Source organism: Rhamphochromis longiceps, linkage group LG17 (assembly GCF_057381845.1).
Source record: "Rhamphochromis longiceps isolate RC_006_pf linkage group LG17, R_longiceps_female_GT1.1, whole genome shotgun sequence".
Taxonomy (NCBI): domain Eukaryota; kingdom Metazoa; phylum Chordata; class Actinopteri; order Cichliformes; family Cichlidae; genus Rhamphochromis; species Rhamphochromis longiceps.
The window spans coordinates 3,232,455-3,340,537 of NC_140573.1; the positions used below are offsets into that span (position 1 = coordinate 3,232,455).

Genomic DNA, 108,083 nt, shown 5'->3' on the forward strand with positions numbered 1-108,083 from the left:
CGAAGCAGAGTCTCCAATTCAGTAATCCTGGCCTCCAGAGCTGCAAATATACTACATATTCTTTTCATTGTTTTGTGTAAGGGAAACTCTGATCATGTGAAAAGCATTGGTCCCAGCATAAAACTAAGTTAAATTCCATAACCAACTTTTTGTGTCATCGAGTTCCTGTCTGTCTACATCTCAGGATTTCTTTCTGGTATCTAACAGCAGAGGGGGTACTTTTTGGCAAACTGTCCCCATTACCAAACCGATTATACTGGATGATGTTGCTGGCTGCACAATGTTGACTCCTCAGACTCATTTAAGTAAAATGCTAATTTATGCTTCTTAACTGGACAGATTGGTACCCTCCAAGTTTAGCCGACTTGTTTGGGAAGTGTACTTCACGTGGAGCTCTATATCACCACCTGTTTGAGAGAATAAGCGTCACTGTGGTTACAACCACTCACCAGTGGCTTTATGTTTAATGACGCACTTAATACTCATGTGCGGAATGGTTCTTATAGAGCATTTTTGTATGTACTTGAGTAGGGCTTTTTGAAGTTTTGTGAAGACATTTCACCTCATCCAGGAGGCTTCTTCAGCTGTGAACTGGCTCTTAAACAAACCTGCTTAAGTAATGTAACCCAAGAGTGTTTTTGGTTTTTTTTTTTTTTTTTTTTTTTTTTTAAACTTAAATAATAAAAACACAAAAACCACTACACTTCACTGCTCATCTTTTATTTCAGCAAGAGACCTCTTTTATACCTTCACAGTAGACAGTGCTACAATTTTGCCTTTAGTGTTTGACACCACACCCACCACCAAGAACAATCCTTTCCTCAGTAAGAATGAATGGATAGGAGCACAGCATCAAGCAAAGTGCTGCAAATACAGTTTGTCAATTCACCTGATATGTTGAACTAAATGAATGACTTGAGGTTAACATCTGGTCAATGCAAACATTCATTGAACAAAAAGGCACAAAATGATTCCATTCTTGCAGGTGCCGCTTTACAGCAGACGGTGTAACTGTATCAGTCAAAGTGGGAGTTCATCACAATGGTTTTTATTTGGTCTGCCTGGTTTGTCAATTGGTAACAGACCCCATTTGAAAACAGGTAAGTTGTGTAAGTGGTCAAAGTGTATAATCTATACTCTCACCCATGTTGTGAACAAGTTTTATGCATTAGCATGCAGCCTGACCACTATACTCAAACGTCAGTGCAGTCACCATTCAATGCAAAGCAAACAGTCCACACACTGGAAGAAGAGTCCCATCAGGCTGACTGCTACTCAATCCTGGTACAGCAGAAACCCAGAGAAGGTGCTGTACTTCCAAGTGCTGCCATAGATGGCTCCACGATGCAACCTGAGCCACACCTGGTCTCCTTGGAAAAGCGGCAAAATGGCGTGGTTGCTGGCCGTTTCATGGTCTGGGGCTCCATCGTTGGCGTATGCCGACACCATCACCTCCTCGTTGCGCATGAGGTTAATGTAGAGTGGCACATTGATGGCAAGCTTCAGGATGTGGAAGATAAAGACATAGGTTCCATTCACAGGGCAGGTAAAGCGGCCAATGTGGGTATCGTACATCTCCCCTAGGTTGCTATGGAGCTGGTCAAATACAATCGGCTGGTCGAGATTTCCTGGAGCGAAGTTGGCAGTGCGAGAGGCAGTGAAGGCCACTCGCAGAGGCTGGGAGAGTGGGTAGAGCTGCATAGGCAGCAAGGCGGTGTGGTGGTGTCCATGTGGAGTGAGTGGGACCTCCACAGTGGAAACAGACAGGGAATCCCCATGACCCGAGTCCACAATTGTGAACGCTCCCTCCCTGTCTGGGCTGCTCACCTGAGAAGAATCACTCCAGGCTGCTGTGGAGTTGAGATGACACAGAATGCCATGTTGATTATTTTTAACTGCAGGAAGAAAACATCAAATCCCAAATTTGAGAATTTGGCTGTGGAAATATGTTGGTGGCAACAAACTTAAAATCAAAAATGGAAGTGGAAGCTGTAGCAGAAAAGACAATGGTTCCTACCACTGTTGTTATGTCTCCCTGCTCGCCTGTAGTTGTGCTGGTACCCCGAGTCCTGAGAAAAAGGCCACAGAAGCACAACAGTGACTTTTACACAGAAGGAAACAAGGACAGAAGATGCGCTTGGTATAAAATCTAAGTTGAAAAATAAAAATTCTGTAAAATGGAAAATTTTGCATCTTCATTCAAGTTGCAGAGTCATCTCTGTGGTAGTCTCTTTTCAGTTGATTTTCATGGAATGGGCCCTCTATACTTCCTGCTTTGAATCTAAATTGTGAGCAGCTGTCTGACACAAACTGGAATTTTATATTTTGTTATTACCTTTAAAAAATGATTTTATATAAAAGTCAGGCATTGTTCAAAGCTTTTGGTGAGTGCTGATGATTACTTGTTATGGCAACCAACACAGTCAACATACCCCACAACTGTTTGCGATTGTGCAGCCTACTTTGTATAAGCAAATACACTTCTACACACCGCTTCTGATGATCTACTTGATTATGAATTTTAAAGCTGCAAACTTCCTCAAAACAGATTGTGCTTACAGAAAAACTGCCCCCATATAGAAACAAAACGTGTTCCCTTTCCACATGAACAGACTAGTATGAAAACTGCAGGACTTGAATAAGTTGTGCTTTTACTTAGTGAGCAGCTTCACTTCTGTAAATAAATTGATTTGCTTGTCAAGTAGGTTTCCCATCCTTTGCTTGGGTCATTTAATGAAATGCCTTTTTGGTTTATGGCCATATTTAATCCATCATTTGTGCTGGGATTATAAAATGTTAAAAGATAGGTTGACTTACTCTAGCTGCATAGAGGAGGGGACCAGAGTCCCTGAGATGAGTTGGAGAGATGTAGGATCCTCCTGTAATCAGAAACTAGTTTAAGAAAACCTCAGTTTAAATTGTGCCAGTTCACAAAGATGCTTGATGAGAAGGTCATAACCCCACAATATTAAGGAAAACTTCACACATAAAAACACTGGTTGTAGGGAAGAAGAACTCCCTTTGAACAGGACGAGCCCTTCTGCACAGAGGCACAGCCACAGCTTGGGGTGGGGTGAGGAAACGCACAACAACAAAAAACCACCACAAACAAACCAAAAATGAAACAAAAAAAACCAAACAAAAAAAAACAAAAAAAAAACAAGACCAATACCTCGTTGCCACCCAGAGGAGCGAAAGGTTTGAGCCAGTGCCTTGCCACCACGTGCCATACCTCTCACAGAGCCTCTGGTGTAGTATGATTGGCTGGGTCGAGTCACACCACCCGACTGGCTTGGAGACTGAAAGATCTGTCCACCATGACCCACCGAGTAATCCGACTGGTACACTAGAGAAAATGCATCTCGATGATGACGACCGGTCTAGCAGTGAGGACACAAAGCCAAGAATGCAAAACTCAACATACCTGGCTGTGCCTCCTCCTCTGAGGGGGCAAACTCGGGTGGTGTCTGGGTGCTGGCAGTGGTGTATCTGGGCTCAGTGAAAACAGAATCTGGTTTATAGGTCACCTCCCCCGTCTGAGTTAAGGAGGTGCTCACTTTAAAGACCTACAGAAAGCAGAAAAAACACAACCAACAAAAACCTCGAGGAGCTGGTTTTTTTTGGAAGTCACAAAACAGACATTGAGAAAATGTAGGCTAATGAGCTTGTTTAGCATTCATACATCCATAAGCTGTATGGGTGTTTAATAGTTTGTGGTACTAACTATTAAAATATTAGAATCTTACTTTCCAGAACTGAACCACAAAAATATTTTAGATGAGATGTCAATTTTAAATATGATGGTTCATGCACATGGTTCTCAAAAATTACCCATCTTAAGACTTCCACCAACTTTAAGTTTGTGAACACCCAGAGACTACAGCTGGAACAGCAACACATGTTCAGACACCCAGTAAAATGGAGATATAATACCCACTAACAGCCTTTGACCCATTTGCTGACACCACAAGATCTTTAATCAGAATCTCTTATCCTGAGCTGCACCATGTGTGAGAAGTCTCAGCTCTATTTCTTGCGTACAGTGAGATCTTATCTCACCTCATCTTTTTATATCAACACCGTCTGAATCGCATCTCAGAGAGGAGCTACAGCCCTGCACTTTGACTTTAGCCACCAATGATCAAAGTCTGAATGATACTTTGATGAAACTTACTGACTGGATGTTCTGAAACTGTGCAGAGGTCAGAGATCGCCTGGTGGGCGGTGTAGAGAAAGTCTGTCCCTGAGGGGGGGTGGAAGTGCAGGATGTTACCCCATTACAGGGCGACTGCTTCCCTGAATCTGTTACTGGTGTCTGGGAAGGTTAAAAGAAACAAAATAAAGTATTCTGGCAACACTTCACAGAAGAAGTTCTCCGATGGTGGCTAAACTAATCTACCATAGGACAGCTCTTCTCCTCCAGATTGCTGGAGGCAGTCGACTCCCGGCGAAACAGTGGCGGTGAAGGAAAAATCTCTTTTTCAGCCAACTGGAGAGACTCCTAGATTGACAACAAAGCTTAAGAGAGGCACACAGAATGCAGAGTATAACTTTATATTGAAACGAATGGCTCCTTACATGAGGTAGGGCCTTTGGGGAAAGTTCTATGTCACAGGTCTCCAGGCTCCGATTTCCATTGGTCAGACTGACTCTGCGCTCTGTAAGCCTGGTGGGCAGTGGAGTGGACTGAATATAGGAAAGGTGGATATGTCACAACTAAAAACTGTTCTCATTTTTAGTCACACCTGCTTTGTTAAAAAGGAAAGGAGCTCCTTACATGCATCGCTTTGGGTAGGACATCAATTGGGCTTCTCAAACCTGCTTTAGCTGTTTAGGTGAGATGGAAAACAAAACAAAAAATATTAGGAAATTTATTCAAAAAAAATCTAAGCAATATTTCTTTTGTATGACTAAAAGACCGACAAACTGCTAAAACACAAATCACATTTGCATATACTGCTAGTACATTTATAGGCCACACCCAAGCCTGCAAGCGCTTTCCTGAATATTACGTTTAGAATAGATTTAAATGTCTTTTTTTTTTTTAGTGTATTTCACAGTTCTGTCTTAATCCTACATCTCCCTATAGCAGCTCAACCCCTTCATAGGAGCATTGCCACGCTAAATGATGAACACATTTTTATTGAGTACTCAAATGGCTTTTTAGTCACACTGAATCGGGGGAATTTGAGGTTCAGCATCGAGCCCTAGGATGGACGTGGAGACTAGATGAGCTGGGAAGTCAAACCACTGATCCAAGTAGAATGCAACCTGCTATACCCCCTGAGCCACGCTGACAATCACCTGTACACCTGGTAAGGTCCAGCACACTCGAAAAGCCTCCCATCAGTGATGTTTCCAACACCAGTCAAGTTCATCCATCTCAACCCTGACAAAACAGAATTCATGTAGTCATCCTTTAAACTCTCCCAGTGAGTTTATTACTACACCGGCCCCTCTCACCAGTGACACCAGATCATCAGCCACCAAGACTCTTCCCATCCAGGTTTGCTTCTTTCAATTTAGATTGTTTTATTTTTTAAATTTAAACAAAACTATATTGGATCTTTTGTACACAATCTAGATAAGGTTGGTGTAATTATACCAGACTAAGATGACTCCATCCTAACCACCATCTATTCAACATTCTGCCCTCTAAAAAAACAAAACAAAAACAAAGTTCAGATCCATCAGGTGCAAAACCAACAGACCAAAGAACAGCTTCTACCCGTGGGCTGTGAGAACCATAAATGCAAAGTGAGCAGACCTCTCTCATACCATCACTTTGCCGCTGCTATTCATTCCAGTCCCTGTGCAATATTTCAGCAGATGTGCAACTTCCATCCCTATCCTTCGTGACCAAAGCCCCCACAATGCTTCCTGGAAGACAAACATTGTGTAGTGTTCTTATATTTTTTTAACTTTTGTGGTCTTGCTACCTTATTTCGCTGTGCGAGCAACCCTACGATGACAATAAAAGTTCTAATTTTTCTCTTTAAGTACCCAGTCCTTCCAAATTGATCTTTATATTGCATCATGAGAACTATTAATCACTGCTGCATTAGCAAGCTTTACAATGATCCCAAACACACGGCCAATGCAGCAAAAACATACCTTTACCATTAAAGAGTACTTTGGTTGGATCTCTTAGTTTTCAGAGTTCAAAGCTGTGCTGGTCAATGCTTGTTGGTGGCACCTTCGCCTAGATAAGGACAAAAGGACCTCCTTCCATTGAACGTAAGCTCTGTTGACCTTTGATAAGCTTCTTTTAAAAAGGTAAGGCCCACCTGTGCAGTTTCTTTCATCTATGCCATTTTAATTGTTGCATTTTATATGATAAAGCACTTTGTGACACCTGAGAATAACAGACCTTGTTAATTTTTTTCTCAATTTACCCAGAATGGAGGGAGATCCAGAAGGCTGTCTCTTCAGTCGGAGCTGGTCATTTGTAGGCGAGCTCTCACCATCTAGGAGAGAGTCCTGAACAGGACAGCATTTAAAAAAAAAAAAAAAAAAACAGAGCAATAAACCTTCAGTCACTGGCAAAGCTGAAAACAACAATAGTACCACCAGTTACACACAGAAAGTTGCAAACCAAAGTCCACCTGCATAAAACTGAAGGAGCCATGGATCTTTGTCATGAGCTCCTCGAGGTGTTGTCTTCTCAGGATGGGATCTTTAGGTAAGGCAGATGCAGAACTGAAAACTTCCACAGGTATATCCATGCCAACTACCTGTCAGGAATTACAAGGGGCTCATTTGTACACCTAAAAATATTTACAGAGCATCAATGTGCGTGTCTGGTGAAGATCAGCTGTTCAACTCACCAACTTTGAATTTTGCTCCTGTTTGGCCTTCTTCTCTTTCCTCTGGGAAGAATAGGATTTGAATCACCTGAGCTTTTGAGCCAATACTGGCAGATCAGTTCTTGTAATTTAAGATCAACTGACTACTTTCAATAAGTGCGCTCACCCCAGAGAATTACAGTACATCTGCAGCCCTTCCTTATAATAGCGAGTCTTTGCTGTCCCCTCCCCCGAAGTAATGCAGTCACTGGAATGTTACCTTTGCTAAACTACAGCATTAATGTTTCGTTTTATTCGTATCTCTACCTACTGAGCTGTTGTTCACAGACAGCCTGTTCTTCACCATGAGAAGAGGAATGCATAAATCATGTTATACTTCCGTTCGATTCATTCTGATACTAATATAATGAATAGTCGTCATCAAGTCACCCAGTTTTACTCGTCATTGCAGATGACAACTGAAGAGCAAAAATGTTTGACTATATTTTACCAGTTTGCAGTCTGCAGACTGCTTCCTTGTGGTGGATGGAATGACTTTAGGTATTAAAGTGGCAGCTCCTCTCCATGGTTTGAGGACTGCAGTTTGCGGTGATGAAGGTTCCCCTGGGAGCTCCATATCCCAGCAGTCAGGAGGGTCCTGCTCCTTCTCACTCACGTATAGTCTATTGAAAAACTGGCATACAACAGAGCAGTGGGTTGGGAACTGTTTGTATATAGAGCATTGAAATGCAGTCGAAGGAAAGGGTGGGGGAGGGGACCCTAAATGAATATTGGGCTTACCTCCTTTGAAACTTCATTTGATTTTGACTTTAGTAAGGCTGACAGGGCAAAGCAGAAAAAGAAATATGGAAGTCAACTTTTTCAGGGAAAATATGGCAGTTACAGAAATACATTTCATGTAGTGATGCCTTTTAAAGCTCAGCTTAAGCAGAAACAGGGCAGGAGTGGGATCACAACACTGTCAAAACTAACCTTGGAGCTGTGCAAGGGCCAGAGAACTGTTAAACAGGAGCCCGAGGTGGGACACCTGATGCCAATACAACTACACAAAAGGAATGTAGATGGCTGCAAGTCGCAGTCTAAACAAGCAAGAAATCAAAGCCAGGAGGGGCCGTAGTCTGAAATCTCTCACCTCCCTCTATACAGTCTTATATTGCAGATCGACTAACTCATTTTTCAGCACATGAAGTTGTTCTTTGCCTGCTACAGGTTCTGGTACTTCTAGCTTACAGAACACAACAAGGACTGCCACGGGCATTTCCAAGACAGTACAGTTTGGGTCAATTCCTGGACAGGAAACTCAGGAAGCACCAAAACAATGTCAAGGACCACCAAAACTAACCTGGTCAACCCGCTGGTAGGAAAGTACAAAATAAAAACCTAAAACACCGATCCTGTAACACATGCAAGGTTTTTCATGGCTGAAAAGTTGCTATTGAAATGTAATTATGGAATCTTACGAGTGTGGCTGGCTGAGCTCAGGACCACCTCTGGAGTCTTGCTTGGAGGAGGTGGAAGACAACTGAAGTACTCGCAATTCAACAGCCTGGTGAGCTCCTCTTTCAACTGTTTAACTGAAAAGGAAAAAGAAGGCAAGTAGTAGGGAAGATATTCTTAGTAAGGTAAATCTATATGCAAGAATATCCATGTATACCCTGAAAGGCTGAAATAAAAGCTGTGGATTAGAGAAAAACAGAAACAAAAACCTCCAAACACCTTCAAGAGGCTGAGGTGAAGGTTTATGAATATTTTGCTGTGTTTTTCTTGCTGTTCTTTGAATTGTAGACATTGCTTTTTGCAGCTGGTTGTAGGGCTTTGTGTCTAATATGTTAGAATTACAGGAGCTCTAGAGATCTTTCCGGTTTTTGCACTCACACGAGGATCCAGCCACCGGCTTGTCTTTTCCCTCCAACAGGTCCATGTAGGCCAGAGCCGCCTGCTCCATTTGCTCTTGTAAACTACAGCGAACAGAAAAGAGATGTCAGTAGCTATATCCTGAAATTCAAGCCACCCTGTGCCTGACATCTACAAAAATTCTATGTCAACACTCAACTTCCACTCAAGAAGGGCAGAAAACTTGGCTCAGAATTTGTGGCCTCCTGAAAATATTGTGACATGACCAATGAGAAGTGAAAGACTCGGGTCAGAAGTTTCAGTCATTTCAGTTGCTACGTCACCTTCAAAGGAGGAAGTTCACCATCTTATGGTCACTCTCACCTCAGTCTGTTATCTCTCTTGACTCCAAGCAAGGTGGTGAGCTGGCTCAGACTATGTAGCTGCTGGCCTGGAACGCATGGTGCCTGATTCTGGCCGGCCAAAAGGTCTCTCCTGACATGCTCCTTTTGCAGGCTAGCAAGGAGGTGCTGGACCTGGAGTACAGTGGCCAGACGTCGCCTCTCTTCCTCCACTATAGCTACTTGCTCCTTCTTCATGGCTTTCCTCTGGGCCTTAATCAGCTGCAGGGGAGGATTAAAGGAGTTTTCAAATTCTATAGCTAGTTGTGAGACTTCTGACTATACAACAGTTTAATTTATATAATGCATGTGAAGACATGAACGTGCATTTATTTACAAAGTACAGTTCAAATGCAGTTTTAGACCAGATCGACATCAAAACAAAAGGAAAGACAAAAACAAAACAAAGAGCACAGGTTACATTTCTAACTGGGTGGGCAGCCTACAGCCCACCAATATCATCAGATTACCAGGTGTAATTTTGGATATGCTTATCTAATGCACCGGAGCCAAACACAGCACAAGCAACCTAATACCCAGGGCATAATAACGCCTCGCCAGGATATAAAGACAAAGTGACCAGACACATTTACATTCTGAGTCAAGCCATCCAGGGTTTTGTGGAGCTCTCGTGCAAAGTCCAAGTTGTGCAGCACCTCCTCATACTTTTCCACAGCCGCCTAAAATGGAAATGGAAAGCTCAAATCACCAGTGCAGGTTCTAGAGACAGAGCTCATTTAAGAAATCACTACTAGCTGGACTCACCATTTGATCTTTGTTTAGAACCTCACCCTGCTTCAGTCTCTTCCTGTAGCCGAGCAGTTTCAGCTGTGGGGACAACACGCGTCACAAACAGCAGGCGCCCACTTTTACAGCACTGTCAGAAACTTACCTTCTTTTTCTCTAGGTTGCGAATTTTGTGTTTGAGGCAGATGAGGCCATCTTCTATGTAGGTTTCATAGCCGTAGTAAGCAGTGGAGATTTCCATGTTGAGCTGCAGCGTGTTCAACCCAGCAGGTGAGCCCATCTTCAGGATACCATCAGTGACCGAGTCCTCTTCTCTTCCTTTTGACTTCTCAGGTGGAAAGGTGATATCCAGGGTAGGTGAAGGAGATAGCTGCACCATAGTGAGCTCCACACTGCTATGAAAAAAACAAAACATCATCAAAGCTGGAGAGGAAAGATCCTGTTGTTGCTTGCAGTGTTTCAGTAGAAACAGTGGCTGGGTGGACAGAAGAGTTTGGGCAGCCGCCAACCCCGTGACAAAGCATTTATCCCGGCCACTGAGCAGCCGGCTGTCCCTGGATGAATCATGAAAGGAGCAGAAGCAGAAAGCGCAACAACGCGAACAACGTGCGCAAAAAGATGGTTTTTGTACATTTTCATTTGAACTAAACAGCCTTGTTTAAAACATCCACGTGATTCATTTTAGCCTCACTTGTTCTGCTGACTTGTCAGGGATTCATATCAGCAGAATGGGCTTCATTAAACAACATATGAGGAATTACAGCGTTTGGCTCAAGGTTCCTCAGGCTGCAGTCAAATCCCGATTAAAAATCCACGCAAACTTTCCTGCAGATATCGCGTCAAAAGAGCAGACACTTAGCGGATCAGAACTTTGCCTTCATATTGTCATCATTTCAAATTGTATCACTACAGACGCAGCAGCGTATCATTTCAAACAAACACCCACCTGGTAGCTTGTAAAAATTCCCACAGGAAGTGCCGCCGGACAGCTGCAAGCTCCAAACCAATCCCCCTCTTTTCTAACCGCGATGTTCAGCTGGCAGAGGCCACGCGGGTGTCGGCTCACACCTTTATATACTCTGCCGCTTTACACATGCCCTGCTGGGGCCGAAAGAAATCAGCCACCCCACATCCGGTTCTAGTACCTGTCGGTGACCAGACCGGATTCTCTCTGAAACATCATTACATCACTTTATAACAATATTTCACAAGTGATTTGATGGATGGAAGCATTTTGTGTGTTTTGTTGTTGGTATAAATAAATAATTCAACTGAATCATGAAACGAGTTTACACGCTGTTCGTTCATGACATAGTTCTGTTTAAACCACAGACTGTATTTAAAAGATAGAAGTAGTCATCTCTGCATTTAGAAACATCACCTTTACCTTTTCACTCAGGTTATTTGATGTATCTGTTTATTCATTTATGAGCAAAACGTGACCGTATTCGTACAAGAGTGTGGGAGTGCAAGGTTATTAGTTATTAGTTAGCTGTCTCCAAAAACTATTTTTGTCACACAAAAATAGTTAGTGACAAAAAACTAGTTTGTGACAAAAAGCTATTTTTGTCCCACATAGAAACATGCATCATGGCAACTTTTGGAACCAGCCTCAAGTGACCACTGGAAGAACTGCAGTTTTTGGAACTTTCAACACAGATCTTTCTGCTCTGGAGGTTTGTGCTGCGTCTCTCTCTAACATACATTTACAAAGCTGCACAAAAGTCTGTCATGACTCTTGTTTATTCAGATCCTCATATTTTTGTGTTGCTTTGCTTCCATATTCAGAACTTCTTCAACATGCTGAAATTTATTTATTATTTATTAAACAAATTAATTATTGAATTGCGTGATAAATATATTATATTATTATTATATTATTAATACTAATATTTATTTTCTTTCACATCTAATGTACAATGTCATTCATTTACGTGTTTAGTTACTTATGTATTAATTTTACTTACTTATTTGTGCTGTTTCTCCACATGTGTGGATTTTCTTTGAGAGACTGAAATTATAGATACAAACGGTGTGTAACTGTGTGTAACTGTGTGCTCATTTAAATGAGCATAACGGCAGGAAAAGGGAATAATCGCGGGTTATAGGAACTTCCCATTCCTTGCAGAAATATTGCATTTTGGAGTCACGTATTCACACTCCAGCCCAGCAGGTGGCGGTAATACAATAAAATGTTGAATGTCAACCGCCTAAAAAAAGAACTCGAGCCAATATTGACAGGTCGTTGCCTGCAGCACTGATGTGAGCGCTGTAAAGGTGTCGGGACATTAGCAGAAAGAACACCGACGTGTCTTTAACAGAAACTCGCCTCCGCTCCTTTAAACAAAATGCTGAGCATGTGTCCGATAACAAGCCTTTTATTTTGAATGCTCTGACCGGACGTTGTGTTTTTTACTACCGGAAGCCTTTTCGTGTTTAGGCCACACTGGATGCAAAAGGCACGAATTTTGGGTGCAGAAACGTTAGCTTCTGTTAGTTTCATGAATGTGAGAATAAAAATAGAAACGGAACCGTGGAACTAAACACACATGGATCCCAACCGTATAATCCAGGCTCTGAAGGGAACCATCGACCCCAACCTGAGGATAGCGGCAGAAAATGAACTCAATCAGGTGGGTGAGCTAAATAGTTTTTGGTTTGCTTGTTTTCTTTTTTCGTTCGAGCCGAGGAGGGCTGCTGGTGTTTGTGGAGGATGGCGGACCGTGTTTTGGGGCTTGCGCTCGGCTTTACCTGGTTAACGTTCAGATGCATATATTAGGCCTAAGATCAGCATTTAGTCTAACCGGTACCCCGACAGTCACTGCGGCAGCTGCCCTGGAGAACAATAGCAGGCAGTTCTGACAGCCATCACGAGCTGACGGTCAGCAGCGGGGCTTCCCAAACTTTCTCATGTCAGCACTGGAGTTCAGGACTTCCTCCAGTCCTCTGTTGTTGCTCCTGCCTTCAATGGCCGAATAATAAAAAGGATCGCAATATTTGGCGATTGAGAGCTTTGCTGAGTTACCCAGAATGATGCAGAAACCCACTAATGTTTATGCTGTGTTATTTTAACGCTGGCTGCATCATGACTGAAACTTGAATTGGTAAATCTTAAATGGGTTTGAGCTGTGGGCATTCACACTGTGTAATAACTCCTTATTTAATTACGCATGCATTGTGTGATTATATAAGCTTTACATCGAAGCTCTAAACCCCCCGTTTATCAACTATCACCTGCTGGGCAATCCTCGTTTTTTTAAAGGAAAAGAAATCATCGTATCTTCTTCTGTCCTCTTTTTCTTTCTCCATCTCTGAGATCGCACATTACTTTGTGTTGTTTTTCTTTCTCGGAAACGGATCTATTGCACTGTTAGTTTGCAAAGCTATACAGAAAAGGTTGGTGTGTTTGTTGAAGTTTCATTTTAATTTGTCTGCAATTTCAAAAGAAATAACTGTGATAAGTCTTCGATGTCACAACTTTGACATCTTCCTGGATGAATTCATGGCAGGCATAAGATGTACTTCAGGATGCAGAAGACCGAGTAAGACAAAAAGTATTTAACTCCAAATCTTGGAAAGGGGGAGCTGGCCGGAGAGGAGGTGGAGAACAACAGAAGGTTTGATGTGGGATTGGAAAGTTTACAAAGGCCAGAATACATTCACTGACCAACAGCTGAGAATTGCAATCCTCTAGAAAACATCTGTCTAGGATCCAATATTCTCTTGCGAGTGGACCATGAATGGACTTTGACAGAAGTACAAATGGTAATAAAATAATAATAATAATCAATCTCGCACTGTTCAAGACAGAAATGTTAGATGGCGCCAAATTATAAAAACAGTTAGACTGTATATACTGTGATGAAGTGACGCGACAATAAGTACTGATGGCCTGCAGTGTCTGTGGGGTGCTGCAGCTGCATGAGTGGGCCAATAAAAGAGAATCACACCACTAATGCACATAGACCTGCACAGCACAGTCTTTGCATGCGCAGGCTGCAGTCAGCAAAACAGGTAGAATTTTCATATCAGTGTTATTTTCACTCATTCACTCACACTTTCCTCTTTATCCTTTGTCTTTGCAGTTTAAGTGCCTTTACCGGTCACACAGTTACACACTGGTGAATGCTTCAGAGGCCATTTTTAAGAGCTGCAGCTTTGGCATCTTACATTTCATTTCCAAAAACTTTGGGTTTAAAAATGTTTTAATATTGTTTTGAATACATACGAAATTTTGAAGCTGTCCATCTGTCTGTGTTTCAGTCCTACAAGATCATTAATTTCGCCCCTACCCTGCTTCAGATCATTGTGTCGGAGCAGGTAGAGTTTCCTGTTCGCCAAGCAGGTAAGATGCTAACTGGTTTTGGTCACTCTGTTTCCATCATTATTTAGTAGTTAGAAAAATAGCACTGACCTGCTGAGAGAGACTGTTGTATGAGTATGTCTAAAACTAGCTGCCATGGCCTCCCATTTGGGAAGCACTTCACTAGTAAGTATTTGGAGTAGCAGAAGTGTGTCAGAGTGTGTCGGGGTTTTACACCAAACTTGAAAGGTTAAAGATTTGGATCTGCACGTGTGGTTTCTCAGCCTTAAGAAAATATTAGATATCAACAGGCCCTGTGTGTTGGCCCTGCGACAGACTGGCGACCTGTCCAGGGTGTACCTCCGCCTCTTGCCCTATGACAGCTGGGATAGGCTCCAGCGCCCCCCGCGACCCTGAAAAGGATAAGCGGAAGTGAATGGATGGATGGATGGATCAACAGACCAGTGTTTTAAATGGAGTCTTTGTGATTTGTAGAAGCACATAAATAAATGAACAGTGTGAAACTACATTAGCTATATGACCTGTGTGATGATGGTCTGATTGTCTCGGTGTGTGTAGCTGCAATCTACCTGAAGAACATGGTGAGTCAGTACTGGCAGGACAGGGAACCATCTGTCGGGGAGGTTGTCTTTCCCTTCAACATCCATGAGAACGACCGGCAGCAGATCAGAGATCAGATCTTGGAGGGTATCATCCGCTGTCCAGAGTCCATACGGTACATGCACATGTGCATACACCTGCTCACTCAGGACAGCTTTTCCCCTTCTCTTAGATCTTAACCTATTTCAACCATTAAAAGCCCTTTGAATAGTGCCCACGACATGATAGTGACGCCACATATTGTTTTCTTTTTTCTGTAGTGCCCAGTTGACCATGTGTTTGCGAGCCATCATCAAGCATGACTTCCCCGGCCGCTGGACTGCCATTGTGGACAAGATCAATATGTACCTGCAGTCTCCAAACAGCGGCAGCTGGTATGGAACCCTGCTGGCTCTCTACCAGCTGGTCAAAACATACGAGTAAGTAACCTGTTCATGTTCAGCCCACCCACCAATCACGTCTGGAGAGCAGAACGGGTTATTATTATTTTTTATTACATCTGAAATCCTTTATTTGAAAAGATAGTGAAATTGAGGTCAGGGCCCCTTTTTAAGAGTGATATGTGTGCAAAAGAAAAATTGAGTCTTAGGCCAGCGGCCCCCATCCTTTTTTGAGCCACGGACCAGTTTAATGTCAGGCAATGTTTTCACGCTGCGGCCTTTAAGGTGTCGCGGATAAATACGACAAAATAAAATCCTACGACCGAGACAAAAACTGGTATTTTGTAAATATAATAATAAAGATGAATTCACTGTGTAACTTTATTAGCAGCGTCCTCCTGAAATGCTGAAATCCTGAAACAACATGGAGAGTAACATCCTCCTCTCTGCCCCTTAATGCTCCCTGGTCACTATGGTAACATGTAACTATTTCTTTCAAAATAAGACACATGACTACAACACAGGAAAAGACCCAGGGAAGCTGAGTTAACGATAAAAACCCCGAAAACCATAAATTTCACACCAGAGCCTCAAGTCTCGCGGCCCGGTACCGAACGACTCACAGACCAGTACCGGACCGTGGCCCGGGGGTTGGGGACCACATGACTTTTTTAAAGTTCATCTGGCATGAAGCTGAAGTTTTATAAGAATCAGCAGTTTTAATCTGACGGCCATGAAGGATCTGAATATGGACTGTAGGCTGGATACTTTTTGGTGACCTCATAAATATTGATGTAGAAAAAGATTTCTGAAATTTGTCGAAAGCAGACTGTGGATTTTCAGGCTTGTCATCTGCGTATTTGCCTGTAACACGTGTTACATTAAAAATCCAAGTTACAGGAGCAGTGATCATATCAGCACTGAGGCGAAGGAGGGACAGTTTACTGTAGACCATCGTGTGGTTTATCGAGGTAAACGCAAATTAGTTTTTACAGTTCTGAATATTTGGTGGAGAACATATAAAATTGGAGATACTGTGTTGTTAGACAACGAGTATATAAAGCAAATTCCCAGCGTGAAAGCATTCCAAACTGATTCCCGAAGGAAGTGATGTAGGTACGTTTTGAAGGCTTTCCAGAACTCGGATGCTTTTCCTGGATGTTTGCAAGAGATAACCAATAGAAATATGATTTCTGTTGTCTAATTTTGATGATGAAATTTGGGATTAATCTGTGTTTTTCCTCTCCCCAACATACAGGCTGTGTCTTTAGCATTGAGATCTCTGGAAATGACTAATGCAAACCAAGGCTTGTTCTGTTTTAAAAACACTTTCAGAACATTGAAACTTTAAATGTCACAGTGGGGCTAGTCATTTTTGTCCTTATCTGTAGCAAAGCTAGCAACCAACTAAATCGCTTCATTTGAGGTGCATTATAAATCTAGTGGAAGCCCGGCTTATGAAGACCCCATTTAATGAAGAATTCACGTTACGAAGGCCTGTGGTACGGCAAAATGCCCGCGTAACGAAGTAGATAAAACAGAAAATATTAAAAAATTAAATAAAATTCCATAATGTTATGTACATGTATACGTACATATGTATGCATGCATACGCATGCTTTCTTCAACCTCCTCCTTCGTCTTCAGCCAGCATCGCCTCACTCAAAAGGCGATGGAAAAAGGTGCTTTGCCTTAAGAAAAATTGATTCACGAAAGACCCTCTGGAACGAATTAATTTCGTAAGTCGGGGTTCCACTGTATTAATTATTTTACAATTAGTAAAAATGTGCAGCTAGTTACAGTTTACATCTTTGTGCCAGAAAATATAACATTACAGTATGGAAGCCCGTTTCTGCCACTAAAAAAAAGGATCCATAACTCGAAATTTCGAGTTATTAACTGTGACGTCTTTTCCTTGTCACCCGGAAGCTGAAGCCCTCAGGCACAAATGCTACAGCTAAGCTGTATTACATCCAGTCGTGAATGCACAGATTGCTGAGTGTTTTCAGCCTGGCTTCAAAAATGATGAAATCCTTGTGTTATTGGCTGAATCACATGGTGTTACTATCAGCAGACGTACTTGCAAAAGCGCCAGTTTTGAGTGCGCGTTGCTCTGCGCCATATGCTTCCGGGTAACAAGAAAGTGACCTCATTCACGTAGATTACTGATTGGCAGAGCTAACTCGAAATTTTTAGTTATTAACTCGAAATTTGGAGAAATATAAGTCGAAATTTCGAGTTATGGATATTTGTCTTTTTTTTGTTTGGGTGTTTTTTTAGTGGCGCGCTTCCATATTACAGTGTAATGTCATTTAAAGAAATTCTCTCAGACCAGCAAGGCATTATAGAGACAGAAGCAGATAAGGCACTCTCTGCTTCAGTCTAACAGTTGAAGGAGAATGACGTCTACAACCTGAAGCACGTTCTGATTTGAACTGAGATCATTTAGTAAGTATCACGCATGTGTGTGCTTCAGGTACAGGAAAGCAGATGAGAGGGAGCCGTTGCTTGCAGCCATGCAGATCTTCCTGCCCAGGATTCAACAACTCATCAGCCAGCTTCTGGTTGATGCCACAATCTTTTCAGTCCTCATTCAGAAACAGATCCTGAAGATCTTCCATGCTCTTGTACAGGTGTGTGCACGTGTGTGTGCACGTGTGTGTGCACGTGTGTGTGCACGTGTGTGAGCTTTTTTTCAGATGTTTTCATGTGCTAAAAAGCCAGACACTGAAACTTTGAAATGTCTCATGTCAAAACATGTAGTTGTAGTTGTTGACACATGTAGCTCTAAATTGATATGTTTCCTTCAGTTGTCTTATGCTGAGCTTACAGAATGTGACTGTGGCCAGACTGAATGCTAAGAGGGTGAGAGGGACTACAGTCCTGCACCTTTTTATTCCTAATTACACACTTTTCAATGTGCCCTAAACTCCACTACACTGGTACAAACAGCAGCAGTTGCTGTTTATTCAGATTAACTGTCGTCGTCCGCTGATGTGACTTATGTATTAAGGAAAGGCTCAGAGATGCTTTCAGAAAGTAGACAGGTGGTCGTAATGGAAAGGAGTAAGAACGTACTTCTTCTTTCTTGCAGTATTCGCTGCCTCTCCAGCTGATCAACAACACAGTGATGACTCAGTGGATGGAAATACTCCGAGCCATAATGGACCGAGACATCCCAGCTGTAAGATCCCGAATCATATAGACACAATGTGATTTAACAAATCCAACAGTATGTGACGTCTTGATGCATTCTCAATCATCTAGATAAGGAAATCCCAAAAAGTTGACTCTGTTCATCTGCACGTAGCGTTTTCAGTGGTCACTCGTCCAAGTGACGTCTTCAGTCTCTGACTGCAGGTTTCCCCAATCTTATAAACAGTACATTTGCATAATGACTGAAACCAGGACCACTAGTGAACAATAGGCTGTGAGGTCAGTTTATGAGCTGACCTCACAGTTTCTTGATCATTTTCACATTACGGATCATTAATATGCAAATTTCCAGATGAACAGAATCAACTTTTACATGGTAAATCCTTTTAAGGTTTGGGATTTTATTTTCAAAACTTGTGTATTGCACTTTAATTCTAGTCACAGAATGATCATTAAAGTACTAGCATGCTTATTCTATGCGCTTTCAGCCCTTTATCTGCCTCGCATTACCAATCAGCCCAGCATGGATGCTTGTGGACTGTGGGAGAGTCACACAGACACAGAGAAACCAGCAAACGTTTTGTGCTGAACATTTGTTTTAATAAAAAAAAGTCTATAATGAACTTTTTTTTTAATTAAGTCCAAACAAACCACATTCATTTGGTTTCATATTACACAATCTTACAATTACACACGTGAGCCTGAACTGTTAGAAGCTTACTTCTGCTGAGACATTCAGTTATTGTGAGAGCTGAGTGGCACAAAACGGCATCATCAGTGCAGAAACGTTTTTCCACTGACACAGTGTAGTTAAAAACCCCGTAAATAAAGGTTTCTATAGTATTTCTAGACGCACGGATTAAAATTCTAATGAATGTGTTCTTCACGAGGACCTAGTGCTGACCATACAGTGTGTTTGTTAGGAGACACTGGAGGTGGATGAGGATGACCGTCCTGAGCTGGCGTGGTGGAAGTGTAAAAAGTGGGCGTTGCGCATCATCACGCGACTGTTTGAACGGTGAGTCCAGAAATGCTGCTAAATCATTACCGAGCAGATTTGGGTTTGGCAGAAAGACCTTTTCAGCATTCCTGTATTTCTGATGTGAATCACAGATATGGAAGCCCAGGAAACGTGACAAAAGAGTACTACGAGTTTGCAGATTTTTTCCTGAAGACATATGCAGTGGGGATCCAGCAGGTAAATATGTGTCACTGAGTCTGTTTGAGTTATAGGGAATGTCCGGTAAATAACACTCTGACTTTGATCTTTAATGTAGATTCTGTAGTTGATACGTATCTTTGTGGTATTTGTGCGTTACAGTCAGTAAACATGCACTCTTGTTGTTTTACGTGCTAATTGGCTTTGTTCCTCAGCATGACAGCAACAGGTTAACTCAAGAGCTCTTCAATATCTACTTGAAAATGCTATTTTATATTAGGTGCATTCCAAATTCAAGGTTATGTGATATTCATAAGGCGTTTATGCTGTGCCTAAAGGCAGACAAAAGAACATCTCCTAGATTAAAGGATGGTCGTAACAACCGGAGAGTCCAACGCTAACAACATGACTGGGAGCTGAGAAACTTTTATTAGTGAAGAATTCTGTGCAAGTAAAGACTCTACAGACTCTACCTGAAATGTCTGAAGGATATTTTCGGAGGGAAAAGTGAAGAACCGCTCTGGACTTGCTTGAACTTCAGAGGGAGCTGGAGACTTGGATGACTGCCCAAGAGAGACGGGAAAATATGAGAATCCCTGGTATTACAAAACAGAACCTTGAACCTTGAACAGGCGGAAGATAACTTCCTTGCCATGGTGTTTTTGGAAAACATTAAGAGAGAGGTTGGAAATTCCTGAGATAACGAGTTTGAAAATAGAGCACATGAAAGTTTGGCTTCACAGCCCGACTGAGCCACGAGCGCCCAGCCCCGGACGCCGAGAACCACCAATGCGCCGGCGGCTGAGAGCATCAGCCACCAGCAGGGAGTGTGGTGGGGGGTCCCCACAGATGGGGGGTCCTGAGATGTTCCCAGAGGGGCAGTCTGCCCCCAGAGCCAGGAGATGTTGCCCTCTGCTCTGGGGTGGAGACAAGCAGACCACCCCCGGTCCTGCAGCAGCAGGGAGCATCCCAGACGCCAACTCCTCCCCTCAGCCCCCCACCCCCCAACAGAGAACGGGGGTGTGAAGATCGCAGCAGCGTATTTTACACTGACCAAGCCAGATGAGTCTGCCTGTTGCTGTCTTTACCAAGTCATGCTGGTGATGCTGCCGGCTCTGCATTGCTGGGACAGGCTGAAACGTTTGTCCGCAGTTGCTCTGCTTCGACATCTGCAGTGTTGTTGTTTTCAGATGAACAGAATCAACTTTTGGGGATTTGCTTACCTGGAGTATTGAGCAAACATCAAGACTAACAGTTTGTTGCAACTAATCCTATGAGCGACGGTGGTTATTCATCCTGTGCGGTGTGTTATCCATCCAGGTCTTGCTGAAGGTGGTGGACCAGTACCGACAGAAGCAGTATGTTACTCCTCAGGTCCTACAGCAGTGCCTCAACTACCTCAACCAGGGTCTGTCACACTCACTGACCTGGAAACAGATGAAGCCGCACATGCAGGTAGGACATGCATGAAGGAATATGATCTTTGCCTGTTCCTGATCGGACCAGACCCTCTTATTCAGTTTAGAGCGATCTGAATTTAGTTTCACCAAATACCTAAAGGTACTATTCCACCAAAAATGTCAGGAACTTTAGAGAGGAGTCCTTCGGACTCAGTTCAAAGTTGACTTTATTAAAGAGTAACGAATGGATGCTGACTGAAAGTTGTTCTGTCTGTGATTTCATCATTTAATCATTCACATAGTTACAAATTTCTGCCCTACTTTTTCCACTCTGGTCATTTTTATTGTCTATTTATTTTAATAAAGCCAGTCTTATTTCTCCCTCTTGAATCATCTTTAATCTCATTAATATTATGAAGATTTTGTTTCATGTAGACCATATGCCAGGAGGTCATCTTTCCTCTTATGTGCTACAAAGACGAGGACGAGAAACTATGGCAAGAGGATCCATATGAGTATATCCGTATGAAGTTCAGTAAGTGTTCAAGTATCCTGGTATTAGAGTTGTAATGATACTAGAGTTTTAGTCTTGAATTACTTGTGCACACTCTGGAGTCTCTGCTTAGTGTTGCTGTGGTTCCCCTACTGCTCTGCACAGGAACAGGGGGTCCCCATGTGTCTGTAATCTGCAGATTGCAAAGGCAACAACAGCATATCTGAGTTTGGAGTTTGCCTACCAAAGAAACCCAAAACCCTAAAAGTGAAACTGAGAGAAAGTCATTTTTGGCCATTGCTATAACATTGAGTGGTGAAGGTGAGTGCATGTCATGTCTGGGAATATGTTATTTTTGAGAGTATCCATCTTTGTATCTAGACCTCTATGATGACCATGCTCTCCCAGTCACTGCTGCCCAGAGCCTGCTGTGTAAAGCTGCACGCAAGAGGAAAGAGGTGAGCGGGGGGGGGGCATGATAGCGCACATCCACAGGAACCAGAGTGCTTGTACACAGTATGTGGCAACTAGCCCTTTGCCCAGGGATATTGATATTATCCATCCATCCATCCATTCGCTTCCGCTTATCCTTTTCAGGGTCGCGGGGGGCGCTGGAGCCTATCCCAGCTGTCATAGGGCGAGAGGCGGGGTACACCCTGGACAGGTCGCCAGTCTGTCGCAGGGCCAACATACAGGGACAGACAACCATTCACACTCACATTCACTCGCACATTCACACCTAGTGGTAATTTGGATTATCCAATTAACCTATCCCCACAAGCTGCATGTCTTTGGACGGTGGGAGGAAGCCGGAGTACCCGGAGAGAACCCACGCAAACACGGGGAGAACATGCAAACTCCACACAGAAAGACCCCGGCCTGATGGTGGAATTGAACTCAGGACCTTCTTGCTGTGAGGCAACAGTGCTAACCACCGTGCCACCGTGCTGCCCTTTTCCACCCATTCACACACACATTCACACACTGGTGATGGCAGCTACATTGTAGCCACAGCCACCCTGGGGCGCACTGACAGAGGCGAGGCTGCCGGACACTGGCGCCACCGGGCCCTCTGACCACCACCAGTAGGCAACGGGTGAGGTGTCTTGCCCAAGGACACAACGACCGAGACTGTCCAAGCCGGGGCTCGAACCGGCAACCTTCCGATTACAAGGCGAACTCCCAACTCTTGAGCCACGATCGCCCCGTATATTGATATTATATTATAGTTTATTCCACCACATGAAAAAAGGGCTCTTTCTCTTTTCCTGCCAGTGTATTTTATTTTTATTACCACAAGCCACAAGCTTTAGTTTCTGCACACAGATCTTGTAAATGTAATCTGCAGGATGTCCTGTATTCATTTTACAGGTCCTGCCTCAAATGATGGAGTTCTGCCATCGTATCCTGATGGAGCCCTCTGCTGATCCTTGCAGGACGGATGGAGCGCTGCACTGCATCGGAGCTCTGGCTGAGCTCTTACTAAAGGTACACAGAGACACGCACAGGAACTCTAACGAGCACTTTTATCAAGTAATCAGCTTCAAGATTCGCTGCATTTCTGCATGTCTGGTCCTACAGAAGCGGCTGTACAGGGAGCAAATGGAGCTGATGCTTCAGAACTACGTCTTCCCCTTGCTTAACTCTCCTTTGGGTTACCTGCGTGCCAGGGTGAGTGAACCTTCCTCCCTCCTTGGTAGAGCAGTGTAAGAGTGTCATGATGGCTAATAATGTGTCACCACTGAATGAATAATGTGGGTGCAGTTTAATCCTGTATGTATAATTTTCACCCTGTGTTTATTTCATAAAACTAAAAACCCCATATTATGTCCAGTTAAGGTATTTGAGTTCTATATTAAATTGAACTGCGTGTACAAACTCATCATTTAGGTTTAGGACCTAAACTGGAATAATTCCAGTTTATTTGAATCATGTATTCCAGTGGCTATTGAAACTAATGAAAAGTATGCAATAACCACTGGTAGGGCATATATTCATTAAATGAAACTTAAAGATGACCTTTTTTTGAGGAATTATTTACATTATTTACAAGCTGCACTAGAAGCTGATGTGGACTAGTGCTGTACTGCTTTCACAAATTTGACCAAGGTGGAAATTGTATGGATGCTGTACAAACTTGGGATACTCTCCTTTGTTAGTCCTGCTGGGTGTTGCACTCCTTCAGTCCGCTGCGTTTCCATGACGAGCTGGTGCTGAGGAATGCTGTGGAGTTGGTCAAACAGGATCTGATAGATGACAAAGAGATGCCTGTCAAGGTGGAGGCTGCCATCGCTCTGCAGACGCTGGTCAGCAACCAGGAACAAGGTCTGTGGAGGACAGCTGATTCACTCCTGTGTGTTAAAGCTGACATTTGTACAATGCACCTTACCAGCTTGACTGAAATCAGAATCAGTCCCATCACAGGGTTGTGAAAATGAATGTTTTGAGGGAGGTATTAGCAGGAAGTTATAATAACTTTGAAAAGTAACGTGATATTGGCTTCGATTTTTCAGATTTTTTTTTCTTGTAAATTTCTCTCGTTTTTCAAGTTTGGTTTTATTTTCTTTCCCATCACAGGCCCAAGCTTCTATTTAAAAATAATGTGTGTGTAAGAAAGGAGACATGGGTATTCCTTTAAGTAGGGATTAGAGACTGGTTGTCATTGTAGTAGTAGAAGCACTTATGAATATTGGTAGAACATAAACACTGATAAGTGCAAATATGATCATCTCCCATACACAGATTTAGTCTCATTTTCTCACTCAATCTTTTCTCATTATAAAGCGAAGCTGTACATCAGGCCTTACATTCGGCAAGTCATGCAGGAGCTTCTGCATGTGGTCAGAGAAACGGAGAACGATGACCTGACCAACGTCATTCAGAAAATGATCTGCGAGTACAACCAGGAAGTGGCCGTCATCGCTGTAGACATGACACAGAACCTGGTAGGACGACAACACAGACTTATTTTGTAGCTTAATCAGGTATTAAGGAAGCATGCAGCATCCAGGTGTGTGTGTGTGTGTGTGTGTGTGTGTGTGTGTGTGTGTGTGTGTGTGTGTGTGTGTGTGTGTGTGTGTGTGTGTGTGTGTGTGTGTGTGTGTGTGTGTGTGTGTGTGTGTGTGTGTGTGTGTGTGTGTGTGAGATTGTGGGTTTGTTTTTCTTCTCCTGAGTAAGACACAGATGAAGCTACTTTTAGGTTAAGTTAGTTTTATTTTAAGTTTAGCTGTGATCTGGGGTAAAACTCGTGAAAAACATCAGGGCAAGGTAAGAGTTAAGATTAATGTGGATGTCCACAAAATGAATCAAGGTCAGTGAAGTGATGGGAAACACCACTGTGTGTGTTCGGCAGGCAGAGATCTTCACAAGAGTTCTACAGAGTGAGGAGTACGAGGAGAACGAAGATAAGACTGTCATGGCTCTTGGTATCCTCAGTACAATTGACACCATCCTCACCGTAATGGAAGACCACAAAGAGGTCTGAGGCGCACACAGCAAGAAGTATTTGAATTTGGGACAGTGGTGAATGTAATATTTGACGCATTATTTCTTTTCATCTCTCAGATCACACAGCAGCTAGAGGGGATCTGTTTGCAGGTGATTGGCCTGGTCTTGCAGAAACCCATCATAGGTATGGCAGGTGTGTGTGCACGGGCAGTCCAAAGAGTGTGTTTTGTTTTGTTTTTTGGCGGGGGGCGGGGCCTCCCTTTTCAAATTCTGTCGTCCTCCACATTTTCACACTTTTCCCTCGTCCTAGATATTGCAAGTGTTCCAAATTTTGTTAATGAATTAATTTTGTTATTTCAAGTAAATACATTCCTTGCTATCTTTATCAAGAGCCACAGTGATCTCTAGATTATTTTTCCATGTCTACTCAAAGGGAAGCAGTCTCATACACTGGTGTCACGTTTTATCTCCTGCATTTAATGGAAATATGTGTAGAGATTGCATGTTCATGCTGAGTGGTCTGTAAACAGCACCGAGATGACTCTGTTTCCTGTTAGTGGTGTTGGATTGTCTTTCTCTTGTATCTCAACGATGTGGCAGAATATCATTGTCATTCTTTAACCACTGCAGAATTCTATGAGGAGATCCTGTCACTGGCGTTTGGCCTTACCTGTCAGACCATCTCCCCCCAGATGTGGCAGCTGTTAGGCGTCCTGTATGAGGTCTTCCAGCATGACTGCTTTGATTACTTCACAGGTATGTCCTACACCCAGTTTCATCTCCACTAACTCTTGACTGTATGTGGTATTTTCCTCCTAGATACGTGCAGAAGTTGTATTTGTGTTGTTTTGTCCATAAATTTTCAAATTATATAAAATACGTCTGCTTAAGTTCCTTCTAAACGTGTTATTTAACCTAATTAACCGTCTGCAGCTGCCCAGAAATTCAGTTTACTGTGTCCAACAGGAAATAGAGGAAATTATCCCCCCTGAGAGGCAGAAACAAGCACATATTTCACACGTTTAAAATATTAATCATAAAACAGTTTTTTGTTATCACAATAGCTGTGAAACCACAAATTGGTAACAACAAAAAAAGTGACATGTAGCCACATTAAGACAGTGACACATCAGCCTATTACCATATTTATTAAAGAAATACACATTTGTGTTTTGTAAGTTTGACTGCTGTGTTGGAGTTTTTACACGTCTGTGAAAACCCCAGACAGCTGCAGATGATTCAAATGATTTTTGTGTGAATACACAGAGGTTGTGTCACATAGTTCCAAGAATATGAAACATAAATGACTATTAACTTAATAATAATAAAACTCTTGATTCATGTTGGGTAAAGCTTATATGAAAACACTGTTGGAGTTCAAAGTATGAATTGTGTTTATGTCACAGATATGATGCCGCTTTTGCACAACTACGTTACTGTGGACACGGACATGCTTCTGTCCAGTCCGAAGCACTTAGAGGTCATCTACAGCATGTGCAAAAAGGTCTGGCTCCAGATGTGTTGAACTGTGGTTCACAGAAATATCATCAGGAACAAACATGCAGCTTTTTTCCAATGTTGTTGCTGCATTGTGACCAGTAAGCCTTTTTGTTTAAGGTATTGTCCATGGATTCGGGCGAGGATGCAGAGTGTCATGCAGCCAAACTGTTGGAGGTTATCATCCTGCAGTGCAAAGGCAGAGGCATTGACCAGGTCAGGTGCAGCTCTGTACCTTTATTTTCCACTTATCACACAGCCAGCACCGTTTCCTTTATTTCTAACGTCCTGCAGCCAGAACACTGAAGTGTCGCTAAGTGTTTCTCTCTGTCGGTGTAATTATGCCCAAAGCTGGGAAGCCAGAGTCATGCCAGTTTGTTCACCTGCATGTTTCAAGCACACTGTGCTTCAAACCACATGTTGCTGACATTCTGAGGAAACAGTGCAATGTTTTCTGCTCTTTTGTTTCTACAGTGCATCCCTCTTTTCGTGGAGGCAGTGCTTGAGCGTTTGATGCGGGGGGTGAAATCCAGTGAGCTGAGGACAATGTGTCTCCAGGTTGCCATTGCTGCTCTCTACTACAATCCAGCCCTGCTCATCCATACGATGGACAACATGCACTTTCCACACAACCCGCAGCCCATAACCACACACTTCATCAACCAGTGGATGAATGACACTGAATTCTTCTTGGGGTAAGGCAGCAAAGAGAGTCCTTTGATGCTAACTACTGAGTTAGGGTAGAGAAATTCTGGATCAATGTTCTCTTGTGATTTTAAAAATTTCATGTTGTGAAGTTTTTGAGTGAAGCTGTGATTGCTATGAAGGGAGGGACAGTTTAATTCAGTTTTATTGCTTTATATATTTATTTATATTGTGATGTAAAGATCCTGCAGCAATAACAAGAAAGTCCAGACGGTTTGACGAGTTGGAGAAAGAAGTCGTTTTCCTGTGGCTCTATATCAGGAAGATTTATGTTTTCATTTTAAACACAAATTAAATAAATTCGACAGCTAATCAGTGAGAAATGTTGATCACTGAACCATAGAGACACCGTGTCATAGATTTAGAACTGTTTGGATCTGTTTTTCTGAGCTTTGAGCAAAGCCAGACTGTTTTCCACCTACTTCCAGTCTAGCATCACTGTAACTCCAGCTCTGTAATGGGCACCCACATACCAACAGGTGTTCTTTCATTAATTCTTTTAATTAACAGATGACAGTTTAATTTGTGTGAACACTCAGAAACTGCCTTGTTCTGATTCACTCTACAGACTCCATGACCGTAAGATGTGCATCATCGGACTGAGTGTGCTAATCGAGCTTCCTAGCCGGCCAGCAGTGCTGGATGCAGTGGCTGCCCAGATTGTCCCCTCCATTCTCCTCCTTTTCCTGGGCCTCAAGCACATTAATGCCTCCCGCCTAATCAACAAACCAGAGCTGCTTGCCCGTGCAGGGGCTCAAGACGAAGACCAGAATGGTGAGAATAGAGCAGAAAGCAGGAGGTTGGCACCAACAACAGAAGAAAGAGTCAGTCAAATTAGCCACTGAACTCACCAGCGCTGAGTGTAAATTAGCTGCACTATGTTTCTCACTCTCTGCTCTACTTTGCTTCGGTTAAAAATAAAGGAATTGGGTCCTTAAACCTTCTCTACCTCTGGTGGGTCACACTCATAAATGTATTTGCTGTTATTGTTGTGATTGAGGCGTCATTCTTTTACTCGGACATGTAAATATTTTGATTCGAGTGTATTAGTTTTCTCTTAACTGGGTTGTCAAAAAAATTGATGCTAAAAATTAATATTGAATTCAGATACTCATTTGCAACAATATCGATATCAACTGTGCCGTCTTTGCCCCTCCAGCTGCACACAGCTGCACACAGCTGCACACAGCAGTCAGACAAACAGCTCCTCCCCTCACTAACAGCTGAAGTAGTTTTTCAAGAGGTCAGTAAAGCTCACGGTTCAACAACAACGAAGGAAACGGTTATCATGAATGTTAACTTGACCGGTGCACATTTTAACATTTAATGTATTTAAAATGTGTTTCTTATTTAGTTGTAGCCAGCTGTGTGGTCAGTTTTAAAATGCAGGCAGTGACTGCATGTGTTCAGTGAGCGTTCTGAATAACCTGGGGTATTAGTTATGCTCTTCTGCAATATTTAAATGTTAGGTATTTTGCTGTTTGGCCTTTGTTTTTATTAGTAAGTTCTAAAATATTGAAATCATTTGTCAAATGAAAACCAGCACAGCTGTTAACGGAAGCTGAGCGGGAGGTCGAGGCACGGTGTGCCGGGAGTGCGGTGTTCCCCCTGGCTCTAGTGGGCCGCGACCTCCCGGTCAGCTTCGAGCTGGTGGGTAACAGACGTCTCCGAAAACGTCGGAGCACTTTTGCAAATATGTGATGTCTTGATAAACTGAGCAGATATCTGAAGTTTACACAGCTACATTCACAGCTGAAAATATGTTAAAAGTTTATTTTGTGACCCAGAAAGAGAAACATTAAAACTAAGAAGCTGCTGCCACTTTTGGAAACTGGAATTGGCTGGGCCACGCTATGAATTCTGGGATAGGTTGGGCCACAAAGGATAGCAACTTGGCCTTCAAATGTGACCTGCAAAGGATGTGACCTATTTTACGAGATCTTGCAAGAGTAACTCGACATGATCTTCATGTGTTTTTTTTCTCCACTGTCCCTTGCAGGGCTCCATATTTAACCACTTCAAAGCTAAAGATCCAATGTTACCAAAAAATAAAAAATAATCCTGATTGTGTGGAAATACATAAAAGACTGAGCTGACTATAACTGTCAGCTTCTTTAGAGATTTCAGCAGCAACTAGTACAATGTCTCATTAGACTGCACTGTGCTACCAGGTTTCCTACCGGCCTAGCTTGTAATTTTGTAATAGCTACAGACTAAAGGTTACATTACACCCTTACAAAAAGATGCTGTGGTATTCTTTCACATAGGAAAACTCTTGGGAAGATCCTGTTCACAAAGTTGCTTTGGTGTCAGAACCATAAGCAGTTGGTCTGTTGACCACGACCCACCTATAGTGACTCCCCTCTTCTGGGCCAGCACTAGTTTGTGAGCCAGTCCCCAAATCAAACTGTACGCTGAAAATAATCTCTCTTTAAATCCTGGTACCTCACTCTAAATGGCTGTGTTTGTTTACGGCAGAGGAGATTCCTAGTGATGAAGATGAGGTGAATGAGAATTGTAACACCATGCAGCAGCAGTCCAGCATGCCAGCAGGCCAAGGAGGCGATGATGATGACGACGATGAAGATGACTATTGGGATGACGATGGTTTTGAGGGAACGCCTCTGGAGGAGTACAGCACGCCTCTGGACTACGACAATGGAGAGGACGAGTATCAGTTCTTCACGTCTGCCCTGCTCAGTAGGTCATCATTCACGTGTTAGAGAGAACCTTACTGTTTGTTTCCGGGACACTGGGAGCAGATCTTCGGGTCCTTTAGGAAGCAGCATGGTGCTTCATGGACCGGGCTCATTCAGGTGCAACCAAGATCTAGGAAGTTTCGAGAAAGGGTCAACAGCGTGGCCCCTTCTTCAAACCATCTGTGTGTAGTTTTTGTGCTGCTGTTAGAGAATATTGTTGACTTGGAGGTGGGTGATGCTTCTTAGTTGTCTCACTTTCACTCCCCTACTCGTCCACGCCCTGCTTGCAGTGACTGTGGTGCACTACAGTTTGAGGCCCACTGCCTCTCCTTTTATACCATTTTATTCTTTACTTAAATATTTATTTGTTCACTCACTGTGACAAATACAAGACATTATCGTAACCTTCAGAAACCAGCCTATTGCAACTGCATGTTTACATTCTTGCTCTGATTGGATTCGTTGAAGTTGAAACTTTTTAATATCACATACAAAAACATTGCAGTGGGATCAGTTCATTGCTCTGCTGTATTTATGCTGTTATTTTTCCACATAGTTTGGTAATGAAACAGGATAAACACAGATGGGACCGTCCTTGACAAAAATGTGATTCTCAGTAACTTTTTTGTAAAGCAGTATGACCCATTTATAGCAGCATATAACGCCTGCAAAAAGATAGATTGCATGTCTCCCTGGAAGCCCTAAAGATTAGTTGGAAAACTTATCAGAGGGCAGTTAAGGCCGATAAACACTCCTACTTTTCTCAACTTATTTCGGCCAACTCTCATAACCCTCGTGTTTTATACAATACTATAAATTCTGTACTTAACTTGGAGGGTTATGACCTGTTGCCGTCCTCTGAGGCTATGTGCAATAAGTTTATTACCTTGTGGACAAGATTGCTAGCCTGAGGCCTCTGATCCCACCTATTGTTGAGCCGGCCATGTATGCTCCTTGCTCAAGCCTATTCTCTGCTTTTGCACCGATTTCTCTGCGTGATTTAGAGGAGTTGGTGCTACATGCTAAGCCCTGTGGCTCCCCGAACGATGTTGTTACTCCCCGCTTTCTCCAAAAAGTATTTCCCATCATTGGATCTTATATCCTGAAAATTATCAATACTAGTCTGTTAACCGGTCAAGTTCCTAGTGGGTTTAAACATGCAGTTTAAACCCCTTACTTAAGAAACCTGGCCTTGATAGTTCTATTATGTCAAATTTTAAACCTCCAAGCTTCCCCTTTTAAGCAAGATCTTGGAGAGGATTGTACATACCCAGCTGTTGGATTATTTGAATGACTCGCAACTGTCTTCCAATCTGGTTTTAAGCCCTTTCACAGCACAGAGACAGCTCTTGTTAAAGTTATGAATGACATTCTTGTTGCTACTGATCCTGGTAAATATGCTGTGCTTGTGTTATTGGACATGACAGCTGCATTTGACACAGTGGACCACGACCTGCTGATCTCCTGCTTACACCACTGTGTGGGAATTTCTGATTTGGCATTGACATGGATAAAATCATATCTTTCCGAAAGTAGTTTTTGTGTCAAGCTGGGGCTGGCCGCTTCCTCTGTGGCCCCTCTGCTTTGGGGTGTGCCCCAGGGACCTATCCTTGGGCCATTACTTTTCTCGCTGTATTTACTCCCCCTTGGTGCGATTTTTCGTAAACACGGAGTGTCATTTCATTTGTATGCCGATGACTGTCAGCTTTACTTACCTTTTAGTCATTTGGATACCTCCCCATGTCAATCACTGCTTGACTGTCTTAGCGATATTAAATTATGGATGGCAAATAATTTTTTGAATTTTAATGGTCGCCCACATCGCTCTACTGATACCCCAGATGTTGATTTTGGTGATTTGACCTCTCATCTGAAAAGTTCAGTCACTAATCTTGGTGTTAAACTTGATTCTGCGCTTACTTTTGAAGGTCATGTAAATGGGGTGGTAAAATCAGCTTTTTATCACCTCAGACGCCTGTCGAAGATTAAGCCTTTCCTTTCCAAACCCAATTTGGAAACTCTTATTCATGCTTTTATCAGCTCACGTCTGGACTATTGTAATTCCCTTTTAAAAGGGGTCGGGTCGGGCACCTTGTCACGCCTGCAGTTGGTGCAAAATGCGGCGGCGCGATTTTTAACCGGTAGTAGGAAATTCGATCACATCACTCCGGTTCTGGCTTCCTTGCATTGGCTTCCCATTCAATTTAGGGTTCGTTTTAAGGTCCTTTTATTGGTTTTTAAATCTTTAAATGGTCTGGCTCCTGTCTACTTCTCTGACTTGCTGAAGCCGCATGTTCCTCCTCGCTCGCTCCGTTCAGCTGAGCAGCTGCTGCTGTCGGTCGCTAAGTCGCGGCTGAAATGCAGAGGAGACCGAGCGTTTTCAATTGCGGCTCCGATGCTCTGGAATAACCTTCCCCTCCAAATTAGACAAGCGTCATCAGTGCAGGTCTTTAAGTCCAGATTGAAAACCTATTTTTATTCCCTGGCTTTTAACTCTGTAGGAAACTGACACCTTCTTATTAATTTTATTGTATGTAATGATTTGATGGTATTTTTAATTTGGTTGTTGTTTTGATCTGTGTTGTTCAGCACTTTGGTCTGCCTGGTGTGTTCGTAAAGTGCTATACAAATAAAACGATGATGATGCATGAAACCACCGTGACACTAGAGCTGTGCTGTGTGTTTGTCTGTGTCTGTAGGGGTCCAGAGTACTGATCCAGCATGGTACCATTGTTTGACGGCTGCGCTCAGCGATGACCAGAAAAAACAGCTTCAGGAGATCTACAGCATCTCACAGCAGAGGAGGAGCACTGCAACTAAGGGCCAATGGTGAGAGACGACATGAGGAGAGAAGTTAGAAAGACGGGAAGAAACATGCTGAAAAAATTGTAATTGACTCGGTGCATGCGTTACCGCATCCAGGGGTCCGGTTCAGCTGTTCAGCTGTTCTGGCCGTTTGCTTAAGCCCACGGTCCTGGACTACAGGGAGTGCAGAATTATTAGGCAAATGAGTATTTTGTCCACATCATCCTCTTCATGCATGTTGTCTTACTCCAAGCTGTATAGGCTCGAAAGCCTACTACCAATTAAGCATATTAGGTGATGTGCATCTCTGTAATGAGAAGGGGTGTGGTCTAATGACATCAACACCCTATATCAGGTGTGCATAATTATTAGGCAACATCCTTTCCTTTGGCAAAATGGGTCAAAAGAAGGACTTGACAGGCTCAGAAAAGTCAAAAATAGTGAGATATCTTGCAGAGGGATGCAGCAGTCTCAAAATTGCAAAGCTTCTGAAGCGTGATCATCGAACAATCAAGCGTTTCATTCAAAATAGTCAACAGGGTCGCAAGAAGCGTGTGGAAAAACCAAGGCGCAAAATAACTGCCCATGAACTGAGAAAAGTCAAGCGTGCAGCTGCCAAGATGCCACTTGCCACCAGTTTGGCCATATTTCAGAGCTGCAACATCACTGGAGTGCCCAAAAGCACAAGGTGTGCAATACTCAGAGACATGGCCAAGGTAAGAAAGGCTGAAAGACGACCACCACTGAACAAGACACACAAGCTGAAACGTCAAGACTGGGCCAAGAAATATCTCAAGACTGGTTTTTCTAAGGTTTTATGGACTGATGAAATGAGAGTGAGTCTTGATGGGCCAGATGGATGGGCCCGTGGCTGGATTGGTAAAGGGCAGAGAGCTCCAGTCCCACTCAGACGCCAGCAAGGTGGAGGTGGAGTACTGGTTTGGGCTGGTATCATCAAAGATGAGCTTGTGGGGCCTTTTCGGGTTGAGGATGGAGTCAAGCTCAACTCCCAGTCCTACTGCCAGTTTCTGGAAGACACCTTCTTCAAGCAGTGGTACAGGAAGAAGTCTGCATCCTTCAAGAAAAACATGATTTTCATGCAGGACAATGCTCCATCACACGTGTCCAAGTACTCCACAGCGTGGCTGCAAGAAAGGGTATAAAAGAAGAAAAACTAATGACATGGCCTCCTTGTTCACCTGATCTGAACCCCATTGAGAACCTGTGGTCCATCATCAAATGTGAGATTTACAAGGAGGGAAAACAGTACACCTCTCTGAACAGTGTCTGGGAGGCTGTGGTTGCTGCTGCACGCAATGTTGATGGTGAACAGATCAAAACACTGACAGAATCCATGGATGGCAGGCTTTTGAGTGTCCTTGCAAAGAAAGGTGGCTATATTGGTCGCTGATTTGTTTTTGTTTTGTTTTTGAATGTCAGAAATGTATATTTGTGAATGTGGAGATGTTATATTGGTGTCACTGGTAAAAATAAATAATTGAAATGGGTATATATTTGTTTTTTGTTAAGTTGCCTAATAATTCTGCACAGTAATAGTCACCTGCACACACAGATATCCCCCTAAAATAGCTAAAACTAAAAACAGACTAAAAACTACTTCCAAAAACATTCAGCTTTGATATTAATGAGTTTTTTGGGTTCATTGAGAACATGGTTGTTGTTCAATAATAAAATTATTCCTCAAAAATACAACTTGCCTAATAATTCTGCACTCCCTGTAGTAAGAGACCCTACTGGGTGTTTGCAGAGGGGCGGACCACTAGGGGGCTCCATTCACACCCAGTGAGAAGGGAAGGAGAGGGCTAATGTGTTTGCCGCCTTGTGAGTTCAGTTGTGTGAAGCCGAGATTCAGCGTGTTAGTTCAAAATGTGTTAGCACCAGTCACAATTGCAGTGTTGGCGGCCATGGTCTTTCCACACTCGCCACAGCTGGGGATTGAAACTAGGTCGCTCTAGAGCCCTGAGCTTTTCCACACACAGCATCAGGACACGGCACTGACAGTGGGCTATTTTAGCAATCTCTTATCAAAAGCCTCCAACGAATTTAACAAGCAAAAACAGTAGAAAATAAGTCATTCAGTTTACAAATCTTGTGGGTTTTGTCGTAGCAGAGGGAGAAGGATGCAGTTTTAAACGCGTCGCTCAATCCTGAGCCGAGTTTCATCTTGTGTTTTCAGAGCACTGAAGAAACAGATGGGCTGCAGAATCAGGAGAGGGGTCAAAGAAGAGAAACGCTGCTCTGAGCTGAAGTGTACTTCAGTTCAATCTGAACGATGTCAGTCTACATCCAACCATATCTGAACAGATCCCACCAGAACCAGAGTTTCAGTAGACCTGGATGGAGTAGCAGGGGCTGGTTTCAAATCACAATAACTGCTGATTTGCTGCACTGCTTCAGACCCCCACTGGAATAATGCTTTCACTGGGACAGGTCCACTGGCCTGTGAGTGTGTGACGGTGTCTCTGTGTATACTTGAGGAAAAGATCTGCATTATAAATATAAATGTTCTTGACCAGCACAATTCACAAAATATTTTGTACAGTGCAGTGCTTTAATTTGTAACTAAGTCAGTTGTGTTTTGTGTTTGTCTCTCAGCGAAAGTGTAAAAAACAAAACAATAAAACTGCGTCGGAGTGTTTTTGTATGTACTCTAAGAGCCTCTTTCTTCTCTGGGCAAGAAGAGTCCCTTTCTGTCTGCCTGCGTTGTACATAGACTGTGAATGGAAACGAGATCAGAGGTCTTGTAGATCGACTGTAATGTTACATATGTAATGTAAAGTGGGAGAGGAGGAGCTTTTAGTCATGTTGGATTTGTTTTTGTGAGGTTTTTTGAAACTGATTTAAGAAAACCATGGATGTTCACACAGTAGCATCGGAGTTTTTTCTTTACTATCGTTACTCTTTACCGTTACTAAACCAACATTTCTGGTGTGTTGTTAAATAACCTGCTGAAATAGTGCAGTTAGTCCAGCTATAAAGAATTTAGTCTTTGGAATTGCTCAGTTTTTATTTATTTATTTATCTTTTTTTGTGGATTACTCAAAAAAAATAATAAAATTTCAGTTAAGTTAAAGAACTAAACTAATAACACTAAAACACTTCAGTAAGAACCACAACCGAATTCATGCTTTCCGTAGCTGCATAAGAGTCGTCAGTGACAAGCAGGGTTTAGGGAACATCAACAAAACGATACTTTTGGGATGTTTCGATTCATTTTTCATTCTGCTTTTGCTTCAGTGCTTTTGTTCTACAAATTCTCATAAGTTGTAGAAGTCCTGCTGTCCTTTGGGGGGGACTACACATTGTGCTTCTGTTATGATCTTTACAGAATACTTGCCACAATGAGTCGTCCTGAATTTACTCAATTTGTGCTTTTGCAAATGGATCAACACAATAGTCTTTTGCATTGATTGTAAAAATCACCACAGCAGTTTGCTCTGGGTGCTTTATATTGGAAAATACAGACTATACAATATTACCCCTCTACCAATGCCAAGCAAGCATTTGACAATGCTGGGAAGAAACTCCTCTCTTTAAAGAGACTTCATCCAAGTGACGAACACTACAAACGCTACGTCCACATGAACAGAGTCAACTTTTGGGGAATAGTAGGACTTCTTTGTGCATTTTTGAGGGAGTAAGCTTTTAAGAGATACACAGAGGAAGTAAATACTGAAGTTAACAATTGAAAGCACCACTCAGGTGCATCCCAGCTGGTACTGTAAGGGTTTGCTCACTGTTTTCAATAAAGATCTGAAAAGTTTCAATGTTTGCATTAGTTTAGTCAGATTGAGTTTGTTTCTACTTTGTGAAGATGGACCACATTTTTAGTTATAAATTCAGAAATTCCAAATTGTTCACATCTTTCTTCCAACGTGGGTATGCGCTGAAGAAATACCTCTGAGACAATGCTGTATGTGCAACACTTTTAGGAGATGGTGCCATTGTATCGCTGTACTGAAGAGGTTTCAATGACAGTGAAGCCTAAGTGAAGATGATGCTTTATCTTCAGCTTAGCAGTTGTACAGAAGTCCAAAGAACTGAAATTTTTAAGATTAAAAATCTTAATTGTGATAATGTCCTAAACAAGTAAATGTAACAAAAGCACAGGCTCTGAATTTTACTCAAAGTAAGTAAGTTTGCTCTTTGCTCCTTGAAGGACGGTTTTACACCAGCTGTTTTTATGCAAGGGTAACTCAGCCTTGTGCTATATTAATATTATAATAAAATAATATTAGTACATAAGAATGCAAATTGAAATTCTAATTCTAATGAATGTACTCAGCTTGAATCTATTATGTAGGACACAAGCAGTAAAGCAGAATTTGAAAAAAATAACCATTTTCTGTTGATTACATCGTAGACGGTGACTTTAAATTAAATTAAGATCCCTAAAAACCCAAGTAGCTCAACATAGGGAAAAGAATCATGACTCATAATCATTTCTATTGTGTGCTCCAGTAAGTTTTCTGTATACAGCTGGTATAAAGGTGCAATTCAGTTAATTTACCATCATCATTAAATGCAAATTAATCTTGATGTAATCTGACACTTACCATGAGCACCAAACCAACACAGGGCTTCACTCTGAAATCACCACAGTACTACAAGCTAACCTTTTTATCCAGAACAAAAGTACCAGTATTGTCATGCAACATTTCAACATCACAAAGTTACGTTTCAAGAGGTGAGATTAAGAGAAAATGTCTCCCCAACTTAAGATGTAAAAGGTCTTAAAAGCCACCCTTTTATGATTAAAGTGAGTGCTATGGAGGGTTTCTGTGTGTGATTTTGCTAATACTTCAGCTGCTTAAATTTAATCAAAATATAATCAAACATTAGTCTAATAAAATATAATTAGAAAAGTCGAATGAGAATTTAATCATTGGAATGAAATGTTTTTAATACCCGAGTTCTGACATTTTACTGATATTGTGTGTGTACTTCTTTGCTGGGACTGTTTGTGTCGATGGAGAATGTAAGTAAGTAAAACTGTATTTATATGGCACCTTTCTAGATAAAAAGATCACAAAGTGCTTCACACAGGGATGACAAAGTATAAAACAAAAACAGACAGAAGTTAACAAAATGCAATTCTAAAAAGACGTGTTTTTAGTTGTTTTTTTTAGTTGTCCACAGATCTTAAGCTCAGTGGGAGAGAGTTCCACAGTCTGGGAGCCACAGTGGCAAAAGCTGTGTCTCCCTTAATCTATCACCCCAGAACAGGGGTGACAGATTCTATCACCCCTGTTCTGGCCAACTTACATTGGCTTCCTATTAAATACCGAATTGATTTTAAAATTTTATTGTTTACTTATAAAATCCTAAACAATATGGCACCTGACTACCTAGCTGATCTCCTCTGTCTGTAGCCCTCAGAGAGCACTAAGATCATCGGGCCAACTGCTCTTAGTGCAACCTAGGTCTCGGCTGAAGACCAGAGGAGGCCGTGCCTTTGCCGTTGCCGCACCCAGGTTATGGAATATTCTTCCTCTTCATATTCGCGCATCAGATTCCATTCAGTCTTTTAAATCACGTCTAAAAGCGTATTTGTTTAACCTGGCATCCAAGGCTAATTAGGGTAATTTACATCTGGCTTTGCATTTAGATTATGTAATTATTTTATATTTTATTTATTTTATTTATATCTGTAATTTATATTTTATATTGTGACTTTTTATCTGTATCATGATTTTACTGGAAAGCACTTTGGTGTACTTCAGTCTTTAAAATGTGCTATATAAATACATTTTGATTGATTTTTGATTGATTAGTTCTCTGCCTTGTAGGCTGAATAACCAGTAGTCCCTGATCACATGACCTCAGAGACCTGCTGGGGACATAGGGCTGTGAAAGTTCAGTGATGTAGGCTGGCGCTTGTCCATGAAGAGCTCTAAAGGTCAGAACCAGAATCTTAAAATGGACTCTGAATTCGATGGGGAGCCAAAGCAGCTGTGTTAGCAACGGTGTCACATGAGAGTACTTAGATGTTTTGGTCAGAAGCCTTGCTGCAGCCTTTTGGACAATCTGTCGCTCCAGGGAGTCCTTGTTAGACATGTAAAGAGGGAATTACAGTAGCCCAATCGTGATGAAATGAATGCATGGACAACAATCTCCAGTTCAGTACGAGATACAATAGGACTTCATTTAGAAACGTTTCTTAAATTATAAAAGCAGGACTGAACCAGAGATTTAACGTGAACATCCAGAGTGAGATCTGGGTCAAAAGTTACCTCTAGGTTCCTGATAGATGATTTCACAAATGTTGAAAGAGGACCAAGAGCATTCATTATGTCAGGTACATGTCTGTCAGGAGCACATACAAGGACTTCAGTCTTTCCTTCATGAAGTTGGAGGAAGTTGTTGGCCATCCGACCTTTGATGGATTCTAAGCACACATTTAGAATCTGCAGCTTAGAAACATCTTGGGGTTTAAAAGAAATGTATAACTGGATATCATCTGCGTCGCAGTGGCAACAAATGTCCTCAAAACGCCTCAAAATATGCTGGAGAGGAAGTGGATATATTAAAAACAATAAAGGCCCCGGCACAGAACCTTGTGGCACACCATAGGTGAGAGAAGTGGAAGATGACCTGTACCGAGAAACTGCCACAGAAAAATATCGTTCAGACAGATACGAGGAGAACCACTCTAAGGCAGATCCAGATACACCGACCCAATATTTCAGCCTCTCAAGCTGAATGTGATGGTTAACGGTCACAAAGGCCGACGTGAGGTCCAACATCAGGAGAACAGAACATTTTCCTGCATGTTAGACTGAAGACTCTAAGAAAGGCTGTTTCAGTAGAATGAGCTCTGCAAAAGCCAGACTGAAATTTGTCAAGGATATTGGGTTTGACGGTATTTTTGAGATTGGCCTGTAAGCATTTGGCAGCATTTTTTAAAATAAGCAGGGACTTTACCAGACACCGGTGAAGTGTCAATTATGGTGAGCACACAGGGGCCGATAGACTGGAAGACATTTTTGAATAACGATGCAGGTAAAATGTCAAGTGAACAGGACGATGCTTTCATTGAAAACTACTTTTACCAGCTCTGGTAGTGAGATGGGTAAGAAACGTTCTAAGATAACAGGCCGAGCTGGAGAAGGAACCGACTATGCAGATGCTGATGGGGAATTTTTTTTTTCTTACATCACTATTTTTTCTAGAAAGAAAGAAAAAAAATGTAAACATGGCACACAGGCCAGATCTTGTCTGAACATGTCAGGATAACTAGGCAAATATTCAGAGAAAGTAACAAATTCAGACTTCAAAAAGGCGAGAAGAAGCATAAATGAGCCACAACTCTGTTTTATCTCAGTTTAGCAGATTCTTTATGTATGTATACATGAACCATTCTGAACATGTTTTGGTTTCTTAGGTGTTGTAAGAACATCCTGTTCCTCTTCAAAGTGTAATTTCCTGCAGCAACTTGACAGATGTCAAAGCGACAACAAACCACAACATCACCGCTTTAGCTTGTTTCACTTTACTGATCTGGAGCATGGCGAGTGCAGTGGAGAGGTTGCTGTGGGCCTGCATTATCCTGGATTCTGGTGTGCGCTCGATTTCACTGCCAGAAATCAGTGATTTGAAGTTCATTGAGGAATGTGTGAAGGAGCACAACTTGGCGCGGTCATCTGTCAGTCCCCCTGCTACCGACATGCTGTACATGGTACGTGAAGAAATGGCGTTTGTTTCCTCTCTCTAGTTCTGGAAAGCAGTAATAAAATCACAGTGAGTAAGCAGTGATAGAAAAAAATGACTTGTTCATGTCTTCTGTGATCTGTCTGCAGACTTTGTTGGGAATGAGGAGGTGAGGGAAAGAAAGTTATTAAAGCATGTACAGTTGTACAAAGCTTCATGCAACACATTCACAAAGCAGACTTGACGTTATTAAGCAGAAGTCAGAGGAAGTAATATAAAAGACAGACAAAGCCACCAATAGTCACAGATAGAAAAGATCTTCGGTAAGTAAAGAAATAAAGAACAGTTCGGTGACAACAAAACTGTGCAATAGATTGCACTCAAACTGCCTTTCTGGCATGGCTAAAGTGCACTGCAAATGTTGTGGCAAAAACCTCGCCACAAGTTTGGAAGTCGACTCAGCCATTTGACTTTTTACTTCTGCTTGTGTATCACAAATAATGTACTGACTTAGAAAAACAGTGAGGAAGTCAGAAATGTGTATGCACGAAAATGAAACTAGCGTGTTAGAAAAAACTGAATTAACAAAAGATGAGGTCTAATGCTTCAAATCTTCTGTATCTGCTTATCCAGACGTGGGATGAGGCCTTAGCCATTACTGCAAAAGCGTGGGCAAAGCGCTGTATATTTGATCACAACATTTACCTCAAAGATGCTTCCCGCGTGCACCCTATCTTTCTCTCTGTGGGAGAAAACATATGGACAGCCTATCCACCATCACAATTTAATACAGCAAAAGCCATAAAGAGATGGGTGGATGAAGTAAAAGACTACAGCTACCAAAAGAACAGCTGCAATAAGGTTTGTGGCCACTACACACAGGTATGTGACCTTTCTACTGCATGCATAATGTGGAGAAAAAAAAGAGAAAAAAGTGAACCATGATTTTTATATTTTTCTGCATGTGACACTTTAACCTCTTTGGTCTTTGCAGGTTGTGTGGGCCAGCACCTACAAAGTTGGATGTGCAGTACAGCTGTGCCCAGATGGCATCAAGCACTTCACTAATGAAAAAGGTGTCCTCTTTGTATGCAACTATGCCACAGCGTAAGTTGAAAACATGTTTAAATAACACAGTGAAATTAGCAAATGAAAACTTTTGTCTCAGCAGGTTATTCTGGGCTGCCCTGAGTGTCATGTGAAAAAAGGAATTTGTTTATACGTATGTGTTATGCCGCAGTCAACTCATCCAAAATGCTGCTGTGAGAGTACCCACAGGAACTAGAGCCAGGGTGGAAACTCCAGGCCTCGAGGGCCGGTGTCCTGCAGGTTTTAGATCTCACCCTGGGTCAACACACCTGAATCAAATGGTTCGTTCGTTACCAGGCCTCTGGAGAACTGCAAGACATGTTGAGGAGGCCATTTAGCCATTTAAATCAGCTGTGATGGATCAAGGACACATCTAAGACCTGCAGGACACCGGCCCTCGAGGCCTGGAGTAGAAAGACTGAGCATATCTCTCCCATACTGGCTTCTTGTCATTGGCTCCCTGGCCCCGTCTTATCTCAAAAACCTTATGAAAAGTTACCTCCTTTGCACAGTGTCAGCTTAAAGCACTTGTTGCTGCTGAGTTTGCATCTTTTGCTGTGGAGTACAGCCAGACTTTTGACTGCTTCGCCTTGGGCATTTTTAATCTGTAGCTCTGCTCTAAAAGAATGTACGTACTTGGGCCCGCCTACTATCCTTGAAAAGGTAAAATGATTGGCTAGAATTCAAAGTGTGTGACATCTCAGGGAAAAAAAAGCACCGAAATAAAGCACCAAAATGTGCGCTGTTTGTCGGTCTGGTTACTACCGTTTATGTCAGAAGCGGTGCCACAATGGCACTGGATACGGTACCCATCCCTAGTCATAACTTCTTACCTGAAGTTCAGTTCACCTGACGCTCGGACTGGCGGCCACCTCGGGTCTCTGCTCCTCCTGCCTAACCTTTCCCTCATCCACCTGCTGGCCTCTGTGGAAGCTCCGCCATAGCCACCACCAAACAACGGAGTTATTTTTACACACCGGTCAGCATCTGGACAATCCAACACCTTTCATTGTTTATACCGTCACAAAAAAACCCTCCCAAAAAAATCATCGGCCCATAAAAACTAAAAATCACCATCGGCCCACCGGGCAGATGCCTGGTGGGCCGATGGCCAGTCCAGCTATGGTCTCTCCCTAACAATGTGATGCTGGATGTCTGCCGTTCTGAAACTCCTGTTTGCAGACTACAAAATCTTACCTGGGACAATGTGTTCTAACCCCGTTGTTTTATGGAAGTCATACAAACGAAAATAGTCTGTAAAAAATATCATTCAGTATGATTCAAAGGCGAAATTTTAAAGACTAAGGAAAGTTTAGGGCCAGTCTGCCTGGGCCAGGCAGATCCTCATGTACTAATGAGAAGTGAATGAACTAAAAAAGGGAGCAAGGGTGCAGTTACAATGATCTGAGACACTTTTTTAAAAATAATGTCTGTTGTTTTTATGAATGGCCACAATTAATTATGGGACAGTGTTTTCTCCTCCCCTTTCATAAAGGTCCAGTGTATCCTATGCTAAAGGAAGCATGTTTTTAGCAAGGATGTTTGCAGCTCCAGAATTGGAACAGCTCTTAGTATGGATGCCACACAGATACTCACAGGTCACTTCTCTCACTTTTAGGACCCTCCCTAAGCAGCATGGACTGTTGGAACGAACCCACTGTGTGTTAAGTTATTAATAATCTTTGGCTCTTTTCCATACCTTCACTTTTATCCTGTCCTTCTCCCCTAACCTTTTTTGTGGTATAAAGAGGTTACTATAAGCAGAAAGTACTGAGAAACAAATTAATATCACTGATTTATATGTTTTTCTGGGATCTTTTGACAATAACAATGAAAGAAAGAAACGTCATCTTTAAAATGACCCTATGTTGAAGCAAGCAGATGTGTGTGTGTGTGATAACGTGGGAGGCGGAGGTAAGATGATAAGGGGAAGTGAAGATAATTCCAGAAATTTTCCACCTAGAGTGTGGTGAGGTGACTGAGCCTCTGTTTCTTTTCTTTTACAGGGGTAATATAATCGGACAGCACCCATATGCATCTGAGGGGGGAGCCTGCTTGAGGTGCAGTGGCACTTGTGAGAATAAACTCTGTCGTAAGTATCAAGTGTCTCTGGTTCAGTGTGAAAAGTTGCTGCTTATCTTCAATCAAACCACAAGTTCAAATTTCAGCCCAGCTCATTTTAAAGATGTGAAAATTCTGATTAGAAATCAGCATGGATATTAACTCTTTAACACAGTGGGCCTCATTAACTGACATTTGCACAGTAATGTTCTTGCTGTCATTTTCACAAACCTACAGGATTCATGAATCGTGTCCTGTGTCAGCGAATGTGAATCATTGTAAATAAACAAGTTCATGCTTGCTGTCTGCGGGTTGTAATCTGCAACCTGGAATGTTCACCGTGCATGCTGCCCAGGCCCTCTGTTATAGGAAAACACATTTAGGGTGGTGTGAAGGAGCTCCAAGAGAAAAACTCTCATCCCTTCATCAAAAAAGCAGAATTCTGACTAAAGGAGGCCAAAAAAGTCAGTGTTTTCTTGGAAGTGACACTGGTTTTAAACATTTTTAAAGTATTTAATAATAATATAAAACCCCACTTGGACTGCATGTATCCCCTGAAACTAAAAAGAGAAAAGGTATGACATAAAAGCTGGTGTAGGACAAACTTATAAAAGACCAAACAAAAAGAAGGAAGCAGGTGGAGGACGGGGAGCACCTAATCTTCCACCATGACTAACCCCCTTATCTTTTTACCATGAACCATGAGGTCCGTTTTACATCCTCTCTTTAAATGACCGTAACTTGGTTACCGTTGCAAAATTCAAATGGTTTCAGAAAAAAGAGACAACAAGCTTCATGGTGATGTTCACTTTAGCACAAGGCAATCACAGGGTAGCGTCTGAACAGAGACAGGGAACTCCGCTCCGCCCAGGTTTTGCTTCACATTTCTGCAACTCCTCAACTATTTTGGGCTTGAGAGAAAATTACATTTTTTTCCTATTATTTTATAACCAAAGTCACTAAATAGGTCCAAGTAGCCTGTATGCTACTTGGATGATTAAGGATTAATGAATGAATGACGGGGAGCACCTAATCTTCCACCATGATTATCTTTTTATCTATCTATTTTGGGCTCGAGAGAAAATTACTTTTTTTTTCCTATTATAAGTCCAAGTAGCCTGTATGCTACTTGGATGATTAAGGATTAATGAATGCGGTAAAATACAGTTATTACTCACAGTCATTGAGCTGTGCGTTTACATCTTAAAAAATGTCACCTTGTTCTCTTGTGTCTTAATGTTGTTGCAGGTAGTCCTGAACGTGATTCACAGAAAAGTAAGTCTGATGGTGATTAAGCCAAAAAATAATAGCAGTGAAGGGTAAGGTGTAGCTCACATGGCTTTAAAAGTCCACAGCTGAAGTTTGTCAGTGTGTAGTAATGAAGTAAGCAGCACATTCCACTGCACTCAGAATTTGTCATAAAAACCATTTTTGCATTTCCAGGCTACAACTGGAGCCCAGACTGGGACACCTCGGATACCAGCAGCTCTAGCTCTGTCAGCGTTCTGATCGCTCGGCCGGTTGCCCTCAGCTTCACTTTCATTACAGCGTATGTAGTCCACTACTTCTACCCTGATGCATTCTGCTATGAATAAAGCAGCTTGGCCTGAGCAACACTGATTTCCTTTAGACATTAAGCAAATTATTCTGTCCATGTGAGGCTTAGGCCCACAAATGTAACATGTATGAAAATTAATAAAATTACTTTTATCTCTGCTTAATTATTATCAACTATCAACTCCACTATCAGTCTCACATTATAGCACCAACAACAAAGTCAGTGCTCAAAAGTAATCTTTCATTTGACAGCACGTTTAAGGTGGTCAGGCCAGAGATGAATGGCCAGACCGCTACGAGCTGATGACAACAGTGACTCGGCCACGCGTTCAAACTGGGGCGTGCATAAGAGCATTTTTTAATGCACAACACAAACCTTGTATCAGTTGGGCTCCAGTAAGAGCAGAATGGGGGATTTGCACCATTCATGTACAGACAAGCAACTGTGTGATGCTGTCATGTCCAAGGACCAAGATCTGTGGTCACTAGGTGGTCCAGCACGTGGTTAACGTCCACGATACTCCCAAAAGTATTCGCTCATCTGCTTTCACACACATATGAACTTGAGACTTGAGTGACATCCAGCTGCAGAGTGGGGGGCACAGTTAGGCTCAGTGGGGGAACAGGCGACCATATGGCTTATAGCCAGAGAGCAGTAAGCCTGGGTTCAACTCTTCTAGGAAGGCTTTCCACAAGGTTAAGGAGTTTTATTTTAAATGGGAATTTGTGGCCATTCTTCCAGAAGCCCATTTGTGAGGTCAGACACTGATGTTGGATGGGAAGGCGTGGCTCGCTGTTGCTAATTCATCCCAAAGGTTTTCTGTTGGACTGAGGTCAAGACTCAAGTCAAGTTTACTCACACCTCATTTGCTTGTCCAGGTCTTTCTGGACCTTGCTTTGTGCACTGATGCACAGTCATGTTGGAACAGTCCCTAAACTGCTCCCACAAAGTTGGGGCCATGAAAATGTCTGTAGTGATCGACTCTAAAGAAAGATGGTGATCTCTGCGTACTCTGCGCCTCGCCACTTTGATGTAATACCAATCAACAGTTTACTGTGAAATATTTAGGAGCATAGCATTCCTGAGAGCAATCCATTCTTTCACAAATACAGGTAGAAGCAATCTGCATGCCCAGATACTTGACTTAATACACCTGTAGCCATGGAAGTGATTGGAATGCCTTATTCCCATTATAGTGCAAATCAAAGAAAGCACTTCAGAAGGCAAAAAGGGTCCAACCCAGGCCTTGAAAGGTGTGCCTAATAATGGGTGTATTTCTTTAAGGTTTTGGAGACTGGGCATCTATGGTAACACAGCAAAAATGGAAATTAAGGGAAATGTAAGAAAACAAGACCTAGTTTATTTAACCCTTGTATGGTGTTCGGGTCTGTGAGACCCGTTTTCACTTTTTTTCAAAAGAAAAATGAAACAATTAATTATTTTTTCAACCTGAAATTCATTGGCTTTGGCTTATTTTCTGTGAAGAACATAAATCTGAAAAATTTTTCAATGACCTCATACTGTACCTCCCCCCACTCATTTACATTACATACAAGGTGTTCGGGTCCACTGGACCCAGGTCTAATAAAAGTGTTGAAAGTGTAGGTCCTGTGTTCCCACACTCTGTCTTCCTCCTTTCTGGTGCTGCTGATAGTGTTTTCTTCCCCTCCTGCTCCGCACAAAGTTGCAACATTGTTGAAAATTCAACTATCAACACCGTCTGCTCTTACATTCCCGCACATTTTACCCTCTTTCTCGAGGGATCCAAATTTTATTTTCTCATTCCCTGTCCCTCCTGCAAATTAGGGGCATAATACTATAAATAAGACTTTGCCAGTGTGGTTCTTTATCACAACTGATCAAGATGGCAAAAGATTATCTGCTGCGAGGGCCATCCAGTTGATTTTGGAAGAGAGAGGAGCTTCGGATGATGATGTTGACAAAGAGGTTTCAGAATATTTCACATTTCTGAAAATTCAGAGTCTGACAGTGACTTTGAAGAAGAGGATGAGGTTGAGCACCATTTAGTAACAAAACGAAGACGAGTACCCCATCAGCAGCCAGCTCCAGGACCAGAACAAGCCCACCAGACAGCAAGTGAAGAAATATGGATGTCAATAACTGGTGAAATTGGATGGTCTTCTTGCCCAAGAAATGCAGAGCTGTTACTGTGATAAGCCAGGGCCAACACGGCTGACAGGTACTCATGTGCAGGACATCAAGTCTTCATTTGAGCTTTTCATCCCAGATTCCATCCAGAAAATTATTCTGGATTGCAGTAATCTAGAAGGAAGGTGTGTTTTTGGAAAGAAGGAAGGAGATGGACCAAATTCATCTAAGAACCCCAAAGGCCTACTTTGGGGTTCTTATCCTTGCAGGAGTTTTCAGGTCCAAAGGGGAATCCACAGAATCCCTGTGGGATGCAGAAACCAGCAAGAACCTTTCCGTGCATCAATGTCTCTGGAAAACTTCCACAAAATTTCCAGGATTATCTGTTTTGATAACCGAGACGACAGACTAGCTCGACGGCAGAGAGACAAGCTATCTGCTTGGACAGTGTGGGATAAGTGTGTGCACCACCTCCCCCTGTTTTACAACCCTGGGCCTAATATCACCATTGATGAGCAGCTGATCCCATTTAGTTGTGAAACATATTGCTTCACGTGTAAATGTGTTGTGTCTTTCCACTCACTCCACTTGATTATAACTGATTTTTTTTTTATAACATTTTATAAAAAAAAAACACATTAATTCATAAATATGATCTAACAAAGGTAAAGGGAAAAAATTAACCATGTTTGCTGTTCATATGGTTTGTAATTGGGATGAAGTAAACATCTGTTGAGTAATTTAACATAAAATTGTTTGATAGTGTTAATTTCAAAAGCCAAAACTCTAGCGGGTCCACCAGACCCATGAACACTGGCTGAGTAACAAAAATATGAACACCACACAAGGGTTAAAAAAGAAAAAATAACTCCTTTAATTTTACATTTTTTTCCCTCTGGAAATAATTAATAGCAAGCGAGTCAAACAGAAGGAAAAAACCAACACATTCCCGTCACTGTGTAACACTGTAAAAAGGAAAGTCAAGACAGACGAAGCATCATCTTGATCCACGCTCTACACATTCACTGAAATTCTTCTTGCTGTGAGCTCAGAGTCTTTTCTCTGTCCAACAAGTGCCATAGCACAGGGAACAGTGCACAGTTAGCCTTTGCTTTTCGCTTTGTTGCTCTTCTTCTTCTTCTTTTCAGTGGTGCTGCTGGTGGGAGGTGCAGGGTTTAATGGTGGAGCACCCAGTTTCTTTGTTTTGGCTTTTTTTACTTTGTCCTTTATAGCTTCGATGTCCAGCTTGCCTTCTGTAGGAGCTGTGGATACATAGATGAGACAAGAATGGACAAATTAAGGGCAAAGCTATACCAAGTGCTCAAGCATCCAGGTTTTTCCTTTAATTTGTCACTGCTAGGTTCTGAGATCAGTGCTTGTTTTAATATTTCTACCTTTAGCAGTCTTCTTCATCAGAGGCTTCTCTTTAGGAGGAATGAAGGCTTTGTTCCGCTCTTCTTGCTTCTTGGTCAGTGCGGTGGCCTGTTTCACCTACAAAGAGGAAGGAAGTTTACAAAGGCGACGTTACACAATGCTTGGTTGCTGCCACTGAAACTCAAAAGCAGCCTGAAGAAAACCGAAAGAGACAAAGCCACCATAAATTCTCACCTTGATTTCTTCCATCTTCTTCCTTTTCTTCACACTCTCCCGCAGGAAGAATTCTCCTGTGGCCAGCTCCTGGTCAACCTGCATAGGAAGTCCACATATTTGAAACGTACTTTAAATTGCCTCAACATGCAATTTAGTCTCAGCGGTTGTGTGTGTTTGTTATACATTAGAAACACTGAAATTCTTCAAACATGCTTCCCCTGACCTTGCTCTCTGGCTGTGGAGGAGGGAACGGGGTGTACTCCTTCTTCACGCTCTTCTTCTTGGGTTCCTTGCGCTTGGCAAGATTCTTGTGTCGGAACTTGGGCAGAAAGCGCTCCCAGTTTTGCATCCGCAGTTCGGGGTCTTTGGACAGCTCCCGTTTGATCATCAGAGTCTGATGGTTGCAGCCGTGGGTGGTGGTGATGGAGGGGCAGAACAGCAGTTATAAAGATGCAATACTTTGGTCATGTTGTGTATTTACACCTTATGTAGTGACTGCAGTAAAATGCTGTTTTATTAAAGACTGCACTGTGCAAAAGTCGCTTATTTCGTTTTTTGCTAGAAAACTGGGAAATAAGTGCAGCGGTAAGTGGAGGGATTTACTGAAATGTGCAAACATAAATGGAAACCAACGAAACCAAAGAACATTTCCAACAAGTCAACGTCTCAGAGGAAATTCCAAGGCTCTTCTTTTGTTCTGTTCACAAGATGATCCCACACAGTTTGAATAACACTGATCTGCTTTTCCATCAGATATGCTTTTCCTGCATTGGCAGTGAGTTTGAGATCGCTGTCATGTCTTCCAGATGGTATTGCATGACAGCTCAGAATCTGAAGGTATTTTTCTGCAACCAGCAGACCACCACCAATTTTGACGAGACCTCCACCACTGAAACCACGACAGAACTAGGGCTGCTCAATTAATCGAATTTTAATCACGATTACGATCTGGGCTTTCAACGATCATTAAAAATGACTGAGCCGATTATTAGCCCCTCCCTCGTGCTTTACTCTCGCGCTGCTCTGTGTGGCAAATCCAGCGCACCTCTCTGCATTTCGAACACGTGTCACAACAATTAAGAGCAGCCAGTGTTGCCAACTTAGCGACTTTGTCGCTATATTTAGGGAGTTTTCAGACCCCCTTAGTGACTTTTTTTCTAAAAAGCGACTAGCCATGGGCACCTCACCCGTGCCAAAGCTCTCCCAGGCGGAGGATAGTCCTCCCCTGCTGTTATCAGGGCAGGAGATGTTCACACCCATGCGTCCAAAGGGCAAATGAATCGCGCATGAGTGAAGCCGCTGCTCCCGCACTGACTCTAACGCAGTCAATTCTTCTTCTACTGTTATGCTGTTTTGTGGATCACAAGGTTTAAAACTACTTATAAACAAACACTCTCACACACAAAGTAACTCCACCAGAGTGCCAATTTCGGGTCACTTTTGCCAGTCCAGGCCCGGATAAAGGAGCAGGGTTGGAATTGTGACATTAAAAAACAATAATTGCTAAAAGAAATTTAATTTGTAGTTCTAAATAAATTCTAACTGCATTTAGGACGTTTTTACTCACTTTATGTCTCTTCCACGATGTTATTTCTCTCTCCAACAACGTAGGTTACAATTACATTAGCATGACCAATTATACAAATTAGGCGATGACGTCATTTGGCGACTTCTAGCGACTTTTAGGACAACCAATAGCGATTTTCCTTACTGAGGAGTTGGCAACACTGAGAGCAGTGGTCCCCAACCTTTTTTGCGCCACGGACCGGTTTATGCCCGACAATATTTTCATGGACCGGCCTTTAAGGTGTCGCGGATAAATAAGACAAAATAAAACTATAGTACTGGTACCGAAAAAAAGAAAATTTATTCATAACACACGTGAAAAGACCAAGGAAAACTGAGTAAACGATAAAAACGATAACAAAATAACGCTGAAAACCGATAAAAACCCTGAAAAATATACATTTCACACCTGAGCCTCAACTCTCGCGGCCTGGTACCAAACGACTCACGGACCGGTACCGGTACGAGGCCCGGGGGTTGGGGACCGCTGATTAAGAGGACCCGAGGGAAGCTCGGAAAGCTGAGCAGAAGTTATTTGGAGAGGAGAGTGACTGCCGCTGGTTGAAAAGAGAGGTAAAAAACCTTCAGTGGTGTGGAAACATTATGGGTTGGCGGAGTCAGACGTGGATCAAGTAGACACAGTGTGTAAACTTTGCTACAGTGTCGTAGCTGCACCACAGAGCAACACTGCAAAGTTCACTAAACAGATGTTTACATTTTTCATTTATTTTTTATATTGCAAACATTTGCACTGTTATCAGTATTTGCACACTATTTTATGACAATCTTTAAAGTCATTATTCAATACATTGTTATTGTTAAATAAATATCGTCAAATAATCGAGATCTCAATTTCAGTGAAAATAATCGTGATTATCATTTTTGCCATAATCGAGCAGCCCTAGACAGAACCTCCAGTGTGTTTTACAGACGCTGGAAACTCACTGTTGTATCTCTGTCCTAACCTCTAATACGAACAGGAACATTTAGAGTTTCAATCCATCAGACCTGTTGACATTTTTAGTTCAGGGCTTATGTAATTTAACCCTTTTTCCCAGTTAATTTCCCTTAAGAATAGCTTCTTCAAAGCCTGGAATACTTCAGTTAGAAGGTTTTCAAGGAGGCATTATGTTGATGCCTGAACCAGCTCAACAGGCTCCCTTTGATGTTCTGTTCAGGAGGAATATTTTTCTGTTGTAAAATATTGGAAAAACATTCCTGTGAAAATGATCAGGTACCTCGACTGTAAAGGAATGAGGGAAGAAAAGACCCCATGAAAAGAAATGTAGAGCTACTATTCACACTTTTACAAGAAAGTCTGGCTCCATGGAAGTAAAATATATTAAAATGATGGCTGGCTAAAGACTTCTGCACAGTGCTGTAAGCTGTAACTACTGGTTAGGCAATTTAAATAACATTCTGTGACTCATACAAAACAGGAAGTCCTATTTTAAATAGTCAGCTCTGTGAAGCATGCTCTTTCATGCCCTCAGCTCTGGGCTGAGCCAACCTTGGCGTGCAAACCCAGAGAGATGGACTTCAGTCAGGAAATCAAGAACAAGGATGGAAAACATCATCACTGGGCATAAATGCAGCGCAGTTTCACTCTGACTATTGTTTCTGCAGCAGTTTGAACACACCTTGATGTTGTAAATGGGATGAATGTTCTTCATGGTGTCCAACACCACTTTACGAACCTGAAAAGCAGAGGCAGAAGAAAATCATAAATGCTTCAACATTCTTTGTCTCATTACAGTAACAGTTCACCTCTCCATCAGGTTTAGCTAAACCCAAACTGAAGAGCGTTTGTATTACACCAACAACTTCTCTCTTTTACTCCCACGCATGAACCCACACAGTGGGCTCAGATGTTTAGCTGTCAGGAGGTTCTGTATACCCTGATGTCACAGGATAAACAAACACACTAAAGTAGTCAGCGTAGGCACCTTTTCATTAATACAACTGATCTTATTATGTTTAGTCGCCCATTACTGACAGTCTTACCTCCTTTAATCCGCTGTAGGGTCCCAGTGCAGACACCGTGTTCCCCTGCACCATCACATAGCAGTTGGTCAGTAATTCCAGTGCCTGCAGAGAAGCAACAGGCAACATGAAGCACACAGACAGAACTTCAAAAGAAATCATCTGTTAACGAGAGTTGCAAAGACACATGGGCCGATAAATGCTGCCACCTACTGACGTTGATTCAAAAGTACACAACACAGACTTGTTTACATTGCAGACTGGTGAAAATCAGTGACACAGATGCACAATTCATGATTTAGAAACAAATTGGATTCTTCTACTTTTTCCTAACATCCATCACAACACTCTGTGGAAGCCGTGATTAACTTCAGACAGAAAGACCTCAGAAAGCTGGACTCTGGTGTGACTCACCTTTAGGGTGGAGCCTTTGGGGCCAATGAGTCGCTGCCTTCGCTTCACAAACCGCTCTCTACTCCTCACCATAGTGCCAATTTTGATGATGTCACAGGCGATGTCATCCTGTAATATTCTTACAGCCTGGAGGCAACAACACATCACTGAGGTATCAAAAAGTCTGCATCACTCTGAGTGCTTAGTGACAGCAATCACACACATACTCGAAAACATTAAAGGATGAAATCTACATGTTGTGCATGCTGCAAACTGGCACAGTAGTGTTACCTGTTCAAATGGCACACTCCTCGCCAGCAGCTTAATAAGATCTCTGGCTCTCACAATGGCATAAGGGTCAAAGGTCTTCTTAGTGGTGCAGACTGTCATGCTGCCTTCTATTAGGTCCAAAGAAGGTTTAATGTGCTGAGAACAACAACAAATGATTCAGTATGTGAACAGCTCAGGTCGGCAATTCAGCCTCGTAAAGCTGCCAATGTAAGAGCCAACTTAACACTTAACTGTGAGAAAATGTTACAGAGGAGAGAAATAAAACCAAAATAATGTGTGATAATAACTGGGGATGTGGCAGTGTTCAAAATGAATTCAAATATAGTTCAGCTGTAGGACTTTCTGACACTGTGGACCGTGGCCTTTGCTGAAAGATACAAAGAGCTTACAAAGGATCAAAGAAGTCTCACTGCTTAAAGGTGTCGTGGGCATCTTTAAACAGTGACACATTCCACAATTTCCAATGCTGACCACACAACCTCCTGAGAGGTTGTGTGGTCAGCATATGTTGTTGTAGCAATTTGGCCGAGTAAAAGAACACAAACTAACACATTTGGACCACTAGTGCTGAATTTCTCATTTCTATTCCTCCGCTTACAAGATTTCAGTGTTTTTTCATTTGAACTTACAGGTGATAGGTCACAATAAAATTTTAAAACCCTGAAATAATTTATCCTGGAACCTTTTTTACATTTTAAATCTGTTAACAGGGGAGTGCAGACTTTATATCCACTATATGTGTACATTAATACAAGATAGCATACAACCTGATTAGACTAAAGAAAGTGGTAAAAAAAAAGGTTGACTTTCTTCATTGAGCTACATTATAATTGAGATACAGCTGACAGACAAGTATTATCATCTGTGTTCAGTGCAAGCAGCTTGTTCTGACTCACCACCTCTCCTAAAGCCTTCTCCACCAGAGGCCAGCACTCTTTCAAGTAGGCCTCCCTGTACTTGGGGAAGAGGGTGGCAAAGCTACTCTCCTCCAGCAAACCGCGGGGGTTATCCTCTTTGGTGAACAGTGGCTCCTTCCATCCATCGGGAACTGTCAGGAGTTCGGATTCATCCACTGCAGGACGCACGTGAAGTCACGTTACTACAACGTTACTACAACGGAGGCATGGACTACCAACACGAGGTATACTTAAGCAAAGGGAACAGGGTGAGTTAGAGACAGAATATTGAAAAGATATACTGAAGGAACGCGGAGAACAGTCCACTGACTAAAATAAGACACGTTTGAAATTCTCATCATCGACGTGTTCCCCTGGCTGAGGCGACTCAGGCTGCAGACTTTGGAAACGTGTTTGAATCCCGGCAGGTAATAGCTAGCTGCCCGGCGTCAGCAAACACTTGTCAGTTTAAGTATGTGAAAAGTAAATGTTCGGGTTATTTTTTCTTGATGCGACCATTTAGCGAGTGAGGGTAACTGCACTCACCAAACAATCTGTTTACAATGCGAGAGCCGCCATGCTAGCAGAACTCCAGCATGGCTCGCAGCCGTCGTCTAAAGCTGGGAAACAATCCTGTTGTTCACGCGGGACGGCTCGCTGGTGTCACTTAACCTCATCTGACGCGAAACAATCAAACTCACCTTGGCTTTTAGTCTTCTTCGATTTTTTCCCCGTTTGCTCCTCACTCACGCCGTCACTGGCTGTGGAGGACGCCATTGCTGAGAAGAAACGGAAGTGACGTACAGTACTCTTCCTGGTGCAACCTGGAGCGTCTACTAAAATAAAAATAAAAGCTTTCTAACATCTCACCTGTTTGTTTTTATTCAGGCAAACATGGATACCATTTTTAATGATAGAGCGATTAAGCTTGTGTTTCTGTCATGTAGTGATTGTGCTTAACTGTACGAAGCTTACTGTGTGAATGCTGTAGGCATTCTCTGTGTGTGTGTGTCCCAAATTAAAGGTAAAAACATACACACACTCTGACACACAGATGCAAACGCACAGATAGATTCCTTGCATGCGTCTTCAGCATTACTGGGTTTCTGCAGCTCCTGTTTTTCGTGTTTAATCCATCCGGCACACAAGCAATTAAACACTATGAATCTGTTCCACAATATTTGCAGTCACTTTACAATGGGTCACTTTAAAAAGGCAGTCACGGATCACCACTATAGCATTTTGACAATATTTTGACAGTATTTGAATAAAACTGTTTCCTGTAGCCTAAATACGTCTCTGTACCTGAATAGAACTAAAGCTTTTTCTCATAGGGTTAATAATATGTCTACCAACTATTTCACGTCCACATTACTGCTGAGAGTTATTCCAAAAGCTTCCTTTAGTGGCTCTTCATCAGAATATTTATTTACTTGTTGACATGAAAATCAGTCACTGTGTATTTTTAACACCTAAAATTCAATGTGATGCCATTATCCTGCCAAACAACATAAAAGTCTCCAAAACGGTTAAGTATGGAACATATTATAAATGGAAAATCTTATATTGCACTCTAAGCACAACAAATGTGAAATGGCAGGAAAGATCAGTGCTCTGTTGCTGTATGCAGAGTACATGTGTACATTTTTCGGAGTACCAAAAAACACATTGCCTTTGCAGACTGATGATCAAACACAGAGATAGAAGTCGCAGAAAAATTACAAATACCTGCACGTTGCTGTCTTATGTCATTCAGTCACCTAAAGGTGGTAAGTTTGACCTTTGTCATCATGACTAGGTCTGCATGCCTACTGTAAATGCACCGATTTCCAGTCATGTGACTGGCTGATTTGTCTTAATGAGCAGTTGAGCAGCTGTACCTAAGTTACCTGATTTTAGTCATTAGGCCTTTTATAAAGTATTACTGCCATTTGTGTCTTAATATTTCTAGTAACACTACTGTAACTGCAGTGAGCACGTGAGACATCCCTTTTTATGGAAAAGGAAGGAAAAGTCATATTTATTATTATTACACGACTGTTTGTGCTGACTGAACAGGCTCAGGCTGAAGCAGTGCAGATCCTGGCCTATTTTCAAGTATCATTAAAGTTACCACGTGTTTAAATGTCACCATTAGATGTCAGTAGATTGCAGATTGCAGTCAATTCAGGCACTTTTCTTACCCCTCCTGACTCAAGTGCATAAACCGATCTACGTTAGCTCTGGTAATTCTGACGATCGTTCAGTAATTTTTTGTTTATTCTCTTTATTTGCTTTTTGGAGAAGTGAAGTTACAAAAAGCTCTTCAAACAAATTTGCTTTGGTGGAGAGAAAACAACCGTTGTAGACTGTTTGGGGTTACCTTTTATAAATGTGGGACTAGTATTGAATTTTCAAAAGTGAAGTGAGTTCTTCTGACCAGGTTCAGACCAGGATGAACACAAGTATGATACTGAACCCACTAGAGAACCGCTCCCAGCTGTGGGTTCACCTCCTCCTGCTGAACTCATAGAGAAGCAAACAACCAGTCCATGGACAGACTCTAACGTAGCATCACTTTCATCGGTCACTCCTGACCTCCTGTGAAGCATGACGAATGTGGCCTCTCTAAATATGAGTAACTAAGAAAACATGTCAGTAGGCATCCTAGTAGTTAATGACTTAATTATTTGGGGTATTATTGCTATAAAAAATAATATTAACAGTATTATTATTATTGTGCTTCTGGCTTTAGGCTCTACTGATAACGCAGAGGTCTCTTCTTCCTCTGGGCTGTTTAAAGGGCCAGTTTATCCAAAGCTGTGTATATACCAGCTGCTGTCAGGCTTCAGATAAATAAACATAAATAAACATCAGACTGTCAAAAGAGCTCATCTGTGCGAGACCACCGAGCTGAGAGCATTTTCAGGTCCAGATCCCCCGTACGCCATCGTTGGAGAGCAGTTAAAGTTTTTCTTCCCGACTGTGATTTGAAAACGTCGAAATGGAATCAAGTCAAGGAATCTATAAACCTATCAGGGTATGTGACCGTTTTAGTTTTTACTGCATTTCAATAATTTGAAGAATTTGTTGTAGTTTTAAAAGTTGACAAACTGAGAATCATTTTAAGTAACAATGACTAAATTGCTATTTCTTTGACAGGTGTTGTTCAACACACCGATTTATGAAACTGCTGTAAAGATCTGCTGGCATCTTCCGGGCTACAGGACTCAGGTTAGACCCAGATTCATGCAAACCAAAGCTGACAGAAAATATCAGGTCATTTCTGAGAGTGGTGGTGATTAAATGTCTCCTTTACTTTTAGATTGCGATTATGACGGAGTTTCTCAGACTTCAGCAGGAAGATCTAATTCCACCGAACCTCACTGCTGAAGATCTGAGAGATCTTTTGGTGGAGAAGAGCAGGGAGACACTCAGAGAGCAGTGAGTTACTGTCACATCTGAAAGTCTGTTTGTGATGACGTGTAAAACCTCTGCTTTGCTCACTTTTGAAGGCTGTGGGAGTTTGAGTTAGAGGATTTTGAAGAAGAGGAAGCCAAACCTCTTCTAAGGCTGGTAAGACGAGAAAACCCACAAGACTTTTTTTTCATTATGTTCACATAACCTTTAAACATAAGCGCACTGTAAATGTGTTTTCTGTTTCAGGTGTGGGCGGTGAACGTCATCAATAAAATGAGGGACGTTGAATTTGAAGCCAGAATGCTTCTTCAGTTCCCAGAGGCCGTGCCTCCTAAATTTCAGTGAGTCACATGTATACAGTCATTAACCCTGTAAGACCCAACCCATCAAAAAACAGCCAGAAAATTCAGATTCTTTGGAACTGAGATGTTTATTAACCCTTTAAACAAAAGCCACAAATTAGTTCTTTGCTATGTCATGTTGTGTATGATTTACTTTTATCATGTATTTATCATATTTTTTGTATCGCATTTGATACACTGGGTGTTTTTGGCAACTTTTTGTTAACGACAATGTTAATTTTAGACAAAAAAAACTTTTTTTGTCCATAATATTTTGAAATTATAGCAAGTATTGATCATGTTGATGAGATAAGATAAGATAAGATAACCTTTATTAGTCCCACACGTGGGAAATTTGTTTTGTCACAGCAGGAAGTGGACAGTGCAAAAGTTATGACGCAAAAATTAGAATACAATAAGAATAAATACAGTACACAACTGTACAGAATAGAATAGAATAAAATAAAATACTATATACAGTAGAATAAAATAAAATAAATATACAATAAGATAAAAATAGAATACGAATGCTATATACAACTGAGTAAAAATACAACGATGCCAGAAAGGATTATTGCACTTAGTGTTATTGCACATGTGTGGATGTGTGTGTTTGTTCAGTTAAAGTCTTTGTTGTGGAGTCTGACAGCAGTGGGGAGGAAAGACCTGCGAAATCTCTCCGTCCCACACCGTGGGTGCCGCAGTCTCCCACTGAAGGAGCTGCTCAGTGCTGTCACAGTCTGCTGCATGGGGTGGGAGATGTTGTCCATCAGGGATGACAGCTTAGCCGCCGTTCTCCTGTCACTCACCACCTCCACTGGGTCCAGAGGGCATCCTAGAACAGAGCTGGCCCTTCGGATCACCCTGTTCAGTCTCTTCCTGTCCCCAGCAGAGATGCTGCCGCCCCAGCAGACCACACCATAAAAGATAGCAGAAGCCACAACAGAGTCATAGAAGGTCTTCAGGAGTGGGCCCTCCACTCCAAACGACCTGAGTCTCCGCAGCAGGTACAACCTGCTCTGCCCTTTCCTGTAGAGGGCGTCTGAGTTATGAGACCAGTCCAGTCTATTGTTCAGATGAACACCAAGGTACCTGTAGCTGTCCACAGCCTCCATGTCCATACCTTGGATGTTCAGTGGTTGCAGTGGAGAATGCTTGTGCCTGCGGAAGTCTACCACCAGCTCCTTGGTTTTACTGGCGTTGATCTGGAGGTAGTTCAGCTGGCACCAGTCCACAAAGTCTTGAGTCAGTCCTCTGTACTCCTTGTCGTCCCCATCAGTGATGAGGCCGACTATTGCAGAGTCATCAGAGAACTTCAGATCGAGGTCTCAGAAACTCATGTATGATACAAAGGTGGTTACAGGGTTAACAGTCCAGCTACAGTGTTTCAATATTTAAGTGATGCTTTGAATATGTTTAAAAGATACCTCTTATCATGTTTTTCTACAGAGCACCTAAACTCCTGAGCGTGGTGAAGGATTACGTTGAAATCCTAAAAGAGAAGCAGCAGGAACAGCATAACAGCAAACTGCTCACCGTGCAGGAGGTAGTGATCGAGGTAGTTCCCCGTGTTCTCCAGAGCTTCTGGGAGCTTCCTCCTCGTCCCCTCCTAAACATGGCCTCCCAGAGTCTAAGCATCCTCTCCACGAGTGTCACCAAGGCCACTTTAGATCGTGTCTCCAGGAGTCTCACGGCGATGGAAACACAGGCCATCTTCACCCGCTCCATCCGAGACGATATGGTCAACAGCATCCTGACGGAGATCAGGCAGAAATTTCCTCAAGAAATTCTGTCTATCAAAGTTGCAAACTTTGCACCAGTGTTGCTGAAGACCATTGCTGATGTAGCAATGATCCAGATATGTGAAATCTTTGAGCCCCCTTCAAGTCTTCCTGATGTGAAGAACACAAATGGAGAGCGCTCCTCTGACGGTCTTTCAATGGCAAATGTTCCACCAGCCGAAGGATCTTTTTCAGAAAGTGTTCCAGAGCCTGACGTTCCCTGTGAGGAACTTCTTGCTGAAAGGGCATCCAGTCTGAGTTTTCAAGACCTTACGATCGAAGGAGCTCTTTCCGAAAGTGTGCAAGAGCCTGACGTTCCCTGTGAGGAACTTCTTTCTGAAAGTTCTTCTAGTCTGAAGGCTGAAGACCTTACGATTGAAGGTCTTTCGGAAAGTGTGGCAGTGGCTGACGTTCCCCGTGAAGAACCCTATGCAGAGTCCAAATCCAGTGTTAAAGGCGAAGAGCATAAGATCAAAGGATCTCGTTTGGAAATTGGGCCAGTTCCTGATGTTCCCTGTGAGGAACCTTTTCCTGAACCCGAATCCAGTATGAAGTGCAAAGACCTTCAGATCAAGAAGAAGAAAAAGGGCTTCTTCAAAAGACTGAGAAGTCTGTTCTGCTGTTGTTGCAGACCAAAGGACACCGACTGACATTGAAACTGTGACCCAGTGTTGGTGTTCCAGTAACTGTAAATATGTAAATATGTTCCTTGATGATTGCTGTTCATGATTTTGGGGTTTCTTAAGTTTTCAGTGGGCTGGGTGTTTTTTCCCCCCTTCGTGTTCTTTACTTAATTCTTGTTCATAGTTCCTGATTTGTTTTCCTAGTTTTTAGTTTCTGGAGTTCAGTTGAGTTGCTATATGAGTTTTGAGGTTTTTGTGATATTTATCCCTAATGAAGATGTTTTTCCAGCAATAAAAGCTGCTGATTTAAGTTTCATTCCACCTAAGAGTCCTGTGTTTGGGTCCTACTACCTGCCTGTCACAACACACCATGACAGTTTGACCAGTTTTATGAACTCATTCATATTTCTACACGAGTCTCCATCTAGATTCAAGATTTTTTTTCCTTTCAAACATTTGTCTCTTATGGTTCTCAAAATACTTCCACAAGTCCAGTAAGATAACACATTGATGGTATTCATTTAATACAGTTTCAACCCATTCTGATAACATATGAACAACAGTAACTGAAACTGGTATATAAAATGCATTTCCTGTCAAAAATGCAGTGTGAATGCTAATAGCTGAATAGTTTGAATTTTTAGAATTGCTAAAATCTTTGGTGAAAAACATGTTTCATGGGCTGAAATACACCAAAACATTCATCTGACAAATTTTTCTAGTTAGACATTATGAAACATGACATGTAAAAGTGAATTTTGCCAAAGTTCTAGTCAAAGTTCTAAGATAGTAGTTTTGTTTTGGTTGTTTTAAAAACAAAAAAAAAAACAATAAAAACAAAAAACTACTACATCATGTATAATTTTCTCATGTCATGTGTAATTTCCATTGCAAATATTAATCACAGTTAAAGTAAGAGGGGAAGGCAGTAAAAACTCTGGAACGGAGACGTCATCAAGTACACTGTCGTTCCAATTGTAAAATGATCGCGCTGTGTTCCTGGGAAGTCCACACTCGCGTGCAAACTCATTAGCGAGAACAAGTACAAACTACTTGAGAAACAGTCCGAGAGTTTACAGCAGGAAACAACAAGTTACACATACTGTTTCAGACACTTTATTGGGACCGTAGCTGTTCATAGTAAGTCATGATTGCTTTGGTAGCACTCACTAAGAGCACCGTTACTCCCAGAAAGCCTATTGATCCAGCCACAATGGCTATTACAGTCATGTACTCTGCCCCTGGAAAGAGATGGATATAGGTTCATTTCATCACCCCTGTATTCACAATACACACAGCTACACACATGCACAGCAAGTCAAGACATATTAGAAGATCAGTGACAGTGTATATCAGGACTGCCTTTTTTATATGAACCAAGTAGAATTGAAGTTAAAACAAAAAACTAACAGAAATGCATTGATGCATTGTAATCTAAGAACGGTTATGGAAGCAGATGCAGATTCTTTTATGAGTTCAGTCTTAAATTTGAATGAATGAACTGAATGATCCCTTGACAAGCTTACAGTAAGACGGTGTAGCTGACTTCACTCTTGTGTTGACAATCAAAGGTCCAGCAGACACGACAGCAGCGTGTTTCCCCTCACTCTCCATTTGACTCACGGACCTCTTTGTGTGCTGCTTGCCAGTGCATTTCTGCAACAGAATGAGAGTCAACTTTAGACTCATGCAGAAACACAAAACAAACAAATAAACTTCTGAAATCTGGATAGAATAAGGTAAATAAATTTAACACCAATCTGACTGAACCACAGCAGCATGTTAAATGAGCAATAATGGTCACCTAAGGGAATTTCATGTACCTGTAGGTTTTTGTAACCTAAAAGCTTTGAGCTCTTGTCTTCAGAGTGTACCGGCACTTTAAAGATTCCAACAGCTGATATCAAATCCAAGTGCAAAGCTGACCACCTCAAAATGGGATTTGGCTGAATCTCACTGTGGCCTTATTTGTCAAAATATCCAAACTAAATGTTCCACAATAAATGTTTTGGAAACTTACAAAAAAAGATATTTTTTCCTCTATTCATAGAAACCAAACTAAAATAAGAGTCCTACTCCAAATAAAAACTGAAGTGGCAAAGTGCATGAAAAACAACCTGTCAAAACTTACAGCCATGACTATATGAATGTCGTTTCAGTATAATGACAGCCAAGCAGGAAACAAAATGCACTGCGACTGACATGCAGTGACACACACGTGCAGTAGTTGTTGCATGCCAAGACACAATCAGAGTGGGGACAGAAACAAGACAATGTTCCCACCTGTCCGTCCCTTTTGTCTGAGTAACCTGTAGCCAGACACTTACATCAAATGGATGAACTACATTATTTTACCAAGTGCATCTCAAGCTTGAAACAATTGGCCATTTTACCAGTCGACAGTCTTCATCATGTCCACATATGCTGGCCAGGCAGTGGAAGTAAAGAGGTAACTTCTTAGGCATGTTGAACATCTGAATGGAAAACCTGCTTCTATGTGCCAGACCGTTCACAGACAGCCAGTGGAAAGTGGGGTCAACAGGACAACTGAAAGGCATACGCAACAAGGAAGAAACATAAGCGTGTGGTTAGATTTAGCAATCCCAACCTTTCAAAATGTATCTTCTGAAAGTCATCAAGTCTGTGGGCACAGAGGAACCAGACTTAACAGAGCAACTGAGAAAGCTTGAGACATACACACGCACACAGTATGATATCTATAACCATAAAGTTTTAAAAAGGTTTATTCTAATAATATAAAAAAAGAGGAATAGGTATTTGGTATGTTCAAAGTCTAGCCCATTCATTGCCAGCTGCATGCTCAGCAATGGATCCTAGTTGTCAAACATAAAACGAGATTTCATGAATACCCATCTTGCAAAAGGACGCCCTGGGTAGGGTCGTGAGGGTCGATGCTCTCAGTCGTCCAGCACGACTTCACCTGCAGGAGCAGGTCTACAGCAAAAGAGCCGTTTGTCTCCAGAGCCACCTGGAAGAACAGTGTGTCCTCGAGTTCCAGGGTTATGGCATCCCTGTAACTGTTTGTGTAAGACTCATCCCTGTACAAGGTCATTTTCAGGCCCAGGTGCACTGACGAGTTAAACTCCACCAAGGTCATGGAAGTGAGCCTACAAGCAGAGAGTCAGAGAGCTGAATCAGGATCAGAGAGACTTTATTTATCCCCAAGGGGCAATTAAGAAGTCATTTTCTTTCATGTTGCCCTGATTTACAGTACATTATGATAAAAAGAAAGCACACCTGCCTCACTTCACTGAAGTTTGCATGGATTTGTTCATGCACAGCCCGTGAAAGCACTACCACAGCATTCCCAACAGGTTTAACCTCTTAATTTAAACGTATTCCAGTATTCCTCATCCTACATTAAAGATTACTACTACCCCCCTCACCTTCATTGCAATGAGTTTCTCATCTAAGGCCAACAAAACATATTTTGGATGCATCAGGGGAATAAATATTCAGACACATCATGATTTTAACTGGAATAACAGACATTTTTTGGTAAAACTTTTGGCTTCATATTTGTCTTTACAATAATTTGGTAAGGAATGTATGGTCAACTCGGGTCCTGTGGCTACATAACTAGACAAAATCACCAACCTTCCAAAGGGTGTACATTATGGCAAAACATCCAACTTTGGTTTCATCTGTCTAAAGTCTTGCAGTTGGTTCTACGAGTTTTGTAAACATAATCCATGCTTCCATATTTACAAAAAGGCTGAACAAGTCATATCTGCTCAGCCTTTCCCCCCCTAACTGTATTGTTCTGAACTTTGAGGCCTGTAGAGTCTGAGATGCATCTCTTGGGCGTTTTGCAGTTTCTGAACACTGCAGTGTGACCTTGGGACAGATTCTACTCCTGAGAAGATATGCAAACATCTTGAATGCTTTCCATTTGTGATACTGAAGACTTCAAATTGCTCCCACTGATCAAAGATCAGAAGATTATATTGATCTTTGAGAAACAAACTTTGCTGCTGTTGTCTTACATTTTTAATCCCTATGGAAACATTAACAGTGTTTTCACACATTGCTTCTGCATTTTGGCTTAATTTTTGTATATAACGTAGTCTAATATGTTTTGTAGTTTCTGTGAGGTTGCATTTACTTAAACCCCAAACTGGTAATTGTATGAATATTCCTACAAACACTGGGATTTGATGAATCTCACCATTCCATATCCACGCTGACTTGAGCATTGCGGACATAATGTCGTGGGTAAACGCACTTCCACACCACTTTTAGGTCCCGCCTGCTGATCATCTGCCCTTTGGTCAAAGTGACACTCAGAGTATTCTGGAAGTTGATGTGAGTTTTGTTAACCTAGACAAAACCGACAAACAGAAATAAAACTCAAACCACAGGTATGAGGGGAAGGAGTAAAAAAGAAAAAGAAAGAAAGAAAACTGTAAAATTAAATCCATTATTGTAAAACTCAGCTAATTTGACTGCACACAGCTAAACAGATGCATTCAAGTTGGGAAAACAAACCCTAATTTGAGTATACATCATATCACTTGGAGAGCAACAATTTTCAGACTATTGTTAAATAAGATTATAGGACTCAGGATGCTTTATGCAGACTATGATTAATTAATTATCCAGCAAATATCCAGTCATGAGGTAGGCAGTGGCACCCACCACATGCGTTTGCCTTACAAAACAAAGATCACTAGGACTGCACAAAAATACAAAATCTTTCCATCCCTCACCTGTGGCATGACATGCATATCACATAATGCTGTGCAATCAATCCTGTCGAGGGCAAATATTCAGAGGTCACCGGTGTATGCTAGGCTGACAACTTAGGATACTGAGTGAAAACTAACAGAGTGTCTTTTTTAATATTGGTAAGAAATCTGTCTGGCAAACAAACCTTTCAGAGCTTCTTGCTGAGCTTAGTTACTCACCTGCTTCTCGGTTCCACATTCAGAGACTTTTCGTGAGGTACGGAAGTAGTACAGTGTCTCACTCTCATTCACAATGCAGCGACCATCATTCAGCTTCACTGCAACTGCTCCTCCCATGCGAGAATGCAGGTAGGGCTTTGCTATTGCACCAGCCATCAATTTATCCAGACACCGGCTGAAGAGACCTTTTTCTGTTTGAAATCGAGGGTCAAAAAAACAAAACAAAAAATCAGCAGCTGTACTACTACACAAGCATTTTTTTTTTAAAGGATGAGCTTTTAAAATAAAATACATAGGTTTAAGAGATTGATGAGAGGTCTCTGTACCTTGGCAGACTGGATGTGAAGCTGGAGCACGCTCAGTCACAGAGCTGACGTCATAGTAACCATGCTGGCATACACAAGAATATGAGCCCAGAGTGTTGATGCACAGAGAATTGTGAGAACATAAAGGCTGTTTGGAAGCACACAGGTCTGGACCTAACAAGGCAAGCAAAGAAAATAAAATTCCACTAAAAACATGAAGGTTTTTACTGGCAAGGGCTGAGCCAGCTTTTTACCAACACTTACCATCCCAGTAAATGACTCCACCTTTAACAGTGATGTTGGTGGCATTTAGAGAGCCAGTGTAATACAGAAGATCTTCAATAGGTACGGGCACATTTTCTTTAGTTTGGGAGGCATCAAAAGCCGTGAAGAAAATCTCAGTTTTGTCTGGCTCATCTGCAGGTTCAAAAGAGTCCAACTTTATCCGAACTGGCTTATCTTTCAATAGCTCCTGCAGCTGGAGGACAATACAAAGTTTCAACTTGGCAAGTCATCATAAATTTAAAAAACAAAAAGAAACAACAACCTTAAATTCAGTAACCCTCATAAGAAACTAAAAACCTTGATTATAAGTTTTAAAGTTTAAAATGGAATAGCAAGCATAGAGAGTGAGGTTACTCATGTATGGCACCTTGCAGTCTGCCAGCTTTTAAATATGAACGTCTCAAACCTGAAAGCTAAAAATTTATATTAAAACATAAAAGCAAAAATTTCTGGCACAACTTCACCTACTTCCAAATATGAGACCGATGAGAGTCTAGTGAGCTAAACAAGGTGTTGCTGACCTTTTTTCACTACTCTGGAAACAGAGCTACTATTAGCAGGTAAATTAGCACACTCAGATCTGTCATCTTAAGGTTTTTCCCTCTCACTATGCACCCTAGCTAACATTAGATGTAGAAGAGTGGGAGATATTTTAAGCCGGGTTTTCACTTTTTATACAGAATTGTATAAAATTAAGATGAGCCAATTACAGAGTTTTTAGTCCATAGCTGCTGATATTAATTTTTGATGTTTTGCTCACCTTGTTGTTGAAGATCTCCTCTATTTTATCTTTAGCTTCTGATGTGCCGTTGTCTAGATCCTCAGGCAGTTTCCAGGGTACAACCACTGTGAGACCTGTGTTGTCATAATCTAACTCTAGTTCTAAAGACACCAGGAAATGGGAACAGTGGGTAAAGGTTTACATCAAAGACTATTGAAATAAAGGTATGTCAAACCAACCCATGTCGTGAGCAGGTCCACCAGCCCTCACATGGAGCTCTTTAGATGAATTGGCTGCCATGAAAAACAAATGCGAATGTTCAGACTCCAGCTGGTTGTCACATTCTTCCCACACATTGAGAACATAAGTTTTCCCTTCTTCCAGCCCGAGGAGGCGTAGCTTTGTGACTGACACACGGCTGCTGTCGATGGTGGTGCCGTTCTTCAGGGACAGCTCATATACGAAGCCCACAGCTTGCTGCTGTGGGCTACTAGGGGTCCACACAGCAGCAGAGTCATTAGAGTGGTACGTCAGCTCAGACACACCGTAAGGTCCTGGATTCACATGCAGAATCAATACAGAGGACACAAAGACAAGTAAATAACATCATACATATGAAGCCCAACATGTTACAAATAGCAGCAGTAAGATAAGTTGACAGTGAAAATAGAGAGAAGCTAATAGAGCAAACATGTCTTTAGCTGACTTACTGAACCATCCTGAGACAGCCGTTTTAAATTCAGTAATGTATGGCAACTACCAGTTTACAATATAATTATACTTATAATTCAATATTTCATTAATCCCATTAACACTAGAAGTAGTTACATTATTAAATGCCAAACACCACCAGTTACACAACTTGGCTGGCCAACGCACACAGGTCATGTTTTACCTGTTTGTGCTGTGACCGTCTTAGGACTCATGAGCACACCATCTCCACAAAGTGCCTCCACCCTGGCCTGGTACTGTTGGCATGGCAGCAGCCCCCTCACAGTGTAGCTGTTCATGAGAGTAGTACCCTGCAGCACACCTTCATGAAACACTCTGAACATGGAGATGGAAGAGGTGTTCCTCACCTCCCAGCTCAGGGTGTAGTTGGTGGGGCCAAACAATGTTTGACGCAAGTCCTCAATGTTGGAATGGACTGAGGGAGAAGCAGAAGGGGCTTTCACTGAAGGATAACTAATAGCTACTCTGCATGAAGTTTTAAATTTAAAAATGCTATTCTATAGGGAGATAAGTGAGTGCCAGTACGGTCAAAAATGTGAGTCACATACAAGAGTTTCCGTCATTCAGGACCATCTTGCTGTAGCGGGACTCGATTCCTGCCTGGCAAACAGTCTGTAGGCCAAACTTCACTCTGCTGCAGGGCTGCAGGTCAGACAAGCTGACCTCAAAGTTATCTTTGTGCCAAAACGAGACCTCGTCTGTGATGTGGTTTGTACCGTTGAGGTGGAAGGCAGTGAGAAGGAAGACAGAGTACTTGCTGTTCACAGGGCAGTCCCAGGATAAAGATATGCTGCTGCTGTTCCATGATGTAACCTCAAAGTTCTCTGGAACATCTGGATCTGACGAGAAACAGAACAAGAGCTACAGCAGCAGTTTTAGCATGCGTTGAAAACAACTGATAGCAGTGTCACTTAAAACAAAACAAAAAACCCCCAAAAAGCTTTGAGGTTAAAAAAAAAAAAAAAAAAAAAAAAAAAAAAAAAAATCATAGTTGGCGCCATCTAGAGGTTGTTATGTGAATTTAAGGCCTTTAACCTTTGCAAATGTACTTTAATTAACTAAACATCACTCATTAGTCCATACCAGTAATAGTAGAGAGGCATGCTAAGGAGAGAGTGTCTGCAATCTCCACACAGGCCATGTAGAGGGTGCAGGGGTCCAGAGCAGAGAAGCGGTAGTGGTTGTGAGAGGTAACATCCAAAGTATGCGTGTTATAGGAGCCTAGTTCAACATGGTACAAAGTCACATTGTGACTATAGATGACATCTGGTTGATTCCTCTCCCAGGAAACCAGCAACATGGAGGGACTGCGGGACACCAGTTTGCAAGCGAGGCGCATTGTGTGACCTGAGGAGAAAAAAATAGTTTTAAAGATGCAGAAAACTGCAGCAGTAACGCACACGTTCATCTTAATCATCATAATAGTTTGAATGGTAAACATTTTTACAGCACAACTGGGTGGCTGCAGCTCAGGAGGTAGAGCAGGTCATCTACCATTTGGAAGGTTGGTGGTTTGATCACTGGCTGCTCCAGTCTGTATGCTAAGTATCCTTGGGTACTGAAGCCCAGGTTACCCTCCAATGCATTCGCTGGAGTGCAAATGTTAGATAGAACAGGTGAAAAACACATGTTGTATGAAGAGCTTTGAGTGCTCGAGTAGAGGTGAAAAGCATTTACTTCAATGATATCCACGCTAGGGTAGCCTAGCTACAGGTCACGTGGTCTCCAAACAACTTAAATATCAACTGGTTAGATACTGGTTGGATTAAGTTAGCAGCAAACATCAATGCAAGGCAGAAGAGACTAGAACCTTTCCTGAATATTCAACATCAGTAATGGTCACTTACCTTCTTGCTAATAGTTAAATGACAAAATTGGCATCTTTTACCAGTTTATTATAAATACAGGGTATAAACATTAGGAAACAACTAACCATGTATAAATAACACCCTGTGGTTTTATACAATTCTGTTGCTAAGGACTATTTCATAGCTGGTTCAGGTGACTTCCCAGTTTTGCTGTCTAAAGTGCAACTATAGGAACGACACTCACCCAAAGCAAGGAAGAAATTTTCCTCCTGTTGGAAGTATACTGTTCCATTTTCACATGCAAACACTTCAGTGGGACTCAACAACTTGAGGAAATCCTGAGGAACGATCAGATCCCAACAGCAATCAAACTATGCAGTGAGGTGGACTGTGCATGAAATCTAACATAACCACTCATCTGTGTAAAAGTTGTTGTCAAAAGTACCTTAGTGGCATTTGTTGGATGTTGTAGTGGCTGCTTTCGGCCTCTGACTTTAGTAAACTTTATACCTTGGGGTGAGGTAAACACATTTAAAGGAACATTAAACAAGAGGTTGGGGTGTCAAATTAAATTGGGATTAAGAAGGTATGTTGCTTACGTGGGCTTTGGGGAACTGTTAGAGTCCATGCCTGGACAGAGCCACCATATTGGAGGGTTAGCTGGTTTTCAACACCCGGCGACAGAGTCACAGAAGTCACTTTGCCCACCTTTCTGATGGATTTCAATGATGTGCCATTGAGCCATATGTCTCCATTTTTCCTTCAAGAATGGGAAACAGTACACCTCATTTTCTCCTGTATATTACATGATCATTCCATGTGACTGATTAATAGCTGCCTGTTTATCGTCACCCTTATTCAGACATGGGCAGCATAACATGATCCGGTCACATTTGAAGTTTTAACAAGCCGTTCTCTTTATCATCTAATACAGTAAGTCATCTTGGCTAAGCTCATTAGACCTCTTTGATCAAAACTAAACATAGTATATTTACTCAGTTACTTCAGTTGAGTAGTTCTAATGTAATAGTGGGACGTTTTGTCATTGGTGTATGAATTCTTGAGGTTGTAGTGACCTTAAAAACATTTGTTACATTAAACTTTAATAAACAAACATTAAGAATTATTTGATCATAATGTATGCAGTTCTGTAAATACAGGTACTTTTAATTAAGGTACCTGACGCATATTTTTCATGTTAAAACCTCTGTACTACCAACTTATTTAAGAAACTAAATACTTATTTCATCCCTTTTACATTTGTCCTGAGGTCTCTGAACAGCACAGGGGGAGATTATGCAAATCTATGAATCACGTTTACCTGTCCAGATCATTCCCTTTGCTCATCCAACACAACGAGAAGGAAATATCGTTGCAGCGTCCTGGAAGAAAGTCGATGAGAATACCTCCAGATGTCACGTTTTATTTTCACCATTTTACCTCAGCAACCAAACTCACCGAGCGATATGACATGAGGCACCAGGATGAAGAAGACGAACGAGTACTGTAAGGAGTTCCTGAAAATATTAGAAGCATATGAATCCGCTGAATTTGAGTGAGATAAGTTTGTATGAACCGGTAGTGATAAGTTATTTCCTTACATGTTCGTTGGAAATCCAGCAAAGGAAAGTAGGTCGCGTTTATTAAAAGAAGGCCGGGGCTTGAATCAGCAGGCTGCTAATAAGTGACAGGTGTGCACTTTCAGCTCACCTGCTCAGATCCTCGGTGACGGATTACTGACGTAAAAAAGTCTTTTTTATTTGTTAGAAACAGAAAAAGCCCGCCTAGTATTGCACCAATAGCGATACGTTGTATTATTCTTTATCTGCTAATGCAGAGGGGAAGACCACGAAGGATTACACAACTTGATTGCAAATGTGCAAATGTTTTCATCTCCTGTTCAGCGACCTGCCATCGCGCACGCTGGTCGACACTCCGCTATGGTTAAGGATATGATATGTACACGTCTGTTTCCAGGATTTTTTATAAATGTCTCAACAGGTGAAGCCAAGTGGGTCATACTTACCGATTCATTAATGTGTAGTGCATCACTTTATATGTTACAGCTGGAGATTATTTTAATTGCTTATATTCTGCTTTCCAGCTTTATTGTAATAATACGCATTCGTTTATTTATAATAACATATTACTACAATCAATTATCGTCAGAATGTTAAGTAATTAACACTTTGAAACAAAAAAGGGTTAATCTGAAAAAAAAAAACATACCATCTATATGTTTGATGGTGAAATTACACGAGAAACTGCTTCCATCATATAAGTGATTCTACAGTCTGAACTCTGGGTGCAACTCAAAAAGAAATATCACACTGTAATCATTATTACTGGAAACAAGAAAATTATCTAATCCCATACTTTAAAAAAAAGAAAAAAAAAGCAGGTTTTACGAATTTTCTGGATTTAAATTCGACTTTTAATTCTTTTCGAGAACAGCCGACATGCTAAAGATTGAGATCTTCCAAAAGGGGGAAATGTGTGTTAATAAAATAAAATAATAAAAATTAAAAATCAAAGCATACTTTTCTATGACATAACCCCAATTACAGAATAACTGTGGCATGTTGTTGTACATAAGGCCTGTAGATGGCACTGTGTACCTTGTGTTTGCTGTCCTCTGCCTGTAAAGAAAAGCGTATTAATAAATGTATTGGTTTTAATTATACATCAGTGACTGATAAGTCTGAATGGTAAAGGAGAAACAGATTTTTATATAAGCACAGAAACCGGCGTTCATGGAGCCCACTGCTTGGCTCATCCCTGTTTACCATTTGTGCGTGACTGCGATTACATTAAGCAAAGGAAAGACGACTCGTCCTCTATTAGTGGTCCTGCACCGCAGAGTCTGCATCCAGCTGTTCAGAGTCTACTGGACAGCACTCAACAGTAAGACAGAGCAGCTTTTGTCTGTTTAATCTTAATAAGGAACCAGGCAAATTGGAGTCACAAGCATGCAGAGTGTGCAGAGAGTTTCAGGCGTATGAGGGCCGCAGCCATAAGTCAAGTCAAATCATGATCCAGGCAGCTGGTCTGGGGAAGTATTAAGAGTATTCTATCACAATATGGAGAACTGGCACTGTTTGCTGCTGCTGTGCACACTGAGTTTAGAGCTTTCCTCTGGAGGAGTTACAAAAAATGATGATGACATCGACCTTGTCAGCTTTTTGAGAAATGTCTACCCCGAGCCGTTCATCATCAACCGAGACTTTGAGATAAACTCCGTCGAGGAGCTGGGACGCCCGGGGGACCCTGCAATCATACAGCAAACCAAGGACAAACCTGTCACTCAGGATACAGATGGGGCTGCTGGACCAGTGGTGATAACCAAAGATGGCCAGATCAAGGGGATTACTGTGGATAAGGCCCATGTATTCTATGGTGTTCCGTACGCAAGTCCTCCTGTTGGGGCTTACCGCTGGAAGCCCCCCAGACCTGTGAGTCCTTGGCACGGGGTTTATGATGCCTCCTTTCCCAGGGCCGCATGTATGCAATTCTGCAGTAAAGCTATCACTGAGGAGTGCCCTAAGAGTGTAGGTGTATTACAACCTTGTATTTCTTTATATCCTGCTACGATGTTTTATATCACTTTAATGTTACAGCTTGAGGTTATTTTAATTGCTTCTGTTCTGCTGCTTTGTGATAATACATAGCTGTTGTGATTAATAATAATAATGGATTGGATTTATATAGCGCTTTTCAAGGCACCCAAAGCGCTTTACAATACCACTATTCATTCACTCTCACATTCACACACTGGTGGAGGTAGCTACAGTTGTAGCCACAGCTGCCCTGGGGCAGACTGACAGAAGCGAGGCTGCCATATCGCGCCATCGGCCCCTCTGGCCAACACCAGTAGGCAAGTAGGGTAAAGTGTCTTGCCCAGGGACACAACGACCAGGACAGAGAGCCCAGGGATCGAACCGGCGACCTTCCGGTTACAGATGCGATTCCCAACCCCCTGAGCCACGGTCGCCCGTAATGTGCTGACATGCTAATTATCATAAAATGACACTAACAGTATAACACTGAAATTTTAATTTGCATAGGCTTAGTGCACGCAAACTTTCACATGTCAAAGATATTTCATATCCAGTTCAATTAGACTGGTTAGATGCAGCAGGTGGATCAAAAGAGCTGCCACTGACAGTGTGATGAAGCCATGGATGCTAAATTCTGCACTTAGAGATGAAACCAATTTCATTAGAGTAAAAGTGAACAATCCAGCCCAGTGAAAGTCGTTAGAGTCCATGTTGTAAGGCTCACGTCACATGGAGCGGCGTCACTTTATGAGGCCATTGTTAATAAATTATATTTAGCAAAAAGATTCTCAAAGTGACAAATATCTATAAATAAAAACCTATGTATATTTGTTTTTTATATATTTAAATTGTATTTACAGAATACAATTTCCAAACTAGTACAGTTATTTACAATGAGGGAGAGCAGTTATGCTACTTTGCTGTATGCCAGATTTTTAAGGACAGCTGATAATAATCTTGTGTGAGTAGAAACGTAGTCAAAATCCAAATGTAATTTAAGTTAGCGATATTAAGAGTTTTTAACAACATGCTCCAGTTATCCATCTGTTTGTTTAAACCGGCAAACCTACCAAGACTATTAACAATATCTGTGTATATAAATAAGAACTATGTCCTTACACTAATACAATAAGCTTTCTGAATCAACTTTCTGTCTAAATATGATTTAAAAACATAACAACAACAAAAAAAAGTGCCAGCCACTTAAAATAACTGCAGAATGTATGTCGGTAAAATGACAGCAGATAACTGAGGCGATGAACAGTCTGCAGCTCAGGAGGTAGAGCTGCTCATCCAATAATTGGAAGGTTGGTGGTTCGATCTGGCTGAGATCACCAACCACCAACCAAGATACTAACCACAAGCTGTTGCACAGTTGGAGTACGAATGTGTGTAAATGGGTAAATAAAGTATGTTATATAAAATGCTTTGAGTGCTCCAGTAAAGTAAGAAAACATCATATAAGAACCAGAACATTTAACAAAAAGTGGAGAATCCAAGCACTCGTATATGCAGCACTGGGACTACCTAACCTCTGAGAAATTCAACTTTATTAAAAACAACTAACAAACAATATCAATAAAATTAATTCAGAAAATGTGAGTAAGCAAACTGAGTACACTAACCAAGAGACGGTGCTCAAAGGGGACAAATGTCCTTATTCAGTCCTAAATAAGGTGTAAGGAGTATAAGAAACCTGCTGTGTGAGCCTACTAATTAGTTTGTACCATAAACACTAAATAAATAATTTATATTCTATCTGCAGTTTTTACCTTTCACCTGGCTGGCAATTGCCTCCTAACTCGTATCCATGTATCCGTGTATCCATGTATCCATGTATCCATGTCACACACGGCCAGAAGTATTAAATTCAAAAGAAAAAAACAAAACAAGATAAAAGTGACAACAAAAAGTGAAAAATTGAATGACCTGCATCCTCTAATGTCTCCAAAAAGGTCAGTGAGGATTGTCTCTACCTCAACATCTTTGTACCACTGGATGTGGACTTGAGCTCTCCTCTGCAGAGCCACCTGCCTGTCATGGTTTGGATCCATGGTGGAGATTTCATTGCTGGTTCTGCCTCCAAGCCTCTGTATGATGGACGTTTCATTAGTAACTTCACCCACAGTGTTGTTGTAAGCCTGGAGTACCGACTGGGTAAGAAGGATTACGTTTAAATGGACCCATTAGTGTGTAACAGCCTGTGTATTTGAATCTCAGTGCCTGTGTCACTCTATGATCCCACGTCAGATTTCACTGTGCACACAGGGATAAAATTCAGATGAACTTTAGCAGTGGACGTCTCAAAGGCAACAACAAGAAACTCGTGGAATCACTTAGTGAAAATAAGAATTTACTTATTATAGAGAGCATGTGTGCGTCTGTGTGTGTGAGACAGTACGAGCCTGAATAATGCTTGTGTGCCACTTTAAAATGGCCGAGCCTGTTGGTAATTACTCTGCTTTCCTGCAAGACTGAAAACAGGAGCTCTGATATGTGAACAGTAATTTGGAGCTCGGAGGAAATGAATGTCTTGCCTGAGTCAATTACGTCTTGTTGATCATGTGAAATCCTGCATCATTAAAGGTGCATTTGGGTTCCTTGTGTCGGGAAAAGATCCTCACACATCAGCTGCAGGGAATTATGGGATCCTGGACCAACAGGCAGCTCTTCTTTGGGTCCAACAGAACATTGCTGTGTTTGGAGGGGATCCCGCCAAGGCAAGCAAGCACACAGACACACACACACACACACACACCTAAGATAATTATTTTAAAATGAGGCATTTATTAATAAGGTGGGAATAAACATTGTAAGAAAACAGGACAAAAGAAGAAAAAGGGGAAAATACTGAGAGAATGACCACAGTGGGGAAAATAGTGAAGCAGTTGCTTCCAACAGTTAAAGATACTCATTGTAAACTTTATGCTCAGAAGCTCCGACATATTTTCTCAAATTCATAAAGTATAAACATTTAAAGAAAAGTATAATCTCAGAGGGGAAAAAAGGAAACACATTTCCAAATTTGATAACTCACTTGGTTTGGTTTAGACCAAAAGTTTCATGCTATTTCCATATTTAATTCTTGGACTTTGCTAGAGTAACTTTTACAGTTTAAAGTCATTTTTGTTTATCTCCTGTCAAATGCAGCATCTTAATTAACCTTCTACTTAAAGCATGCTATTTGAACCTCTTCCACTTTTCTTTTAATCCAACTTTGTTGTGATTTGTTGCCCTTCACAAACAACAGATTGGAACAGCATTCAGGTGCCCTTAGATGGCCATTTTAAGGAGATCTGCTTTCAGTGACATCATCTGACATCACAATTCTTACCTTTTTCTGTCATTCTGTTGTATACCTGCTGGTGTGGTTGGGATAATTGTCCTCTTGTAAGACCGAGGCCAAGCTTTAGCTGTCAGACTCACTTTTCTCTAGAATACTTTGGTAAACAGGAAAGTTGACTCAATAATGTGTCTGCAGAATAAGCCCAAATCATCACCTCTCTACCACCGTGCTTGACATTTTGTTTGAGGTTTTTATGCTGATATGCTGTGTTTTGTTTTGTTTGGCAAAAACAAACAAACAAACAAACATGTCAATGTCCATTATAGCCAAATATCTGCACTTTGGTCTCATCTGTCCAAAGGACGTTGATCCAGAATTCTTGTGTTTCTTTTTCAGATGCAACCTTCCAATACTTAGCCATGCAACCATGTTCTTTTTAGTGAAAAGAGACTTTCTCCTTGCAACTCTTATATTCCTTTATCATTATCATATTTACCATGCTAACTGAGGCCTGTAGGGCAATGTTTGTGGCCCACTATTGTTGATGCTGTTTATCCTCATATATACCTGAATTATCCAGACCAGCAAAGCGCCAGAACTTCTGCTCTTATAGCAGAAGTTTTTTGCTGATGAACAGTTTGATGCAGTTTGGTGCATTTGATTATCAGCACCGGTCTACTTTATAATTTCACTTTCTATGGGCATGCTCAGTTTTTCACAAACGTCTTCTACATTTTGGCTTAATTTAATTTTTGTTAAATAAATAATGACATGGTATAATATGTCCTCTTTTGTTGCTCATCTGAGCTTATTTTATTACCTGGTAAGGAACAGGTTATTTCTGTTACACCCTGATTGTCATGGATCGCTGTGTGGCAAGCAGGAGGGGGACCCAAATGCAAAACTCACAGACACGGGGATGAACTCGAGAAACACAGCTTTAATGCTGGCACGGCAGAACACAGGAAATACAAAACTAAACTGGGAAAAGTAAACTAACACTCTCAGGTAGACACAGGAAGATCCACACAACATGAGGGAGAACGCGACGCCGAACAGAGGGAGACGCAGACAGAAATACACAGAGGGTTAACGAGGAAAGTGGGAACACACGGGGAACACAGCTGACACAGATAACCATAACGAGACAGGGCGGGGTGAACATAACACTGACGGGAGACGGGCAGAGTCAAACAGGAAGTACAAAGGTTCAGACAGGAGGAGAGAGAGCACGGGGAGAACACAGACATAACAGGCTGGGGAAAACATGGAATAAAACACGAAAGGGGACAAGGGCTCATGAATACATAGAGGGGCACACAGGGGGTGAGAGTCACAAAGGGAAAGCACACAGGGAACATCATAACAGGGCAACTCAGGAAACAGAACCTAAACAGGGAACTGAATACAAAAATACAAGAGAACTAAGAATACTGGGCCAACACGGCCCGGGACCATGACACTGATAAGTTAAGCCTTTCTCAGGTCAAGCCAACTCCAAATTACAAAGTTTCCTTGAAGAAGCAAACTTGCTTTTCTTTCCAAGCTCCTTAGACTACGATCACCTGGATGTAGATGTCGTACATTTACTAAGCCTAACTTTCATTGTTCTGTTTGTATTTCGTTTGATATGAAATTAATATTTTTTGCAATATTAACAGAAATTAAGTTAAAGAATTTTAAGTAGCGACATTTTTTTAAAATCAGGTCACAGTATTTGGGGAGAGTGCAGGCGCTCAGTCGGTAAGCCTTCACCTGATGATCCAAAGCAGCAAGCCTCTGTTTAACCAGGCCATCCTGCAGAGCCTGCCCTTCTCCATCCCTCTGAAGACCAGGTGAGGAACTAACAGCTCAGGGCAATACTGGGCATGGATGTGAGATAGATGCATGCTTTGATTTAAAGCTGAGCATTAGATTACGTGAAAGATCTTGATCACATTTCAGGATGACTTCAAGCTGAAATGTAATTTTCTTTTTTTCTGCACATCTTTCCCAGACATGATGCCCTGAAACTGGGAAAAGGCTTTGCTAAACAGACGAACTGCTCTGTGAGCGACTTTGTCTGCCTGCTGTCTCTCACTCCGCAGGCCATCCTGGCCGCCCAGATGAAAACAAGTAGGACGCCACAAACCCCAGATTTAGAGCAACACTCATTGCTGCCCACATATTACATAAGGAAGCAGGATATAGTATATTTGTCTGCAAATGACTGTGAAAAACATGTTCATAGTGAGATACTTGTAAACAAAATCATTATGACTGAACAATGAGCCTCTAAAGGGGCAATTAGAGTAATTTTACTGTCTAACAGCAAGGAATAAATTTGATATATCTGCAGGCCCGACATTGTTATTGATCTGTATCACTGTGATTACATCATCGACAGCAGTTTTCAGGATGGATGAACTCACGGTTATAGCTTATAATTGAGGCAGGAAAATGCACTCTGGAGAAGAAGTTTAGCTCCCTTCCTTAGACAAACAAATCACATTAATAGGCTTTTGAGTTTTTATAACACTGCATACGATGCATTGCTTAATATACTTTTCTCCCTCTGTGTTTTAACTTGCCAATCTGTTTTTGATCCCAGGTTCCAAGATTTTGAACCCATTCAGGTTTCTGGAGGTTTTTGAGACGTGGGGTCCGTATATCGATGGGGAGTTAATCAAAGAGCAGGCTGTCACTGCCTTTCAAAAGGGGCACTGGCAGAAAGAAAAGCCAATACTGCTGGGTAAGAGCAATAAGAGAAACCACATTGTATTATTACTGTTATTATTCAGGATTTATATTTTATTCTCTCAGCTTTCTGCTTAACTCCCACTGGTTCTTGTTATACAACTATTTGATATGAAAATTCCGACATCATGACAAAGCTGAAGGCAATGTTTGATTTTTAAGTACAGAGACAATCAGAAAAGCCATTGGGCAGAAGAATCACAGCAAGTCCACAGGCAACACAGACATCTACTTGTTTCTTTAGAGCAATGTTGTTTTCTGTCCTGCAGGTACAACATCCGAGGAGGGGGTTCTGTTTGCGTATGGGGTCTTCAACAAGCCAGTCTCCACAGTGGAGTGCACCGTGTACATCACAGCCATCTTTAAACAACACACCCTACAGATCCTACACAAGTACCTGCCCCTGTACAGGGATGCTGACCACAGAAATATGCTGGCTCAGGTAAGAGGAGTTTAATACCGTCTTTTTAGTGTTAGTATTGCTCTTAAATTGGAAAAGAGTCTTTCACATGGCTGGGGAGGAATTTCGGCCTGCTTTTGTTTTGCAGAATTTTGCAGACGTTTTCAAACTTGAATGCCCCGTTTAAAGCCCTGCTAAAGCATTTTGGCATTTCCTTCAGCACTTTCTGGCAGAGAGTCTTGTCTTGTAGCAGCCCCGATCATCACACTACCACCACCATGTTTGACTATTTGATATTTTTTTAATGAAATGCCAGAGATTACTGGACACAAAACTTGAACAAAAGTTCATTTTTGTCCCATCAACCCAGAAAATATTTTCACAAAGTCTTGGGGATCATCAGTTTTTAGCAAATGTGAGTTGAGCCTTTATTGTTCTTTTTAGTAAGCAGTGATTTTCGTCTTAGAACACAGATGCCATTTCTGCCAAGTCGCTTTCTGATTGTAAATGATGAACACTTTGACCTTAACTGAGACAACAGAAAACTGCAGTTGTTTAGATGTTGTTCTCAGTTCTTTTGTGGTCTCCTGGATGAGTTGTGTTTGTGCTTGGAGTCATTTTGGAGAGAACTTCACCACTGTTCAAAGTTTTCCTCCCAACGACCTTGTAAACTTTTCCAGAATGTTTTTCTCATCTATTCTCAAGTTTCCTCAAAATATGGCATGATGGTGGTGTTTCTTTGAGATTTTTTACTTTCTCACGTATGACTTTAGATAGCTTCTATCCCTCATTAAACAAAATCATCATTTAAAAAGTACATTTTGTATTTAGTAGTAGTAGTAGTAGTATTTATTTATTTATTGTCATTGTCAAGAACAATGAAATTGCGTTTGGGGCTTCCATACAACCCACTATCTTTGTCTAATATTTATATATGCAAAAAAGAAAAAAAGAAAAAAAAAGAAATAATCTAAATGATCAAAATTTACACCTTTTACCACTTTAAATATATAAAGTGCACCATACTGGCAAATATTTAAAAGTGCCAGTATGGTGCCATATTATTAGGATGCAATGTTTGACTTTAAGCCTCAGTTTTATATAGGTAGGGCTGGTGTGCAGTTTAACACTGAAAACAGGTCAAATGTAGTCCACATGTAAAAGAAGTTCAATTTCTGGTTTGAACATGCTGGTTGGTGCGTAGGTCCTCTCTGTGCTAGCTTGTTAGTTTTTTCAACAGCTCTCATGGTTTTGATCTCTATCTCACACACTCATACTTAACAGGTGGAGAAAATCCATGTCACTTACATCGTCTTGATGCATTCTCAATCATCCAGGTAAGTCCATCTGGACGTAGCGTTTTCAGTTGGAGAAACATTTCGTCACTCATCCAGGTGACTTCTTCAGTCTCAGCTGACTGCAGGTTTCCAATCTTATATCACATAAATGGCCCCATGAAAAGTGGCAGGTTAGCCTCCTTAGACTGTGAGATTTCCATCAGTAATGGGGGACATCTAAAAGCTGACGTGTACCGGAAACCTACGCATATGGGTCAGTATTTAAGGTTTGACTCTCATCATCCACTGGAGCACAAACTGGGCGTCATCAGGACGCTACAACACAGAGCAAACACCATCCCCACTGACACAGCAGCCAGGGAGGCAGAAGAACATCAAGAAGGCCCTGAGTAACTGTGGTTATCCCAGCTGGACTTTTGTCAAAGCTGGACAGGCACCTAAAGAAAGCTCCAGCCGATCCAGGAGAGAAGGACAATCGCTGCCTAAGCAAAAACCTGTAGTGATCCCATATATGTCAGGAGTATCGGAGCAGTTGAGACGCATTTTTTCTAAACACCGGGTCTCTGTGGCTTTTAAACCCCAAAACACGCTGCGCCAAAAACTGGTCCACCCCAAGGATCGGGTCCCCCGACACAAACAGAGTAACATAGTGTACGCTGGTAAGTGCAGGAGGATTGCCAGGATTTATACATCGGGGAAACCAAACAACCTCTGGCGAAGCGGATGGCACAACACAGAAGAGCCACCTCGTCAGGCCAGGACAGAATCAACCTTTGGAGACATGTCACTTACAGCTGTTTGTAGTAGTCTTTTTTTTCATACCAGCAGCATGAAGTAGCAGATTTAGATCAATAATTATTCATGACTGCTTAAATTTCCAGCGGACACTAATTTTATGATAAATTGCTTCAGATATTTGTAATGGTTAACATGATGGTTGGTAAGCAAACCAACATTGTCTGATGTTGGCATGTGCTAGCATAAACGTCTTTGTGTGCTGTGTTTATCATTAATTTTGATGAGGGAAAAATGAGAAAACCCCCGAGCAGTATTCTGGCTGCGATTTTGATGAATAGTGTAAGGTGTCAGCCTCTGGGAGCGGGTCAGGAGGTGACACCTATTTAGTATTCAGTCACAGCTGACTGTGCAGTGAGGCTGTCCTGCATTTCTTCGTGAAGGGTGCTTCTTCACAGGACCGGGGGTCAGTGCAAATATCCGAGCATTGCTGGGAAATGTATTTTAAAGAAGCTGTTTTGAATTTTTCCTGCCATGCTACTGTGATTTATTATTGCTGTTCCTATATAAAGAGGAAATGTTTTCCCTCACTCATTAAAAGTGTAACCCCTAGCCTCCATTGCCAACCTTGAAATTATGACAATAATTATGGTTGCCTGCCAGAGACAAAGTTTTGAAGAGACCAAAGGCTAATTATCTAGAGTCCCTTGCTTGCATTTCCTCTGCTACAGGGTGCACTGGTTAACACTTGAAGAAGAGTTCACAGAAATAGAGAAATATTCAGTTCACAGAAGGGGAAGTTTCTGAAGCATGCTGCTTTTGATCCGACAAATTGCATATAATTAATATTCCTCCGTTTGCTGTGGCTTCGTTTCTATCGTTGTTCTATCTGGTGGCTGTCAGGAAAGTGTCAGGGAGCTTTACATTCAGCCAATAATTTGCAAGAACCTGCAGAGCCGAACATCTCTACAAACCTAATGCGCTGTCTGTGTTCAAGAAGTCAAACAGCTTATGTAAAAGAAAAAAAGGATGCATTTACATAATGAGCTGCATCTGAAGAGGTTTTGTTCTGTTCCATTCCTCCTCTTGCTCACAGACTGAACAGTAAATCCTCACACACACTCTGCCACACACATGCATCAATAACTACTCATTGCGTGGCTGTGTGAGGCAGGACATCACGTATGGATCGATAACCCTCCTGGCCAGTGCTTGGTGTGTAATGAGGACCCAGCTGTGTTGTACTGTCTGCCGCCTGTCTGTGTGTAATGAGTGATGGGAAACTGAAAACAATTGAACTCTTGCTGCTGAAGTTGGTTTGAAATAAATGTTGCATTTCCTTATGACCAGACTGAAAAGACAGGAAGATTTCACCACGCATCAAACTTTGGCATTATAAGTAACCTTCCAGATTTCAGTGGAAATCAAACAACATGCTTTAACGCTGCCTACAGAGGGAGCTACAGCTCCACTGTCTCTCATTCAGTATTTTTTTTCTCACCTCCATCATTTGTATGGGTGAATCATTGGGACCACCTGGAGTCAGGGAGGTTGTCTGCTTGAGATTCAGCTTGACTGCTCCACTAAGAAGCAACTCGTCTCTCCTGAACATCTACAATGACAGGGGGGACGAGCTGAGGAATCACAGATGAAGTAGAGGACAGGCTTCCAGAGGAGGAAGCAATGACTGGAGGAAGACACCCTGTTTGTATTAATGCAAGTAGAGTGAATAACAAAAACATCTCTTAGAATGACGTACTCTGATTGGCCTTCAAAATGATTATAAGATTGTAAACTCCATAAAGGTACAATCTCTTGCAGCCTGTGTTATACTGCATCAGCTCAAACTAAGTATATAAAAACAACTGTCACCTGAGTGTAATCTTAAATAATGTCATAATCACTGATGTTAAAAACTGTAATACGTTTGCTACATGTAATATGAGCAGTGTTAGTCATTGTGACTGACCCACAGAGAATTAGCTGTTGACTTTGCAGTTCCCCACTGAGTGTTTTAGCATCACTTACATCATTGTTTTGGTTCCTACGTCCAACAGCTATGGTTTAGTCTCACTGATGTCATCAACCTCATTTTCAAGTAGCTGCTTTCAGAGAGGGAGCTTTAATAAATCCAGAGTAAATAGCCTGAGGTATACTCAGCACTATCTGTCGGGAGCAAATAAAGTCAGGAACTAGCTGGCAAACATGCTGGAGATTTTTCCAGTTAAAACGCCAGCTATTTCCAGAAAGACTAAACAAAGCAAAAAATGAAATATCCAAAGTCAGAATGTATCTGTCCAAAAATCAAGATAAACTGCAATAAATACAAGTGCCAGATTGAGATTAAACATGCAGCTAGCCAGCTTTTTATCTTGCAATATGTAGTAGTACCATTACTGGTAGCATGTTTTCCAAAATTGTGGCTTTGAAGCAAAACGATACTGAGCCATGGGGGTAACTTCGACTTACTGAAAAGTAAAATATATATGTTCTACCTTATAAATAACCATCATCATATTTGCAATAATTCAGAATGAACTATTAGAGGTATAATTGCCACAAAATTAAAGAAGCATACTGATGACATGGCATCAGTCTTGTTTTGCCATTTTGAGCTGCGTTTTTCACACGTGTGACACTAATGTTTAGCGTTTGCTGCGTTTTTACTAACTGGAAAGTTTCTTTTTCTGTCCAAACGTATGTTTGGAAGACTTGGTTCCACACTTCAGTCTCAGTATGGTGTACAGAGGTTAGCACTGTTGCCAGCTAGAAGGTTTTGGATTTCTGATCTTCCAGCAGTGTTTGTTGAGTTTTCATGTTCTTCATGTTTCACTGTGGCCGTCTCAGGTGATGTTCTAAACGGGCTGTAGGTGTAGATGTGAGTGTTTGTGGTTATGTGCTGCCTTTTCCCACCCAAGGAAAATCATGCAAAACATTTTTACCTTTCAGAAAGATGCATTTATTGCTTGAATTTAAATCATAAACACCAATAAAACCAGCAAACCTCATATATTCCTTAGCTATACACATGAGGAAAATGAAGTACAACCTTACAGCTTCTATAGGAATCAAGAGGCTGATAATCAAAGGCACTTCATTAGTTGATCATTAGCATCTGTGCCCACTTCTGCACTGAAGCAAAAGATTTGCTGGTCTGAAGCAGTCAGGTGTGTCTTAACTCAATAGCAGAAATGATTTTTCCAGCAAATTCACCCCAAAGTCAGATTGTGAAATGCTCTGTGAAACATGCACCTCAGACTTTACAGGTCTGAGTTAGCATTTCAAATATAAAGTTCATGGCAGTGCAGGACTCTTCTTTCTTTCAGCAGGTTTCTGTCACATTTTTCAATTCAGAATGGAAGGTATCTTCCCCCAGGGAACTCCAGGGGGGTCAGGAGGTGACACTGCTGGATATATTTAATATTCAGTCGCAGTTCACTCTGCAGCAGGGAGTTGGTGAAATTACAACAGGAGCTTACTCTTCCACGTACACACACTGTGTGTCTTTATAATAAGTTAATATACTGTGTTGTGTTGTTTGTTGCGTTGCGGTGTGTCATATCGTGTCGTGTTGTGTTATATGTAGTGCCGACGTAGGACAGTTTTCCAATTTCATTGTACTACTGTACTATGTGTGACTGTGCAATGACAATAAAGAGTTATCTTATCTATAAATGCCACTTTTCCTGAGGCCCGCAGGGGTCAGCGCAAACCAGTCACAGTGGAAGCAGATGTGGAGAGCTCAGCTTTAAATCAAATCAAATCAAATCAAATCAAATCACTTTTTATTGTCACATCACATGTGCAGGCACACTGGCACAGCACATGCGAGTGAAATTCTTGTGTGCGAGCCCCACAAGCAAAAGAGATGTGCAAACACAACAACACAAACGAGCAAAATACAAGAATGGCCAACCTGAAACTAATAAATATATGTACAATATATAATAGTGTATGCATTTCTGGATGTGTATACTAAATATTTTCCTACGTGTGTGTGTGTGTGTGTGTGTGTGTGTGTGTGTGTGTGTGTGTGTATACACATTTTTACAAATTAAATAGTAAAAAAAAAAAAAAAAAAAAAAAAATAATAATAATAATAATAATAATAAAATATATAAAATATACAGAGTGAGACATGTGCAAAACAGTGGCATTACTGTACAGTATGGAGTGCATAATGTTGAAGTTCCAGTAGTGAAGCTGAGGTGTCTATGACGTGTTCAGCAGTCTGATGGCCTGATGGAAGAAGCTGTCTCTCAGTCTGCTGGTACGGGACCGGATGCTGCAGAACCTCCTTCCTGATGGAAGCAGTCTGAACAGTTTATGGCTGGGGTGACTGGAGTCCTTGATGATCCTCCCCGCTTTCCTCAGGCACCGCTTCCTGTAGATGTCTTGGAGGGAGGGAAGCTCACCTCCAATTATCCGTTCAGAGCACCGCACTACTCGCTGGAGAGCTTTGCAGTTGTAGGCGGTGCTGTTGCCATACCAGGTGGTGATGCATCCAGTGAGGATGCTCTCAATGGCACAGTGACAGAAGGTCCTGAGGATGCGGGGGCTCATGCCGAATCTTTTCAGTCTCCTGAGAAAGAAGAGGCGCTGCTGCGCCTTCTTCACTGTTTTGTTTGTGTGTACTGACCACGTAAGATCCTCAGCCAGGTGTACGCCAAGGAAGCGGAAGCTGCTCACTCTCTCCACAGCAGCGCCGTTGATGGTGATGGGGGTGTGTACTTCTCTGCACCTCCGGAAGTCCACTATCAACTCCTTTGTCTTTGCGACGTTGAGGGTGAGATGGTTGTCTTGACACCAGTGGGTCAGGGCGCTGACCTCCTCCCTGTAAGCCGTCTCATCACCGTTGGTGATAAGACCCACCACTGTAGTGTCGTCCGCAAACTTCACAATGATGTTGGAGCTGTTAGTGGCTGCGCAGTCGTAGGTGTAGAGTGAGTACAGGAGAGGGCTCAGTACATACCCCTGTGGAGCACCAGTGTTCAGTGTGACGGGGGATGAGGTGATGCTGCCCAGTCTGACCACCTGGCGTCTGTCAGACAGGAAGCTAAGGATCCAGCTGCAGAGGGAGCTGCTCAGTCCTAGATCCTGCAGTTTCCTGTCCAGCTTCGAGGGAACGATGGTATTGAATGCTGAGCTGTAATCTACAAACAGCATCCTCACATACGTGTCTCTCTTCTCCAGGTGTGACAGGGCAGTGTGTAGTGTCAGGGCTATGGCATCATCAGTGGACCTGTTGTGGCGGTATGCAAACTGTAGAGGGTCCAGTGAGTCGGGTAGTGCAGAGCAGATGAAGTCCCTGACCAGCTTCTCGAAGCATTTGCTTACGATGGGGGTCAGGGCTACAGGTCGCCAGTCGTTCAATGAGGAGATGGTGGAGGATTTGGGTACAGGGACGATGGTGGCCATTTTGAAGCAGGCTGGGACTACAGACAGAGAGAGGGAAAGGTTGAAGATGTGCGTGAACACTCCAGCCAGCTGAGCCGCGCATGACCTGAGGACGCGGCCGGGAATCCCGTCCGGACCAGTAGCTTTGCGTGCGTTCACCTTCCTGAAGCACTTCGGCACATCCTCCTCAGACACAGTGTGCGCACTGACGTCATCCGCGGTGCGCACACTGTCCGGTCTCATGGTGTTCGCTGTGTCGAATCTAGCGTAGAATACGTTTAGATCCTCACACAGAGAGGCCGTGGTCTGCGGTGTGCTGGTTTTCCCTCTAAAGTCTGTGATCGTGTTTAGTCCCTGCCACATACTCCGAGGGTTGTCAAACTGTTGTTCCACCCTGTCCCTGTACTCACGTTTGGCTGCTTTGATCGTCTTCCGGAGTTGGTAATGTGCGTGTTTGTAGTCCGACGTGTTCGCGGAGGCAAAGGCGGTGCTCTGTGCCGCCAGTGCCGCGCGAACATCTCCGTTAATCCAGGGTTTTTGATTTGGGAAGGATTTGACTGTTCTGGATGGGACGACATCTTCCACGCATTTCCTGATAAATCCACAGACTGAGTCTGTGTATTCATCAATGTCTCTGGCGGCCACGTGAAACATTTCCCAGTCCGTGTGATCAAAACAGTCCCGCAGCGCAGACTCCGATTGGTCCGTCCAACAGTGCACCGCCCTCCGGGTTGGAGCTTCCTGTTTCAGCTTCTGCCTGTAGGCGGGCAGGAGCAGGATGGAGCAGTGATGGAGCAGTTTTAGTCCTACAATTTTTATATTTATGGAGTATATACATTTTCTCTGCATTAGACAAACACAGTATTTCTGAGTGCATTTTGAACAATACGACTAACATAATCAACTTCGTTCCCATTGAAAACCCCACTAACCAAGTCTATGAGCTCTGTGACAAGTCTCGCTATGGCAGAATTATAAACACCTCTGCTGTCCTAAGGAAAAATGAGACTTGATTTTGTAAGCGAGGGAATTTCAGCTGAATCACTGACAAGCTCATCGACTCTGTGTGAAGTGCTGCCATCACTATGAGCAGTTTCAGTAAAGCGGCAGCTTCTGTCAGACTACTAGAAATGACGTGGTACAGATTTTTATGTCTGTGAAGGTTCTCGGTCATCCAGGTCATCGTAGTCCAAGGAGCTTGGAAAGAAAAGCGTCTGGAGGTTGGCGAGCAGCCTCCCAAAGAGAGAGTGAAGGCCAGAGAGATTACAGGATCTAGCTTTTATACTCCGGTCATTCCCATCGCTCATGTGCTGTTAGATCATTAACGATCTGACCAGTGCTGCGGGGAGGGAACACAAAAGGGCCCAAACAGTGCTACCAGGCCATCACGCGCCCACCCATAAAAATAGGGCTTAGACAGCCATGACGTTAGTTAACATTTTGCCAACACTTGAAGTTGTATTACTAGGACACAGCCCTTGATAATGCATCAGCCAAAACATTGTCTGCTCCCTTTATGTGTCAAACTTCCAGATTATATGGCTGAAAGAAAAGGCACCATCTCAAACGCTGATTGGGATTCTGGGGATTCTGAAGAAAATGAAGGAAGGTGAGGCGATTGTGATCTGTGTAAACTAAAACAGGATTCCCCCCTGCCCCTACATACACTTCAAAATGTTGTAGAGCCCATATTAAAGCCGATGCGCCCTTCTCCACTATCGAGTAGTTCATTTGGTATAATTTGAACTTCTGGGAGAAAAAACTGACAGGAAGGTCCACTCCATCCTCCCCCTCCTGCAACAGAACACCATACCAGTATCTACCTGTAGTTTGAGTGGCTTATCCATGCAGGGAGCCGCTAGAGCAGGTACAGAGGAAATCAAAATTTTCACTTCCTGAAAGCCTTCCTGACAAGGTGGCGTCCAAAAAATCGTAAGCTTGTAGCCGAGAAGGTTAGAAGCTACAGTGGAAAATTCTTACAGAATTATCTGTAGTAGCCAACAATCCCAACAAAGCAACCAAGTTACTGGGTGACTCAGATGTCCCTGTAAAATGGAATCGCCAGGCGCGCATTGGTGTAACATCCTCTGCACCACTTGCACAGACATGATAAGGCTTTAACAGGTATGCATGAAAAAGTGATTTCCTTCTGTGGTTGGGAGTAGCAACCAGATGATTTCGATCTGACACCTGCCGCAGTGTCTTCCAATCATCCTGTAAAACTGCTAGTCGACCCTGAACAGTGTGACCACAAACCAATTAATTTGGGCTGAACCCAGTCCCAGCCTGAGTAACTTCTCGTACCACTAGCATGAGCCAGTCCCTCATTGTTTTGGTTTCTACGTCCAACAGTTATTGGTAGGCAGTCCCTCCTTCCAGTCACGATCCACTTCCGTACAATAAGCACGCAACAGGACTTCAAGGTTTGGTGAAACCTTTCGATAGCTCCCTGACTTTGTGGATGGTAAGGATTGGACTGGGCATGTTTTACCTGAAGGAGCTTCAATATTTCTGTGAACATACTTGATGTGAAATTTGTCCCTCGGTCACTCTGAACAATCTTTGTGATACCAAAAACCGAGATAACCTGTGACAGGGCTTTAACCACTGCTCTCTGGTAATGTTGGGTATTGGGTAACCAGCTGCGTAGCGAGTAGTTAAACACATCACTGTTAATAAGTACATATTTCCTGCCTTTCACCTGGGTAACGGCCCCACACAATCAATCGGCAAATGCTCAAAAGGTAGGGCAGCACGGTGGCACGGTGGTTAGCACTGTTGCCGCACAGCAAGAAGGTCCTGAGTTCAATTCCACCATCAGGCCGGGGTCTTTCTGTGTGGAGTTTGCATGTTCTCCCCGTGTTTGCGTGGGTTCCCTCCGGGTACTCCGGCTTCCTCCCACCGTCCAAAGACATGCAGCTTGTGGGGATAGGTTAATTGGATAATCCAAATTGTCACTAGGTGTGAATGTGCGAGTGAATGCAAGTGTGAATGGTTGTCTGTCCCTGTGTGTTAGCCCTGCAACAGACTGGCGACCTGTCCAGGGTGTACCCCGCCTTTCGCCCTATGACAGCTGGGATAGGCTCCAGCCCCCCGCGACCCTGAAAAGGATAAGCGGAAGCGAATGGATGGATGGGACATAAAGCACACCCAACATGCTCCTCTGACCATTGACGGAGCGTCTGTGGAGAGAGTGAGCAGCACCAAGTTCTTGGGTGTGCACATCACAGAGGATCTCTCCTGGACGTACAACACCAACACCACAGCACTGGCCAAGAAATCACAGCAGCGTCTCTTCTTTCTCCGCAAACTAAGAAGAGCAGGAGCACCAGCCCCCATCATGTACACTTTCTACAGAGACACCATCGAGAGCATCCTGTCGAGCTGCATCACTGTGTGGTTTGGAGCCTGCAATGCGTCCTGTCATAGAACCCTCCAACGCATAGTGAGAGCTGCAGAGAGGATCATTGGTGTCTCTCTCCCCTCCCTCCAGGACATTTACAGCACCCGTCTCACTAAAAAAGCCCTTTGCATAGCGGCTGGTCCCACGCACCCAATGCAAAGCTTCTTCAAGCTGCTGCCGTCAGGGAGGAGACTGCGGAGTCTCCAGGCCAGGACCAGCAGGCTGAAGGACAGCTTCATCCATCAGGCTGTCAGGAAGCTTAACTCCCTTCCGATTCTGCCCCCTCTCCCCTCTTCTCCTCCACGGTCTCACTGAACTCTGTCATACACACACACACACACTCTCTGACTCACTCACTGGCCTGCACCAGTTACCAGTCACTTTGTGGAGCATTGGACTGCCATTACCTCATAAGACTTTGTTGTTACACTATCTCTTACCGTATATTACTAAATCTCCATTTGCACTATTTGCTTATTTGCACTACTCTGCCTGGTTTACACTCAATGTCATTTACCCATTATATTGTATATTGTATATTGCATAGCTTTCTTGTTATAAGTAAAATGGTATTGTAATTATTTAAATTTTTACTTTTTAATTATTTTATTTGCATTTTTTAATCACTCTCTTATATTTAAATGTTCATTTGCTATTTCATCTAGGGTTTGAGAGTAACGAAATTTCTATTCTCTGTATGTCCTGTACATGTGGCAGAATTGACAAATAAAGTTGACTTGACTTGACTTGACTTGACTTGACTAAAGGTGCTCAATTGCTTGGTTGGGCTTTCCAATCACTTGACAAATGTGACCTGTTTTAATGAACAAGGAAATGAACTTTTTCAGTTTTGGCCCAAAAAAATGGCAAAGGACTCTGTCATAAGTTTTCTGAACACCTAAATGTCCAGCAGTGGAATCATGAGCCGTCTTCAAGACATCCGCTCTAAGTTTATGTGAGATGACAGAAAGCATGTCCCATTAAAGCTGGGCGTACACTGTGCGATTTTTGGCCCATTGTGAGCTGATTTTTCAGTCGTGCGACCGTTTTGGTGATCGACCCGAGTTGATATACTGCTTAACGATGGTGGCCAAGAGCAACTTCACCCTGTACTAGCTCTAATGACAAAAACAGATGATGTAACGGTACAGTCATTACATTTCAACTCATACCCAGGACTTTAGAACAGCAACCAGTATCAATTTCTGAGGGCAACACTGGGATAAATAAATGATAAATCCAAAGCACCTCTGTCTCTAAGAATGTTTACAGCTATCTTCTGGTCATGACCCACCAATGAGACTAAACCTGCAGATACGTATGGTCTATACCCTGGGTCAGTGAACTGGAAATCCAGTGGATTTCTTTGAATAATCCCAGGAGTAATCGCAGACCTAGTGTGAACCTGCACAGCAGCTATTACCTTATTCCTTTCAATGGGGGCAGCCAAAACTGCAAAGGCAATGTTTCACTGAACGAGTTCCCTGTGCAGATTTAGCCTCAGCCTGCAACAAAGGGCACTCATTTTCCCAGTGCCCTTCACCTAAACAGTAATTGCATGTCCTACTTTAGTTTCAATTTGCGCTGGTAGAGTCTTGTTTAGTAATTGCATTCTGTTGGCCCTTTCTCCCAACTAACAAGACAATCTCCCTGCTTCCAACCACAACCTCCTTTGATTGTCAAAGTAAACTCATCTGCCAACACTGCAGCATCAGAAGCATTTTTCACTTTCTCCTCATTCAAGTATGTAGCTACTCATTTAGGAAGAGTGGACCATAACTGCCCAGCAAAACAAGCTCCCCCAACTGTTCAAATGTACTTACTCCAGAGGCAGACCACTGTCGTATCTTAGCCAACCTCTCAAAATGCAATAAATAAATAAATATTGTCATAAGCTAGTAGAGACATCAAAAAGTTCTCTGAAGTCTGGTGAGCTAGTCTGACAAGAATCAGGAAGCTGACCCTTAACCAGGTTTAGTCTATAATGCTCTAAAGTTAGTGAGAGGCACACAGCAAGCTAGAGTTCAGAGTTTGGTCTTGAGCTTGTTTTTGTCCTACAGCACAGTGTGAACAGTACTTTTTGGGGTGCACCATGATGAAAGAGCAAACCTGACATGCCTAAGCTGAAAAAGCTTTGCCTAGTGAGGCCAAAGCTTGGACTGTCCTGCAGTGTGCTTTATACAGAGTGATGCAACTTGGGTAGTGTTGTTTCTGTGTGATTTCTACTGATGACTGGAAAAATCTCATACTTGGGCTCTGACGTAGATGCTGCACCTCTCCTCTCTGGTGCACCTTGAGATGTTTTATCAAACAACCTGAATGAAAAAGAGCCATAACCTATTTTTTACTCCCAAGCTTGGCATTTAAGCAGATTGCTGTTTGCTATCTGTCTTTCGTCTTCATCTCTTACTAAAAAAAATTCCCAAAAGGAACCTTATCAGGATGTTAAAAAAACCCAAACATTATCTCCATGGCACCAATGGTGCCATGACACAGAACAATATATTGAACACAATCAACTTTACTGAAAAGAGGCAAGGGCAAGTTATTCCAGGGGTAGAAGATGAGGATCGGTCTGGGTGGAACACTCTAGGTCTCAGAAGTGGTATTTACCAGATGTCATCATGTGGTCACATGTAGGAAATAAAACCACAAAGGTGGAACTAATAGTAAAACAGAAGGTGGGATATTAGGAAAAAACAATCTAGTATCAGCAAATGGTCCAGCATTACATGACTGCTTACAATGGAAGTGGCCCAGCTCAACCATTCTGGAATCTCCAGATAACATTAGGCTTAAGGGTTCCCAAGAGAAGAACTCATTTAGGAAAGTGGTGGAAAGAGCTTCCTGGTGGCTGTGGCCTAGGAGAGATGTCAAGGCCTGGAAACTGTATGGAGATGAGTAGTGTTCATTGCTGAACAGCCAACTCATGACCTCAGTGGCCACATTTACTGAAAATGGTTGTGATATGCCTTCTCTTATGTAAATAAAAATGTCAGTAATTGAAATTGAAATGTCCTTTGGTAACATGGTAATTTTGCATTGTTCCCTCTTTTGCTGCCACTGCTCCTTCCTTGGACGACTTTTGATAGATACTAACCACCGTATCCCACAAAAGCCGGAGCTTTGGAGATGTTCTGCCCCGTCTTCTATCACAGGTTGGCTCCTGTCAAACCAGGTCAAATCTTTACACCAGCCCATTTTTCCTGCTTCTAACACGTCAACTTTGAGGATAAAATGTTCACTTGCTCCCTGATATATCCCACGCACTAACAGGTGCCACAGTGAAAAGATAATCAGTGTTATTCACTTCACCTGTCAGTGCTCAGAATGTTGTGCCTGATCGGCATCCATAGATGAATACGTTCAAATGCACAACAGTTACTGAATGGAATTTTTAAAGCATTTGTTCTTTCTGAACATGACAATAATCTGACACTGGAGAAAAGAAGCGTGCCCAAAAACAAGAACAGATTTTAGCAACGAGAGAGCAAGTTGGACGGGGGAGAGAGAAGAATAGAATAGAATAGAATAATCCTTTAATTGTCCCACAAGGGGAAATTTGGGTGTAACAGCAGCGATAAAGACACATAAACAAACAAACAGTACACAAGACACAGAACAGAAACATACACAATTTTTACATATTTACATCAAGGACAGTGGTTACCAAAAACAGAGTACTGTACCGTTATTAAATTAAATACAGATAAGAGGCAAACCCAGGTTGTAGTGTGAATCGGTTGATAAAATAGTGCCAAGTTGTGAGGAGAAATTCTTTTCAAAAGATATAATAAACATAACTTGTGCTCGTATTGCCTTGAATGTGTGAGACATGATCATAAACCTGTGTGGCAAAAAATAAATAAGTAAATAAAAAGAATTGAGTGAGAGAGACAGAGAGAGTCCCGTCAAAGTCAGCAAGTTGTTTTCAGCTTTCAGATGTTCAGCTGTGTGGGTGCAGGTTGTGTGCTGCTGAAAAAGACACATTGGTTTCTAGGTAACAGGCAGGAGAAGACAGTCTACCTTCATTTTCTTTGCTTCTTTTTAGCCGAGAGGGAACAACATTTTCGCTGCTCTGCCCTTAGCCCATCTCTTTGTAGATGCAAGGCTAATTAGTTATTCTTTTTCTTTTCTACACACGGCAAACTCCAAAAGAATTGCAGTAAAGTACCGACTTGGATGTTTCTTTAATTTTAAATCAGATTGGTTGTTTTCATTTTGTTTCCAGGCTTAATACTATTCAATACTAGTATCTGACTAGTTAATTAATATAGAGCTACATATCCAGCATATGGAACATACAGCCATGAAATTTGTCCATACTTAACCTTAACCCACAGGTTATTATGGCTTTAAGCAAAGGGTAGGCAGTAGGCATCCATCCATCCATCCATCCATCCATCCACCCACTTCTGTTTCCCCAGTTCAAGGTCATGGGGTGAATTGAGCCTATCTCAGCTGTAATATGGAGCGAGACAGACATAGTAATATAATAAGAATATGGTAATTACTAGGGTAATCTTTGTGTGTGATCTAAAATGAGTTGGCAAATTTGCAAAAAAGAATTCAGAAGGGAGCAAATATTTTACACTGCACTGATGGGTAAAGTGCAGAAATAAAGTACTATTTGAAAAGCTTGAGTGGTCATAAGTAAATGACAGTTTTCGCAAAGGTGGGCTTACCTACCTTGACATGACCCTTGCCAATGTCAAACTTTAGGTGAGCATCATAGATGTGAATGGTGGATCTGACTGCAAATCTAAAGGACTTTGTGGTAGCAACTTGTCACTCAGAAAGCAGCACCCAATAGACACAGTGCTTTTCTCTAAGCCGTAAATGGTAAGGTGAACATCGAGCTTTACTGAGATTTGAAATTCACAATTGAGACTACAGCAGAGGGCCAGAGACATGAGTGCGAGTTTAAGGCAATTCATTAGTAACTTCACTTTGAAGAGTGAGATGATGATGACCATTTATTGTTCCAGAAAAAACTGTTTGATGAAGATTTGATCCATTACTGTAGGAGGAATATTGAGTGAACTGCATGTCAAGCAAAAGGCTTGTTTTACAATTTTGAATAGCGTCTTTCATACACATATAAACCTCATCTTATCGATTCTCTTATCGACTTTCATTAGGTTCTCAGTGGCTGCACTTTGAGAGTGGCCACCATCGTTAAGCAGCATATCAAAGACATGACATTCATGTATTCGTTCTTGTTGTGCATGCTGTGTGGTCAAATGTTTCTGCATGTTCAAGGTATTTCAGCTGTTTGTTATGATCAGTGTTGGCGTTATTGCTCAAACAAGTAATGTAGTGCACATATTACCCGGAACACTTAAGTGATGCAGTTGTTACAAAACAACCTGAAACGCATTGTCTCATAATTGTCAGCTAACAATATAAACCTATAGACTACAGTTCCACACACTCCCCTGGTACATTTCCTACAATGAGCAGACTATTGCACAAGTTCAGATAGAACCGATAGGCAAGCAGAACAACAATTTCAAGGAACTAAAGTACTAGGAGCTGGTCCTTTACAAGAACCGGTTCTCTATTCCCATGCCTCATAAAGCTGATAAAAAGTCCAGGTTTGTGAAAGTCATTACAAATCATCCTGAGAGTGTAGATTTGCCAAATTTCATTATAGTTCAGGCACTAAGACAATTTTGTGCCAACCCACCCATGGGATGTCTGATTGGACTTTGGTGGTACTATTAGTAAGGTTGTGTTTTCTGGAGTTATATAATTTATGTTTTACTCCAGTCTTATCTGATCTTAATCTGCAAAAACCACAAAGATCAGGTGGTGTTACTACAGGAAAAACAATGCTGATCATCAGAGTTAGTGGGTTTTATCTTCATGCAACATGCTTGTTTGTAAAACATTTAATAACAAGACAATTAAGACATAAATAATGTGACCTCACCATCTCCCTCTTATTTTCCTTTCCTCAGATTGTTACGGATTTTGTCTTCTTATGTCCATCGAGGAGGTCAGCATGTGCTGGCACAGCAGCGGGGAGCAAGTTCTGGATGTATGTTTTTGACCATGTGATCTCGGACCGCAGTGTCTGGTCAGGTCTCACTTTCTGCTATGAGCATTCCTGCCATGGTGCAGAGCTGCCCTTTCTTTTTCATTCAGCCTCTGTGGCCAACTTCACCCTGTCACCGTCGGAGAAGCTGCTGTCCAATCGAATGCTGTGCTACTGGGGTGCCTTCGCTCACACCGGCGACCCTTCCTCCAGGAGCCAACAGACAACTTTCTGCCGGGAGCAGCGTCTGCCTATTTGGCCGCGCTATTCTGACACCAGTGGCTTTCTGGTCATGAACCTCACTGTGCGTTCCCATACGCAAGCCGGAACCAGAAACCATATATGTGATTTCTGGGACCAGCTGGGCATCTACTAGAGAGGGAACAGGCTGGGCATGCTGTTCTTTTGTTGAAACTAGAGTCAAAAGAATGGCTCTTTTCCCTGCATTGTTTTGTTTCTAAAAGTAGGATGTGTAGATGTCTGCTCTAGCTTTGCTCTAGAGTTAGTTAGTTAGTTAGTTAGTTGATGGAGTTTTGCTAGTTACTACAGTACTGCCCTTTTGTCTTTTGTTTGTTGCAAGTAAACCATGTATTTGTTTGTATGCGAGATTTCTTTTCTAATTGAATGCAAGTCTGCATGACTTGAATTGTTATCTAGGAGCAAAGCAGCCAGACGGTACTTTTTAGCTATATCAGTCACCAGACTGGATTATTACAACAATTCACAAATTCATTACCATAATGTTTGGTACAAAAAATCATTGCTTAGGGGGAATCCTGCTCATTCTGTTCTGTTGTTTATTAGGGATTTGCATATTTGGACTGGAGTGAAATGTCTTGTCAACTATGTGGTGTGGTCCAAAATATTTTTCTGCCCTGAAAACACATCACTGAGTTATTTCTGCTCACAACTTATTAGGACCTGCAGCCATGTGTTGTTCTAAGAGAAAAGCCTCCCTTTACAAAATGTTATGACTCATAAGACACTGGCATCAAACACTTAGCCAGAAGAAAGCTGGTTCTATCTGGCAAAAGGGGAAAACGAATGCATTTGGTAACAGTGGTGAACATCAGTAGGACGATTGGTTGATGGAAGGCTAGTTTGGTTTCTGGGATCACGTCTGCTATGCAGGCTAATGTCAAAGAAATGCAGAATATCTCAAACAACAGGAAATTGGATTTATGTTGACTGAGCAAGTTAGTGGTGAGCTGGTGAACCATATCTTGCTGCCTATCTGTAACCAAATCCTTCCTGGAAATACTATTTACCTTATATAACCTGCGACTTTAAGGCAAAGTGATTGAAGATTAATTGAACTAATAATGCTGGTAGAGAAAACCACTGACCGGCATATGACAGTATGGTAAATACTCTGCTTTAAATGTGGGTCACTGGAACTAACTGCCAGTCACAAAGCAATGGTAAAGAGGGAATTGTTGCATATGAGCCCTAGAAGGCAGCATGGTACTACTCAAATTTGGGCTGCCAGTGATGTTTTTTGCTTTTCGCACCCCCCTGCAAACCCCAGTAGTCTTGCAGTGGCACCATTTCTCACACGTCATTGTTATGCTCTCCTGGCTATTGTTTCTATCTTAGATTATTAAGTAATTAAGAATTAAACCCATGTCAGTCTCCACTTTATATTGTACCTTATGAGCCAGGTAATAACCCTAAAGGCCATCAGCAACACATCTGCGTGTTGTGAAAAGTAAATGGCTTGACGCTCTCAGCTAAGTCACTGACATTTTATTTGACATGTTATGTCAAAACAATTCAGTTATGATTCTCATCATATCAGTCTTGCCAGTAAGTGATATGGGTCCACAACGAATGCTAATCTAAATTTACATAAATAAGGGTACAGCTTGTCATATCATCCAAGAACAGAGGAGGCAGTAATTTGTGTGAAATAGTTGTAGTTTATGAGTTTTACGTTCCAACAGAAGTGGTTTGAAGTCTTTCAAATCCTTCACTTGATCTGGGAGCTTAACTGACAAATGTCCAGTCATAAGCCTGCTTCCTTAGCCTTCAGGCGTTCACCACTCCTGTCTCTTTCTAGAGCAACTGAAGTGGCCTCTCTCCCTACTGGCACAAAGGCCACAGTGAATTGTCCTGTTTCCTTTGGGGCCAGTTTAATATATGCCACAGACACACACGACCATTTTTATTGGCTGTTTACACACGACTGGTAGCGCGCTGACACACTAGGGTGTGTTGAGGCCACCTCATTATCTCAGCAGACATTTACTTTGCTGTCATCCAGTATCAAAGCACGGCCCTGTCTGAGATGGCCGCACAGCTAATCAATTGCTGTTCATCCCAACACTGCGCCAAAGGCTGTGCTCACAGGCTGTCCCCCTCCCCCTAAAAAACCCTGCTGCTCATTATTGTGACAGCTGATAAGAGGGAGATGGAGTGAGAGCGAGAGGGGACAAACAGACACAATCCTTTCTGTTGCCTGTATAATTTAGAAAAGGTTATGGAATCAATGTCTGGCTGTCTCCAGCTCCAGATCAAGGTTGTTGGCTTTGCACAGACATTCCAATAAGATCTGATTATGGCCACTGCATTTGCAATTAAAAATCAGATGACAGCCTTCGCTGCCCAGTATGCTGCTTGGGACAGTTAGAATACAGCAGCACGCTGTCCACTGGCGTCCTTCTCAAAACAAATTGGGCTCGTTCAACTTTTAACCTCCTAGGACCTGGCGTCCCAATATGTGGACATCACATTTTGGGTTGTCTAGACCAAAATACTAATTTTTGCTCTACATGGGCCTGATATCCACTTACGAGGACGTTATACTGCCACTGTTCTTTCAAAATTTTAAATGAATGCCCTCTTATGTTGATCTCTTTTTTCTCAGAAACAAAAATCAGGTAAAAAAAAAAAAATCAGATAATTCTTTGTTTTTACATTCATCAGGTCCCAATCAGCCCAAATAGCAGAGAGAAATTAAAAATGCATGCCATGACAAAGTTTGGGTCTTAGGAGGTTAAAAACAGTTTGACATAATAAGTGTATTATGTGTTCTTGCTTTCAGTCAGTGAACTGATTTAAAATGTATGCCACTCTCACATCTGTGTATACTGTTGTGGAAGTTTTCCATTAAATAAAGCCTGCAGACGAGCGGTGAGCGGTAGCTAACATTCTTTAATCAAACACACAAAGAACAGACAACCAAGCTTGATGAAGTCCCTGCATGACCGCGGGACAGACGGTCAGCAGTCTCCCTGAGTCCAGCATGGCTCTCAGTTAAATACCTTCTCCAGGAACAAAAGGCAGGACACAGCTGTTTCACACCTTAAGGTTCACACTCCCTTGCTGCCTCCCAGAGTCCTCGAAGAGACAAAAGACTCTTCCTATGGAGTTGTCTGCTTCCCCCAACTTCCTTACTACACCCCCACCATCTGTCTTACTGTATGAGTGTGAGACATGTTAAAATCCAGTGGCACCAAGGTATCATACAATAAAATAATGTGATTAATACATAAGTAAAATAAATTCCTATACAATACCTATAAAGTTAAATGTGAAACTGACATAAGGAAAATACATAGCACTAAGCAAATCCAGAAACAACACTTCTGAGGGATTCAGTTTCTGAAAAACAAAACAAAACAAAACAAAACTCTCTAGACTTCTGGGCTACACATCAAATCCGACTTTTTTGACCCTATGCGACCCAAATCCAATCATGGTGTGACAGTGTGAACGGCACAAATCCGACCTGGGTCACTTTCATATGTGGTACTGAATCCGAGACATATCTGATGTTTCAGAAAGCGACTGCTGTTTGATGGTCACGTCGCATTAAATTCGTCTTTTACGTCACTGACACGAGACAGACGCCAATTATCAGCGCCGGAGAAGACATGGTGAACGCTTCCTGGCCATCCCGTGTAGATGTCAGTGAAACTGCTGGGAAGACAACGTTGGAGAAACGTGAACATTTTATTTGTTCTGTATAATCTGCAGATTCTGACAGAAATCTGCAGCTATCCTTTGAAGCAGCGCTCCTCTAAAACAGCAAAAAGGATCATTATTAGGCCAAATGTAAATAACAAAATAACTTTAACTTAAAGCGAAATTGGGAAACGAAAAGTCCGAAACAAGTCTTTATATCAAGGCCATCAGTCACACAATACTGTTGGTCTGGGTCTAAACAGAGCGCGTTGTGTGTGACGTCTTCTTTTGCACATGCGCCGCTTTGAGCGTTCACACTAGAGCTATGCTTCTCTCCTCTCTCTCCAGCTACCACCTGTAAACTCTAGACACCAAGGTGTTCTAGACCCAAGACCAACAGTCTGTGACCTGGGTTTGCCCTTGGTTCTCCTCCCAGCAGGATATGCCAGGACACCTAGTCTGATACCTGAACCAACTTAGCTGTCTCCTTTTCAATGTGAAAAAGCAGCAGTTCTACTATGAGCAACTCTTGTATGTCATCCTTGGATTCTTCATCTCTACGGTTTAAACCTCAGGCATAGGAATCCCCTATCTCTAAGGTTTAGGAATCCCCTTCAGTCTCAGTCTTCAGACTGAAGAAGCCACTTGGTTGAGTGAAGAAACGTTTCTCCCACTGGAAACGCTACGTGCAGACAAACATACGTTTTTGTGATTTCCCTACCTTAATTAATAAACATGCATCAAGACACTCTGGAGGAAGTTTATCGCTGTCACTTGTATCTGTGATCTTACTTTTTTGATAACTGCCCACATCTTGTTGCCATATGATGTAGGGACATAGTTCAAAAGCTTTGTCTGTGTCTGTGATTCCAAAATACTAGAGCTCCTCTAACCTGAAATGAGCACTCCACCCTTTCAATACTGAGAACCTCTCATAGTGAGGTTGTAAACCACCTCCATCCTGGAAGTCACTGGTGGTCACTGCCCAAGAAGCTCATACCTTTCCAAAAACGGTAAGGATAATTCTGAGAATACCAAATTGAAAGGTGTAGCCGATATCCCTGTGTTGCTGTTGTTCCTGCATCATAATGATAATGTTTGTAATTGAACCAGTTACACTGTTGTGATGTGATAGCATTGCAGTGTGAAGAGAACAACTGTTTATATAAAAGTCTGTACAGGAACAAGTGGTAAGCATGTCAGCTGCTTACTTTATTATTTGATATCATTTACTCATATTGGTTTGCTCATGATCATTTTTAAAAGCATTAGCTCACTTCTTGGCTAATGCTAACTGCTCAGACAGCATCACTGGTCAGTTGATGATCCTGGACCAAAATTATTATGAGGATGTAGGAACAACACTAACACAGGGATGTGAGATTGTGAACTTGGATACCCTTCAGTCCTTGGATTCACCTGGAAATCCTGCTTATTAAAGTAATGAATGGAGATGATGACAAAGACCATCCCTGGAAAAATACATCTCCCCATGGGCACAATTCCGACTCTTTATCAGCAGTGCAAACTAAATTATTTCTACAGGAACTGAAAAAGCTGTAACAACAGGCCATAGAACTTCTCCAAATCAACAAAGCACACTGGGTAATTTCTCATGGACCCCAAAGTATCATTAACAGGCTAAAGAGCTGGTCCAGTGTTGCAAACCTTATTTTGGGATAAAGTTACCTGCAGAGTTTTAACATGTGTTTAATATTATTTGACCTGTGATTCTATATAATAATGTCCAGATGACTACAGAAATTAACATTGTGACTCTCTTCCGATTCATTTGGATAAGGGCTTGGTCTTGTAGCCTGGAATAATTTATTTCTAGAAGGACTTTGACTGAGCTCAGACCCAGTTAGCATAGCTTAGTAAGAAAATTAAAACCAACCTGACTCTGTTAGAAGTTAATGAAACCTACCTCTACACTGTGAAGCTTATAGTTTGAACTATATGATCAAATAAGTTTCAAAATCCTTATTAATAATCTGGAGAAGTGCTGCCAGGAGGAGTTTGTTACATTTTGACAGAATTGGGCTACAACTTTCTTCCATTGTTGTACTTCTAAGTGAAACTAACCCAGCAAGAAGGTAAACAAGTGTTTTTCTCAAAATATTAAACCTTTCTCTTAAATTCTGAAAAGGGCCACAAAAACTGTTTAAAATGAAAGCATGGCGTTCTAACACTTGTGATATTCTGTTTGAACTTAGCTAAAAGAAAAAAAATGTGACAAGTTTGCTTGTAGATTATGGCTTTGGAAACCCTCCACAAATGACACTGCAGACAGATAAGACTGTTCATTTCTGTTTGTGGCTGCCTCTTCTCTTTCCTGGCTTTGCTCTTGGCTACATGAATAAAAGCAACACAAGCACATGTGCTCCGATCTGTCTCAACACAGTGAAGGCTCAAGGGCAGATACGAGAGGTGAGATGAAATTAGGACTGCTGCTGTTTATTTCCAAGATTAAAAACAGAGCACAAAGGCCTTTTGGCTGAAATATCACATTGTATATGATAGTTACAGTTTCGCTTTGAATGTGGAAGTGATATTCTCTCTTATATTTCCTTTTAGTGCTGTGGGCAGATATCACCGTCGACAAACTCCTGCTTGAAGATGTGCCATTTATCTGTCTTGTGCTCTAAACAAAGCAGCCTGTGAAGGATAATCTTTTATTCTGCTGCAGACTCAGCAAACGTTTCACAGAAGGCAACAAGACCAAGTTTCCTCAAACAAGTGCAAACTTTTCAGCCTGTTTAAACTGAAGTTATGGCCTTCTCATGGACTTGGGACATATTTTAGTTTACCACGAGCATGTAGGCAAGCATAAACAGCTATCAATACTTTAGTGTAAAGTATTATATGTGGTATATTCCTACTGAATTTTGAAAGTATTCAGAACCTTGAGTTTCAATTGCACATTTCAGTCAATTAGCAGCCTTGGATATCTTTGTACGTACCTTTTAATATTTAAACTTGGTGTCTCTGCAGATTTTGGGTATATACTACTCCTATCCAAAAAATCATTACAGTAAGTATTTTCAGCTCAGCTCAGTTTATTCATTTATTTATTTTTTCGGTCTAAAGATTTTCGTAGCACTTTCTATTACAGCTCATTAATAAAGTGGTAATAGTAGCGAGGCAGAAATGAAAAAAAAAACCCCACTTTGTATCTGACCTTTCCATGTGTGTGAAAGTGCTGCGAGGACCTAAAACAAAAGAAATATAAGATATTAAAAATGTCCTTTTAGATATAGTGGTCACTGAACTAATATTGTTTAAACTATTACACCTGTCTGAGATTTGCTGGATTTTAAGGAAAGACTGTTTTTGTTCTTTCTTGGAATGAAAGAAATCTCAGAAATCACCAAAAGAAATTCCACAATATTATATTTTCTTTAAAACACTTTTTTTTTTTCAATTTGTCATAATACGTTATTGAATCACATGACCAAACATGGTATTGATTGTTACATGGTATGTCATTTGTATATGATCCCAGTTGGATATATTGTTGGATATATACAGTATATTGTAGCTGAACAATCCCTCCCTACAGTAATTAGTAACATACTGACAACCACCAATAATCCCACTGCTTTTACATTTCTAGTGCTAAACATGACATTTTATGAGCTACGTTTCTGTACCATCAGGGATTAACACAGGATGGATGGCTGTCAACCAGGATGCATGAGACTAGAATAAGGTGCAGACATACATTACTTTGCACAGCTTTGTTTAGTTGTTTACAGTCAGTCATCACTTCACCATAAAAAATAAACACAAACACTTCAAATGAAGGACTGTTAGTCATTTATGCAAATAATAAATAAATAAATCTGGTGAAGTATTGGTTTCAGCCAACCTCCTGGTTCAGTGCAGTGATGCTTAACATTGCTTGATGACAGAGAATGAGTAAGCATATGGATTACAGCACAGATGCATCATGGGACTGAGACATACAAATATTGAAAATCACTAGCACAGTCAGAACCAAACAGAAACATTAGAAGCAATTTGGATTCGAACCATGAATTTCAAGTTTTGAGGAGGTAGACTGTGGAATAATTTTCTTCACTTTAACTTTTATGTAACAATTACTTTACTTTATTTTTCCATTATCTTCTTACTCCACAGGGAAACACATATTCTTCTATAATTCCTTATTACCAAAGCCATCCCCTCCATATGTTTTGAAAAACACTTGCACATGTTTAGTAGGACCTTTAGGCGTAAGGCCCAGTTAAGTGCCAATTAAAAGCGAAAAAAATAATTGAATCAGCTTTTTTATTTCAGTATTATACAGAAACCATGTGCATACAAATGACCTCATTCAGAATATGGAGCTTTCTGCTGACCTGCGAGCCTGTGTCTCATTCTCTGGAGATTTACTATGTTATGGCAATGCTGCTGCCAGAGTTGTTGTTTTTTTTTAACTTCCCCAACCTCAACTGAATCAGTCCGAAGAGCTTACAGTGTACATATAGAAGGTAGACTATGGCGTTATTTTTGTGCCACTATTCTGAGTGCACGTAAAAAAAGTTTGCAGGTGCAAGTGTAGCATTTTGAGGAGAAATTTATTTCGAGCGAAGAAAAGCTAAATTTGAGTGAACAAAATTCATTCCTGCGTGCAAAAAATGTATTTCAGTGTTTGCTATTATCCACACACCAAAGCAGCCCCTCTCGCTCAGTTTTTGCATTTGCGCTCGCTCGCAATGTGTTGCTCGCGCTCTCAACATTTCTGCCTCAACTCTTTCTCTACACCAGGGGTCAGCAACCTTTAGCACCCATAGAGCCATTTGGACGCGATTTCCACGCAAAAGAAAACACTGGAAGCCGCAAATACTTTTTGACATCTAAAATGAAAATAACACTGTACATATTGTTTTTTACTTTTATGCCTTGTGTGAACAACTAAGGTGTGTTGCTTAAATCCATGAAGTGCTACAGAGAAAATTACATTTTATTTATGTAATTAACACATTTTGAACTCTTAAAGAAATATAACAAAAGGAAAGACACCCAGCTGAACTAAAATGATCCATGTAGCAAACAAAACCTGCTGTGAGCCGCCCCCCTTATATCGCCTTTGGGCTTTTGGAGCCTTGACCTGACTTTTAAAAAAAAATAATTGGAAAAAAAGCACTATGCTGCTGAAAAAATGAAAAATAGATATTTGCAAAATTCTGCCTAAATATGTATTTTACCTGGTTAATGTGTGTGGCGGGGCATGGTCTGCAGCGCCGCTCCAGGGGTGGCAGACGCACCTGAGCGCCACCCGCAATCGCGCCTCCCCGCCTTAACGTCTGTGCTGTTGTGTTGGTGTGTGTCGGGTTGTGAGCTGAAAAGCTACAGCCGGCTGTATGCGTACAGCAACTGTGTGTGAAAAGTGGTCAATAAAGAGATGCTGAAAAGCGTGTTCATGAAAACATCGTCGGGTCTGCCGTGATATGTTTACAACGGGACTTCTGCTCCTGAACCTCTGCGCACAGCGTCTGCAAATCGGGGCTGTACAAGCCACTTTCATCTTTACGCAGGACTGTAAGCTGTCGTCTGTGAGGCGTGAGCGGCGTTTGTTTTAACATAGTTCACAGTGGAGAACAGCTGCTGACATAATGTGGATCCAAAGATCCATAATTAGCCTACCTGGGGTGGAAATTCTCGATAAATGCACGGCGTTTCGGCGGGTATACTGGTGTTCTGGGAATCCATCCTACCTGGCAAACCATCCTACCCGTTGTTTCTGCACATGCGCACAACACGAAATTCAGTGACAAATTGTCCTACCTTTGTGAATATTAGCTAGAAAAATACTCTGACCGGTAAAATTAACTGCCAAACCAACCTACCTTTGTGAATGTCACCTACAAGCAAACTTTAACAGCTAAAATTCAGTGGCAAATCATCCTACCTTTGTTAATAACAGCTAGACACATACTCTGACGGGTAAAATTAAGTGCCAAACCATGCTACCTTTGTGAATGTTACCTACAAGCATACTTTAACGGGTAAAATGAAGTGGCAAACCATCCTGGCTGTTTGCATATGAGCTACAAGCATACTCTGATGGGCAAAGTTAGGTGGCAAACCGTCATACCTACTTAAATTGGTGCTGGAATTACTCTGTGACAGCAGAAATGTGCATAAACTACTTACGGTAGGACGTTTTGCCAAAGTAGGATGGTTTGTCAGAACACCGGCTTCCACGAGTGTGACGCTTATTTTGAGCGATCAAAAACTAATAGAATATAATTTTATTTTTATATTTGAATATCACAATAATCTTCCAATTTAGAACTACAAGTTAAAAAAGAACTAACATAAAAGGCATCTCCGAAAACGTTAGAGCACTTTTGCAAATATCTGATGTCTTGATGAATCGAGCAGATATTTGAAGTTTACACAGCACCAGTCTCGCATGAAAATATCTTAAAAGTTTATTTTGTGACCCAGAAAGAGTAATATTTCAAACTCCGCCACTCTGTGTTCCTCCGCCACTGTCTCGTTTGAGCTTTGGACCAAATGCATTCTGGGATATTGCATTTCGTCATTTCGAGCTGATTGGAACAGCCAATCAGATTTTTTGCATCCAAGTCTGTGATTGGCTGGTTTTGTGGCACAAATATAACGGTGTAGAGAAAGAGTTGAACGCGCTCGCTTGCAATGTGTTGCTCGCGCTCTCAACACATTGCGAGCGAGCGCAAATGCAAAAACTGAGCGAGAGGAGCTGCTGAAATACATTTTTTGCACACAGCAATGAATTTTGTTCACTCAAATTCAGCTTTTCTTCGCTCAAAATAAATTTCTCCTCAAAATGCAACACTTGCACCTGCAAGCCTTTTTTTCGTGCGCTCAGAATAGTGGCACAAAAATAACGCCATAGTAGACTACAGTGCATTTTGCTTATAAATCCAAAAAGGGCTGTAATTCTGAGCTGAGACTTATGTATTAAGAAAGTGTAGGCGGGTGAGAAGAGATAGCAGAGCATTCAAACTCCAGTTTGCTACAGCTTACTGTAACAATAACACTCGAGAGGGCACCTTTTACTGTATTGAACCAAACATTTACAGCATCAACACAACACTGATCAGAGTTTCTGAAAGCTCCTTTGTGTTTAAAGCTTTAAAGCAGCTTTGACCCAGTATAAGTGGAGCAACTGTGTTTGAACTATCCATAGTGAGAAATTCAAAATGAAAATCCTCTGTTGCTTTAGTTCTGCGTGCAAACTCACGATCTGGTTAATCCTGTGTATTGTAAAAACTGAAAGACAGCTGTGATTACTAGTAGCTCAGTGCTGCCTGTGGTATTGGACTCAGCCGTAACAGTATCCGCCTGGTTTTGTGGTTCATTGTTCAACGTTGAATTGCACACAGGTCTCAGAGCTTCAAAAAAAATGTTTTCTCGCCTCACAGTGAGCCATGAGACTGTGAGGCTATTCAGAATACATTCGTCAGTCATAATTACCAGCTTTCTGAGCAAATACCGGGATGTTTCTGCAGCTTAGTCACTCATGGGCAAAGCACTAGTTTTTGAACTTCACAGTTAATCATTTTTCCTATGGCAGCTTTTGATTTGCAGTTTGCTTTAATACATGATGCAGTTACTACAGTAACCATCAAGTACAGACGTTTTGCTCGCCTCTTTCAGTAACTTTGGTTAAATCTCCATTAACCGACCTTTTTTTTTAAGTCACTTGTGAGAAATGCAATAAGCTGTAAGCATCACCTGCACACTTTCTAGATGTTGCACATTTACTGTGCAAGAGTGTGGGTGGTTCTTCTGTAAATCTGATTTTGCAGACTTATTTTCACCATCCTAGATAGTACTGGAGCCCCAAGAGCAAAGAGAGAGAACTGTTGACCAAAACAAATGTCTTCTTAAATATTTTTCATCTCTTTCAAAAAGTAAAACAAACACACACACTGTCACATGTTTTCCCCACAATTTTTGGTTCTTTGAACCGATAGAGCAAAAACAATAATGGAACTTGAATTTTTCTTGCAAATTCTTTTTTTCTAATAAATCAAATACACAACAGTTTAGATGACATGCAGAAAATGTCTCACCAGAATTTTCTCCACACTTGCATCTCAAAACGCTTCTGCACTTGTCCTCTCTCCCCAGCTTAAAGTTACTGACTCACTCTCAAGCTGTCAGATGCACTTAGTATGCTCAGATATGAGTTCCCACATTGGGGATATTGAGTATTAATTAATTAAGTAAAATGAAGAAGCATAATAAATGAAAATCTGAATCGAATGCAATGTAAAAAACACTCAATACAGTCTCTATAAAGTAAAATAGTTCAACAATATAGCTCTAAAAAACGGAATAATACCAGCTTACAAGGTGTAGTCCTAAAAAGGAACACAGGAAATGTGAAATGGCATTGAAGTTACTCAGAGTGTGAAGTGTAGTGGACACTGCAGTGCAATAAAGTGGCTCAATATACACAGAGTGTTATGTTTAAAGTAAGAGCTGAAATAAAATTATTCAGTTGAATTCAATTCAATTTTATTTATATAGCACGAAATCACAATAAAAGCTGCCTGCTCTATGTTGCAAGGTAAAGACCCCACAATAATACAGAAAAAACTCCAATTATTATATGATCCCTTATGAGCATGCACTTTGGCGACAGTGGGAAGGAAAAACTCCCTTTTAGTAGGAAGGAAACTCTCGCAGAACCAGGCTCAGGGATGGGCGGGGCCATCTACAATGACTGGTAGGGGGGTGA

At 41.8% G+C, this 108,083-nt stretch overlaps 7 protein-coding genes across 14 annotated transcripts; 4 read left to right on the top strand and 3 right to left on the bottom strand.

Moving 5' to 3' along the window:
• Positions 1-704: 704 nt before the first annotated feature.
• On the bottom strand, positions 705-10,894 carry caprin2 (caprin family member 2). Of its 4 annotated transcripts, none has more exons than XM_085387197.1 (21): positions 10,734-10,894; positions 9,933-10,182; positions 9,806-9,868; positions 9,634-9,720; positions 9,024-9,262; positions 8,682-8,764; positions 8,267-8,380; positions 7,587-7,624; positions 7,297-7,479; positions 6,828-6,869; positions 6,606-6,734; positions 6,396-6,480; positions 4,778-4,827; positions 4,579-4,686; positions 4,400-4,501; positions 4,175-4,315; positions 3,425-3,566; positions 3,233-3,346; positions 2,818-2,879; positions 2,018-2,069; positions 705-1,850 (listed from the first exon to the last, which is right to left on the bottom strand). In XM_085387197.1, the coding sequence occupies exons 2-21, from the start codon at positions 10,164-10,166 to the stop codon at positions 1,276-1,278; spliced, it is 2,643 nt and encodes an 880-aa protein (XP_085243323.1). In that variant the 5' UTR covers positions 10,167-10,182; positions 10,734-10,894; the 3' UTR covers positions 705-1,275. The 4 variants fall into 4 exon arrangements, with proteins under 4 accessions (XP_085243323.1, XP_085243322.1, XP_085243321.1 ...); XM_085387196.1 differs by having other exon boundaries at positions 3,173-3,346; positions 9,933-10,179; positions 10,734-10,893; XM_085387195.1 differs by having other exon boundaries at positions 3,173-3,346; positions 10,734-10,893.
• A 1,131-nt stretch (positions 10,895-12,025) lies between these two features.
• Positions 12,026-35,111, top strand: ipo8 (importin 8). 3 transcript variants are annotated; one of them, XM_085387208.1, is made up of 25 exons: positions 12,026-12,420; positions 14,051-14,132; positions 14,670-14,826; positions 14,972-15,130; positions 17,568-17,724; positions 18,186-18,275; positions 19,171-19,265; positions 19,361-19,445; positions 20,727-20,861; positions 21,242-21,341; positions 21,681-21,757; positions 22,671-22,787; positions 22,881-22,970; positions 23,459-23,624; positions 24,084-24,244; positions 24,652-24,777; positions 24,864-24,939; positions 25,377-25,502; positions 26,153-26,250; positions 26,364-26,459; positions 26,718-26,938; positions 27,517-27,722; positions 29,427-29,648; positions 32,347-32,476; positions 34,650-35,111. In XM_085387208.1, coding segments are annotated over exons 1-25 (3,057 nt in total). In that variant the 5' UTR covers positions 12,026-12,336; the 3' UTR covers positions 34,651-35,111. The 3 variants fall into 3 exon arrangements, with proteins under 3 accessions (XP_085243334.1, XP_085243335.1, XP_085243333.1); XM_085387209.1 differs by having other exon boundaries at positions 24,864-24,930; XM_085387207.1 differs by lacking the exon at positions 34,650-35,111 and having other exon boundaries at positions 32,347-32,480.
• Positions 35,112-35,257: 146 nt separating this feature from the next.
• Positions 35,258-47,929, top strand: glipr1a (GLI pathogenesis-related 1a). Of its 3 annotated transcripts, none has more exons than XM_085387212.1 (7): positions 35,258-40,151; positions 40,757-41,005; positions 41,118-41,230; positions 43,219-43,304; positions 44,522-44,548; positions 44,717-46,203; positions 47,800-47,929. In XM_085387212.1, exons 1-6 carry the CDS (start codon positions 39,981-39,983, stop codon positions 44,866-44,868), a joined length of 798 nt encoding a protein of 265 aa, XP_085243338.1. In that variant the 5' UTR covers positions 35,258-39,980; the 3' UTR covers positions 44,869-46,203; positions 47,800-47,929. The 3 variants fall into 3 exon arrangements, with proteins under 3 accessions (XP_085243338.1, XP_085243340.1, XP_085243339.1); XM_085387214.1 differs by having other exon boundaries at positions 40,757-40,984; XM_085387213.1 differs by lacking the exon at positions 44,522-44,548 and having other exon boundaries at positions 43,219-43,331.
• krr1 (KRR1 small subunit processome component homolog) lies at positions 47,791-54,479 on the bottom strand. The gene is made up of 10 exons (XM_085387211.1): positions 54,361-54,479; positions 53,660-53,835; positions 52,764-52,898; positions 52,494-52,619; positions 52,101-52,184; positions 51,737-51,793; positions 48,754-48,924; positions 48,549-48,626; positions 48,335-48,431; positions 47,791-48,202 (listed from the first exon to the last, which is right to left on the bottom strand). Exons 1-10 carry the CDS (start codon positions 54,434-54,436, stop codon positions 48,042-48,044), a joined length of 1,161 nt encoding a protein of 386 aa, XP_085243337.1. The 5' UTR covers positions 54,437-54,479; the 3' UTR covers positions 47,791-48,041.
• On the top strand, positions 54,474-60,118 carry LOC146649086 (uncharacterized). Its single transcript, XM_085387210.1, has 6 exons — positions 54,474-56,678; positions 56,801-56,872; positions 56,964-57,082; positions 57,154-57,214; positions 57,305-57,399; positions 58,849-60,118. The coding sequence occupies exons 1-6, from the start codon at positions 56,643-56,645 to the stop codon at positions 59,828-59,830; spliced, it is 1,365 nt and encodes a 454-aa protein (XP_085243336.1). The 5' UTR covers positions 54,474-56,642; the 3' UTR covers positions 59,831-60,118.
• An 801-nt stretch (positions 60,119-60,919) lies between these two features.
• On the bottom strand, positions 60,920-70,497 carry LOC146649087 (uncharacterized). Its single transcript, XM_085387557.1, has 19 exons — positions 70,491-70,497; positions 70,041-70,127; positions 69,904-69,964; positions 69,182-69,342; positions 69,028-69,092; positions 68,827-68,920; positions 67,858-68,121; positions 67,323-67,613; positions 66,938-67,189; positions 66,282-66,596; positions 66,082-66,203; positions 65,301-65,514; positions 65,058-65,210; positions 64,732-64,922; positions 63,993-64,144; positions 62,674-62,931; positions 62,197-62,350; positions 61,330-61,459; positions 60,920-61,044 (listed from the first exon to the last, which is right to left on the bottom strand). The coding sequence occupies exons 1-19, from the start codon at positions 70,495-70,497 to the stop codon at positions 60,920-60,922; spliced, it is 3,096 nt and encodes a 1,031-aa protein (XP_085243683.1).
• A 1,165-nt stretch (positions 70,498-71,662) lies between these two features.
• LOC146649088 (cAMP-regulated D2 protein) lies at positions 71,663-95,992 on the top strand. Its single transcript, XM_085386665.1, has 8 exons — positions 71,663-72,130; positions 74,095-74,296; positions 74,726-74,859; positions 77,133-77,260; positions 77,422-77,540; positions 78,016-78,156; positions 78,431-78,603; positions 95,358-95,992. Exons 1-8 carry the CDS (start codon positions 71,663-71,665, stop codon positions 95,808-95,810), a joined length of 1,818 nt encoding a protein of 605 aa, XP_085242791.1. The 3' UTR covers positions 95,811-95,992.
• The last annotated feature ends 12,091 nt before the right edge of the window (positions 95,993-108,083 follow it).

Coding starts and splice junctions, on each gene's coding strand:
- ipo8 (XM_085387207.1), top strand. CDS start 12,337: ATGGATCCCAACCGTATAATCCAGGCTCTGAAGGGAACCATCGACCCC. Junction 19,446..20,726: donor ATGCAGTGGGGATCCAGCAG/GTAAATATGTGT, acceptor TTATCCATCCAG/GTCTTGCTGAAGGTGGTGGA. Junction 26,251..26,363: donor TCTACAGCATGTGCAAAAAG/GTCTGGCTCCAG, acceptor TTTTTGTTTAAG/GTATTGTCCATGGATTCGGG.
- caprin2 (XM_085387196.1), bottom strand. CDS start 10,166: ATGGTGCAGCTATCTCCTTCACCTACCCTGGATATCACCTTTCCACCT. Junction 6,735..6,827: donor AGGAGCAAAATTCAAAGTTG/GTGAGTTGAACA, acceptor AATTCCTGACAG/GTAGTTGGCATGGATATACC. Junction 2,880..3,172: donor CTCCTCTGGGTGGCAACGAG/GTATTGGTCTTG, acceptor TTCTGATTACAG/GAGGATCCTACATCTCTCCA.
- glipr1a (XM_085387213.1), top strand. CDS start 39,981: ATGGCGAGTGCAGTGGAGAGGTTGCTGTGGGCCTGCATTATCCTGGAT. Junction 40,152..40,756: donor CTACCGACATGCTGTACATG/GTACGTGAAGAA, acceptor CTGCTTATCCAG/ACGTGGGATGAGGCCTTAGC. Junction 41,231..43,218: donor GTATGCAACTATGCCACAGC/GTAAGTTGAAAA, acceptor TTTCTTTTACAG/GGGTAATATAATCGGACAGC.
- LOC146649086 (XM_085387210.1), top strand. CDS start 56,643: ATGGAATCAAGTCAAGGAATCTATAAACCTATCAGG. Junction 56,679..56,800: donor GAATCTATAAACCTATCAGG/GTATGTGACCGT, acceptor TTTCTTTGACAG/GTGTTGTTCAACACACCGAT. Junction 57,215..57,304: donor CCAAACCTCTTCTAAGGCTG/GTAAGACGAGAA, acceptor TTTCTGTTTCAG/GTGTGGGCGGTGAACGTCAT.
- krr1 (XM_085387211.1), bottom strand. CDS start 54,436: ATGGCGTCCTCCACAGCCAGTGACGGCGTGAGTGAGGAGCAAACGGGG. Junction 52,899..53,659: donor AGAAGGCTTTAGGAGAGGTG/GTGAGTCAGAAC, acceptor TGTTGTTCTCAG/CACATTAAACCTTCTTTGGA. Junction 52,620..52,763: donor GGAGTGTGCCATTTGAACAG/GTAACACTACTG, acceptor TGTTGCCTCCAG/GCTGTAAGAATATTACAGGA.
- LOC146649087 (XM_085387557.1), bottom strand. Junction 69,093..69,181: donor AACAGTTCCCCAAAGCCCAC/GTAAGCAACATA, acceptor CCTCACCCCAAG/GTATAAAGTTTACTAAAGTC. Junction 62,932..63,992: donor GTCAGCGTGGATATGGAATG/GTGAGATTCATC, acceptor CTCTGCTTGTAG/GCTCACTTCCATGACCTTGG.
- LOC146649088 (XM_085386665.1), top strand. CDS start 71,663: ATGGAGAACTGGCACTGTTTGCTGCTGCTGTGCACACTGAGTTTAGAG. Junction 74,860..77,132: donor TTGGAGGGGATCCCGCCAAG/GCAAGCAAGCAC, acceptor TTTTAAAATCAG/GTCACAGTATTTGGGGAGAG. Junction 77,261..77,421: donor TCCATCCCTCTGAAGACCAG/GTGAGGAACTAA, acceptor CATCTTTCCCAG/ACATGATGCCCTGAAACTGG.